Source organism: Vulpes lagopus, chromosome 3 (assembly GCF_018345385.1).
Source record: "Vulpes lagopus strain Blue_001 chromosome 3, ASM1834538v1, whole genome shotgun sequence".
Classification (NCBI taxonomy): domain Eukaryota; kingdom Metazoa; phylum Chordata; class Mammalia; order Carnivora; family Canidae; genus Vulpes; species Vulpes lagopus.
In genome coordinates, this window is record NC_054826.1 from 75,027,116 (window position 1) to 75,171,294 (window position 144,179).

The 144,179-nt window shown below is 36.7% G+C and overlaps 1 protein-coding gene and 1 long non-coding RNA gene across 2 annotated transcripts; both read left to right on the plus strand.

The window, feature by feature from the left end:
• Positions 1-5,834: 5,834 nt before the first annotated feature.
• On the plus strand, positions 5,835-53,386 carry TMEM26 (transmembrane protein 26). The gene is made up of 6 exons (XM_041750738.1): positions 5,835-6,119; positions 22,085-22,163; positions 28,768-28,881; positions 30,566-30,786; positions 46,155-46,231; positions 49,278-53,386. Exons 1-6 carry the CDS (start codon positions 5,929-5,931, stop codon positions 49,700-49,702), a joined length of 1,107 nt encoding a protein of 368 aa, XP_041606672.1. The 5' UTR covers positions 5,835-5,928; the 3' UTR covers positions 49,703-53,386.
• A 17,958-nt stretch (positions 53,387-71,344) lies between these two features.
• LOC121488276 lies at positions 71,345-98,627 on the plus strand. The gene is made up of 3 exons (XR_005987007.1): positions 71,345-71,456; positions 86,071-86,270; positions 97,945-98,627. It is a non-coding gene; the product is annotated as an uncharacterized LOC121488276 (long non-coding RNA).
• The last annotated feature ends 45,552 nt before the right edge of the window (positions 98,628-144,179 follow it).

Here is a 144,179-nt window from a genome sequence, read left to right on the forward strand (position 1 = left end):
GATAGAAGAGAGAGAAGTAGAGAAGATAAATCAAGGAGGCTCTACCAAGGGTGGAATGAAGTGCACCAAGCACCACCTCTCAGAGGAACCTTTCTTACCCTGACACCACAACCTGCTTCCCCTCATTGAATGCCACAGGGAGGCTGACCAGACAAGGGTATCCTGCCCTAGCCCTTATGACCATAGCCCACTCTCCCAGTCTGTAGACAGCAACTCAGAACACCTATACCAGATACGTTTTCCTGGCCAGCCTAGTTCATTATTTACAAATACAAATGGACAACAAAGGATCATTCCATTATTTGAGGATCAGCAGATTATAAAACTCTGAAAGTGAAAAAAGGAATAGAATAAATGGAGCAACCAATAAAGTGAAAGCAGATACAATTCACTAAAGAAAAAAATAAAATTTATAAGTAATATTTTTTTTTTATAAGTAATATTTTTAAAGGAATTTTAAAAGCTATTGCTTCCATCAAACAAGAACAAGCTGCTTTGGAAAAAAATGATATATTGATTAATTAATCAATTAATAAGAAAGGCTTATTACAAAATAATTTGGCCTAAAGAATCATTGATAGAGTTGAACAATAAAATCAAATCACTGAAGATTAAGTTAGACATCAAGAAGATAAGGTTAGGAAACTCTACTAGAACACTGAGCAAAAAGACAACCATGGGAAATATAACGCATTCCAGAAGGAGAAAACAGAAATAATAGAGAAGGAATTATCAAATAAACAAAAGATTTGATTTCCCTATAAAAAACTACTGTGTGGGGTAGTGTATATGGGAAAAGTCTAATATCTACTCCAAGGTCTGAAAAAATTCTAAAAAAATTCCAGGGAGTAAAAAAATACTTACCTACAAAGAGAAGACAATGACATCTACATGAGACTTCCTATCAGTAATATTGGATTCCAGAAGATAATGGAAGTCTTCAAAGTTCAGGGGAAGCATACATTGCATATGAAAAATACAGTGAATAATAATTACATGTTTTAAATATTTTTTGATGGTTTTCAATTTTTAGGATCAACACAGTATACTTAATTATATGTAGAGAGAGTGTTGTTGTTCTAGACAATATCATCATTAACGAAATTTGGATAGTAGAGGTAGAGTAAGAAAGAAAAAAATACTGTGGGAGTATTGGACTCTCCAATTTTCACATTGAGGAGTCAACAATTTTGTTAAGTTGGCAAATTAATGCGTGTGTGTGTGTGCGTGTGTGTGTATAAGAATGATTTCTGGGGGATCCCTGGGTGGCGCAGCGGTTTGGCGCCTGCCTTTGGCCCAGGGCGCGATCCTGGAGACCCGGGATCGAATCCCACATCGGGCTCCCAGTGCATGGAGCCTGCTTCTTCCTCTGCCTGTGTCTCTGCCTCTCTCTCTCTCTCTCTCTCTCTGTGACTATCATAAATAAATAAAAATTTAAAAATTAAAAAAAAAAAAAAAAAAAGAATGATTTCTGGGAGCACCCAGGTGGCTCAGTCAGTTGAGCTTCTGATTCTTGGTTTTGGCTCAGATCATGATCTCTGGGTCGTGACATAAAGCCCTATACCAGGCTCTGCACTCATCAGGGAGTCTGCTTGAGATTCTCTCCCTCTCCCTCTGACCCTCCTCTACCTGTACTCTCTCTATCAAGTAAGTAAGTAAGTAAATTAATTAATTAATTAAAAGAATGATATCTGAATAGGATCAAAATGGAGCCAAAGGAGGAATGAAAATTCCTTAGAAGCTGTGGCTTTTGAGACTCACTGCGCTCTGGGGACCTCGGGATATAGATGTGATTTTGGATTGCATTGCTGTTGGGAGGTCATAGATGAGTCCATGATTGCATGTACAATGTTTAAGTAGTATCACACAGGGACACCTCTAGCACTGTAGGCATGTGTACATATCAGGCAAGGGCCGAACGGTCCTAGATGCATCCCTCAGTGTGTCTGCTGTGACCCTTCCTCCCCTGCCCAAACTGCCCTACCTAGAATGTCATGTTGAAGGATGATGAAAGCAGCATCAACATTGGACTTTGCTTGGGGACAGCCAATGACTGGATTATAGTCATTCAATAGCCTACTGTCTGCTTCATGGTGTGACCTGATACCTAGAGTTGAAAAAGTTCAGTGAATTCCTTTTCTGGGGAATTTGAACTCAGAATGTGGAGAGATGTGCCTGGAAGTAGACAGTGTTAGAGAGCTGCTGTGAAAAGGTCTACAAACTGCAACCAGAAGATCCCAGAGCCATCCAAGGACACAATTCCAGTTGCCCAAGGCTCTACTGTACTTCCTGTGCTTGATTTCCAAGGGGTCCCATCTCCTTGTAAGACCATTATGTATTCTTCCAATAATTACTCCTTTTCCTTGAGTTAGTTTGAGACAGACTCATTCATGCAACCAAAATCATTCTAATTGAAAGAAAAGATTGACAACTGTTTTACTTTGCATTCAGAAGGGAAGAGAGGGCTGCTGACTACTGTCCCCTATGACAATAGGGTGAACTCCACTTTGTGCAACCCCACCCTATACAAGAACTGGGTGCATGAGAGACTAAGATTGCTTTTTCAATAAGAATAGCATTTTTTTTAATTGCTTATTTTTTTTTCTTTTTAAAAGATTGCTGCTCTATTGGATCGAAGGTCTTAAGATAGTTCTTGAAACCTCCAATCCTCTTTTTTTTTTTTTTTTTTAAGATTTATTTGTTTGTTTTAGAGAGAGAGAGTATGTGAGAGGGAGTGAGGGACAGAGGGAGAGAGAGGATCACAAGCACACTCAGCGCTAAGTACAGAGGCTGAGGCAGGGCTGAATCTCATGACCCTGAGATCTTGACCCTGAGATTCTTTTTTTTTTTTTTAAATTTATTCATGAGAGATACAGAGAGAGACAGAGACAGAGACAGAGACACAGGCAAAGGCAGAAGCAGGCTCCCTGCAAAGAGCCCGATAAGGGACTTGATCCTGGACCCCAGGATCATGCCCTGAGCCAAAGGCAGATGCTCAACCACTGAGCCACCCAGGCATCTCATGACCCTGAGATTCTGACATTAGCCGAAACTAAGAGCCGGAGGCTCAAACCAACTGAACCACCCAGATACCCCAACCTCCAGTCTTCTAAAATGAGCTTAGGAGAAAAATTTTAAAAAACAACCTTTAAGTTCTATTTAAAGAACTTTTAAATAGTTCTTTATTTATTACTATTTATTTTGTTTTTCAGACCTGGAAGTAATAGAACCTATACTGAACCTAAGCCTTCAAAACGGGGAACAATAAAGACATTTGGAAGCTGTTAGACTGACCTCCTTCCTTTCTTGTCAAACCCTTCTCCTCAAGCCCCTCCTTGGAGGCCTAAGAAAAAGGAAAGCAAGCCCTGATGGCAGGCAACTGGTCTGCCCAACAGCAGGTCTTGTCATCTTCCTGTAGAACACCAAGATTTCACAGAACATAAACATCAAGCAAAGCCATTCTGTGAATCTGATGGATCAAGAAAAAGATAGATAGGATCGGTAATTATGTCTGAACCCGGAAAAAAATGTGAACATTGTCCTAACTGCCCTAACAGTTCCCTATCTAAATAAGGACTTTATTAAGACAACCCATCATAGAATTAAACCCAGTTCCTGAGCGCATCCAATTAGAGTAAAGCACCACCTTCTGAGCCCTCTGTAATTAGCTAACACAAGGCCACATCCTTTCCAGTAAGCCCTTTCTAATCCTTCTAATGCCTTCTTCCTGAACTGCCCACAGTTCTCCCTGGAGTGTGCTCTCTGCCTAAAAGACTAGTAAACCCAACTTGTTCAGCAACAATCTGTCCCCATGGTGTTCAGCCAGAGGGTTTGACAAGCCTTATGGGTGTCACATATGTCTTCTCCACTCCTAGTATTACTTGTCTTGGATCATTGAAGACTGGCTCCCCAGAACTAACTTTCTTGGTCCAGGCAGTCATGGCCAGTTTTTACCAAGTACTTAATACCTTCCAGGTACTTTATGTGGATTAACTCATTTGAACTTCACAATGACTCTATGAATTAACAGGCTTAGCATCCCATATACAGATGAGGAAACAGAGGTACAAAGTTTATAGCAATGCTAAAGTGGCTGAGCCAGGACTCCAAGGAGGTCAGTTGGCCCGGCTCTAGGGCTCCAATGTCCATACCACCCTGCCTCCCACTGCCCTGGTACACTGTGCTCTTGCATGTCACTGAATAGTGTGAGGTCACAATGAAAAGCACTATAATAAGCAGTCCCAGGAAATCACTGCTGGGTTTCCTGTAAGGTGTAGAAGAATGCTCACACACAGGGGGAAAAAAATTGTCCTAATGACAGTATCAGAAATAACTGAGCTTCTAAACAATTGGATTTTTTTTTTCACCTAATGAGCACATTAATCATATAATTCAAAGTTTTCAACCTACTTTTAAGAAAGGTATGAGATGATCGTAAGTTGAATACACCTAACCAATATATTCCTTTTGTGTTTTCCTCAGTTTTACTAATGTGGTCAAGAGAACACTCCTGCTTGGTAGTAATATGGCTGGTATGTCTTTAACTCCCCCAGAAAGGGATGGTGGTGGAGGTACAGAACCTTGGAAGGCAATAATTAATATCTAATGAGATTTCAATAACTTAGTTTCATTATATTTTATTTGTTTTTGTAATCACCTTCCATCTCCGGCCTACTATCCTGGTTTTCCATGTAGAAGCGATGTAAAGCTTCATTTAAAAATTATTTCAGTAAAGAATTGAGTTCGTTTAAAGAAAAAATGTCAAATAAATAGAGGTCTGGGCAGGAGGAAAGCAAACAAGGAAACGAAAATCATGAAGGTGTTTTGGGAAACCCCAACTTCAGTTTCCTCTTTTCCTCGGATGCTAGGAAGGCGGGAGTTTAATTCATTGGTCACTGGCCTGAAATACGCGGTTCACATCTGCACCAATTGCTCCCCTCAAGTCCCACCCCTGGCTTAATCTTCTCCGTCCTCCCTCAGTTTCCCCATCCGCCTCCCGGCCTTGCTACCCTCCACCTTGCAGAAGGAATTAGTGGCGGGCGCGGCCCGAGCTGCCCGCTGGCCCCGCAGGTGCGGGGACGCTCTGCACCCCAAGCCCCAACCCCGGCCTGATTTCCTCTGGGTCCCCGAGGGCTGAATTCTTCACACTGCGCGGAAACAGCGTTTCTAAAACTGCTTGGACAGCGGATTCCCCGGCGCTCCTCCAGCTTGGGGTCCTATGACAGCTCGTCCTCGTAAGAAGTGTGAGGGGATTAAAGGCCCTCGGTGGCAAAGCCAGGGGGCAGATGCGCCCCCTTGGGTCCCCTAGCACCGCGCCCTCCCGGCCGCCCCACCCCTCGGAGTCCAGGAGTTTGGGAGGACACCGCTGCGGGGGTGGGATGGGTGGGGGCGGGGATGGAGCCCGGCTCCCGGGATTGAGCGCGGGGTGGGCAGCGCTGGGGGGGCGGGGGGGTGGGCAGCGCTGGGGGGGCGGGGGGGTGCGCAGCGCTGGGGGGGCGGGGGGGCGGGCCCCGGAGCCCCGCCGCGCAGCCCCAGCCGCCCGGGAAAGCGCCGCAGTCTACGCGGGCTGGGTTCGGAGACTCCCCTCTCGGAGAGTTGTCAGGAAGTTCGGGGGAGGGGCGAGTGGCTGTCTGCGGCTCCCCCGGCGCGGGGGGCTGAGGAGGCTCGGCCGCAGCGGGGCGCGAGCTGCCACGTTCCCGCCCACGGGCGGGCTCCGGGGCTCCCCAGCGGACCCGCGGGGCGCAGAGCGCGGGGGCAGGCAGGGCGCGGGGGGCAGGGCGCGGGGGCGGGCAGGGCGCGGGGGGCTGCAGGGCGCGGGGGGCAGGGCGCGGGGGGCTGCAGGGCGCGGGGGCAGAGCGCGGGGGGCAGGGCGCGGGGGCGGGCAGGGCGCGGGGGGCTGCAGGGCGCGGGGGCAGGGCGCGGGCCGGCATGGACAGACTGGTCCTGCTCAACGCCCTGGCCACCCGGCTGCTGTTCGTGCTGCACTCGCTGGTCGGGGTCTGGCGAGTGACCGAGGTGAAGAAGGACCCGCGGTACTGGCTGCTCGCGCTGCTCAACCTCTTGCTAGTTCTGGAGACTGGGCTCACCCTCAAGTTCAAGCGCGGCAGAGGCTACAAATGGTGAGCGCACCCCGGGAAAGGGAGGGCGCGCGGAGCCCTGGGCACTGCTCCCGGCCGCCCTGCCAGCGACCCGAGAGCCCACCGCAGCCCTCCGCTTCGGACCCTCTTTGTCCCTGCCCGGAGCTTCCAAGGAGCGCGAGGTGCCTGCGCATCTCTGGGGCCCGCCCGGGGACCTCGGGGTCCCAGGGCAACACGGAGAAGGCTCAGTCGCCGCCCGGTGTCACCCAGTCCCAGGTTTGGCAACTTGGAAGATGTGAAAAAGGAAGGGAAGCGCTTTGCTTGCCTGCCCTGCAGAAGGTGCTCCGGGCACGGGGGTGGGGGGTCAGTGGGGTGTCCGCGTGCCCGCCGCCTGAACTTGGGGTGTGTGGGTGTGCACTCGGCATTCTGTGCAGGCAGGTGTAGGGATGCGTTTCGCTGGGCACAAGAGACTTTTGTAAGAGCTGGTGTGTATAGAACAGTCTCCCAGGGTGAGAAGCCCCTGGAAGCACTTCGGTAGCGCTTTGCTCCCTGCAGCCTGGCGCCCTGACCCGGCACCAGCTTCAGGTGCCCCAGGTTGGTTCCTTCCGAGCTTGGTTAACGGTGAGTTCACCTGGTCAAAGAAGGGTTGCCTCGCTGGTGGAGGACCAGCACAGAGGGCTTCAGATCTAACCTCAACCTGCTCTGTGTGATGTTTTATCTCCTCCCCAAGACTTGAGTGGAAATAGAAAAGTTGAGAAAAAGATTCTCTTGCCATTTACAAAGAGTTTCCATCTCCATGCCTCCACTCCTGGTAGATTTTCATCCCGGACTTCTCCAAGTTAGGCCTCTTCTTATATTAATTTTTAAAAACTATGGTCACACAAAAATGCAGTAAAAGGTATACTATACATTGATTAAAAAAAAAGTAAAGCAATATTTGTATATATGTCAATACTTTTAAAAATACCTAATACTAGAAGAAACTATTATTAGTAAAATCAAGAATTACATACACAATGGCATTATAGTTAGTCTTCATAAGGGAGGAAAACCCTTCTCTACTGTTTCATATATTAAACTTGAAAAGGCTATGTATTTTGTGAGAGTCTAAGGGTGAGAATGTGTTACTGTGTCTCTTAAAATGATATAAATCTTGCTTAACATTTTCCACTGTTGAAAAAATTATTTTAATTATAAGTGAAAAAAATGATTCATGTAGAATCCTCATGTGATACAATAAGGAGGGGAATGTTACAGCCCCTCCTCCACCCTGTGGTCAGCTCTTTAAACACGAGAGATTTGAGGTACTTTCCAATATGCCTTTTAAAAACCTTGAAGAGGGACTCCTGGGTGGCTCTGCGGTTGAGCGGTTCTGCCTTCAGCTCAGGGAGTGAGCTGGGGCCCTGGGATCCAGTCCCGCATCAGGCTCCCTGCGAGGAGCCTGTTTCTCCCTCTGCCTGTGTCTCTGCCTTTCTCTCTGTGTCTCTCATGAATAAATAAAATATTAAAAAAAAAATAACTCAAAGATAAAAAATGGATTAGCTTCCCCAGTAAGCCTCAGGGTTAAAGAAACATAAGGGGAGAAAAGTGTTCACCCAGCAGGTCAGATGAGATTTATTTAGTTTTTACTGAGTATCTTTAAGATGCTAAGGTAGAAAATATCTTCAGTAATACGACCGTGAGGTCTGAGGCTGAAAAGTGTTGTGTGGAAGGTAATCCTGTCACTGACCATCATAGCTTCTGGGACAACTGTCAACCTAGGAAGGAGAACCAACTCAATGGGCGGTGAAATATCCTCCCTCATGCTCCAAGAGTAGACCAGAGGCCTGAGCTCATGTTTAGTCAAAATTCCCGTCTAGTTATGTAGAAATGCTGTAGCCAGTTGGAACTTTACCTTCATGTCTATACCATCGTTGGCAGCTGATTCTGACTGGTATGTAACCTACAACTAAGAAAGGAAAAAAGATTGGAGCAAAAATGAGTGATCAATATGTCAAGTTAAATAGGGACCTGGGGACATATTCATGTGTAGAGTGTGGTCTCAACATTAGAAGGAAAATGGAATGATCTGGGTCTTCCTATTTACTTATCCTGAGGCATTGAACAAGTTACTTAGCCTCTCTGACCGTGGTTTCTTCATCTGTAAATAATTATAGGTTGCTATAAATTAAATGAAATAATATATTTGATAGTTGATGAATAAAAAAGAAATTTTTTTCTTAGATCCTAGGATTTTTCTTTTTTTTTCTTCTTATTAAAAAATATGATGTGTCAACTGGACACATTTTCTGTACAAGTCCAACAACTTTACTTGAGGGACTGGCCAATAAACCACTGGCTCACAATCGAAAAGTCGAAAAAAATTCTCACCTTTACTTCAGAACAGGCCATGTTATGTACTGTACAATATAGCATTTATTGAGAAAATTGTGCCAGCTCAATATCTAGACTAATATTTGAACATAAGCAAAGTAAATAGTAGATTTGAGGGACACCTGGGTGGCTCAGTGGTTGAGCATCTATCTACCTTAGGCTCAGGTCATGATCCTAGGATCCTGGGATCAAGTCCCTCGCGAGGTTCCCCGCAGGGAGCCTGCTTCTCTCTCTATGTATCTGTCTCTTTCTCTGTCTCTCTCATGAATAAATAATCTTTCTTAAAAATAAAATAATAGATTTGGGGCTTATAAATTTTCAGGAACAAATGAGTCTTTGTAAATGATCTAAATAGAAATGTAATTAATAATGCTTTGTTCTACTGATGTTACTAAACGCTTTGTTCCACTAAGCCTGCAGATGTGGTTACTTTTGTGGTGGACAAAGTTCACACACTATTCTGTCATAAGTTTGAGGGAAAAAAATCAGAAGATGGGATGCTGAAAAAATGTATATAGCAAATTATTCCCGTGGTAACAATTAAAAAGGTTTTGATTTGGAACATATTTCATTTCTGGGTTAATGTTTTCTGCGTAAGGCAAGGCATGATTTTTTGTTATTCTTGAGTGTTAAAAAGATAGTTTCCATCAGGATATCATGACTGATGAAATTAAAAAAAAAAAGCTAAGTAAGTCTTATGACAGTATCTAGAACTCTCTATAGGAAAATGTCAATATATAGATCTATATGCAGAACTATGTATTATATACCTTTTGATCCATTGATCTTACATTTTGGAATCTACCCTATGGAAACCAAAGTGGTCATATGTAAAGACATATGCCAAGAATATTAATTTCTGTCTTATAAGTAAAAAATAAACCTAAAAACAACCTGATTATCCATCAACAGACTGGTTGAAAAGTTATAAAATATACCCATACTGTATATATTTTGTTGATATTAAAAATAACGAGCTAGAGTTTAGCTATTGACCTAGAGAGATGTCCGTGATATGTTGTCAGGAGAAAAAAAAAAGTTGCAGAGTTATGCATATTATAGGTTAATTTTTTAAAGGACTTGTCAAAGAATTATCTTTTGTATCAGTTGAATACATTATCCATTTACAAGTTAAGAAGAAGAAGAAGAAGGTGAAACCTTCCCATACTTAAAACCAATCAACCAATCAAATAATGCTTGAATGGTAGATCAAGCTTTGTACACACAGGAGGTGAGAATTTCTTCTCTGGAACATCAGATCCATGAACCTCCTTTAGACTACGCTGGTCTACTTTGGACATTGTTAGTTTTACTAACATTTGCACCTAGCCCCACATAAATCAAACCTACAGAAATCATGAAATGATACATTGAGCTATAGAGGAAAATGTGAGCAAAATTTCCTGAAACATAGCAAACATATTACACTTGTCAAAAAAATGTTTCTTTAGCTATCCTTTGGAAAGGAAACATGGAACTAGTGCAGCTGAGCTCAGCTGTCCAGGGACAGCAACATTACCTCAACACTAATAACTTGCAGTTGGAGAAGTTTAATTTGTTGGAATCCTATAGGATAGAGAGGGTAAGCCAACAACACATCCCTTGTTAAGCCTAGTAAATGTGTGATGGTACAATTTGTTCCTCTTCACCTGGTGTTTATTAATTTCATGTGCATGATCACTTACTTTCCTATGAGATGGAGATTAGCATCACTTGCTTTATTCTTTCTTGATTTTATTTTCTGAATTATCATTTAGGTAAAGTCAAACACAAAATAATGTTTCTGTTGCCTATTTGCTAATACTGATAAAATATTCCTTGGCGGTTAGACAAATAACCAAAATTGTGACATGTTTGAAGCCTGTTCCCTTGAAAGCAGGCGGTATCTGAAAATAAATAGAAATCTAAGTTGAATTTATTGGCAAAAGTACAGAATTTTAAACACCGAGCTTTCTTCATCTGAATTTTAAGAATATAAAGTAATATAATGAAGTTAATAAAATTCCTCACCTACTTGCCTGTCTTCCTCAGTATACCTCGTTCCTTTTTCCTTTATTGCATTTAATCAAATGTCGATTTGTTAAATTGCCCAATAAGTACATGTGGTACTAGGCTAGATACTACATGAACAGGCAGAAAAAACAGAAAACATATTTGAAATTTTTAAATAAAGGGTAGTATTTTGATTAAGTGTTAAATGTGTGGGAATAAGAATAATTGTGACTATTCAGCATTTGTTGATGTCCAGGCTCTCTCAGATGTCTTACACAGATTATTCCATGTGATCTTGACAGTAGCTGCAATGATTTTGTTTCTCTGTTTCCCCCTCAATTTTACATGAGGAAATTGAGACACAGAGCCATGAAATCATTTTATTTAGGATCACTCAGCTGGTAATTGAAGGAGTCCAGCAGTTTAGAGGAGAAAGTATGTGAGGAAGTGTGGGGGGGTAGGATGGGAAGGAGGAAGGGACATCATGGCATTTGAGCTGGAGCAGGAAAAATGGGTAAGAGCCAGGAGTGCAAAGGCTTGTCCTGAGGGAGGTGGGTGTAGGAAAACTTGAGCAGGTTTCTCTGGAGGAAGCACACAGCCTTATCAGTCTTCATTCAACAAAAATATGTGGAACAGCTAATATGTATTAGACACTGTTTGAAGGTCAAGAATGTGGAGGTGAATAAAACAGGTAAAATCCTGCCCTGAAGGAACTCACATTTTAATCAGGGACTCAGAAAATAAAGAAGTAAGTAAGAAACAAGTGGACTAATAAGTGACAAATGACTGATTTGAACTCTGGATGCCTAAGTGGTAGAAGTTACAAAGGGATGAAGGACCAAGGGTAAGATTCTACTGGGTGGTCAGAGAGGCCTTGTTGGGGAGGGGACATCTGAACTGAGTCTGTTTTTTAGAGAGGAGAAGGAGCCAGTATGGGAAGAGCCAGGGCAATGAAAAAAAAGAGAGGGAAGAGTCAAGTGTGCCCTGGGACATTTCTGACATACTCCCCAGAAGACAGATAAAACTGGCTTTCTTTTCTATTCTTCTTTGTCTCTCCCATGTCCTTTGCCTCCAAGTGAAAACTGCCTTCTACATTTTATATTGTTACCATATCTCATTTGAAACACCATGTGTTAGACAATGTCTGGATGGCTCCCAACTAAAAACAGGAAAGACAAATTAGGAATCAGAAGAGATTCTATCCTAAACTGATTTTAAATTCAAACCAATTTTGTAAAAAACAAACACACAAATAAAAACTTCAATGAAATCTGTTTAAAATTTTTTAAAGATTATTTATTTATTTATTTATTTATTTATTTATTTATTCATGAGAGACACAGAGACAGAGAGAGAGAGAGAGAAAGGCAGAGACACAGGCAGAGGGAGAAGCAGGCCCCACATAGGGAGCCTGATGTGGGACTCGATCCCAGGTCTCCAGCATCACACCCTGGGCCAAAGGCAGACGCTCAACCGCTGAGCCATCCAGGGGTCCCTGAAATCTGGTTTAAATGCTCAATTATATTTAGAAAGTTCAACAGCAGAAGTAGAAACCTAGACTTCCCAGAAACTGTGTAACTGACTGACCCTGAACAAGTCTTGGGTAGTATAGGAGAATTCCTTTGTCTGATGTCATTCTGTAGTGTTTGATAACATGTGTCTTCCTTCATCAAAATTGTTTACAAAAATGCCAGTGAGAAAGTTGGGAAATAAAAGCAACAATAAAAAAGATCTTTGCTGATCTTTTTGGATATTAGAGAGGATGAGATGGAGGGATTTAGAAGGAGACCCTGTGATTTCCATATGGCCAACTCGGGCAATGGAAATTCTCCCGGCAGATAGACTATTTCTCTCATTGTTCACACCTGCTGTCCAAATTTCCTGAAATCTCTGTTTAGCTTTTAAGTTATTCTAGTAACACTTTCCACCATGCATCAGATTTATCAGCCATGTCTGCAGTATGTATCCAAGAGTTGTATAATATTCATTGTCTTCACATGTTGTTTGTGTCTACGTGTTTTATAGCCTGAGCCTTGAGCTCAATGCACGAGGATGACTTAAGTTTGCATCTTTTTTGGAAGCGCACATAGAATGTTACCAGTAAATGACTTGGTTTTTAGGGATCTGAGTCATGGTTTAGGAAGAAGAGTCTTACCTTGACTTGAATTATTACTATGCATCACTCCAGGAAATAGTTGTACTTTCTTCTTTTATTTCACAATGGACTTGGGATCAAAGCAATAATTATGTCTGCATTTAGAATGAGAATGAGACCCCCAGGAAACTGAACCGTTAAGTGATGTCCATGCTGTTTCCATGAGTATATTCAATCAAGACACTTAGAACTAAAAATTAAGGTTCTAATATTTTGTAACTTCTTGTACTTCACAGGGAGGAAAACAAAGTGCAAATTGGTGTGGGCAGCTCCCATGAGCCAGTATAAATATATCCTTACTTCTAAATTTCATGCATTTCTCCATCTCATGCGGTGCCATTATTTGCATACAGCACCAGGACAAATCTGAATAGTTTAACTTCTTTTCCAACAATGGAAAATTCACTTTTCCATCAAGATTTGTTCTCCCCATGTGCATGTTCCTCATTACTCCAGAAATACTTCTGAAGTCCTGGTATCAGGAGAGTTAGATCTAGGGTATATAAATTATTTTGTTAAAGAAAACCACTGTTTTGTTTTTAAATAAAATAAGGGTTTTTATATGCAGATATCAAAGTTGAAATTTCTTCGAAAGTCACATCGAAGTAATATTGAGGACATACAGAGTATTAATATAAAATGCCAGGATGGGGACTGATTTGGTGTCTTTTATTAGAATATGAACCTATGGTAGTTATTTAGGGGAGGGGTGTTATATTTTATCATCAGTTTGTCTGACGGATCTCTAAGAGACAGCGGGTGTATGACTGACTTAATGTTGTATGCTTGTTAGAGTAAAAATTAGTATTCCTTAGGGGGAAAAATCTTCTCTACCATTAGTGCTGCTGCCAGCCCTGATTGGGTCCTTCAGTATTCCTTTACTTTCTTTTTTTTTTAAATTTTATTTACTTATGGGAGGGAGGGAGGGAGGGAGGGAGGGAGAGAGAGAGAGAGAGAGAGAGAAAGGAGAGATAGGCAGAGGGAGAAAACGGGATGCCTGATGTGGACTCGATCCCAGGACTTCAGGATCAGGCCCTGAGTCAAAGGCAGACACTCAACCACTGAGTCACCCAAGCGTCCCTCCTTTGCTTTCTTATTTCCCCGTTTGAGCCTTCTGTCTCACACACCTGTTTTAACCAACCTCAAATAGCCTCTTTATACATTGGCTGTGCCATTTTCTGACAATATGTTAATAGTAGTGATGAGCATGATGATGAAGGTGATGGTGATCGTGACAATGGATGTGGAAACAGTTATCAATTACTGAGTACTGACAAAGCTCCAAGCCTGCTTTATATCCATTACCTCAGCAATCCTCATGATGACCCTATGAGGTAGTTTTCCTCTTTATCACCATTTTATGATGAAGACACTGTTGCCCAGCAAGGCTCTATCACTTGCTTAAGGTTGCAACTAGTTATACTAAATCACATAAACAATTCCTAGCATCCGGTGAGCGCTCACATTTATTGAGCCAGGAATGTACATTGCCCGCATTATCTTATTCACTCCTCACTAGAGCCCTGAAGGTACTATTCTTGCTTCTACCTGCACAGGAGGAAGCAAAATCTCAGAGGCTGTCCCTGTCCCAGCACTGAACTCTGTCAGCTGATTTCTTGTGCTCTGCATTCAATAATGAGGCTGGGTTTTGTCTGTGCAAATTACAACTACATAGACTTCTTGGATCACGGATTCCCTATAGTGGGGAAAGGGTCATAGTTTTTTGTCATTTTCAAAATTGGGGTGACCTGAAAATGAACACTGGAATGATTTTGCTTAGAACAGAATGTAGAAGAGTCCAGACTACACGTGGACATGGCTCAGAGACACTCTTGCACAAGCAGACATGCTTGTAAAGCCAAAACAGGATGTAAAACAGAAGAGGGGGAAAATTCTCAAGTGCCTTTATTTTTGGTCCTAAAGGGAAGAAACTCTCCCTTCCACAGAACAGAAATAAATACCACTGTCTTTTATAGAATGAAATGAGGTACAGCATTACATAAATAACATCCATCATGCATTTTATCCTCTCAGAGACCATTAAAATTCCTGTAGTCATTAGCACTTAAGTTCACTTAATCATTAAACAATCATTTATTGTACTAAGTGCTATAACGATGTTCTTGAAGGAATATAAAATATGTGTAGTTATATGAGACAGGAAAAAACAACACCCTGAGAACCAAATAATTTTCCACAAATTAAGTCCAAGACTGCAGAATGTCTGCAGAATAAAGATACAATCATTATGGTAGGCTCGTTAGACAAGGAAAATGTCTCAGGTAAGTGATTTACATACTGGCCCTTGTAGTAGCTGGGGGTTTTACAAGAGTGGAGAGAAGAGAGAAGGGGTTTTCAGGTTGTGGTAATAGGATGAAGACAACACTCGGGGTTTTAGTTAGAAATAATTCATTTAAGAAAATGTCATGATTTTCTTTGCCTCAGAAATTTTATGAGAAAAACAGTACATAGATCCTAAAATTGTTGCATATTTTGTTCCTATAACTTGTTTAGTCATACTGAGGCATACTGTTGAGTTTTGATTGTGAGCAACTCCAAATTTAATAGAGCTTGTTCTTGATTTAGATATTCTTTTGGAAAATTCTAAGTTCAGTGAAATATCTAGTACTAATGTTGCTGCCAGTTTCCATCATAATTTGGGAATATGACTTTGTTAGAAAAATAATTGGCAATGATAAACAATGAAAATTACAATGAAGAGCTCTACTATTCATCTTCAGAAGTATTCGCTTGGCAGAATCTAACTGTGGGCATTTGTTAAGGGCTTTCGAAGTATAAAGACTGGGCATTCCCAGTCCATTTGAATTTCCTCCCAGTGTCTTGTGTTCTTCATCTGCTCTCCCATTAGATCATAGACAAGACAAGTCAATCATCTGATTTGGGGACCTATTAAAACATGCCCACCCCTTATGCAATTTTCCTTTCAGAGAGAGTTCTCATAAGCTTATGTCCAGCAGTTGTGGCCTCGTCCCTTCTCTGATGGGCAGGCACAGGCAAAGGCTCTGGGAGGGAGGTGCCTGGGAGGGTGTACTGGTTAAGAAGACAAATGGCTGGTATCTGGGGTTGGATTCACAGTTTACTCAGGCATCCAGGGGTTCTGTGTTCTGCAAAAGCATTTTTGAGGCTGTCATACTGGCCACTCCTGTCACTGTGGATAGACACAAAGCCCTGGCTGGGCAGCCCAGATGGAAATTGTAGATGTTAAGGCCCACTTAGAGAAAGCAGTCCATGTGAAAGGAGGACAGACAATCCTTAAACTGTTAGACACCATTTGGGGGCTCATGAAAGGGTATCTTGACCTAGTTTCTTGATTTCCATGAAAATAGGCCTATTATTATAAAGTGCTCTGGAAATTTTATTGAGGACCCTCAAGGCAGTTTAACGTGAGACTGTGAAACTTGGGTCTAGTGTCCTTACAACTCCAATCTTCCTTTCTCTCGTAAGAAATACTGAGGAATGAAGTGCAAATAAAATCATGATCCACACCAGAGTAATCTTGGAACATTAGTTTTGATTCACTGAAATATTACCTATTTTCAGATCTATGCATATGATTAGAAGACTTGAATCCTCACTGTTTGCAGAAAGAAAAGCCAAACAGGGTAGTGGGTCATATTATGATTAATTTTTCTATTTGCTTATTTATACTGTAAGATGTTTCTAAAAGGAATGAAGCTTACTTTCTCAATAAAAAAATGATAGGTGTCATTTTTAGAAAAAATAAAATGGCATTCTAACTCTAGAGTAATGGTGAGCCCAAGTAAATAAGATCCCTTGTGGAACTAAACTGCTAAATGTCATGACATAATCATTTTGTGAAAAACATTGTAATTTATTGAAATGACAACTTGGTATGATAAATAATATTTTATTTTTGGATGAAAAAACTGAAAAAATGAGGATAGCTCCTTAAGAGCCCAGAACAGTGTCTAGCATATAGGAAGACCTATTCGCATATTTAATTAGTAAACAAATGAGTACATAAACAAATAGAAAAAAATAAATCCTTTAAGATGGTGTCCCTGCCATGTACGTTAGAGAGAACTAGTGGGTTGGATAAGGGTTTAAAAAGCAAAAAACAAACAAACAAACAAACAAAAAAAACCACCACAACAACAACCAAAAATAACAAACTTCTGTGGAGGGAAAGAATATCTTTAGGAAGGTTTCGATTTGAAAAAAAATTCAAGTAGTAATTTTGGGCACCTTCGGTTATCTGATAGGATAGTGGTAATTGGTATCATAGTACATCTGAGTCTGTAGGGGCAAATAGCTGATTAGTAACAGGGTTTTACACATTTTAGTAAAACTTCCCACTTGGGCATGTCTTATGAATTTATCATAAGTTTATCAGTTTTTGTTAGCTTACTAGTAAATAGTATATCTTATTTTTATAAACAAGTATCCAGAAACCTGATTTGGGTTATTTCTGGGATGGCTAGAACCTTCTATTGTATTAGTATTTGGCATTGACTTACTTCTGATGCCATTAAGACATAAAGACTAGAGTAAAATTATTTGGTAACTCCTAAGAAAAGGCATGCGATTTGATTAATTACACAGAAAAAGGTGGGATAAGGCCTACTCTTTAATTTTTAGACTTCAGATTCTCCTTGGTTCCAAAAATGAAATGCACTGACAGTGCATGATCAAAAATATGGCAAATTTTCAAACTAATGAGTAATGGCTAGAATGTCACCTTGAAATATTAAATCTTTCATAGTAGCAAAATAATATTAAATTCATATAAGAACAGCATCATTAGTTTCCTTCAGTAAAGCTTCTGATAAGAGTCAGAATTATGGTGATATTACAAGAAGAGGTTTCTAGTCAAACCAGCAATAGAGTGTCAAGAAAATAGAAACTTTAAATCAATCAGGGCCTTATGAAATCAATAAATATTTGTGGGGAACCCACCTTATGCCAGGTACTGTGGGTGGAGCTGAGGGTATAATGATGAACACACAATTTTTGTGTTTATACTACTTACAGTTGCTGGGAGACACATAAATTATAAATTTTGAAGATCTATAGGATAAAAATAAAGAGTGCTAAAGGACAAGCATAATAAGATCTATTTAGACCAGAGAACAAGGAAAGTTCTCCCATGGGGTCTCATATATCTGATGTGAACTATGAGAAGGAGATAAGCAGGTGAAAAGTGGGGTTAGAGAGATATTTTGAGGGAGAGATATATAGGTGTGAAGTCCTGAGTTAGGGAGGCATATGGGTTTTCTCCAGAACTGGATGGAAAACAATGTTATAGGAGCACAGTGAGAAGAATAACAAACAACAAAGCCCAAGAGGTAGGCAGGGCCCTGACCATGCCACATTTTATAGGTCATCATGGGCGATTATATGACAGTATGACAGGAATTGACTTAACATCAGTTGTGGAGTTAGGGATAATGATGTCCTCAGCAGTGCAAACAATTTCCTTTGATTCAAGATGTCCTAAATAGGTTTAGCTTGGGGAATTACAGTTTAAAAATATAGGATTGATTGTTAGTTATTGGAAGACACAGCCTTCTAACCTGGTATTCTCTGGATCCTCTGTAAGTGTGGCTACTGAATACACAGCTGTAAGTTTACTTGCAGGGTAAGGCAGCAGCGTACATGCGTTGAGCTATATACAATCAGGCCTGTGACACACACTGTCTCCTCTCATTCTCACAACCATCCTATGATGTGGATACTTTATTTTCAACTTATAGATGAAGACATTGGGTCACAGGGAAGGTAGCAAATTTCCACCACCTTGGAAGAGAAAAGATTCAAATTTGGGTCTTCTAAGTTTGGAAATTTCTACTGCAGTGTAGTAATTCCTCATGGGCCACAAGTCCAGGAGCATACTTGCTCCTGGATCTCCCGAAATGGGAATAAAAATGGTCCTTGTAGATGCCAGTACCTTCCATTCTCTCCATTTTCTTAGTCCTCCCTTTATTCACAAATTCAGGCACTCAAGCATTTTCTTAATAACAATTTAGTAAAGACATAGTAAGACGCCTGATATCACTGAGAAGAAGAAGATAAGTGAGAAGAAAGAGGGAAAGGATATAAATACATATAAGACAGCATCTGCCTTCAAGGAGCCCATATTAAGAAAGCTAAGGCTTACATGCTCATAACCATGAAATACTGGAGGACGTATTGGGTCACGAGAGAAATATAAGCTAAGATTAATTCCTGCTATGCCTCTGAAATACAGGTAAGATGTTGATGGGTAGAGAGGTAAAAGGAGAGCATTCCAAAGCAGGCAGTCATAATTTGGAGGGACATTTGCTCTAAAGTCATTTCAGAAACTCTCTTCTCAGATTAATCAAGCTGACAGAGCATGGAGCACTTTGTTCTTAACAGGGACACACAGTCAAACAAAACATATGCTATATATGGCTGAAATGTATTCCTCATATCCAAAATAAAATATATTTAGGTATGTTTTAATACTTCCCTAGATAAGAGAGACATCTATTTTCTCCATAAGGTTTGTTGTTTTAACTTCTGCTGTACAACCACAGCTTGCTACAGGGAAGTTAGAGAGGAAGGAGAGGAGGAAACTCCTGATGCTGATTTGCTATTGATCACTTTGGGGTGCTATCCATTGCACAGTAACTCTCCCTGGAAGCCTCCTGAAATTCCAGAAAATCCTCTCGGGTGTAAGATTCAGGGTGTAGGACATTTGGGGAGAAAGTCTACAGACTGAGTTGAATATGATAAATTCCTAGGCTCTCAGTATGATTGCTTCTTTCTACCCCCTCCTCGCTTATGTCAGAAAAGTCTATGAAGACAGATTGAAGTGAGAGGAACTTTATAGAAAACATTTTGTTTGTTTTGAGGATGTGCCACAGGAAGAGAAACGGAAGCGGAAAGACTAGAATATGGAGTCTTTGTCAGATTACCGAATTTAGATTTTCTGTAGCAGGCAACAGAGGGAATCTCGGATCTTGAAGTGTGTTGTTTTTGGTTTTGTTTTGACATAACCAGATTCTTAATTAAAGGAAAAGCCTTGAGATCGGATAATATTTTTCCAATTATAGAAATAAGTCTTATGCATAGAAGATGTTAAGGGTTGTTTGCTTCATGTTTAACCTCTTTCAAGAGTTATTATATGTTCAGTCCGTGGCTTCCCTAGGTATTATTGTAATTGTATTTTTAGGGGAGTCAATCCCAAAATGAATTCCAAGAGTCAACAAAATTGCAGTCTAGACAAGATTGGACATAGTGGAACAAACATTTACATATTCCCAATGTCCTTGCAACTGGAATTCATTTCCTTTCTCAATCTCACAAAGGAAATACTCTCTCCTGGTGTTTCCCTTGATATGTAAGGTCAAAGAATTAATTTTCCCTTTTCTTTGTAAGAGCATGTTCAACATGGGGGCTTTCACTAGTCGCTCAGCCATCTTCTAAGCCAGATTTCAATAATATCATGACCCATAACCTTTTGTTTCAAAATTGGTTCTTTGCAGGAAATCAAAGGTGGAGGAGTGTCTATATTAAATATTGATTAAAAAAAAAAAAGACTTCTCTTTCTTTTGTTCTTTCTTCCTTCTTCTCCCCAGAAGCTGAAAGGCAATATTAGTGAAAGGGTTTACAGCCTTGAAAAGTCCATTCTAGATATTCTCCTTCATTTAACTTTGCTCACTTTTCTCCCCTGCATTATAATAACAGGGTTTTAATACCATTTCATCTCAAATAATTCTATTTGTTGAGCAATTAACATTTCTATTTTTCAGGTGATTTTAAACCATCACATGCTATACTGAAAGTAATTTATTATTTATTTGTTTGTTTGTTCATTTATTTATTTATTATTTATGTATTCATGCGAGACACACAGAAAGAGGTAGAGACAGGCAGAGAGGAGCAGGCTCTATGCAGGAGCCCGATGCGGGGCTCAATCCTGGAACTCCAGGATCACTACCTGAGCCAGACGTTCAACTGCTTGAGCCACCCAGGTGTCCCAATACTAAAAGCATTTTAATAAAATTATATTAACTTACAATTTTTTTCTTTGCAATGCCCCTATAAAGCAATAGTTCAATCTAAAATAAAGCATAATTTGAAGAAATAAATTTGGGAAGTATATCATTTTTATCTTATTTCAAACTTCTAAGACATATTTTCATAGTATAATGTCCTATAAAATTACTAATAGTAGTCATCTATTATGGAATACCCATGTCTGCCAGACACTGCTTTATAGAAAGTATAATAAAAATCCCTATGAGATAAATGTGGCCACTATGGACTGAATTGTGTTTCCCAGAAATGTGTATGTTGAAACCCTAACCACCAGTGTGACTCTATTTTGAGACAGAGCTTTTAGGAAGTTATTAAGGGTAAAGGAGGTCATAGGGTGGGATCTGAATCTGATGTGCATGCCCTGAGAAAAGGCCATGTGAGGACACACAAGAAGGTTGGCTGTATATAAACCAGTAAGATCTGAATGGTAGTGGAACCTTGATCTTAGACTTAAAACCTCCAGAACTGTGAGAAAATAAATTTCTTTTGTTCAAGCTACTCAGTCTTGATCATTGGCATGGCAGTCCGAGCTGACTAATACAGTGACTGTCCCCACTTTGTGGACTAGGAAGCAGACGAGTCACTGGAAAAACTGATATTTGAATCTGAATATGAAAAGCCCACTCTTTGGACTGCCCTCTGCTTTTGAGCCAGGAAATAATGAAGATAGATAGCCTTTAAAAAAAAAAAAAATACTAAGCACTTTATCTGTTGTTGTGTGTGATTTTATTTTTACTAGGTTTTGTAGATATACACAAAGTCAAGTTGATTTTGCTCATTCCTATTCATTATCATCTGATTTTTGTGTTCTAGCAGGATGTTACTATTTGAGCTTTCAGAATTCTAGGTTAATATTTTAAAATGTAGCCAATCTTCCTGAAATTGCAGTGTTGAGAAACCCAAGATTTACTCTTGCTGTATTTGCTTGTTGTAAAACATATTAAATACAAAATATCCAGTATTGTGCCTGAAACTAGTTGGCAGTATCCCATTAAATCATATTAAAATTAACTTCTATTAATTGGATTAGAAATTCAGTGAGAATGACAGCTGCTAGTGCCTTTTGCAGTTACTTTGTTTCTCTATAATCCATATGGCAGAAATCACATAATGCTTTCTTCCCCATTGAAATAATCACTTGAGATAAAAAGGTTTGACTCAATGTGATCAGGGTACATGCATTTGTTTTTCTTTCTTTAGAAAAAGAAATTTTTGTAAAAACTGAACTTTTGGGACGCCTGGGTGGCTCAGCGGTTGAGCATCTGCCTTTGGCTCAGGGCGTGATCCTGGAGTCCTGGGATCAAGTCCCACGTCAGGCTCTCTGCATGGAGCCTGCTTCTCCCTCTGCCTGTGTCTCTGCCTCTCTCTGTGTCTCTAATGAATAAATAAATAAAATCTTAAAAAAAAAAAAAAAACTGAACTTTTTCCCTCTCTTTTACAGGTTTTCACCAGCCATATTTTTATATCTGGTTAGCATCGTTCCATCATTATGGCTTCTTGAAATGCACCATGAGACTCAGGTATGTCCCTTTGGAAAGTAGGAAACTGGAAGATTCATCAGGAAACTCCTTTCATACTATAATCCAATTTATTTCAGAAATGCATTTCTCAAAGGAATTGGAGTTATCAAGAATTGAATAAGTAAGAGGCCATTAGCAAAAGAAAGTGAATTCACGATCTATCAAAACCCATAAAAATGTTACATTTGTTTAAGAGTTAGGATTACATAATTAATCAATGATTTATGTTAGAGATCTTGTTCGTAAGTACCGCACCCCTAATAGAAATTACCCGGTGTGTGTGTGTGTGTGTGTGTGTGTGTGTGTGTGTGTGTGTGTGTGTAAAAATTTGGTTTAAAACTTTGCAGATTCAGTGAGTTTCTATATTGTACTAAGAATGGGAAGGGATCGATAATCTAGTATCCTATAAAATGACATCTTTAAAAGTAGCAAAAAACAAAAAGAAACCCCATCATCTAGACTGCTATGTAATTGCAATAAAACCTGGAGGGGCTATTTGAAATAGTCTATCTTAAAAATACAGGGCTTCCAGATTACATAGGATTCCTTTTTGAGGGTTCCCTAAGCTGTTTTAGTGAAATAAGAATTCTACTCGGAGCCAGATGTGAAGGACAAGGGAGAGGAGTATGAGACCCACCATTGGGAAAGGTGGGATGTATGTATTAGGACCAAGTTGACTAAAAAAATAAACAGTGGCTTCTAATAAGAGTCCCTAACCTATAAAGAGAGAAAGAGCTACTTTTTTTTTTTTTTTAAGTGAGTTGCTTCTTACCTGGACAACCCTAGGTGGCAGGTTCTAGACTGGATTCACAATCCATTGCTTTTAGTGCTCCTGTACAACACTGTGGAGGGCAGACTCCAGCAGATTCCAGCCTGGACTTCGCATCTTCTGGGCTCAGGTTATGGGACTATGTTACAGATAAACTGTAGTTATGATATAATATTATTTTAGTACTCTTCACTGATACAGTGCTTTAGTCAAGATAAGAATTTGCCCTTATGGATTTCTTTGCTACAGTTGGTCATTTTATAGTAAAGTTAAGACTCTGATGTATGTTTCAGATATTCAAGCCTTATCTGGAAAATGCTTGCTCCAAATTTTAGGCGCACACAGGGGAATTTAGCTCTGTGGACTATTTTTGAAGAATTCCACAAGCATATACCAGTAAAATAGGCATGAAGAAAACATTTATTTGCCTTAAATCCCCTATTTAAAAAATATTAAAGTCACAGGCTATCTCTATGACTGTAGCAAAATATTTTTGTAACACTAGATTGGCTGGTTCAAGTTATCATGGTTTTTAAAAACCGTACCATAAGGAGTTAGGAGACTGTTTCAATTTCCTTACTACTTACTACTTTCAGGGGTATGGAAATAAGCTCTGGTGATTTGAATCATTTCTTTCCTTCACATCCAATTCTATAACATGACTATCATCCACAATAACAATTCATTTCCCCAAACGCTTTTATAATATAAATGCGTTGCACAGTTAATTGATATACAGGTCAAATCCCATTACAACAAATAGCATGCAACCAAAAGCTCTCTTTTTAATAAAAAAAGATTTTTGAGCCCCAGGCAGTACTTCTCTAATTTTCATACTACAAAAGAAATTGGACCTTAAGTAGTAATGGATTTGACTCATTTTGACACTAAGAATTAAAATGAATGCCCCAAGATTGAATTGGCAGAGTGGGCAGAGATGGAAGTAGAAAAAAGTAAGAGAAAGAGAGACAAACAATATTGAAATTGCATTTAAAGAAATGAGAAACGGCAGAGTAAAGGGAGGAACAGCAATTCTCTTAGTCCATTCATTTAAAAATTTTTGGTTGTGGTAATAACTATTTTTCTTTATGCTGTCCTTTCTTTCAAAGTACTTTCAAATATATTTCCTCTTTTACGAACTCAGCAACTTCATATGTTGGGTATGGTTTATGTATTTCTATTTTATAGAAAAGGACCCCGAGACTCAGAAAGGTTAAGTAATTTTCTCAAGGCCACACAGCTAATCCATAACAGTTCTGGGGCTTAGCACCTAGGGCTTAACCCCTGCTCTTTAAACCACACTGCCTTTCTAAGTTATGTGTTCTATGTTTTAGAGGGGTTCCCATCAAAATCACCTGATTTTTTTTCATGACAGGAGAGTAGTTTAATTTCCTTTCACATTTTCCATTTATTGTACATCCTAAATGTTCTAACCTATGTCTTGCCATTAGGAAAACATCCTGACTTGTTTCATGAAGACATTCCTCCTAGGTAATCCGTTCTTTAACTTCATTTCTGCATCGGGCTAGGGCTACATGACTGGAAACAAGATGGTTATGAATATAGTTATGACCATAACTCTTTATCTATTTATGAAGTGGCAAAATTAAAACAATGAAAACTTTCTGGTCTTGATGGTATTACAGCCTGGTCTGGCCCAAAGGAAGATTTTTGAAGCTAATAGGAATTTTTAAGACACAGCCCATGAAAAAGTGGCTTGTTGGTACCCAGATCATCTACGTGAACTCCTCTGTACAATGCTAAGTGGAGATAATATTACCATAAGAACAATACAAGTCAGGTTAGGCTGTAAGAATCAAACCAGTTCTCTGCAGTTCTAATGCAGCTGCCACTTATAGGAAATTCTCGTCAATTTGTAACAAGTAGAATTACAAGAATGGTATGGGACTCAGGTTGTAATACCATAGTATGACTACAAAGCTATTTGCCATGCAGAGCAGTTGACTTTTTTTTAATAAGATGACTATGGATTTTTGGTGCTAAGGATGTAAAAGAACCATATCAAAGTCACTAATTTTAATATATAGTCTGCTTTAATGCCTATGAATAAAGTGGTCAGAATTGTTTCCTGTTGCCCATATGATTCTCACAAAGCTACTCTGTGATGAGGATTCGTTGCTTGGTTCAAAGATTTAATTTTTTTATCTTCATTATCTTTTCTCTGAGCCTTTGCTGTACAGAAAAAAAAAAGTGTGCTAACAGCTGGATTTTTGCTCTTAGAGATATGGCACATGGCCATTTTTCCTAATTATTCTTGTCATTTCACCCATAACACTAGTTGTTTTGATGGGGAGTAGAAAAAAATATCTTGATGGAATTTCTTTTTACTTTTTTTTAAAATTTTTATTTATTTATGATAGTCACAGAGAGAGAGAGAGAGGCAGAGACATAGGCAGAGGGAGAAGCAGGCTCCATGCACCGGGAGCCTGATGTGGGATTCAATCCCTGGTCTCCAGGATCACGCCCTAGGCCAAAGGCAGGCGCCAAACCACTGCGCCACCCAGGGATCCCTCTTTTTACTTTTTCAAGTAGCTTATAGAAAGATTGATGCAGTATCCAGAATAATTAAGAAAAATATACTTCTTACAATGTTAATATTAAAAAAATAGTTTCTCTCTACATCCAAATATGTGACCTGGATATGTGGTGGTGGTAGTGGTGGCGATGATAGTGGTGTATGTATATGCATGTGTATGTTTCAAAAATATGTAGGCCTGCAGATGTTTAAAAAAAATCTTTAACTTTTTGGAAACAGTTTATGAAATTATCATTAGCTACACTTACATTTTCAAGTGCCACTCTTTTTCTCTCTTATATACTTTTTCTTTACCTCAGATTCCCACGCACAGTTAAAAATCATACACAGTTCATTTGTAGAAATCATGGATAAAAATCTGGATAAAAAACATGCATGGTTCATTTGTAGAAATTTACATGCAAAACAAAGGAACAAGAAGGGAAAAACATTTAGTTTAGGTCTTTGTCAAAGTTTCCATAAAACTAAGTTAACCTCCAAACTGACACTAAAATGTATATTTTGATAGAGAAACATGTTAATTTGGGGGGTTGTTTCAGTTCTTAACAGGGAAGATTGAAGTTAATTGCATTACCTACTAAACAAATGGTATTTTGGATAAAGAGCCTTCTAGACAAGAAATAAATTCTTAGAATGAATGTTTTGACCAGGATCATACGTGCTTTAATGCTATCATTGACTGTTGATTTGTTCCACAACTGTTCCAGGGTTCAAGAAAGGAACCCCAACTATCACTGCATGAGTTGTATAGCTCTCAAATACCAACAGCATTTTTCATAGAACTAGAACAAACAATGCTAAGGTTTGTGTGGAAACAAAGACTCTGAATAGCCTAAGCAATCTTGAGAAAGAAAAGCAAAGCTGGAAACATTACAATTTCAGACTTCATATTATGTTACAGAGCTGTAGTAATCAAAACTGGATACATAGATCAATAGAACAGAATAGAAAACCCAGAAATAAACCCATAATTATATCATCAATTAAATCTTCAACAAAGCAAGAAGGAATATCCAATGGGAAACAAACAGTCTTTTCAACAAATGGTGTTGGGAAAACTGGACAGCAACATGCATAAGAAGGAAACTGGACTACTTTCTTACACCATACACACCAAAAAAATTCAAAATGGATGAAAGACCTAAATAAGAGACTTGAAACCATAAAAATCCAGAAGAGAACACAGGTACTAACTTTTTTAACGTCAGCTATAGCAAATTTTTTCTAGATATTTCTCCTGAGGCAGGAGAAACAAAAACAAAAATAAACTATTGGGGGAAAAAACTAAACTATTGGGACTACCCCAAAATAAAAAATTCTGCACAGTAAAGGAAACAACAAAATAAAGGGCAATCTGGAACAGAAGATATTTGTAAATGACATATCCAATAAAGTGTTAGTATCCAAAATATATAAAGAACTAATAAAACTCAATACCCCCAAAAACAAATAGTTCAATTAAAAAACAGGCAGAAAAATGACAGGAAAATTTCATTAGCATTTTAAGAAGGATTCCTAAATGATATGTATTTTAGCAACAGATCTGAATGTCTTATTTCTTACAGTCTTTTTTTAATCATTGGAGGCAAAGCCTCAGAGTGTAGTCCAGATGCTGTCATTAAGTACTAACTTTGAAGGGCAAGAGGAATTTAATGATTGCACATTTAGGTAACTTCTTTAAAATGCATTGGATAGGGGCACCTGAGTGGCTCAGTTGGTTAAGTGACTGATTCTTCATTTTGACTCAGGTCATGATCTCATGGTCTTGAGATCAAGTCCCGCTCTCACATGGACTCTCATAAGTAAGGAAGTAAGTAAATAAATAATGCATTGGATAGCATAAAGAAAGTGAATGACACACCCATATTTCTCAATTCTCAGCTAAATGAATACAGTAGTCCCTTCTTCTCCATGAGGGATAAGTTCTAAGATTCCCCTGTGGATGCCTAAAAATGTAGGTGGCACCAAACTCAGTATATACTGTTTTTCCTATACATATGTATTATAATAAAGTTTAATTTATAAATTAGGTACAGAAAAAGATCAACAATAACTAATAATAAAATAGAACAATTATAATTATGTACCACAATAAAAGTTATGTGAATGTGAAAAAAATGGGTAGAAGACATGAAAAGACATTTATTTAAAGAGGACATCCAGATGGCCAAAAGACCCATGAAAAGATGTTCATCATCACTTAGTATCAGGGAAATACAAATCAAAACTACAATGAGATATCACCTAAAAAAAAAAAAAAAGATGACCTCACACCTGTCAGAATGGCTAAAATCAACAACACAAGAAACAAGTGTTGGTGAGGATGTGGAGAAAAAGGAACCCCTGTGTACTATTGATGGGAATGCAAACTGATACAGCCAATGTAAAGAATAGTATGGAGGTTCCTCAAAAAGTTAAAAATCGAACTACCTTATGATTCTGCAGTTGCACTTCTGGGTATCTACTCATGGAATAAAAAAAAAAAAAACACTAATTTAAAGGAATACATGCACCCCTGTGTTTATTGCAGCATTATATGCAGTAGCCAAGATATGACAGCAGCCCAGCCCAAGTGTCCATTGACAAATACATAGATAAAGAAGATGTGGTATATATATATATATATAATGGAATATTATTCAGCCATAAAAAAGAATGAAGTCTTGCTATTTTCAAGGACATGGATGGAGCTAGAGACTATAATGCTAAATGAAATAAGTCATTCAGAGAAAGACACATACTATATGATTTCATTTATATGTGGAATTTAAGAAAGAAAACAAATGATCAAAGGGAAAAAAGAGAGAAACCAAGAAACAAGTGTCTTATTTATAGAGAACAAACTGATGGTCACCAGAATGGTGGTGGGTGAGGGGAATGGGTGAAATCAGTGATGAGGATTAAGGAGTGACTCGACCAGGTGATGTATAGAATTGTTGAATCACTATATGGTACACTCGAAGCTAATATAGCACTGTATGTGTACTAACTGGAATTAAAATAAAAACTTTAAAATTCTACAGCTCTGCACAATGAACTTAGAGTGTCTACATCCTCACAGATTTGTGGGAAAATAAAACATGTATAGTTGACTTTCTTCTCATATTAATTGAAAAGTGGTTTCTATTTAATACTACAATCTGAATTTTGGAAATATTTGTGCATACTGTGTAAACTCCACATACCTACTCATAGTCTCTTAAATAATTGAAGCCATTTTAAATTCTACATATTGTGCTTTTTTTTTTTAACATATTGCCTTTTTACAAAATTCTTAGTATTGCAGTAGCCACTCTGAAGGAATGTCACAAAATACCAGCAGCAAAGAAAACGTCAATCAAACTCTGATATCAGGTGAACAAGCCGAGGGAACAGAGGATCTCATTAAGACGGTGAGAGCTTTTTCTGCTGTATTTTAAAGGATCTAGCAACTCACCTTTTCATTTGGTGAGGATAACATACTCTACAATGTTCAGCTCATTCTTTCCTAAGGACATTTGCCAATTATTTGTTTGGCTTAGGAATTTGCAAAATAAGTGTATTTTTATTTATTAAACACATTTAACATGCATTATAGTCATATACATCTTATATATAAATAAATAGATATATTTAACTTGCAGCATTAAGTAGCCTTTAACACTTAGGTCAGATAATATATGCACAAAAAGAGATACATATGATTTGTGGAGGAATTATATACTTAAAAGATTGGGATCTGGCCTATATATTTTTAGGTGTTTATATTAATACAATAGGGAAAATTTCCAGCCAAATAGAATCACTTCTTTGTTCTTCACATGCCTGATATTTGTCAAACTAACCATGGCCTATTACAAAATGGTATATGGGAGATACTCAAGGCCCAGGCCCCGACAATGAGCTACATTTTCAACAATAAGACAGATCATTGAATCTAAGAGGTTTAATTGAATTAGCCTGGGATTCTAATTCAATCTCCAATCACAGCTGACTGATATCACTTTGAACAAATCAGTTAATATCTCTGTATCTCAGTTTTTCATCTGACAATTGAAAATATTAATACTTACCCTGCTAGTATGCTTCCTGTAAGAATTAAGTAGGATGTATGTGAAGTCTCATAGAAGAAATATGAAACTGTGTAAATGAAAGATCATTGATCTTCATGCATGGCTTCAGTCAGGTTAACATCCTGCCTTGCCTTTTATCCTCCCTCTTCCTTCACACCTGACATCAGTAAGTAATCAAGAGGGGTAAATAGGTTTTACACAAACATAGTTATTTGTATAAATCAGTTGGAATCAACTATCCAAGCCACGAGAGACCTACACTCCTGTAGTCTTTAAAAGACTAGAGCCTCTAAGGGCAAATAATATATCTCAAAGCTTATTTAGAAGTTACATGAGCAAGAGATATTCAGAATAAGGATAGGGATATAAATTTTTCTAAGAGTCCGAGATTAAGGGCAGAATAAAATTTGGTTGCTAGTTAATGGATTTTTCAATAGTATGTTAAATATTCAGAATAAAAATAAGGACTATAGTTATTCTCTTTCTTTGTATTTAGGTAATGAATAAGCATTATTATACATTTTCTCATTTGATGTAGTAGTATTTCAAAGCAATAAAAAACAAGAGATTTGTACCATGTTAAAATACTCTCAGATTAATAAATTCAGACTTGAAATCCCTGAAAGAAAAATACAGGGATTTTTCTTTTGTGATTTTAATATGGTATTTAAAAAGTTTTGCTGTATGTAATACTTTGTTACAGATAAGAGTAAAATGAGAAATGATCTTTAAAACATCATCAAATTGGCTATATAAATATCAAATGCTACAATCCTACTATCAAGCATGAGGTTTAAATTACTTCTTGTTATAAGGCTGCCCCATTTTAAGGACCACATTAGCCTTTTCCCTCCAATGTTCAGTTGAAAGGAGTTTTATTTTCTATAGTGAGTGAAAAATCATTTTTCTGAAAATGACCTTCCATAAAAGTTAAGTCTTGATTGAAATCTATGGTAAAGAAGGCGTATCTCTCCACGGTGGTAGCTCACAATCCTTATCTCTGTATGATCTTTCTGTTACATAGGCCAAAGTGTTTGTAAGTAACTTATCTACAGTATGTGAGAAGGTTTGGACTTTGGGACTCCATCAGACGTTCTTGTTAATGCTCATAATTGGAAGATGGCTTCTACCCATTGGAGGCGGGATCACTCGAGACCAACTCTCTCAACTTCTCCTTATGTTTGTGGGGACAGCTGCTGATATATTGGAATTCACAAGTGAGACCCTGGAAGAACAAAGTGTAAGGTAAGCAGTCCTGCAAGATCAGGGTCCCCAAACTTGTCTATTTGTTCTATTATTTATATTCTGCACAAATAAGGATTTTCAGTCTATTATACTTCCAAAAATAGAAGCATAGTTTCCTAATGTTCAGACATATTAGTTACTATCCCAGTATCTATCTATTATCTATCTATCTATCTATCTATCTATCTATCTATCATCTATCTATCTATCTATCTATCTATCTATCATCTATCTATCATTTTCATCTGAACTTCATGCTAGAGAAAAGGGCAAATAATATTTCCTTTGGGTGAGGACAGAAAAGCTCTACACTTCTGCATGACCCCAGGTTAGGTGAGGCCATGGTTATAAGAAAACCTTCAGGAGGTGGAATGATCATCCATAGCTCCCTCTTTCATGTTCTCAAGTAGCCAATCATAAAATTTTCTTCTAGCACACGGCATAGCTATATTTCCAGGAAAGCACCTAGAAAAGACATAGAGAAATCTCTCTTCTACCCATTTGGAAATTTATATTCCCTGGTGTGAATGGAGAATGGAGCAGATTAGGTTTATTTTACTAAATTTTATTTTTAGTCAGTTTTGTTCAAAGTGCCTAAAGGCCTTCTGGTGTAGATGCCTATAAATTAAAACTTATTGAGTTGGTACTTTTATTTTTGCCACAAGCAAATAAACTCAGAATCCATGATCACATCTGTTTATGGAACCACTTTCTTACCTTTAGGGATTTAAGTCTCAGTGCCTGAATGTACTTTCAGCTTGGGTTGTTTTGCACTATGCTATAAAAATAAATTGCAATGAAGCTAGCTTTTAATGCTACAGTTTACTTTATGCTGTGTTTCTCAAATAACGAAACATAAAGCTGAGCAAAATACACTAACTTACTGAGTAAACGTAATATTCCAATTATAGCACAAAGAATATCTATAACCAGAGGTTACCTTTACATCATCATTTCCTGTTTCATTTATACTAATTTTTCTTATACTTTATTAAGTAGACAGAATTTTAAAAAGAATCCAATTTAAGTTGATCCATTGTCCAAAATATTGATATTAAATTTGTAACTTTAATACCTTATATTTGGTCAGTGCTGTACATTATATAACAAATTTTCAAATACTTTCTTGTAATACAAGAAAAACATGAAGAAATCACGATCAAGCACATAAAAACAATAAACTATAGGCACAACGACAGGGACATAAAAATATAAATATGACTAGCTATACCTATAGAAATAAACACATAGATGCTAAATATCTAGGGAGATGGGGGGGGGGAATTAGGGTAGGAAATAGAGTATTCAGGAGGGATATGTTTCATGGGGCTGCTAATAAAAATGTGAGAAATGCCAAACCCAGCTATCTTAATGGTCTCTATATTAGGTCCATCCACAAATGACACCAAGCTTCATTTTATAGATCAGTGTTTGCCAATAGATGTTAAATGTTCAATAAGTTAGGCATTAAAATTTTAATGTCCCAGAAAAAAATTGAAAATCATGAGGTATTCATTCATTCAGCAACTGTAGATTGATTATCTAGTATGTACCAGGCAGTGAGTTAGGTGGAGATTGGGGAGCAAATGGTAAGTGGTGAGAGAAAATCTGGACACATCATACTCTCCTAACCCAGGTGATTTCAATTCAGCAATTTCTTCTGCCACCCACAAATTAATTGAATGTTTAAAAAATCTTTCTGTTTCTCATTTTATACTTGTATTATGTCCTTCAAAGGAATCAAATAAAATATACTGTGGTTATCATTTGCTTGTTTGTTTATTTTCCTTTTTAAATTTTTTATTTAAATTCAATTTGCCAACATATAGTATTACACCCAAAGCTCATCACATCATGTACCCTCCTTAGTGCCCCCTCACCCAGTTACCCCATCCCCACACCAGTCTCTTGTGGTTTGTCTTCCTCTCTAATTTTTCCCCACTCCTTTCCTTTATGGTCCCCTTCACTATTTCTTATCATTTTAACATTTATTTTTCAGGCTTCATGGTCTCAGACTGGTCATTTTATTTTTAATATAACTGCATTGTATCAGTGTTTAGTCTCCACTCCTGCATGTCTCTATCACTACTCAGTTTCCAAAGTCAAGGCCCAGAAAGAACCTAGAATTTTTTTCTCCTTAAAACCCACCTTCACTTTTGATTTTGTCACTGGTCTCATCTATACTGCAAGAATTGACACTGCAAATGTCTGTCTCCTCAAAGGAGAGATTTAAACCCTCCCACTGTGGCAAAGCTTTCCCCTTTGGACTCAAAAAAGACAGTCATGAAAAATAAATGTAATGTACTCATGAAAGATGTTCACTTGTGATAGCAAAGGAGGCTACTTCATTATAACCCATTTAGCGTTACCTATTTTTACAATATTTTATTTTCTATTTTATTTTATTCCGTAATTTGGCCTGACCGATTTAGGAGAAAACCTTCAATAATGTGTACACTGCAATGATGTCTACCTCTCTCTCCTGCATCCTGGCTAAATACTGCAAATCTATTTTTTTTAAACTTAAATCAATTTCTTTCCATATGCCCACTTTAGGTTCATTTTGCTCATTCTTGTGGTTGTGACTAATTTACATGGACTTGTGAGATAATGCAAATTTTTCTTAAGAGCTTGACTTTACACACCCTAGAATTCACTATTCTAATTCTAGGGTTCAGTGACATTTAGTAACTGTATGTGCAGCCATCATGAGAATCTAGATTCCTTGTGGCTGTTTGGAGTCAATTCTCACTCTCCCATGACGAACCCTAAGCAACCCCGGATATGCTTTCTTTCTGTACAGTCTCCTTTTCCAGAAATTACATGTCAATGGTATCATGAAATATGTAGCATTTTGCTTTTCATTTAGCATGTTTCTAGGGTTCATTCACACTGTTGTATGTATTAGTGGTTAGGTCCCTTTTAATTGCTGAATAGTTTTCCATGCATATACCACATTTTATTTTTTCATTCAGTAGTTGATATATGTGTATTTCTTCTTGCTATTAAGAATGATGTTATAAACATGCACTATAATCCTTTGGACAGGTCTGTTTCCATTTCTCTTGGGTCTGTACCTAGGAGTAGAATGACCGGGTTTATGTTAAGTACATATTGAACTTTTTAAGAAACTGCCAAACTGTTTTTTAAAGTGGCTGTACCTTTCTACATTTCATTTCTTCACATCCTCACCATTTCTTTTGAGTACTTTGAATTTGACCATTCTGTTGGGTTTTTGGGGTATCATATTGCAGTTTTAATTTCTGTTTCCCTAACGACTAGATGAGCATCTTTCCATGTGCTAATTAGCTAATCCTTTGTGTTCCTTCAGGGAAGTCTATTCAAATTTTGTCCACTTTTTTTTTTTTTTTTGGTTGGATTGAATTTTTGTTGTTGAATTTTAAGAGTTCTTTATATTCTAGATATAAGTCCTTCATTAGATACATAAATGTAAATGTATTTTCCCCACTATACAACTTGCTTTTCATTTAAAGACTATTTTTTAAATTTTTTATTTAAATTCAGTTTAATTCACCTTTACTGCATTATTAGTTTCAGAGGTAGAATTTAGTGATTCGTCAGTTACATACAACACCCAGTGCTCACTACATCAAGTGCCCTTCTTAATGCCTATCACTCAATCACCTCATCTTCCCATCCACCTCACCCTCCGCAACTTCAGTTTTTTTCCTATAGTTAAGAGCATCTTATGGTTTTCCTCTCTGTATGTTTTAAAAAAAGAATATTTTTTTAAAAAATTGATAAAGTTCCATGTATTAGTTTTTTTTAATTTTAAGTAGTATATTTTGGGTGTCATATCTAAGAAATATTTTTCTCAACAAAATTAGAAATATTTCCCTTTATAATATTCTGACTTGACTCTTGTGTAGTGTGATATAAGGATCTAAATTTGTGTTTTGTTTTATTTTGTTTTGTTTTTGACATTGTCCCAGAACAGTTTTTGTTCTAACTAAGACCAATGGTCTCTGTAATTTGTTGAAAAGACTATCCTTTCCCTATTAAATTGCCTTGATATCTTTGTTGACCACATATGTAAGGGTCTTTATAGACTTTCTATTGTATTCCATTGCTATATATATATCTTTCCTTATGCCAGTACCAGACTATTGTGATTACGGGAATTTAATGGTAAGTCTGAAACTATATTATTATACGCCTTCTAATATTCTTTAAAAAATTTTTTTTGGCTATTCTAGGTCCTCTATATTTCCATTTAAGTTTTATGATCAGCTTGTCAAATTCTACAAAATAATCCTGCTGGAATCTTGATAAGGATTGTATTAAATCTAAGCATCAACTTGTGAAGAAATGACATCTTAATTTTAAATCTTTTAATGTGTGAATATGAATTATCTCCTCATTTATTCAGATATTCTTTAATTTCTCTCAGCAATGTTTTGTAATTTTCAATATATGGGTCTTGTGCTGTTTTTCCTAACCTTATTTTTAAGTATTTGATTCTATTTGATAGAATTATTTTCTTAATATCATTTTATGTTTTTTATTACTACTACATAGAAATACAATGGATTTTTGTATGATGATCTTATACTCAGCAATCATGCAAGTTTATTAGTTTTCTAGATTCCTTAGGATTTTCTACTTATAGGATAATTCCATTTGTAAGATAGTTCTCATTCTTTTTAATCTGTATGACTTTAATTTCTTGTTCTTACCTTATTACACTGGTTAGGATTTCTAGTACAATGTAAATAGAAGTATGAGAGTGGGCATTTTGATCTCAAAGGGTAGAATTCTGTCTTTCACTATTAAGGATGATGTTATGTATAGGTTTTGCAGATATACTTTGTAGATGCCCTTGATCAGTTGGAGGAAATTCTTATTTCTAGGTTATTAGGAGTTTCTTTCTTTCTTTCTTTCTTTCTTTCTTTCTTTCTTTCTCTTTCTTTCTTTCTTTCTTTCTCTTTCTTCTTTCTTTCTTTCTTTCTTTCTTTCTTTCTTTCTTTCTTTCTTTCTTTCTTTCTTTTTCTTTCGTCATTGTGTTTTGTTCAATGTTTTTTCTATTTTTATCAAGATTATTATGTGGTGGTTGTCTTTCATTCTATGAATATGGTATATTACATTAACTAGTTTTCAGATGCTAAACCAACCTTGAATTCCTGGGATAAATCTTTTTTGATTATAGTGTATAATGGTTTCAATGCATTACTGATATGGGTTTGCTAACATTTTGTTGTTAATTTTTACATCTACACTCATGAGTATATTAATTTATAGTAATATTTTCTAATGATCTCTTTTTCTGGCTTTAATATTAGGATAATGCTGGATTCAGTGAATACCTCAGGAAGCATCCCTTCTTTCTTTATTTTCCAAAAGACTTTGTAAAGGTGTGGTATTATTTTTTCTTTCAATGTTTTATAGAATTTACCTATCAAGCCATCTGGGCCCAGGCTTTTCTTTTGGAAAGATATTTTATTACTAATTCAACATAAGTATTTCTTTATAAGACTATTCAGTTATTCTATTTCTTCTGAATTAGCTTTGATCACATTTTTCTTTTTTTATTACTAGGAATTTTTCCATTTCAAATAAATTATCTAGTTTTTATATAAAGTTTTTAATATTAGTTTTTATATTTTTCCTTTAAACTTGTGTCAGTTTCTACGGGGTCACTTATTATCCCCCCTTTTATATTCGGAGTTTGTCATTTGTGTCTTCTTCATTTTGTTTTGTTTAGATTTATCAATATTGTGATCTTCTAAAATAACTGACTTTTAGCTTCATTGATTTTTTTCCATTGTTATTCTGTTCTCCATTTCATTGACTTGTGCTCTGATGTCTAATTTCTCCTTCCTTCTGCTTGCTTCAGATTTAATTTGCTCTTTTTTCCCCTACTTTCTCAAGAGGAAAGCTTAGATTATTGATTTGAGATCTTTCTGCTTTTTGACATGCCATTAAAGCTATAGATTTCTCTCTAATCATAGCTTTATCTGTGTCCCATATGCTTTACTTTGTTATCTTTTTGTTTAATAAAGTTCAGAATATTTTCCAATATCTCCTGCGATTTATCCTTTCACCTATGGATTATTTAGAAGTGACCTATTTAATTTCCATATGGAGATTGCTCATATTTCTTTCTGTTCTTTTCTATTTTAATTCTGTTGCAGTCTTTAAATTATTTTAATCCTTTTAAATATATTGAGACTTATCTTATTGCCTAGCATATGGCCTCCCTTGGAGAATGTGCTATATATGCTTGAAAAGAATGTGTATTTATCTGTTGTTTGGTTGAGCGTTCTGTAAATTTCAACTGTGTCATGTTGGTTATTAGGTTATTTAATTCTTCTGTGTTCTTACTGATTTTTTGTCTGGTTGTTCTACCAATTATTGAGAATTGGGCATTGAAATCTTCAACTCTAATTGTTGAATTGTCTATTTCCTTTTTCAATACTGTCAGTTTTTGCTTCAAGTATTTTGAGGCTTTGTTTTTAGATGTGTATACATTCATTTTTTTAAACATCTTCCTGATGTAACAACTATTTTTCATCATGAAATGTCACTCTTTTTCTCTAGTAATACGTCTTGTCTGAAAGTCTATTTTGTTTCTTATGAACTTAGGTACTCCTCTCTTATGATACTGTTGGCATGGGATATTTTTTTCCATCCTTGTACTTTCAAACTCTTTGTATTTTTGCATATAAACTGTGTCCTCATAGACTACATATAGTTGAATTTGCATCTTTTTCCCTAGTCAAACTTTGTCTTTTAATTGGAGCATATATTAGTTTCCTGGGGCTGCCATAATGAAATACCACAAACTGAAAGTCTTAAAACAACAGAAGTTTATTTTCTCACAGTCCTCAAGGTTGAAAGTCCAAATCAGTGTCAGCAGGGTTGGTTTCTACTGGAGGTTCTGAAGAAGAATCTGTTTGGTGCCTCTTTCCTGGACTCTGGTGGTTGCTGGCAATTTTTAGTGTGCCATGGCTTATAAGCACATCACTCCAATCCATGCCTCTGTCTTCACATGGCATTCTCCCCAGTGTTTCTGTTAGTGTTTCCATGTTTTCCACTTCTTACAGGGACACCAGTCTTTGGATTAGGACTCAAATTAATCTAATATGACTTCATATTAATTTGCTTATATCTGCAAAGACTATTCCAAATAAGATTACATTCTGAAGTCTAAGAAGACATCACTCAACCTATTACAGTATATTTATTCCATTCATATACAATGTAATTATTGATTTGGTTGGATTTCTTTTTATCTGCCATTTTGCTATTTGTGTTTTTCTAAGCCTTACTCTTTTTTATTCCCCATTTACTGCTTTAAAAATATTTTTAGGGGATCCCTGGGTGGCTCAGTGGTTTAGTGCCTGCCTTTGGCCCAGGGTGTGATTCTGGAGTCCCGGGTTGGAGTCCCACGTCAGGCTCCCTGCATGGAGCCTGCTTCTCCCTCTGCCTGTGTCTCTGTCTCTCTCTCTCTCATGAATAAATAAATAAAATCTTAAAAAAAAATAAAAATATTTTTAATAAATAATTTTAATTGATTTTTGTATTATTTTATTGATGGTTACTATAGGGATTACAATAAGTATTCTAAATCTACATATGCTACTCTAAGTTGATAGCTCCATTTCTTCCCCCTCTTTTTTGCTATTGTCATTATATTACATCTTTATATGTTATAAACTAAACAATACAGTTTTATAATTATTGTTTCATAGCCTTTAAGTTTTAAAGAAATTAAGAGAAAAAATATGGCTGCATATTTATGTGTTCTCTTATATTTGCCCACAATTGGAAGAGCCTCTTTATTCCTTCTTGTGAATTTGAGTTACTGTCTGATATCATTTCTTTTCAGCCTGAGAGATTTCTCTTATTTCTTCTAAGGCAAATCTGCTACCAGTGAATTCTCCTAGTATTTGTTTAGAAAAGTATTTATTTTGCCGTCATGTTTCAAAAAAAGTTCTGTTGGATAGAGAATTCATGGTTGTCAATTTTTACATCAGCATTTTACATATATCATTCCACTGTCTTCTGGCCTTCATTATTTCTGTTAAGATGTTACCATTTTTTGTTGTTACCCAATACAAGCTGAGTCATTGCTCTTTTCAAGATTTTCTCTTTCTCTTTGACTTTGAGTCATTTGACTGTGATGTGTGTAGGTGTAGTTCTTTTTGTCTAACCTTACTACAACTTTACCTAACTTGGATCTGTAAATTATGTTTTTCCTCAAAGTTAGGAATTTTCAGCCATTATTTAGTCAAACATATTTTCTGGTCCATTCTATTCCTCCTTCTGAGACTCCTATTACGAATAAGTATGTTTACGTGTGTTCCATAGGTTTCTGAGACTGTTTTTTTCTCCCATATGTTTTACTTTCTTTTAATCAAATGGGATAACTTTCATTGATTTATCTTCCACATCACTGATTCTTTCTTCTGCCACCGCATGGCTATATGTAGACTCAAATTGTAGTGTATACCTACTGAATTTTTCATTTTGGATCCCATATTTTCAACTATCAAGTTTCTATTTAATTATTTTACAGCTTATATATTTTTATTTAGATTATCTATTTGTTAGTAATTGTCATCATTGTCATGATATTTTTTCTAATTTATGGAACATAGTTTTATCTTATTCTTTGAATATATATTTTATAGCTGCTTTGATGTCTTTGCTAAGTCCAGCATCTGGACCCCATTATAGTCAGTTTCTATTGATTTTTTTTCCCTGAGTATATATCAGTCTTTACATTTTTTTGCATATTTCGTATTTTTGGTAGAAACCAGGCATTTTAGATTATATTTTAAGCTTCCCCTGTACTTTAGGCTTCTTGGTGGTGGTGTTTTTGTTATCTCAATAAATTGCTTGAACTTAATCTAAGGAATCTCTTTCCCTTAGGTTGTAGCCACTGATGTTTCTGCTGTGTGTGTTTTTTTTTTAACATTTTATTTTTGTTTTATTTGACAGAGAGAAAGAGAAAGAGCACAAGCAGGGAGAATGGCAGGAAGAGGGAGAAAGAGAAGCAGACTTCCTGCCAAGCAGGGAGCCTGATGCAGGGCTCAATTCCAGAGCCTCGGGATCATGACCTGAGCTGAAGGCAGACATTTAACTGACAGGGCTACTCAGGTGCCCCTCTGCTTTTTTTAAAAAAAATCTTTTTGTTAGTCGTTTTTTTTTTTTTTTTAAGATTTTATTTATTTATTTGTTTATTTATGTATTTATTTATTTATTTATTTGAGACACAGAGAGAAAGGCAGAGACACAGGCAGAGGGAGAAGCAGGCTCCGTGCAGGGAGCCGGATGTGGGACTCAATCCCAGGATTCCAGGATCACATCCTGGACCAAGGCAGGCACTCAACCACTGAGCCAACCAGGCATCCCTGTTGGTTAGTCTTTAGCATGACCTATTAGGATTATACCTATAACTACATAGCTTGTGATTAGCCAATGATTTGGATAGGATTTGTGATCAAACACTTGGAGCCCTTATGATCTTCATCCTCTGCCAATGGATCTGTGTGTGGGTTGGATAGTACATTAAATTAATAAAGTTTTCATATATACTCAGGTTCTAATTTCCCCTGGGTTTTCTGGTTTTCTTGGCTCTTCTTGGCACATGTCTGGCATACATGGTGACCTTATACAGCCCTTCTAAGTCTCTCTTATTTTCTAAATCTCTCCATTAAAATTCAAGTTAGTCTACCATTCACCACAACTGGGATTGCGACCTTAGGGTAACAAGGCTTGAGCTCTCCCATTCATTTCCAACCAAGTTGATTACTCTTACTGACCATACATCTAAGCATAAGATTTTACAATCCACTCTAAGTCAAGTCAGCACACTTGTGGCCATGAGGGGCCTCTGGTTTTCATTGTCACCAACCCTGGTAGAACTTCTACTCTGACTGGCCAAGACAGCCTTAACATTCCCTTCAGTTTAACTAAACATTAAGAGGTCTATTGCTGAGTATAGGCCTTTCACCTCTCTTTCCTTATGGCATTTACTTTAGAAAACTTGCAACTACAAATTGTTTCTCCCCCCATTTGAGATTAAGTCTTCTCCCAGCTTTCTTGTTTTACTACTCAGGAATCTTTCTAATGGATGTAAGAATCCTCCCTTTGAAATGCGATCATTGAGAAAGATAGCACCATCTCTCCATCTCTTTGAGATGTTAGAAGCCTAACTCACATCAGTGTCATTAGCAAACACAAATGGTCTAATAATTTTTTTTTTAAATATAACAAATGGTCTAATTGTGTTGACCAATCTTTCCTCTAATGTCCTCTAGAACTTTTGCAATAACTTGCTCCAGTGCTTAAAAACTCTCTTGCCTTTTGCTTCAGTAGGGGTGAACTCAGCATTTCTTTTCTTTTGCAATAGTCTTGAATAAAGTATTCCTTGCCTATTTAACTCTGTCTGATGAATTTTTCTTTGACATATTCAAGCTGGAGGGGTGTGAAAATATTCCATGGACAAGAATGTCTCAAACTCCTACTCTTCATAACTGAAGTTCTACCAGTTTCTCATAAATAAATGTTACTCAATTTGTTATTTGCCTTTGGTTGATTTTCAGAGATATGAAGTGGTTATTTTTGACAATTTGTCAAGTATGTATGTTTTCATTCTACTACAGCCATCCTGCAACATTTTTAATAATTCTGAATTTCAGTATTGTTGCTAGGAAGAGTTAACTGGCTATTTACACATTTAGAGATAATTTTTAATGTGCAGGTTTTTTTTTGAGCACAGATCATTTATTAAAGAGAAAAAAATCTGTTCTCATAACATTACTATGTTCTCATAACATTACTATTATTTCATTGTATTTGACCACCAAAGGAATTTTCCTATGTTTATACTGTGTTTTCTTTTCATTTAGCTTTTATTGCTTTTCTTCTAGGCTAGGTTAATATTTCATTTTCTCATTTTCTTTTTCTCTTCTTTGATTTTTTTTCCTTCTCTGAAGAGGTTCGTTGAATGCTTTTCTAAAAAGTAGGTGAATTAGGGGAGTCTGGGTGGTGCAATCAGTTATGCTTACAACTCGTGGTTTGGGCTCAGGTCATGATCTTGGGGTTATGAGATTGAGCCCCACATTAGGGTGCTACAGTCAGCATGGAGTCTGCTTGAGTTTCTTTCTTCCTCTCCTTCTCCCCACCCCCCACACTCACACACTGTCTCTCTAAAATAAATAAATAAATCTTTAAAAAAATAAAAATAAAAAGTAGGTGAATTCTATCCACTGATTATCTCTTATCTACAGGAACATTTACATGTCCAAAAAGAAATAGTTAAGCGAATTAGCTATGACTTTATTTTTACCTTTCACCCAATAAATTTGGTACACTGTTACACCAAATTAGAGTCTTTTATTCTCCTGATTTTCCAAGTAGAGAAGTGATACTCACCTGTATAATTATATTTGTCAAGATCTTTTGTCTCTTTATGAATGGAATTCATTGTCTGCTTACATGCTTCCCAGTTGACATTTATGAAGACACTACACATGAGAAAATGTAGTGAGAGAATTAGGGGAGAAAGTTACACAATGGAGATAATGTTGAATAAATTCACTCCAGAATTCCTTCACATTTTGAGTGATTGCCCTTTAAGCTCAATGATTTATTTACTTTCTTTTTATCCTTCCTGAATAACTTTTACTATCTGACTGAGTACAAATTTGTTTGCTTCAAAAACTTTCTGGCCATTTATTCCAGTTTTTTTTTTTATAAATTTACTAATATATTTCTCAATACTCACATTTTCCTATATTTTGTTTGTGCTCAAATATTTGCGTATGCAAAAAATAGATGTTCATTATTGTAATGTTAAAATTTGGCTTTCTTAGCACTAGGGTTTATTATTTATCCTTATTTTGTATAATGATAGAATTAAAACACAGAGTTTAAGAAATATGTGCACAAAATAAAAATACTACTGCTATCATTACTGGTGCTGCTGCAGCTTGCTACTACTACTAGATAATGTTTATTTATCTCTTGCTGTGCTTCAAGTACTGTTCTAAGTGTTTTAGTTGTAATAAATTGTTATTTTTACAATATAAAATGAGGTAGACTATCATCACCATTTTATAAGTTGAACTGTGGCAGGCAAGAGGAGTTGGGAAAATCTCAAGGTTACATGGTAATAAAAAAATAACACCTAACTTGCATAATTAGTCTGTTTCAAGTGCTGTTCTAAGAGCTTTATATGTTTAACTTATTTTTACAATATACTAATACAATTATCATATAAAATCCAGTAACTATTATTATTGGTATCCTCATATTGAAGATAGGTAAACTAAAGCGTATAGATGTGAAATTATTTGTTCATGTTCATGTAGTAAGTAAATATCAATCTGGGATTGGAGGCCCAAATCCTGTCTCTCTAGTGAATGTTGGAGCTGGTATTTGAACTCCAGCAACCTAACACCATACCTCATGCTTTCTGCAGCCTGGCAGACAAATTGCGCATGAGTTTTTGGTTGAAATATTGAAGTTTGGGATTAGAAGAAACTTCAGAAGTAGCCATCTATTGAATAATCTATTTTACATCTGTTGCAAAATCCTCTCCAGAATTTTCGCAACAAGTTTTTGTCCAGACTTTCTTTGAAAATTTTCACTAATAGAGACTATACTAACCCTGGGGCAGCTTATTCCATTTTTGAGTTGATATTATTAGAGAGTACTTTTCTCTATTGTGATAAAATTTGCATTCTTATAGGCACCACTAAAATCCTTTGAATCTGAATTGGCCCTCTGAAGTCACAAGAAATAAGTTTAATGCCTTTTCCACGTGATAGTCTTTTAAATATGTGGAAAAAAAGTTTTTAGGGACTCTTCTCTTAGTTTCTTAAGCTATCCCACATTCACCATGGCTCTGAGATCTCTCACCATCCTGGCCTCTCTTTGTACCAAAACCTTTATAAATTTTCCTCCTTTAACATGAAGCACAATACATAATATGTCAGATATATTCTGAACATTGTTAAATACAGCAAGGCTAAAACTTTCCATTTCCTTTATGGAAGTAGTATAGTACAGTGGTTAAAAGGTTGAATGCTGAAACAAGCTATCTAGTTTTGATTTCTGCTTCCAACATTTATAACCACATTACTTCGGATGAGAGTTCTACAACTCTGCTTCAGTTTCTTCACTGGTCAAATAGGGATAAGTGTAGCTATTTTGTAAAATTGGTATGAGGATTGTGATCATAGTTAACCCTTAGAAAACTTCCTGAAAGAGTATGAGCTCAGAAACTGTAGGTAAAATTATTTACTAATTCAGGCACTCATTGATGATCTATTATATACAGACATTGACATTGCAAAGTTGGAAAAGTAATAGAATGCATTCCCTAGATATTCCACTTTAAATTCTAGACTTTATACTTCTTATGAAGTGACCTATGATTGCCTTTGATTTTGGAAAGTCATAAATCCATGTCATACTGATTAGATAGTGATAAGGGAAAATCCCTGAGCCTTTTTTTTATGGCAGCTTCTGTGAAATGCTACATCTTCTCTCCTATTGTAGGCCATCTGGTTACATCTTGTCAAGATCTTTTGGGATCTTGATTATGTCTTCTGGGGTAATGGTTTCCCATCCAACCTCCATGCCATCTGTACATATGAGAAGCCTTCCAACAATTTGGCAACCAAGTCATTGGTGAAATGTGAAGTAGAATAGAATCAAAGGCAGAACCTGCAGCAACCCTTAGAGAGCTCCCTTTGGGGAGTCATTTACACAGTTAGGAATCTACCTAACTGTGCTTACACCAAGAACATTTCTTAATCTTGCTAATAAGAACACTGTGGGAGGATTTTTCACAAGCCTTATTTAAACCCAAATATCTAATATTAATTTATATATCATTACTTGCTTGATAGTCCTAACTCTATTGAAGAGAGAGAGAGAAGAAAATCTCAGTATGCTGAGTGTAATTGTTCCAAGTAAACTGTGCTAATTCCTAGTAATTATTGTCTTCTACAAGAGCTATTAGAAATATTCTAAATAATCACTTATATAACTTAACTAGGGATGAATAGTAAATGTGCCTTTTGTACTTTAAGTTACAATTCTGCTTCATTTTGAAAATTAAGACATTTTTTGTCACTACACTTGTCTCTACCATTAACTACCAAGATAATGATGGCTTAGAAACCTTGCTTACAATTTCCCTCATAGTTTTTGAGATATAATTTTTCAGAGCCTCATACTTGAAGCATTTAAAGATATCTCTTAAAACAATCTCATTTATTTTGGTTTCAACTACTCTTCCCTGATTCCTTTCTATCCCACTTCAATCTGAAAATCCCTCTTGATGGAGAAGTTGCCAGTAAAATATGCTATTATGCCATTAATCTCAAATTGATAACTTCCTTTGTGGTTTTTTTAAAATTTTTATTTATTTATTTATGATAGTCACACAGAGAGAGAGGCAGAGACACAGGCAGAGGGAGAAGCAGGCTCCATGCACCGGGAGCCCGACGTGGGATTCAATCCCAGGTCTCCAGGATCGCGCCCTGGGCCAAAGGCAGGCGCCAAACCGCTGCACCACCCAGGGATCCTCTTCCTTTGTGTTTTTGCTTTAAAATATTAACTATGATATTTCTTTAATATCCTTTCTATTTTTATAACATCTATTTTATCTGACTTCAGTCTTCAAGACCATTCTCCTAGGTAGATGACATTTGCATACTCGTATATTTGCCAAGTACAGGCCCTTCTTTCATACATCCAGTAATTCCTTCCACAAATATTTGTTGAGTGTCTATTATTTGTTCTAGGCACTGGGGATACAATAGTGAATGAAGCTGTCATATTTCTTGATTTATATCCTAGTAAGTAGTGTAAATTTTTGATTGTTGGATTTAGCTCCCCACTCTTTTTCCCAACTGAAGGTAATTTTCTTTTACATGCTAAACTTTTCATTGTTGAGCATCATCTAGTCCTTTTGTGACATAGTTTTTAAGTTAGGGTTTCCTGATCTTAGAAAAAAAGTTTTCACTTTTTCTCCTTGAAAATTCTTGAAATCAACCCCCTGAATTTTTCCTAGCATTTATCTCCAATAATGTTTCCATGATTTTGTAAAACTAAAGACAACAAAATGGGATAAAGAGGCTTTGCCATAATTTACAGATGTTGGCACATGTGGAAGTTGGATTTTAAGTCTTGGATTTTTATTTTTTTACTTCTTTATTATTCCATTATAATCATGAATGGATTTTTTCATGGGTTTCTTCTATCACCAACGTATATAATCTTAAGAGATTTATTATGGTGTACTCAAATATGAGAAAAAAGAGAAAATATTTCTTTAAAAATTATCATATTTTTATTACTAATTTAAAATTCTATCTGCATTCTAGGAATAGTCCTGCCCTTGTCTATGCCATACTTGTTATATGGACCTGGAGCATGCTGCAATTTCCACTTGACCTAGCAGGTAAATGTCTTGATGTTTGTTCAAAAAAACAGAAAATTATAACTCTTGATTATAAACTATAATCAAGCTAAGGAAGCATTTGAGAGGATTATCATTTTTATCATTTTGATATTCCAATGTTAGTTCCAGTTCAGTTTAGAAGAAAAGTCGACTGAAACTTAGGAAAGCCACTAGTGGATTCATTCTGGGACGTGGTGAGTCTGAGATAGTTGAATGTACTGGAGCACAGCTTTACATTCACTTCAAATCATGTATGAGTTGTAAAATCTCCTGCAAATTAGTTAAGACCTTTGTGCCTCAATTTTTCACCAGTGAAATGGGTCTAATAATCATAGTGGCTAGAGTTAAGGGTTCTTGTGATGACCAAATGAGATAGAATGTGCAAAATTAGCACAGTGCTGGGACACAAATGTGACCACCTGATATTTTCAGGGCTCATTTTCAGTCTTTTGTCAGATCTGTGTATTAGAACATCTCAGGGAGTAAGAATAGTTTTGAAGCCACATTGGAAAATTACAATTTTCCTCAAGGTAGTGGCCCTTCCAATTCCATTGATCTTATTTTAATAAATACATAAACTCTGAAGACTTTGTAAGAAGAAACTGTTGTCCAAGCATATCATACTAGTGATGATCTAGAGCTGCACTGTCCAATACAGAAATCACTAGTCACATGTGGCTATTTAAATTTAAATTAATTAAAATTAAAGAAAATGAAAACTTCAGTTCCTCAGTCACACTGACCACAATTCAAGTATTTAACTGCCACGAATGGCTGCTGTAAGAGGCCGTGCATTAGGCAGAATGTTTTTACCTCACAGAAGGTTAAATTGGACAGCATGGATCTGGAGTCATCCTTTAACTTCTAGGAAAGATCCCTAGAATTCTTATTTGAGAATTCTCCAGGATGCCACTTTACTCTGAAGAAATTCTAGGATCTAATAATTACATATTCCTTACACCTGACTTCTTTCTATGTCACCCCACCCGATGGCATCAGAATTAGAATTAATCTATAATAGGGATATTTAATCTTTTCTGCATCTTTTTTTTTTTTTTTTGGTTTGCTTTAATAGGTCCAGAGCTTTCAGAGGCAATTTTAGAATTTAGCAGATACTTTCTGAAACAAAACTGTCACCAGAATAGATGGAAATAGATGGAAATAGTGGCTGTGGCTTTTTAGAAATACCCTAAATCTAATTACTAGTTAATAATTACAAACAAATGTATGCCAATAACACACACACACACACACACACACACACACACACACACCCCGCACACACACATACAGATCTTGTTGTAATGTGCCCAATCTATACCTATTGATCAGGTAGTGTCTCCTAACAGAATATTGGTTACCATCACTTTAGATATTGAAGAACACTCTCAGGCGGTCCCCTTGGAACCATTTCCTGACCCTAACTTCTTAGGAGAGGCCACTACTGAGGTGCCTGGGTGGCTCAGTTGGTTAAGTGGCTGACTCCTGGTTTCGGATCAAATTATGATCTCAGTGTTGTGGGATCGAGCCCCATGTCAGGCTCTGTGTTTAGCAAGGAGTATGCTTGAAATTTCTCACCAACTCCCTCCTCTACCCGCTGATCTCTCTTTCTCATATAAATAAATAAATCTGAGAGAGAGAGAGAGAGAGAGAGACAGAGAGAAAGAGAAGCCACTATTGATCATATATGTTGGTTTTACTCTTGTCATTCACTCTGCTGATCTTCACCCTCCCATATCTTGTGGTTTATAGCCTTGCTAAGAAAATTTTTATTTGGGAAAGAAATTTTGTAAACTTTCAGGGGTGATAATGTTATGCAGCTGTTTGAAAAACAAAGACCAAATGTTACTTCTGACTAAATCGCTATTGTATTTTCCAACAAACAGTACATTATGTTCACCCATATCAAAGCAGCTTCATAATATTTGCAGGCTCCAGTAGACGAAGGCATCCTTTGTTTGAAAATTCCAAATGGAAGGCTTCATTATTATAAAACATTATTTTGTGCCCTTGACCTTGAATTAAATTAGCACTTTAGAAATTAAAACAAAAAGTTTGTTGATTGGGCCTCCTTTTGTTCAACTGGAAAATTGGTAATTATATCCAGTGTTTCTTATAAACTGTGAAATAAAACCATAAGGCGTTAGACAAAATAAAGTAACAATGGCAGTTATTTGGGCTTTTGTCCCCCTACCATTAGAAAAATATTTAACGTGAATTAAGTTTGAATTTGTATTGTAAACACTTGAATTTCCACAACATAATTTGCACGTATGGCTGAGTGAGTCAACCAGGAAACAGGTAGGTCCCAAAGGGAGGATACAGAAGGATCTGGGCCATAAATTTATACTGTTCCATCTCCCAAACTCAGCAGTCACATAAGTCATTCAGTATCCCAAGAGAAAGAGAGAAGTGAGAAATCAGAGAGGAGCCAGGGTTTATGACTCTAATGGAAACAAAAAGATACAGTGAATAGGGGCCCCTCTCCTCACAGACATCACTGTTACCTCAGCTCTCAAAGGAAGACACTGGGGCCCAAGGAGGTGAAATAACTTGCTGGCATCTTGCTAGAAAAAATGAGGCAGCCAGGCTACCTGAGTCAAGGCCTTGAGTGCCGTGCTGTGCTGTCTCTGTACCCTGCAGACCCCAAGGACAGACACAGTGGTTTCTCTGTTTCTTTATTCTCTCTAGCTGAGTTGATCATGCTTTCCCCAGGGAGGGGACTAGAAGGTGACTTAAAATTTGTGACATGGAAGGAAACCCCAGGGCTGTTTTTTTTTTTTTTTTTGGTGTCTTTTACTGAACTTATAATAGAATCTTGATTTTAAATATACAATGGCCAAGGATGTGAAGTGGTTAAGGGGTGGCTAAGGGTGGTGTTAAATGTGAAGGGTGGGTTCACCTGTCTCCTGCCCCCCAAATTAAATTATAGAATCACCCCCTGTTGTTAAGCAGTACCACAGCACCCACTGTTGATGACCTTTCCCCTTTTCATTCTGTCTTTCACATCTCAGAGGTTGGCTAATCGGTCTGTCTGTGTTCTCAGTGCAGCATGTCGTCTGCCCCTTGTCCGTGGCCATGAAGGGGTTCCTCAGCCTCTTCTTTTGCCAATACAGTGCCGACCTGTGGAACATTGGAATCAGCATCTTCATACAAGACGGCCCTTTCCTTGTCGTGCGTCTCGTATTGATGACCTACTTCAGAGTGATAAACCAGATGCTGGTGTTCTTTGCGGCAAAGAATTTCCTGGTGCTGGTGTTACAGCTCTACCGACTGGTGGTGCTGGGGATGGATGTCCGGGCTGCCTTGCGAAGCCCGCCGGGAAGCCTGAAGGCGAAGCACCACTGCCCGTGTGAACCAGTCGTGAGTGGGCTCTCACCTGGAGACACGGAGAGTGACTCTAAGGGGAGCATGGATGTCCCTTTGCAGGCCTTGCCCGTCACCCGCGAGGACTCTCCCCTCACACCGTAGCTCCTCACTGACAGCAGCAGGGAGCTAGAACATTTGACTCTCCGCTTCCTATAGACAGAACCTCCTCTCCCCCCTCCTTTTTTTTTTTTTTTTTTAATCTCTAGCATATCATAGTTTTCAAAAGAACACAGCATAAAAAGTGATCTTAAACCAAAGCTGAGGAATTTTCTTCCTTCAACTGAATGGAAAAAACTTTGATTAGTGGCCATCGCCACAACTCCTGTGCGATAGTATCAGATGTTACAGTTGTTCAACGACTAAGTGATTTGTTTGTCTTGAACCGTTTGAAAAGCTATGGACAGGGTCACAGCGACATGCCCTCAAAAGATTTAGTGCAGACAAACTGTCACGGCTGTTACCTGAAAATAGAGAAGCTTTGAACCTTGGCTCCATTGTCAGACTATCTCATCTGATCTTTTCTGCAATGTCCCTGACATCAAAAAATGTACATTCAGTGAATGCAGAACAAATGAAGGGAAAAGTGCTTTTAGAATTACCTCACTGTGAGCTGGAAGCAGTGAAAACCTCTGCCCGGCGTCCACAGCACTGCGAGGCCTCCACACGGCTGCACAGGCCTTCCCGGGAAAATCCTTTTCCTGGGCTGATGCGGTGTCTGTCCTGGCGCATGTGCTCCTACAGAAACGCTATTGCTCTTGGCTCCGGCGCTGCAAACTGCACAGCGAGCCATTTCGGTTGTGAGGCAGGAAATACTGGTAATGCTAGAAAGTCACAGTTTCCACTCTGAAGCACGATTTGCGGCGTTCGTCAGTATTTCTCTGAACTCTACCATCTTCTGTATCGCCAAGTCGCGTGGTGTGACTCGATGCCCTGAAGCAGGAGGTAAAGGTGTTTCCGGCCCTCTCGGGGTTGCCCTAGTTTCTGGAGTCCGCCCCCACTTGGTGGGACTCCTCTGAACTGCCACTACCCGAGCCGGCCTGGCCTTCCGTGTCCAGGAAGGTGTCAGGGTCGGAGGCTGGCATCTGCCCGACAGCCCTTGAGCGGTGACAGGGCCCAGGGTCCACCACGGTGGGGTGCAAAGCAGGCAGGCCGTTGGCTTTCCTTCCCTGCATTGACTTCACTTCCCCGCTGTGGAAATAGCCAGACTTTCCCCTTGCACACCTCTGTACTTTCCAGATGGAGGTCATTCGGACCATTTTAAAATGATTTTTGCTTTGAAAGGTACAATGTGAAAATCTCCCTGACTCTATAGAAGTGATTACAGTTGAGGCAAGCAGTTCCAGAACTGTTCTTTTAGGATTCAAAGCCTAATTCCAGCTTGTTCTTATGCTGACGGATCCAAAGGGACGTGAAAGATTAAGACTGAGGATGACCTGGAATTGAGCGTGACCCTTCGACATGCAATCCGGACAATTTTATCTGTAAATCTGTGTGACATGATATCTGTTCAAACTATCTGATAAAAAGTTTTTTAGGCAAATTCTATTTTCATACAGAGAAATTAATTTTTTCCACTCCATGGCTTTTTCAGTGCCTGATGGCATGTTTCTATTTCTTCCTTTTCTTCCTCGTGTTTCTAATTTTAACCATATGATGATTGTAAAATTGCACATGAGACAAGTGGAATACATTTATAATTTTCATAATAATTTTACGAACGCTAAGATCAGGAAATTATATTTATATAAAGTAAAGAACTTGACAACTTTTAAGGGCATGTTATTTAAGATGCTTAGCAATTGGAAGCAAAATAATAAGTGCTACTATTTATAAAAACGCCTCAGCAGAATCTGTTTTTCTGTTGACTATTTTATGTTGAATGTTTTCCTCCACAACATGTATGTGCTGCTTATTATTGCAGATTTGCTCATGGCATACTTTTCATGTTTTAATTTTTTTCTTCCAGCAAAACAAACACTGAGCATCTAAAAATAGATAAACTATAAAGTAGTACGGCTGTTGCAAGGATATTTTTAAATGCTTTCAAATCTGAGACTTGGCTTGGCTTCGTGAATGAGTTCCTAGTGTTTAAGTGAAGTATTTTGTAATTAGCACTCCTCCAAAGGCCTGGGAAATAGGAAGTCCAGAGTCTGGCTTTATTTAGCATGCCGGAAAGGCAAAGAGCACGGGGGACCATCTCAGCCAATGAATAGTGGCAGAAATAGACACACACACTACAACGTTTTCCAGGAAAATCTGCACAGGGCAGCATTTATTAACTTCCTGCCGGTATCTCTACTCTCTCAAACTATTTTTATAGCACACACGCAAAAAAATCTATAGTCATTTAGCTTATTTAAAATCAAAACCTAAATCCAGGTTATATTCCTTGGACCCCTGATGATGAAAAGTGTTAAATTTGTACTCAGTTAATTGTCTGTTTTTATTATAGATTGCTAAGCATTGTAGTGTTTGAAAAAAGCCCAGCATTTTCTATAAAGTGGCGAGAGCAGAAGTTACAGGCACATACTGACATCCTGGGACTTGCTTCTGTGGTATGTGTGATCAGATAACTGTTCAGATCATCTGTACCATGTGCTGCCAGACATACCTCCCTACCGTCCCTTACAGACACACAACATGCCAATCCCCAGCCACGAGAGACAGTGGCTCGTTGGCAGTGCTGTTGTTATTGTTGGTAGTTGTTACCTAACTGCTTGACGAAAGTTCCATCACATGTCCTTCCTAAAAAATATATCCTTCTACTGGTGAGGAAACACAGTGTACACGTTTTAATGATGCTGCATGGAAACATACAACAACCTCTTGGGTTTTCTTTTTACCCTTACTAGAGGAGTCCCAAAGGACATGCCTTCACGTTGCAAGATACATAAACTGTCTTTATCTTTTATTATTCTGTGAACTTTTATTTAAGACTGAACTGATAACATAAGAAAATAAAAATGTGTATGGGCCACTAACATTGTATGTAATCTTCCAAAACGAAGACTCTTACACAAAGTTACCAGTTGGACTTGCAGTGCTTCCATTAACATGTGGCAGCACTTCCGGTCTTATAAGATCAGAAAGACACAGCCAAGAAGCATTGGAATTCACAATTGAAATATTAATTGTGATTCTGTGATTTAATAGAAAGCTTCTAAAGCCCTGGAAAGGCATGCATTGTAGGGGCACATGGTTTAGGTTTCCTCCAAGTTTCAGAGTCTAACACCTACTTCTATTCCCTTTGACACTGAATTTCAATTATTCTTAATGTATTCTCCTGTTAAAAGACGGAATTGCAGAAGGCCCAGCGTCTATCCATCCATCCATCCATCCATCCACTTTTGCTCTACTTTGGCACTGGGCAAGTGAAATGCTGAAACATGTTACAGAGCCTTAAAGATGTACATTTAAAAAAAAATCTTGAATTATAGGAAGAGACTATTATGTTTTTTGTTTTCATTTTGTTTTTTACTAATTTCTTTTTACTTAGTGACCATTTTGATCCACTCTCTCAAATATCTGATTTGGGGGTAAGGCAAGGCAGCTGGAGGACATTTATGGCATGAGCTTTAAATAACATTCCATATGATGAGAGGAACTTTAAATAATGCTTGAATAATCAACTGCTGCAGCCTAATATTTTATATGTGTCCATCCTTCAAGTCATTCTTCCTAGAATATTTTGTAAGAATTTTTTCTGTATCAATTATATTTATACTATTTGATATGAATGGCCTTTGTATTTTATTATATACATTAAAGAGTTTGTGTACAACGTTATCTTGATGTCTGTTTTTTGTCTGCATGTCTTTGTTCTCTACTGTCATTTGTTTCATTTCGTTTTTAGGCTTTGATTTTAAAAAACAGATCTATTTAGAATGTGACTAAAGTGGCATTTCAAACTAGTGAAGAAAGACTGACCAATTTTATAAATGATGTTGGGGAATTTTGTGAACCATCTGGAAAAAATAAAGTTAGATTTTTATCTCACGCAATATATAGAAATAAATTCCAGATGGATTAAAAGAACTAAATATAAAAGTGAAAACTATAAAATATTAGAAGAAAATACAGGATATGTCTTTAGCATTTGGGGAATGGGAAAGACCTTCCAAAGCAAGACATGAAACCTGGAAGCTCTGAGAGAAGAGATGTACAGATTTTCCTATGTAAAGGTTTAAAGTTTCTGAATGGCTGAAGGTATCAGAGATACATCACTATGATTCTCTTTTCTGGGGAAATGTGTCAGTGCAGTTATACAAGAGAAATGAGAGGTATAGAAGTTAGAAGAGTCAAATTTATCATTTAATTATAGAAGATTGAGTCTTGAACATCCAAGGAAAGCATATTATTATTAAAAATGATAATCTAAAATAATGCCAAAATCAATGCTTTCTATTGATAAACATAAGATATGTATTAAAAGGAGATATTTCCATTGTGAAATTAACTAGAACCATAAAATACACAGGAATAAACTTAGTAAATATACAAGATCCATGTAAAGAAAACTTCAAAATGATTTTTGAGGACCATCAGTGAATAATTTGACAAACTGAAGGTTATGTTTCTATTGGGAAGTGGTTAGATGCTTGGTATTTTAAAAAGTATTAATTTCTTCTAAATTTATCCTATAAATTTAACACAATGACGGCAATAAGATTTTAATTTTTAATGACTGCCCATGTTAATTCTAAAGATTTTATGACAAAATAAGCATGAAAGAATACCTGCCAAATATTAAAACTAACAAAAAATTAGAAAGACATTTAGTTATATTTTAAATCACAGAGCTACAACAACCAAGAGAATTCAATTCTGTCAGGTAGAAAAATGGAACAGAATAAGGTGAAAAAAAGAGAGTGAAGTACTGAAGATTTTGTCATGAGTGGGAGGTGATAAAGTATTATAAGTGGTTTAAGGTTTTTAAAATATCAAATTGAATACCTACCTCAATCCTTATGTCCAAAACATTTCAAGATGGATCAAAGAATTAAACATCAAAAGTTAAAAAAAATAATTGCAATGATGAGCATGTTTTCAAAGCAAGGTACGAAACTAGAAACCATAGGCAATTAATACATTTCAACTTGTAAAATTAAATATTTTTAGCATTATAAAAATACCATAAGTGGATTCAAAAATTGAACGATGAACTGGGTAAATACTCTGCGACAAAATTAAGAAAACATTAGTTTTCTTAATGAATAAATAGTTCTTACAAATAAAAAAATCCTTCGGAAAAATAAGCAAAAGATATATGATTCAATGCAAAAGGAATAGTCAAGGAAATGCAAATCAAACCACAATGACATACCATTTTTCAAATGCAGACAAAACCACAAGATACCATTTTTCAATTATCAGGTTGGCAAAGATTCAAAAATGTTTTAGGATGCTGCATTAGAGGGGCTCAAGGGAAGCAGGAATTCTTACTCATTGCTAGTGAGGATTTAAATTGGTCTAACTCTTTTGGAAGATGATCTGGCAGTATCAGTCAGTATTAAAAATATATTTGTCATCTGACCCAGTAACTCAACTTTCAAGGAAGTATCCCACAGATAATGTGCACAAAAATATGTGTATGAGACCATTCAAAGCAATATTTTCTATAGAAACACCATACTCTCCATTCATAGGATCATTATTAGATTATGAAATAACCATACTACACAATACTTCATAGCTCTTTCAGGGGATAAAGTAGATGCATAAGTTCTGATAAGGAACATCACTTCAATATTTTATTAGGTAAAACTAAGGGAGCAAACCATGAGGTTAGTTTGTCACTTTTTTATAAATGGTATCCATACCCTTACAAGTGCTGGTAAACCTAAAAAATGATCCCCAAGTTTCTGATAATTATAGATGTTCCCACCTTTTCTGTTTTTTTTTAGCTTTTATATTTTTGATAGTTTGATAGTCTTAAGTATTCATTACTTTAATGATCTTGAAAATAATTATTAATAAAAAAAATCTTAAACTTACAGAGCTTTCTGCCATGTATAGACACTCTGATATCATTTTGCAAATAAAGCAAAAGCACATCAATCATTTTCAGTCGAGAAAATTTGGACTTTGTCATTATAACTAAGAGCAGTCTTTAGACACTTTAGATGAATCAAATGTTTAAACCATGTCAAATTCTGCTTGCCTTATGAAGTGTCAAACGTTGGGAAATTAAATAATGAATAGATCTATAAGACCACAGAAAAATCAAACTGACCAAATGATTCACTGGGTCTTGATAAGTACCACGGAGACTACTTTGCAATGGCTAGTCTGACATTTTCACACCCTCTTACATTTATGAAGGCACCAAAACAAACCACAGAGGAATTTCACATTGAATTACGGAGTCAAAAACTGATTTTCCCAAGAGAGATAGAGAACTGAAGGAGCCCTGAAAGAAAACTCAGAAAGAATCTGTGCATCTGTTTCCAAGTCCACATTTGTAGTCCATTTAACTTGTGTATGTAAGCCTTCTAGATTTTTGTCAAATATTTACTAAACTTACAATTGATTGTGTAAGTGATCAAATGGATCATATGCAAATCTGATCACATTATTGAAAAAAACAAAAATTCCTAAACCAACCATATGTCAGATATCATATAGTCTTTGTATCCAAACTAAGAATTTTGGGCAAGGAAACTCGAATCTACAAGACTAAATATGTTTTCTCTGTGGATGCTGTTGTTCAGCGCCTGCCAAGTACATAGCCGAAGAATTCAGATGGTTGTGGTTCTGGGATCTTGGGGATTGTTTCCATCTTCTGGCAAAGGATATTTTTCCCCATTATTCAAAGTTTCCCATATGACCTGAGTGACAGCTAATGGCTGGATCAAACACTATAATTATTTCATCAGCTTTCCTGGTTTCAACTTCTTTACCTTGTGGGGTTTTTTGGTATCTAACTTCCACCTCTTTCCTGAACTCCATGCCTGGATTTTCACCTCCTCCAACTGCTCTGCAGGCATCTCAAACTCAGTCAATACAGAATACGTATCCAACCACACCCTCTTCCCAATAGCCTCCCCTCTCTGTGTTCCATACAGTGGCTAGCAGCATAGCCAGACACTCAGGCATCCTTGCTAAACCTGGAGATATCCTTGACCCTTTGATCTTCTTATCCTTCCTACCCAAGTAATCCCCACATTCTTTCTGTTATGCTGTCCATAATTTCTTTAAATCTTTAACCTGCCTCTCTTTTTCAACTGCTGCTGTCCTCATTAGTGCCTCACCATTTCTTGCATCAGTGACTGTTGTCATTTCCCAACTGACCCTCCAACCTCCTGGTTAATCCCCCATAAATACACACACACACCCCTTCCACTGTAACATAGTTCTCATGTTCCCCTATGATATGGTATACTTGCCATTGTCCTTTACATAGCAATGTAAAGTTTGCATATTTTGCCCTTTCTTTTTTCAGCAATGCCTTTCATTGCTACCACTCTATTACTCACTCTTTGTCTACTCACCCCTAACCTGTCTCGGGTGGCTCATTTTGCCATTTAGATTTGATGGCTAAGGGAAAGAAGAATGTTCCCATGGCCAAAATTGTTTTGTACCCTATAGGAACTCTAGGAGAGTGAGCAGTTATCATCTGAAAGTAGAGAACGTTCCAGTGTCAAGTCTCTGATCTCTTTCCTTCAAAGACACAATATTATTTCTTTTTTTTTTTTTTTTTTTTTTTTTTTTTTTCACAATATTATTTCTATGTAGAGCTGGGAGATTCATCACTTATCATGGTCCCAGACTAGAGACCACAGGAGAAGCAGCATGTCAGTGATTTTCAGAAAATTTCCTCTCTTCTTCTCACGTCTTCTCAGCTTCCAGAACTGAGTGACTCTTCTCCCTTACTGTGTATTCACAGCACTTTGTACTTGTCTCTGTCTCAGTGTTTATCATAATATATCTAATGATTTGTTTATGTGTCTGTCTCTCCCATGCCTGTGAGCTGTTTGAGGGCATAGGCCATGTCTTATACTCTATCATACAACCACACAGCTCCAGACATACTGATTTTTTTTTCTGTTCCCAGTAAACACCAAGTTTTTTTTGTTTTTTTTTTGTTTTGTTTTGTTTTGTTTTTTGTCTTGAGGACTTTGTTCTTGCTGGCGCTTCCAGGAATCCTCACACTGGCTCTTATTTATTTATTTATTTATTTATTTATTTATTTATTTATTTATTTATTTTTATTTGGATTCCAGCTTAAATGCAAGGTCCTCAGAGAGCCCATCACTTTTAGCCTTCCTCAATAATCTCCATCACATTGATCTTTATTTTTTTCCTACCATTTTTCACTAGGTGAAATTATTTTTACTTTATAAGTTTATTTAATGTCTATCCTACCTATAATGAGAATATAAAAGTCAAATGTGTCTGTCTTGTTCACTTTTGTGTCCCCAGTCGCTAGCAACAGTAGCTTATCGGAAGCTACTGTTGAGTATTTTATTTTTCTGTCCTTATTTGTACCTTTAATTTTTTTAAAACAACTAAAATTATACTATATATATATATATATATATATATCTGACTTTGTTCATTGATTATCATTTCTTGAGCTTTTCCTAAAGTGAACTATTCTTTGCAAACATAATGCTTACCTACTTCTCTTTGTGAATGCAGAAAAAAACCTTACTACTGGAGTGCCTGGGTGGCTCAGTAGGTTAAGTGTCTGCCTTTGGCTCAGATCATGATCGTAGCATACTGAGATTAGCCTCACATCAGTCTCCCTGCTCAACTTGGAGACTCCCTCTCCCTCTCCCTCTGCCATGCACCCCCACCCGCACTAGTGCTTGCTCTCTCTCTCAAACAAATGAATAAAATCTGAAAGAAAGAAAAGAAAGAAAGAAAGAAAGAGAAAGAAAGAGAAAGAAGAAAGAAAGAAAGAAAGAAAGAAAGAAAGAAAGAAAGAAAGAAAGAAAGAAAGAAGAAAGAAAGAAGAAAGAAAGAAAGAAGAAAGAAAGAAAGAAAAGCCTAATTACCAAACACCATAGACTTTCCCAGCCATCTTCCTCCTGACACTCTGCCTTTAGTGCTGTGGAATACCTCTTCTTTCTGGCTTCCTCCACTCCTATGGTGATATGAGACCTTCATCTCCAATTCTCAAATTCCCTCATTGTTGGTTCCTTCTCCATCTATGTGTCCATGGACTCTTGCATTCTCTAAATGTGTAAGTTCTATCTTGTCCACCTGGGCTCATCTTCCCCTTTGCAATTTCACTCCCATCAATGATCCCTTAAGTCTATTTTGCCAGTTTCCCCCCAAACTTCTCTTGCACATTTCCATGTAGAAGCTCTTCTGGCACTTCCATATTAACATGTCCACAATTGGATTCAAAACATTCTCTCTTCTAAATCAGTGCCTTTTCTTGAACCTTCTATTTCTGTTAATAGAATCAGCCAGCCATTTTGGCTAAAACTAAGTTTTCATCTTTGATTGACTTTCCTCATTTACACATTTGCTGAATCCTCTTTTCTTGTTTTGCATAATGAATATAATTTTATTACTTTTCTCTGATTATATAAGTCATATGTGTTCCATATAATGATGTCAAACATTCAGAAAACTAAAAGGAAGAGGATAAAAATCACAAGGAACCCCAGCCCCTTAACTACAATATTCATTATTAATAATTTGGAAGCCATTTTTGTGAGTATTTTATTTCAGATAAAAATGATAGATAAACAATATCTAGATAAATATGCTTACATTAATAAGTAATAGACTAATTAAATCTTTAAAGGTGAAAACTATTGAAAGAGTTGCAAAAATCATCACTTTATTTAACTTTGTATGAGGAATAACCTCAGCCCTACGTCTTGTCAGTCTCACCTCTATGAAGGCAAATGCAATCTCATGTGCAAAAGTGAAAAATGTCTATGTTTTAGGCCTTTTGTGAATTGGAAGCCTGGAACAAATGGTGCCCCTGTGGTAAACTCTGGAATTGGGACCTTATTTTATTCATCTTTTTATGCCCCATGGAGACTCTCATGGTACATGTGGAGCAATTTTTTGCTCTGTGAATGATCAATGGCATCAACAAATATCTTTTAATACCTACTATACACAAGCCATTGTTAGCTATGTGAGAGATACACACATGAATAAGACATTCCCCTTGCTTTTGAGGAAATTTATATCCATAATATTTCCCCCAAAATGCCACTATAACCTCCATAAACTTCATTCCCTCCCACCTATCTTTATGCCTGTGAAGGGTTCCTTTTGGTTCTCTATGGGTTTTCTGTAGAACCTGAAGTCCCGGGCCTTGCTCCCAACACGTACTTTGAAATAGGAGAGGGGATGCAAAAAGAAAGGAGATCTGAGAGAACTGATTTAAAAGGAATGAACGTTGTTTGTTTTTTGAAAACATGTTTTGTAGGTTGATGGCTCTTGATCACTGTAGGATGGCCACCGTGGGATCCTTCATACATTGCAAGAGCTCATCTTGGTCATATAATGATTTGGGCTATAATCTGCTGCCTTTTTTTTTTTTTTCAAAGGATGTAGCTATTCTGCAGAGGCTTCTGTCTGAACTCAGCCATATTTCTAGGCTCAAAGTGGTGGGACACCATTCATGTGAAAGCACCATAGGAGTCTTAAAAGCACCACCATGTGGACCTTAGGGACAGTCTAAAGCATATTCCTAGCAGACGTCCAAGGTAGAAGATGCTCATTTGTTACATAGAAGAGAGCAGTGATATTTATTTTTACACATGCGCTGGCCTGAAAGGAAGAACCCTCGGGGCCATCATATCCTACCCATCTCAATTACAGCAAAAGTCTTAAAAGGAAGACATGCTTGCTTTACACTTGAAGATCATAATGTCTCCTTAACTCTTTGCAAACACTTTGCAAAAAGTCTAAAGTTTTACTGAAGCAGTATATGGCATGAAAGCCTTCGAGAAAATGCTAGCTAGGAGAACATGTCAGTCATGTTTAAGAGCAGATGTCCACCACTTCTCTCTTTGGGGGAAGCAGCCCATGAAGCCGCATGCTGCTGAATCAGATGTGACAAAACGTTCAGTCAGCCCAGTTTATTTTGGCTTGAGAGTCAGCAGCCATGAGTGGGCAATGGCTGGTATTTCTAGATCTGCTGTTGCTTCTACTTTCGAGACTGTTGAGTCAGACCTGGCTGAACTCACAGACATCTCTGGTTCTGCCGCACATATGTGCGTCTTCACGGCCTGAGTGTTAGTGATCTATAGCATCCTGGCAATTTGTGTTTTAAAATTGCACACCTACCTGCACAGATGTAAAATCAGCACCAAGCAAAATAAGCTTACCCTTGAATCTTTGTATTCTGTGTTCTTCCATAGAAGACTAAACACTCGCGCTGATCCATTTATTATATGGTACATGTCATCTCTGGGGGTGACAGCCACATTCATCAAAGCTCCAATCCCTCGAAAGGGAAAATGTTCAGGAAATATTTGTACGGCTATCAGAGAATTCATCCTTGCCTTATGGCTTTTCTAAAACTTAATAAAAATCCTGTTTTCAATCAGAATCTTCCAAAGAATACAAACCTCATTTCTCCAACTTCTTGGAGATGCCAAAGCAAACATCAACTATTATAATTTCTATATTTTAACTTCAAGTGCCTCACTTAGTGTCATACTGTTGACTTCCTTGCAACTGTTGTCCACACAGGGTTTTACTCAAGATAGATTCTGCTCTATATTTGTACTTTGAGTCATATACCTTTGGGGTGTCTGAGTTTGAAGCCATGTTTGATCTCCTTACTTCTTTGAAAGTGAATAACAGAGGGAAGAAGAACAGGGTCATCCTAGATACACTCTAGTGAATGGGAAATTTGAGACCAAAATGACTGGTCTCAAAAAAGCAAAATACAAACACAAATACACAACAAAACAAAAAATTAAATATGCTTACTTTTCAAATAACACTTAATATCTATAGTACCCTACAATAATCTCACCTGCCCAACATTTTCGAGTTTACACAATGATTTCACATCAACTGTTTTAATATTCACAGGTGCTCTAGAAACAAATTTTTTTTTTGTCTTAAAGAAATGAAGAAATGAGCCCTTCCAGTGGCCAGAATACTTGCAAACATCAGGATTTGGGGTCTGCACAGGGGCTCAGGTCCAAAGGTTCTGATTCCCAGGCCAGAATTCTTTGTGAAATGATTCTATTCCAACAGTGAGCAGCACTGCCCATAAAACAACTTTAAAAATCTAAATGAATTTGCTTTTCCCATTGGTTTGCAATTCTCCAAACTTAGCTTTGACCAGTGAAATTGTCCTGATGTCGTTGGAAATGGGTCCAAAGCCACATCCATTAGATGACAACTTCTGTCAGCATAATCAGAATGGGATTAAATTACTACTCTATTTCTTTGGGCCCTAAACTTGTTTGCTCCCAGCAGCTTCCTTCCGCAGGAGTATTCAAGTAATGTGACTTCTTCCCAAAGAGAGATTGGTATTGTGCATATTTGTTCAAAGACAACTGTTGCTGTTGCTTTCTGTGGTACTGGGATTAATTATATTAGAGTGTTTTCATTTGATTGTCTCCTTTTCTATATTTAATGGAGCTGGGAAAAATAAAACTCAGCTTTCCTTTCTCCATGTTTTCTAAAAACAATTAAGATAATAAGAGAAAGACACAGTGACAGGGAAGATGTGGGGTTCTTTTAGACCCTTTGAGTTTCCCTGACAGACTTCTTGCTCCCCTTCTATCCTTCCTTTTCCCTTCTAGGTTTTTCTCTTTCATAAGCGCACTTTAGGTCATGAGGACAGGACTCAGCAGCAGGTAAGAGTGGAACTGAAACAGTACATCTTCCTTTCTCTTCTTTCTATGACTTCTTCATTTACATAAATTAAAACCCATTCTAGACTAGCTTCTTTCCTTTGACATGGAAGTAAGTTCTTCAGGTATTCATTAAATGCCCAGTCATCTCATCCCGTTTTTGCTCCCTTAACTTTTTGTCCCTCGACTTCTCATGGACATCTCTTGTCAGAGTGGCAGGATTTTTTTTTTTTTATGTGAAACCTGAATTGATAACCTTGGAAAGTCTGAATTGCATCCAAAAGGAATTCATTACTGAGTGGGGGTGACTTTGACTTTCATGAAAATGAATGCTCGGAAATCATCAGCTTTACGAAATAATTCATTATACTTTTTTTTTTGTGGTGGTGGGGTGGATAAAGTACCTTCATAAAAGCACCTCTTGTATGAGTATCCTGCGTGACCTATCTCTTATGAAAGAAAATGTTAGGACAGCCAGCTATTTGGAAACATTGTACATGCAAGCTTTTATGCTGACTTTCAGTGAGAACAAGATGAATCATGAATACTTAAAATTCTTTCCCCATGGTTCTGCTTGAATCCTGGTTTAATTGTTTCAGAGTATGCACCTGGGAGACGCTGTATACAATAAGGGTTTGGGAATTGGAGCTTCTAAAACTTGTCCGGCTTAGTGGCCAGTGGGAATGTAGTTCCCTGGAAATTTCATCTCAGAAGTCTCCTGTCTCATTATTTGGGCAGATACTTTCATCACTCTCTTTTCTGAAGGCAAAAGCATACTGACCACTAGCCTCCGTATGTTGAAGATTAACAAAAGTTTTAATATTTTTCCTTAGTTTAGAAAAATGCATAAAACGATTGAGGACAAGATGCATGCATCTAACGTACAGATAAAAATAATTTTAATATTTTGCCATATTTGCTTTAGATTTTTTCTGTTAAATACATAAGTAAAGTGGCGATTAAGTAAGAACCTTTTTTGTACTCCTACTCAATTCTTTCTCTCTCTCTAGAGGAACACACTTTCATAAATTTGGGATATAACTGCCCAGTCCATGTTTTTATATCTTTACTACTTATTTTTAAACATTATATAATATTTGAAGGAAATAATTCTAATTGTCCACCGAATCATTGTCACATTGCTTTCTACCGTTCTATCAGAATCCTAGTTCTTTCCAGGAAGCAGTGGGTCAGGAAGGTCTATACACAGACACACACACACACACACACACACACACACACAAACACATACCAGTCTCTGGTGCAGCTAAGGAGGGGAGGGATAAGTAGGGAAGAATGTGACTTAGTTTTGGTTATGAAGCTTTATGCAGAAATTTAGAAAGTGAGATTTCTGGAAAAATCATTGTTTTCTTGGTAAAAGAGGTTATATTCAGATTCAGATCTGAGGCATGGATGCAATGCATGAAATGGAAACTACTTGGGGATGGAAGAAAAAGAGATTGAATGATGAGTCTTTACCATATTTATTAAGCTTCTGACAAAAGGGGAAATTAAAATTTAAAAATATAGAAAAATAGCATCAAGTGAGTAAAAAAAGATTTTGATTTCCACCAACCAGCTCTATGAGAATTCCTTCTGTAACATTACTTTTGGTCATGAAACTCTACACCAGGATTTTTCAACCAGAGCACTATTGACATTCGAAGCTAGATCACTCTTTGTTGCAGGGCTTATCCTGTGCATTGTTCAATGTTTAGTAGCCTCTCTGGCCTCAACTCACTAGATGCAATTAGCACACTCCACCCCAATTGCAACAATCAAAAATGACTCTAGACATTACCAATGTCCCTGGGGGTGAGGGGCCTACAAAATCACCCTTGGTTCAGAACTACTGGTTGAGAACTACTGCTTTACAGCAGCTAATTTGTGTGGTATTTGTGAACAAAGAATCCCATGGAGGCAATGGCAGACCACACAATTTTTTTAATGGCCATTTTCAGCCCAATAAAGAAGACTACTATAGTACTGGTTTCAGTAAACCTATATTTTCAGCCCATAAGTTGGGAAAATTAATGTTGGATATTTATAAAACCTTTGTAAAATAAATAACAAGGAATAATAATATAATTACATTTATACCATGCGGAGAATTTTTCTAAATACGTTAGATATGCCTGCTTGTTTAATCTTCACAACCTACTTGTGATATAGGTATGAGAGATGAGAAAACTGAGGTGCAAGAAGGTTATGGTTTGTTCTAGATACATGCGATTACCACCATGTTATAGATGAATAAATTGAAACAGAGATTAAGAAAGCTAACAAAGGGATCCCTGGGTGGCGCAGCGGTTTGGCGCCTGCCTTTGGCCCAGGGCGCGATCCTGGAGACCCGGGATCGAATCCCACATCAGGCTCCCGGTGCATGGAGCCTGCTTCTCCCTCCGCCTGTGTCTCTGCCTCTCTCTCTCTCTCTCTGTGACTATCATAAATAAAAAAAAAAAAAAAAAAAAAAAAAAAAGAAAGCTAACAAAGATCTCATATTATTAAACTCTGAGGTGATATTCAGTGTGGATTAATATGGTTACACCCATGAACATGATAAAAATTAAAGCTATTTGCTGTCAAAGCAGCATAGCATTAGGGATATGGATTCCTTAAGAGGAATTTAGTTACCTCTTTTGCAAATACAGGAAAATAAGACTTTGTAATTTGTCATTAGAAGATTATATTTAGACATAAATATAAGTTTCAACAATTCAGTTTTCTTCCTCTTTCTTTTTCCTCTCTACCCCTCTCCCCTTTTTCCAGTAAGGATTTAAATAAGGCATCTAACAGATATATAAAGCTAACTAACTATAATATGGCATATTATAGTTATATAATATATAATAAAACCTTATGGGAATTTAAGGTGGATTCAAAAATTATAACAAAACACATCCTAGAAGGACCTACACATTACCATGAGAACACTACACAGCAGAAATCAGCTCTTTCTCGAAGAAAAACTGGGTAGTTACATAATTCTGACAGTCCGTTAGAGAAAAAAACAAACCCATTACTCAGAGGAAGTGTACTGTTCTTGGTGCTAAGATCAGACAGGAATTTCTCCCATCTTTGCCTGACAAAGTTACATGGTCCATAGTGTTTTTAATAGCATCCTCAACAGCATTCAAACAATAAATTCAGGGATGAGTTTCCTGTCTGGATAAGGCTAGTTCAGGAAAGTATGTCGTCAGTTATTCATTGTCCTTTTTATGCTGACTATAATTTGATTCTCTCATGAAGAAATCAAGAATCATCAAAGTATCAAAATATCCAAGAATTTTATACACAATCCTGACTTACTGTATTTTTTCCAGATTCTTTGGAATCTTCATTAATTTCCATTTGACACCCCCATTATAAATATTTAGACAAATTCACTTATTTTTAAATGTACTTTCCTTTTTAAGTTTTGAAAATTCCTGATGCCTATTCTCCCAAAACTACTATATTGAGCCATCTTAGGGTCACTATGGTTTATGCTACTAACTTAATAGCGATTTATGTAACTTTATTTTCCAAGCCTGCTCAGTTGCTTATATGCTGTAAGGCTCAGGGCACTTTATAAATTAATAATTTTTAAAAAGCCTACAATAATAGTTGCAAAACCAGCAAAACCCGCAGTGGGCAGATTTCACTTTCTGTTTCAAATTGCCAGCATAGGTCTATTAACAACCAGAACAATGGTGAGGGTTATAATGGTTTTTCTTGCATTACACCTTTAAAAGAAGATTCAGCAGGGTAGGTCAACAGGAAAATAGCTGAAACTTCTAGTTCCTGTTGTAATTCAGAAATTACTAATATTTGTTATTAGTAATATTAATATTATTATTATCATTACAAATAGTGAAAGCAGGAATGCATAAATAAAGTCTGCCCCAGGGGCAGCCTGAAGCTATATTCCAGCAAGTTACTGTGCTTCAGTATTATGAGAATTTTTATCCATCATCAATAAAAAATGAGCATAGCAGTTATTATGGCAGTTCCACAGTCAAGACTGTTTCTGCTATTACATCTCTTAGTAAAAAGGTGATACACTCTCCATTATATGATGTCAACTCATCCACCTTTCCGACATTAAAGTATAATGTATAATCTTTACATGGATTCTTCCCTAGTGAAGTCACATTTCCATGAACTTGGGGCAAGGACACAATGGGGCTAAATTAACTGTGGGCAGAAAGTAAAGTAAATTACATTTTTTATAAACCAATAGCAGCACTGAGCTACCTCCATTCCATTTTTGGAAAGGGATGAAGTTGAAATAAATTTGACAAAATAAATATTTTACAGATAGGCCTATGCTCACCAGTGGTGGAATTATGCTAGATCAATGCCCTTGATGCTCCACTGGGCACAATCTCTGGAACGACATACTTCTCTAACCCTAAACTCTCCAGTACCATGGATATGAGTAAGCAGCCTGAGCAGACTGCCTGGCTGCTGCAGTCATCTTTCCATCAGCATGGTGGTTGGGGGTGGCTTCTCAGTACATCAAAGTCCCCCTCTTTACATGCTGATTTTTTCTTCCCCTAAGCCCTTTTAATTTTATCCTTTTTTTTTTTAACGTAACTATTCTTGCTTATAGTCATCAACAGAATGTAGAAGTTTCATGGATAATTGACTAAAGCAGATGTGTGAGAAAATTCGAGAAGCCCAAGATAGGGAACAGAAGACCCCAGTCAAGCCCAGCCTCTGCACCTCCTTAGATGTCTTACTTTGGGAAAATGCCTTTCCTACTTTTTAATAGATAGTTTTTTTTAAGATTTTATTTATTTATGAGAGACAGAGAGACAGAGAGAGAGAGAGAGAGAGGCAGAGACACAGGCAGAGGGAGAAGCAGGCTCCATGCAGGCAGCCCAACGTGGGACTCGATCCGGGGACTCCAGGATCATGCCCTGGGCCAAAGTTGGTGGTAAATCGCTGAGCCACCCGGGCTGCCCATTAGTAGATAGTTTTAAGGGCATCTGATCAGTTCAAAATGATTCCCACTTCTCTGAGAAGCCATGCCTGTCTTATCTACATACTCCTTACCATAATTAATTGGATCTTATCCATCAGACTCTCTCCCCCAGCAAAGTTGATAAAAGGTAAACTGTGAAAAGCTTCTTTCTGCCATGTGAACAAAACAAGAAAAGCTAATCTGCAGGAAGAAAATAATGTGGTAGAAAGGAAAAGAAGCGCAAATAAGAAAATGAAGACTGAATCTTAATGCTTCTTCACCTAACCTAGAGAAGGAAGGAAAGTCATCTTGGCAGCATTCCTATCACACAGCCTTCATTTCGATCCTACCTGAGATTTAGCCGCACACCTATACTCCAGTTCTATGAGACATACTATGTGTTGTGCTGGAGTTCTTTCTGTTGTTTTTCTAGATTTTGTGGTCTTTGTTCCTGTGACTACAAGAGTCCTAAGACACTTTTGAAGTCTTGTTTTTTCTTTTCCTATCACAAAATGAAAAATTCATGACCCACCATCGTCATGGGTTTGTGAAAGGGGAAAGTGAGTTCATGACAATATTCTTTGTTGTTAGTCATTTACAAGCTCATTCTTTTGGCCAACAAATGTTTACTGACATGCACTATGTGCCTCACTCTACCCTAGACATAAGGATAGAGCACTGAAGGAAAATATAAAATAAAATAAAATAAAATAAAATAAAGCATTGTCAAATGGAATTTATATTCTGGAGGAGGGAAATATAAGGGGAAAATTTAAAAAAACAAGTAAATATATTGTATGACAGGTAATAAAATGAAATGTTTAAAAATGCAGTGTAAAGATGGCAGGGAATGATGGAAGTAAAGGGTTATTTTAGGTAGATTGGTTAGAGAAAGCTTCAATAATGCAATAGCATCTGAAACATGAAGCAAATTAGGGAGTGAGATAGGGAGCCATCTGGAGAACAGCATTCCAGAAGAGGGAAAGAAATGCAAAAGTCTAGAGGAAATGTGGATGTATTGTACGTGAGGAACAGAAAGAAGGCCAGAGTACACGGTGGAAGATAGGATCCAAGAGTGGCTGCTACACTATGGTAAAAACTTTCAACTTTATTCCGGGTGAGGTGGAAAGCTATTAGAGGCTTTGAGGAGAGACTTGACATGATTTGACTTCCATTTTGAAAGGATTCTTGGGATGCTGCACTAAGAACAGGCAGTTTAGGGAAAGGCAAAGCAAGGAAACTTCCCTGGAACCACTGCAGTGGTCCAGGGGAGTGATTTGGGTGGCTTGGATAAGAACAGTGGCTATAGAGGAATAAGGAAGCACCAGATTTTCATTGATTTGAAGGCAGAAGCTGCAAGGCTTGCTGATGGTTTAGAAATGGGTTTGAGGGAAGATGAGGGTAAAGAAAAAGTAAAGATTTTGTCCAAATAGAGCAATGGAGCTGTCACTGATGAGCTGAAGGAAAGTTACAGGATCAGAAGCTATTGAGATGGGGAAAAAGGAGAGTTTCATTTTGGATATGGTAAAACTTAAACAACAATTAGATATCCAAGTTAAAAAAAAAATGAAGTAAGAAGGACTTGGATATGAGAGTTTAGACAGACTTCCAGATTGGAGATCTGGTTTATATTCCTCTCTTCCCCATCCCCCAGCCCCATTTCACCTCGGGAGGCCTACTAGGGGCTACTAAAAAGATTGATATTTTCAGTTAATGGACTAAGAATTACAATTAGAGATGGCACGGTACTTCAAGATTAACACATTTGGAAAGGAAGCGAGAGAATTTTTTTAAAGCCCCAATTGACTTCCTTGTTTGTTTTTTTTTTTGTAATTAATTTGGGTCAACATATCTTTTATCTTTGGACAAAATACTATCAGCAGCAAAACATTTTATATCTATAAATATGTTTATTGGAAACACTTGGAACTTCTGAGTCAGAAAATAAATATAGAGATCATTTTGATAATAATTAACAAATTATTCTTTGATGCATGAATTGTTGGATGAGCATATCAGTCATTGAACATTTATGCTGAGAACAGCTTAACAGGGCTAAGACTAATAAAGCCCAGTTCCTGCCGTGAAGGGGCTTAGAGTAGGGAGTCTGAAATCTGGCATATTCCTAAGGTCAACTCAGAGCAAATGGTAAATTTGCTAAGTCTATTGTTGGTCCTTTTCCACAACCATATTCAGAATTTAATTTATCCTTATAGCACATCCGCTTTCTAAAACAATCTGCAAGTCAGAGAATTTGTGTAGCAGGGCATACCCTGAAAATATATGCAAGCAAAAAGAATGTATATTTGAGATGTGAAATACAGCTGAGAACTATAAAAGCAATGCAGTTTGGTGTAAAGACCACAAAAATAGAGCCAATTAATCCTGCTTAGCATGTAACTTATTCACTGTATCATATATGATAAATTCATTTAAATGGAACATTTCAATACTTCATTGATGCAAGAGAGCAATTATCTCACACCAGAGTCTCAGAAACTCCTATCTTCAATCCTTCAAACCTTCTTCATTGCATAAAGCAGGTTTGTTTTTTAATCCTTATTTTAGTGGGATTTACCTACCCAGCTCCAAAATATTTTAATGTATAACTGTCACACATGGCACTCTGGAGCTAGTAAACACTAATTGGACATCAACTGTGCTACACACTGGTAAGACAAAAAATGACATGCAGTCATTCTCTTCAAGCATGGAGGAGAACCATCTACACATAATACATCACAGAAACTGCAAAGGTGAATCTTTGCATGAGATATTATGAAAGCCCAGAAAAAGACACTTATCAATCCAAGAGTGTTGTGAAGTCTTGTATAGGGAGTCTTAAAGGACAAATGGGAGTTCACCAGGCTAACAGAAAAGAAGGTAATGGGAAGGAAGGAAGATCATTCCTATTAGACGGAGCAATAAGAAATAGCAATGAGCCCATTCCATAAGATTAAGTGTTAGAATATAAATTTTGAGACAGCAGACCATGAGAGTTGCAGTTGGAGGGATAGGCTAGAGCCCAATCATGGGGGCTTAAATTATGTACTTAATTCTGCTCTTGATAGGGAGCCATTTTTCCCTAAGCCAACTCAAATTCCTCTTTTCTTGGAAGATGGGGGTGGGAAGAGTATGTCAAACAACTAAAAACTAGATAGATGACTATACAACTATAGAGGCTTCTTCTTTTATGTTTTCCTGATGCCTGGAGAAAGATGATGCAAAATCTAAGAAAATAAATATTACGAAAATTCATTAATTAGGATATTCCTTGTATTTAAAGTCACAAGAAATAATGATACATGCTATATGCATCTTTGAAATAATTATTAGAGATTACAATCAGAAAGCATAAATATTAAGTCAATGACCTCTAGGGTCTCTTGTAACAGTTGCAAAATTCCAGTATTATGACCTTGCCTTTTTTTTTTTTCTCATGTCTGAGGAATTGCCAGAGAGGAAGTATCTCTAAAGGAGGAATTAAGAACTCAAATCTCAGCTTGTGTTGCAACATCTCTTTGTTCTTAGAGCTCCTTTCATAATAAACAGTGGGTTTCTCAGAAATGATTTTAAACTTCAGGAAAGTACATTATAGAACTGAGGAGATCAGCCAGACAAAAGCTTTTAAGAAAGATGCAAATGACATAAAAATATTAATTTAAGTAATACAACAAACTAAACTTATCAGTTTATAAGGATAGATATTTATGCAAATATATCAATTATACCTCATTAGTGCTTTGTATGATGTGTCTGATTCTGTGACTAAATATAAACCCACTAATACATATATTTTTGATCTGGGACATTTCCATTTAAAAAATCATTTCCCAAATCCTGTAATTACAGAGATTGCTGACTAGTGCTATTTGAAAACTCTTTGTAGTCCAGGTTACTTATCATCATGTTGGATAAAAATAGGCAAATGACATCTGTTCCCTTTTAAGAAAGAGAGTTCCTGGCTTCATCGAACCTAATTAACTGGTTAGAGTAGCCATCCATAAAAACAGGAGCTAGCACTTCAGGGCCCATTAGCATCGCCCCATGAAGCTGTCCTCCTTAGCTGGCTGATTTTTCTGTTTCCAAGCCTAAGAATCCTGACCCTGAATATGCGGTAGGTCCCATTCAAGTTTCCTTTTACCTTTAATTCTGTAAGTGGTTAGAGTAGGTTGCTAATGAGGTTAAATAATGGGCTGAAGTCTTGGGCAGATTTTTCATTATTGTTGTTGTTCTGAGTTCATGCCTTGACCAGTTAAGTTCCATCAAAATTAAGATGATGGTCAGTTGTAGTTTATAAGTCCTCTTCTAAAAAGCACATTATAACTTAGAAACAAAAATTCAAACACTGATTTTAAACATTTGTCCCATAGAAAATTGATTCTCAAAAAAGTATTCCTTGAAAACCAAAGGAGGGGAGGCTCCTGGATTAACCCTTGCATGTTGCATGTTGACTTTACATTTCAAGGTCAACATTTGAAAGGGTGCATGGATGGCACTCAAGAAGAATCTAACCATTACATTAAAGGTCCTGGTATATGTTGGCAAATTGAATTTAAATAAAATATTAAAAAGATTAAAAATAAAGTTCTGAGAATTCTAGCAGTAAAAAACCCTGCTTCTCCTTATTTGACCAGAATAATCAACCTTATCTGATCAAGGAAGGTTTGTTTTATTTTTATGAAATATATTGCTGTTCTATGGAATTCCACAATTTTAGAAATAAGAGATATTAAATCAGAATTTTGAAGTTCACAGTGTTCAAAATTTATTCATTTATATATCTACAACAAATTCCATTTGACAGATAGCTTGAGAATCAGGGATATCATTCCAAGACTGGCTTATTCCACTTGCAGAACAGTAAGTGGCAATAAGGTTTCCTTATTTCCATTCTAAATCATCTCATTGTTACCAAGAACTCTTAGTAACCACCTCAAAAATATTTTGAGTCAGTTTGATCTCATTGTTACCAAGAATTCTTGAGTAACTTACTCAAAGATATTTTCCACCACTTTATCTGGAGGCACAACATACCTTCTACCAGATTTGGAATAGATGCATATTTATAATTGTTGGCCGAATAACAAATTTCCAAACACAAGCAAGGTGGAGCAAAGCTTACATTTTTACCATGTGAAGAATTCCAAAATCATAGTAATAAAGAGGCAAAATATAATAGTAGGCATTACAAATGTGATAATGAGACCTGCTGAGATAAATCCTCATAGAGATGAGAAAAGGAATAGAGAAGCAAACTAGTAAGCAAAACAGAATCCATGAGTCCAGATTCAGGTTCTATGTAGCACTTACTGACAGAAAGTTAAAATTTGAGTTCTAGATATTAGTACCAGAATGAGAATCATTACCTGGAAACAGGGACCAGGGTGGAGGGATCCTGCTAATCAAAAAATAAATCCGGGTATTGGGGATAGGCAACTAATGCTGTCTTATACCTGGAACTATAGCATATGAGGGAAGACAACACACTCAAATGAAAGAATAATTCCTATCTACCAAGAGCAAGAATCTATAAAACATAAACATACATAAATGATATAAGCCCCAGAGAAGATGAAACAGACTAAACCACAGACTGGAAATGAAAACTATAACCATTCAAATTAAAGACTAAAACAATACTCATGGGATGAAACAATTCTAAAGAAGAAGTACACTGTAGAAAAAGAGAGAATTAATGAATTTGCGAGTAATTCTGAGAATTCACAAAAAATATATCACAAAGGGCAAACCAAACTTCTAAAGAATAAGGAAAAGCAGGTAAGAGATATGCATGGCTGATTTGAGAGGCTCCAGAATACAAGAATAGAAGGAGTGGGGGAAAACAATACGTGAACCAATATAACTGAATTTTCCAAAAGGTAAGAAAGAAAAACATGTTTCTAGCAAACTACTGAGTTCTGAGAAGTGTGCAAGATAAACATAAAGCTAGAACGGAGATATGCAAGAATCCTAATCCTAAATAATAATCCTAAAACCTGGAGGCAAAACATTATCTGCAGAAAGTGGCACTTAAGTAGTCAGATTTCTCTTTAGCAGCAAGAAACCTCAGAAGGCAGTAGAATTATATATTTAAGGTACTGAGGACAATAACTGTGATCTAGAATTTTATACCCAGTAAAACTATAAGAGTTAAAGAAAATGAAAACATTTTCAAGCATATAAAAATGAAGACTGTTAGTACTACAGATACTCTGCTTAAAAAAAATAAAGACTGTCATCAAGCAGAGATGCAAACCCAGAAATTAATAAAATGTCACTAAATTTAGTTATTTATCGACTGCAAAAACTACTGACAGCTTTATATGTTTTGGGAAATGTAAAATATAACTCTACTGAAAATAATGAGAAGTAAAATAAATAATGAATAGTTGCAGTATGATAGTTTCTGTGTTGCACATGAGAGAAAGGAAGAAATGTCACATAGTTGTAGTGTATGTTAGAAAATAAAAGTCATTATATGACTTTAAAAAAATTTTTAATGAGTTTTTAAAAATTTCAGAAAATCTAGTAAAATAATAATGCAATTAAAGTTTCTAAGACAGGGACACCTGGGTGGCTTAGTGATTGAGTGTCTACCTTTGGCTCAGGGTGTAATCCCAAGGTACTGGGATAGAGTCTCACATGGAGCCTGCTTCTCCCTCTGTGTATGTCTCTGCCTCTCTCTCTCTGTCTCTCATGATAAATAAATAAAATCTTTAAAAAAACAACAACAACTAAAGTTTCTATGACTGTACAGGAAAATAAAAGACTATTAAAATTTTTGTTAATTCAAAAGAAAACAGGAAAAAAGGAACAAAAGAAAAGGATTTACACAGAAAACAATAAAAGGATAGTAATAAGACTAAGAACAATAAATACAGTAAATGTCATAGATTTAGCATTTAACAAAGCCAATAATTACCAAAAAGACTGTGATTTACTAAATTAAGTTTAGAAAACAAAGTCCATCTAAGACAAAAACTACCTTGAGAAATTAAGATTAAAAAGATAGTTATCTGGGATGCCTGGGTGGCTCAGCAGTTGAGTGTCTGCCTTTGGCTCAGGGCATGATCTGGGAGTCCCGAGATCAAGTCCCACATGAGGCTCCATGTGAGAAGCCTACTTCTCCCTCTGCCTATGTCTGTCCCTCTCTCTCTCTCATGAATAAATAAATAAAATAAAAATATTTTTAATAGAAGATAGTTATCTCATAAATTATAAATCATATACATATATAATATGTCATTCTAATTTTTTTCACATGGCCTTATGTTTTCGGCACTTATTAATTTTGACATATATAGTTCTGGCTCATTCATTTAAACTTCTATGCTTACTACTTGAAGACTATTGTCTGATATTAATAATAACTGCAATAACTAACAATTTACCTATTCTCTTTTTGAAAGCATTTTAGATTATTTCCGATTTTATTGCTCTTTGAAACAATGGTACACTTTTTATGTTCCATCTGCCATTTTGTGTATTTTTGCAAAGCCTTTTTCTAGATAATATGTCTAAAGGAAGAATAGTGGCATCACTAGCTGTATGCTTCTTCAATGTATTGAATATAACCCAATTGCTAAACAAAGTGCTTGTAGTTGTAGCAACTTACACTCCCACTCAAGATGGAAATTCTAAACTTTTCAAGGTTCTTTCTGCCTTTGCCAATATTAATATAATCGGACTTCTTAAATTTTATCAGCTGTATGCATATAAAAATATTCTTCATTTTTGTTTTGGTATCGTGAGGTTTAATATCTATACTGTGTTTATAAGTTGTCTCTTAGTGCATTGCCTGTTCAGATTATTTCCCCATTTTTCTATGGAATTATTTTAAAGTTGAACTGTTCTTGATTTATTGGATAGCTATTGACTGTGACATATATATTAAATCATTTAATTTTTCTAGTATTTTATTTAGGAACTTTACATCTTTATTCCTAACTTTACTTTCTTTTTCTGTCCTTGTCTGGTTTTGATTTCAAGATTATTACTTGTCTTATAAAATGAGTTGGTGACTGATTTTCCCTCCTTTTCTATTTTGCCAAATATTTTGTATTTGGTAGTTTTTTAAAGGTTAGAAAAGTTCACCTTGGGAATAGTCAGTTTTCTGGAAGTTTTTTTTTTGTGTGTGTGTTTTGTTGGAAGCAAGGACAATAGTCATGAAGACAATAATTTTGATTATAAGTTAAATTTATTTAAAAGCTACTGGTTTATTACACTTTTATGTTTTTTAAAAAGATTATATAACATTTTTCTAGAAGTACATTTAATCAAAGTTTTCAAAATGTTTTTGTTATACTATTATGGTTTTAAATATTGACATAATTTCTGTGGTTCTGTCCCTTTACTTCATAATTTTTAATTTTTAAAAATTTTCCTTGATTACTCTTGTTGGAAGTGTGACTATTTTGTTAGCTCATTAAAGAACTATATTTAGTTTTGTTAATCTTCTCTTATGTTTCTTTGACTAATTTACATTAATTTTTTTTATCTTATTTGTGAAATTTTCTTCTCCCTAATTAAAAGTCTGTTCTTTAGGACTTTCCTATCTTCATGAGTTGAAAGTGACACTCAAATATTCTTGTGCTTTTTTTGTTGTTGTTATTTGTTGGTTTTAACAAAGGCATTTAAGACTGTAAGTTTATTCTAATTACTATCTTAGATAATAAAAAATTTTTGTTACTTAATACTCTTTTCAACTCTAAATATTTTAAATTTCTATTAGAAATTTAGAAGTGTCCTCATGAATTTTTAGCTTTTATAATTTTAATCATTAATTTATTATTGAATTATTAATCTAAGAGTGTAGAATGTAAAAAAAAAATAAAAAATAAAAAAATAAAAAATAAGAGTGTAGAATGTATGAGCTCAATTTTAATAAATGTTTCTTGTGTGCTTGAAATGAGGTATCTTTTTCTATATCTTTGATGTAAGGCTCTCGCTTTGTCTCTCTTTCTCTCCCTCTCTCCCTCCCTCTTTTCCTCCTTTCCTCACCATCCACTTTGTAAGTATTTAATGCAAAATATCTAGCTGGGTGGCTCAGTCAGTTAGGGGTTCAACTTTTGATTTTGTCTCAAGCCAAGATCTCAGAGATCAAGCCCTGTGACAGGCTTCCTGCTCAGCAGAAAGTCTGCTTGAGATTTTTCTTATTCCTTCTCCCTCTGTCCCTCCCTCTCATTCTCTCTCTAAAATAAATACATCTTTTTAAAAAAAATGTCTATATCCTTACTACTTTGGTTTTGGCTGCTTGGTCTATGGAGTTTCTTATAGACTTGAGTTAAAATATACCATACAATTGTTAAGTTGTGAAATTTAACTTTAGATTCTGTCAGTTTTTGCTTCATACAGGTAAATACTCATTTTTAATTGCATATAAACTCATGATTCTTATGTATTTTTTGTGAATTATTCTTTTATTATTTTCTGCCCCATTCAGTTCTTCTTGCCTTACGTTCTGTTTTATCAGATATTAATAAAACCCTGCCAATTTTCTCTTTGTTAATGCTTATATGACATCATTATAAATATGGATTTATATATACAAATATAAATTTGACACAAACAGAAAACTAGCATACATTGTTTATGGAGCTGTACATATGTACAAATAGTCAAAGAAAGTCATAGAAAATGCCACTTTCGATAATGACAAACTAGCAATTTGGATAAATACACTCATAAGGAAAAACTATATGTACGTATATATGTATTTTAGAAGAGGCAGGTGAGAATTTGTGGGTCAAAGAAAAAATCAAAAGGAAAAGTAGAATGTATTACTGTATTTTGAATTAATGACAATAAAAAGACTACATATCAAAACTTGTTTGCTGCAACTAAAGTCATGTCAGAGGGACATTTTTAGCATTAAATGTGTATATCAAAAAAGAAGGAAAGCTGGATATCAGTGAGCTAAATGCCCACTTCAGGATGTTGGAAAAAGTAAATTAAATTCATACAAAGCATAAGAAAGGAAATAATAATGATAAAAGCAGAAATGTCAATGAAACTAAAAAAAAAAAAAAAGCACTTTTCAACTCTTTATTTGAGCCCAAAACCTCAGCAATTAAAACAACAACAACAACTGGGGTGCCTAGCTGGCTCAGTTGGTTAAGTGTCTGACTCTTGATTTCAACTCAGGTCATGATCTCAGGGTCATGAGATTGGGCCTAGCATCAGACTTCACTCAGCAGGGAGTCTGCTTCTACCCCTCCCCTCTCGTTCTGTCCTTCCCCACACTCTCCACCCCCCCCCCAAATAAATTTAAAAATCTAAAAACAACAACAACAAAAACAACAAAGATGTCAAAAGAGAAAAAATACAGGCCAATTTTACGTAAGATAATTGCAAATGAAATCTAGCAACACATAAAGTAGTACATCGCAAAGAAGCTGGCTTATTCCAGGAATGCAAGGTTGTTTAACATGAGAACATTGGAGTTGAAGTCATCATAAATACAGAGAACATATGATCATCTTAATGCAGAAAATTTATTTGATAATATTTATTATCTGTGGTAAGCTGAAAACTTCCCCCCAAAGATGTATATGCCTCAATCCCGAGAACCTATGAATACAGTACCTTACATGGTTACATCCTGATTCTCGGGATTGAGGCATATACATGGCTCTTTTACATGGTAAAAGAGACTTTGATTAATCGAAGAATCCTGATATGTGCGTATTATCCTAGATTATTCTGAATGGGCCAATGTAATCACAAGAGTCTTTATAAAGAAGGAGGCAAGAAATCAGTGTCAAAGAAGGAGATATTTACAATAAAAAACAGAGTTTGGAATGATGAAGGACGTGAACCAAGAAATGAAGAAAACCTATGGAAACCAGAAGAGACAGGGAAACATAATCTCCCGTAAAGCCTTGAAAAAGATTGCAGCTTTGCTGACCCATTTGGGGCTTCTAATCTCCAGATCTTCAAGAAATCAATCTGTACTGTATTAAGCCACTAATTCTGAGGCATTTTGTTTACAGAAGCAATAGGAACTAATAGTAAAACTTTGCAATTAGGAAAAAAAAGGAATTAACTTAATCTTAAAAGGGTATCTACAAAAAAAATATAGTACAAACATCATCCTTAAAAGTGGTATGTTGAAAGCTTTTTCTCTGAAACCAGACAGGAGACAAGGATGCCTAATATCACTTTTTTATTTAACATTGGGAAGCCCTACCCAATGTTGTAAGGGGAAAAAATGATAAAGGTTGTATATATATAAACCACTGTGATTTGCACATTTCATAATTATGTGTATTAAAATCTAAAGGAATCTATAATAAATGACAGAATTTTTAAGAAGTGAATTTAGCAAATTAAAAGAAAGCAGATCTCCTTATAAATTTGGCTAACTCCAAAGTCATTGCAGTAAAAATAAAAGATGAGCCTGGAACATCTTGTTATGTCAAAAAATAAAGAAGTGTTCCAAAAATGAAAAGGACAAGTCAAAATGATACAGAGCCAACTTGATGAGGCTGGCCATACTAGGGGCAGATTTAGACTCAAAATGAATAATGGCAGTAATTACCACTGAATAAAATAATAATCCATGTGTCCATGCTGAACCTAGGTAAACAACTACATAAAGGAGGATTGAAAGCTCCTTTTTATAGTATAATGATTATCATTAATTTACGTAAGAATCATGAGTGAGCACTGGATGAATGCTTAAAGAGGACAGGAAATTTACTTAATTTCAAAGTCTCTCTCTTTAGTTTACATAACTGAAAGTGGAAATCAATGGTAAAGAGAAATAAATGTTAGCTATGAACTGGAACAAATTAGGGACACCACCTTAATCAAGTGATTCAGGTAAACATCACGAAAATGGGAAAATCTTAAAACATGTGCCTTCGAATGTAATGCACTGGGAAGGAGATTAGACAGATGACAAATAGACTACACATAAATACATATGTCTGTATGTGTGTGTCTGAAAAGTACTACCAATTTGTAAATCTGGGTGAGGAGTAAATGGAAGTTATCTGTACTAACTTAATGAAATATGTAAAATATCTGTGCACAGAAAATTTAGAAATATTGAAGAGAAGTATATCAGAATCATGAATTAGAATATCCAATGTCATACAAATTTATATAATCCTCCACATATCAACTTGTTCCAAATGAAATTCTAGCAGGTGTGTGTGTGTGTGTGTGTGTGTGTGTGTGTGTGTGTGTGTAAATTGATAGGGATAGTCTAAAATGTACATAGAAATTCAAGTACCAAAAATAACCAAAACACTCATAAAAAGTCAGGCCCCCTCATCTTTTTCTCTTGTCCAAGGAGAAAAAAGGTGAGGAAATTACTCTATTAGGTACTAAGGCTACAAGATTTTAAGATATAAGGCTACCATAGCCAATTAAACAATGTAGTATGAACACAAAGATGGGCAAATGGTTCAGAATAAAGAAAGCAAATTTCATCTATGATTATGATAAACACACTAATGAGTACTGGATAAATTATGATCTTTTTGATAAGTGTTACTGAGTCAATTGGATAGCCATATGGGGGGAAATGTAATTATATCCTTACCACAATTATACACAAAAATCAGTTCTAAGTAGTTTGAAGATCTCTAGGTAAAAGGAACAGCAATAAAGATTCTAGAAAAAACGAGAGAATATCTTCAAGACTTTGGGGAGGGAAAATATTTCTTAAGGAATGTGAAGAAGCCATACCCATAAAGGAGAATATAGATTGTACACATTAAAATTAAAAACTTTTATTGTCAAATAGAAAATTATCTGAGTGAGGGATCCCTGGGTGGCGTAGCGGTTTGGCGCCTGCCTTTGGCCCAGGGCGCGACCTGGAGACCCGGGATGGAATCCCACGTCGGGCTTCCGGTGCATGGAGCCTGCTTCTCCCTCTGCCTGTGTCTCTGCCTCTCTCTCTCTCAATCTCTCTGTGACTATCATAAATAAAGAAAAAAAATTAAAAAAAAAGAAAAAAAATAAAATTATCTGAGTGAAAAGGCAAGTTAGGGAATATATTTCTAACATACGCAATCTACCAGAGAGTTCATGTACATAATAAAGAATTTTTATGAATCAATAAGAGAAAAAGCAGACAACCTAATCAAATATCAGGCAAGACACTTGAATAGACAATCATCTGAATGGGCCAATGAATATATAAAGAAAGTATGGAATCTCATTAGTCATCAGGGAAATACAAATAAAATCACAACAATTTATCTTCATCAAGATGGCTAAATGAAAATACTGATAATGCCAAGTACTGACAAGGATGCAGAACAATGGCAACTTTTGTACACTGCTGCTAGGAGCGTGATTATTAGAATTAGTTGGGAAACTGACATTATCTATTAATTATCTATTAATTCCCATATATATATCAAACAGAATTTTATGGAGAAGAGTGCCTGCAACAGTTTTAATATTTGGAGACTAGGCACAATGCAAATGGAATCAGCAATGGAGTAATTGAATCAATTCTAGTATATTGATATACTGATATAGTATATTGATACAAAAATTTTAAAGCTACAAAAATGATCAATTAAAGGCACATGCAACAAGATGAACATCACAACATCATTTTGAGCAAAGGAAACCAAACACAAAGTGTCATACAGTTTGATAATAATCAAGTTCAAAACCAGTCAGAACTGATCTACGATGGTAAAAAACAGAACATTGGTTAGTTTTTGAGGAGAAGAGTAAGGGATAGTGGTTGTTAGGAGGTGCAAATTTGAGTGGGGATGGGCAACTTGGGAGCTAATGTTTACCTTCTAAGCTGAGTAGTGTTCACATGAGCCTCCTCACTTTGTAAAAATTGAGTTGTACATTTGACATTTATACACTTCTATACAATATATTTAAAATTCAGCTAACAATTAAATTTGTTTAATGTATGGGAATAACAAATATCGAAATCCTAATAGTGGTTACTTCTGAGAAAGAATGGAATGGATTTGGGAGGGGCTGATGGAGGCAGGGGAGAATTCAACTCTATGCCTTATTTATTTTAAAAGAATATAATGCAAGCATAGTAAAAATATTAAGGTATAGTTAAATGAGGGTTTGTTACATAGGTGTTTGTTATAGTACCATTACTCTGTATACATTTCTATAGATTTAAAATCTTTCCCTTACAAACAAAAACCAACCAGTGAGCTTGTCCTAAATAATATGTTCACCAATGCAAGAGACAATTCCAGGACCATGCCATCATGATCTCCATATTGCTCTCAAAGACTAAAATTGGAGCATCTCAAGATGTTGTCCACTACATGTCATAGAGTGACAGAACAGGTTGAAGAGTAAAAGGTAATGAGCTATTCTGTTCTCTGAAGGGAAGTGTGAAATTTTGGTGACTTTTAATAGAATAGGCACCTTCATGAGCTCTTTATAGGATCCTCAAACTCTTCTCCATGGAGAAAATGTACACATTTACATATAGTGGATACAGAAGGCAAAATAAATTTTCTGACTCTTTTGTTTTTTTTTTTTTTTTATTTTTTATTTTTTATTTTTTTAGTTTTTTTTTTTTCTGACTCTTTTGAATGTCTTATATGATGTCATGTTTGCAGTTTTGTTACCTCTGTGTTATCTTTTATTTTATTGATTGTTTTATTTCATTATTATTTTATTTTATTACATGGATCTATTGAAAGTAAGTGTAAGTGATAGACATTCTGATTTTTGCAGTTCCCCCTATATTCCTTTCATCTGTGCGCACACACACACACACACACACCTTTCACATAACCATGGATGATTTGTAAACTGCTTCTCACCTCGTTTTCCATTTCAGTCTCATTAAAATTTCCAAGGTCTACTCTAGAGTTCAAGCTTTCTCAAAGATCAATGCAGACTTCACTTACCATTAGGTTTTGTTGATCCATCCTTCAAGAAGCTAATTTAAATTTCTCCTCACCAGGTAATATGGTAAGTCACTACTCTATGTCAATATTTGCTTTAAGTTCTTTTCCACTTGATGGAGTTCACGAGATGTGTAAAGCATTTACTTGGCTCTTCAAGAGTGGGTTATATATATATATATATGTAAAAACAGAAAGGAAATGAGTGTAAACTTTTCCAAAAGGCCTTTCTGAAGTGAATGATCATTTTATTATTTTCTCAGATAAAATTAACTCAGTCACTTGAAAGAAATACAACACTCATATTTAATGCAAAGTATTGAGATGAGAGAATGAAATATATCTGTATTTATAATTCATCATAACATTTTACATTCAATTTTCACTTTGCCAAAATGCATCCATCACTCTATTTTAGAAACATAGAGGAATTCTTAATACTTCATGAATAAAAGTCTGAGGGGGGAAAAATTCCCTCTGGTAGCAGTATTATTTCAATACAAGTTGTAGCTTCAATTCTTTAATGCAGACAAAAATCCCAAAGAAAAAGCTTAAATGTTGGAATGTCCTCTTGCTATTTATAAGAAAAGTAACTCCCTATACTCAGAAACACAGCTCTAATAGTCACCTCCCACCTCTGAGCCCATCCACTTTTAGGTCCCAGCTATAGGATGACAGGAGTTGACCAGGAAAAGGATAACATTTCTGAGAGTTCATTTTACTCTTGAGTCACTTTTGCATGAAATGATAGCTTGCCTTTTGGGGATTGGCCTCAATGCGTCTCTCTGTAAATTACTTACCATATATCAGTCTTGATTCAATAGACTATAAAATATAGGGGCTTTTTATTGGCAAGAACTTAGGGTATTTTTACAATGCAAAATAATTCTCCCCTGCAGGCAAACTTAAAAGAATTAAGAGTTATGAGACTACAAGGAAAAAGTGACCATGTTTTCTCTTGCAAACCCCTCCCTATCTTCTATTCCAGATCTCCCATGTACGACCTTTTAATGCTTCAATCCAAGGAAAGAAGACTGAAGCTGTAAAAATAATTTTAACTCAAAGTTTTTTTATTCAATTCACAAATTAATTTAACAGCAGCTCAAGGTTTCTTTTTTCCTTAAAGTACTTTTTTTTCCTAATTGCCTAATTTTCTAATAGGAACTAGAATCTTCCATTTGAGTCCTCTCAGAGCCTGATTTCATCTATGTCCTATATCGGAGACTAGAAAGCTGGACTGCATATTAAACTTACCCTGCTCTTAAGCTTCTTGAATTTGGTTCCTATTGGATATTACATTCCTTTACTAGCTAAGAAACTATGGGATGACAGTACACAATGCTCTGGTACCATCAAATAAAATCAGTCTCCATCCTTAACTATTGTAAAACATTTTTAATTTTTTTTTTTTATGATAGTCACAGAGAGATAGAGAGAGAGGCAGAGACACAGGTAGAGGGAGAAGCAGGCTCCATGCACCGGGAGCCCGACGTGGGATTCGATCCCCGGTCTCCAGGATCGCGCCCTGGGCCAAAGGCAGGCGCCAAACCGCTGCGCCACCCAGGGATCCCCTATTGTAAAACATTTATCTCTGAAATGATATTGTATATCTGAAGCATAATCCTGTTTTTTAAAATGTTATTGCTGTGTTTTATCTTTTTTTAAAGATCTTTTATTTTATTTACTCATGAGAGATACAGAACGAGAGAGAGAGGCAGAGACACAGGCAGAGGGATAAGCAGGCTCCACGCAGGGAGCCCGACGTGGGACTCGATCCCGGGTCTCCAGGATCACGCAGTGGGTTGCAGGCAGCGCTAAAGCGCTGCACCACCGAGGCTGCCTACTGTGTTTTATCTTGATGTTATTTTAAGGGTCAAAGCGAGAAAAACAAGCTCACCCTTTATGGAAGCTGTGGCATAAACCCAGATACACACACACACACGCAAATCCAAACAAGAGTTTCAACAAAGAGCCATTTAATGCATATCAGTTGTTAATAAGGTATAAATATGAATTTGGTTTGAAAATTTAGAAAAACAGTGTGATTCTTTTTTTTTTTTTTAATTTTATTTATTTATGATAGGCACACAGTGAGAGAGAGAGAAGCAGAGACATAGGCAGAGGGAGAAGCAGGCTCCATGTACCGGGAGCCCGACGTGGGATTCGATCCCGGGTCTCCAGGATCGCGCCCCTGGCCAAAGGCAGGCGCCAAACCGCTGCGCCACCCAGGGATCCCCAAACAGTGTGATTCTTAAAGGAAATCTTCCTATTGGAAAAAGATCATCATGAAACAATCACACTGCTGACCAAAGCATTTGGCCTCCTCTCCTTCCCTTTTTGTTTTCTCTCTTACGATGAAGGGGGGGTGGGGGAGGGGAGTGAGCAGAAACTGGAAAAAGAAATAAATAAGGCTGGAGGGGACCTAAAATTGAGAGCAAAATGAAACAAGTTAGAATCCTTAAAACCATATAATAAAACAAAGTTAAAGCAAATATGATAGCTACTCAATATCTTCACTCTATCAAGCTAAATTTCAGGCAATAAATCACCTGGAGCTGTGAATACAAAGTGTAGCTATAAAGAAGACAAAGTTAAAATTTTTCATTTCTAAATGAAAAATAAGCTGAATTTAGTAAAAAGAACCAATCCTGGAAAGATCCTCAGCAAATCTAATCCCCTCATTAAAAAAATAATAATAATCCCCTTATTAGAAAAGAGAACTGAAAATCAGAAATTCAATGATATGCTTGCTGATGATGGGGCTGGGACTAGAACCCATACCTCCTGGAATTTCCACTGGTACCCTCAATACCTAAAAACTTATGTGCCTTTAAATTTGTCCTTAATTTGGTTTCATTCTACAGATATGCATTCAGCATTTTTTCTGTGCCAGGAATTAAGTTCAGTGAGTCTTTGTATCCATAGAGCTTATCATCTTGCAGGAAAACTGACACCAAACCATTCTTTACAAAATGAAATACATCTGGAATGAATGCGACAAAAAAGTGAAGGGTAAAGAAATATTTTGGAAGTATCAGCTATTTACCTGCTGCTCTAATGAGATTTTTCTCATTGCGGTCACCAAGACACATTTCTTTCCTCATTTTATCTGAACTCTCTTCAACTTTTGATGCTGCTAGTAGTTTCTTCCTCTTGAAGCTCCCTCCTCCCTTGATGCAATACTTAAAAAAAAAAAATGTGGCATTTTATCTACCTTCCAAACAAAGTAACACATGGGTTTTGGGATCTGGGCCAAGTTAGAGAGTTACTGCAGGACAAGCTTGTGGCTGCAAACCTTGGATAAGACTAGAGCTCAAGCATAGCTTTGGGGGCTGAGTCTTCAATTGAGTCAAATGGATGGTAGTAAAAGTTCCTGAGAACACACCAAAGGAATCATCAAGAATGAAGCCATGGGAAGAATAAATAACCTCGAGAATGTGAGTATGGGGCATGTGGACCCAGTAAAAATTTTCCCAAAGATCTTTATTTTCCAGAAATGTCTAAATATGCATACAATTTTTCTTATAGTACAAAAAAAGTGAATATAAAAAAACCAATAGGGATCTCTGGATGGCTCAGCGGTTTAGTGCCTGCCTTTGGCCCACGGTGTGATCCTGGAGTCCCGGGATGGAGTCCCATGTTGGGCTCCCTGCATGGAGCCTGCTTCTCCCTCTGCCTGTGTCTCTGCCTCTCTCTCTGTGTGTCTCCCATGAACAAAATAAATAAAATCTTTAAAAAAAAACACACTAAATTAAGGAATCTGATTTGCATTACATAGGCTGCTTTAGACAGGAAGAGGATAATTTAATATTAAGAATGTTAAACTGATATGTTTTCATGTCCCCCCCTAATGATATTGCCCTGCAGCTCTTATGCCATTACGGCTCCAAGAAAGAATAAGATGTGACACCTTGAAAGTCCCCGCCAGTCAAGAAGCAGAAGTGCTTCAGGTTATAGGAGGAGAGAAAGAAATGGAAAAGAAAGGATAACAAGTCGGAGGGGAATGTGTTGTCCTCTTCAGAACTGAAGCAACCTACCAAGCAAGAAGAGTAGAAACACCCAGACAGGTTAAGTGTGTGTGTGTGTGTGTGTGTGTGTGTGGCTAATGGAGGAGAGTAATAAGATCAAAAAAAAATGTTGAAATTCTCAGAGATGATGGAAGAACTTTCAAGGAGATGTTTCATTTTTTCCAGCACCTCCGACAAGGTTCAGGAATGGCAAAATGGCATAGGAGGAAGGATGCCAGGAATGAGACTCAGAGTGTCCTTCTGGTTTCATTTATGCACATGTGGCACATGAGAAATTCAGAAATCGGAGTTCTTTTCCCCATCCAGAAGGCTGAGTTACAAGGTTACAGGCCTGCCAGGAGCTTCTGTAATAAGAGGCAAAGTGTCCCTTGAGTGGAAACTGGGGTGAAGACATGTCTGAGAATTAGAGGACCTATAGGCCAGCAAGAGTGAGAGACAGTAAATAGAATTGTCACATGACCTAGCAACTCCATTCTCGTGAATAGACCAAAAATAATAAAAGCAAGTTTCAAAAGCGAGTATCACTTTTTGGATGAACAAAAGTGATATAACCCTAACATGGAATATTATTCAACCATAAAAAAAGGAATAAAGTACTAGTACCTGCAACTATAAAGATAAATTTTGGAAACATGCTAACTGAAATAAGCCAAACACCAAAGATCACTTATTCTATGATTCTATTATCTGAAATATCCAGAATATACAAATTCTGTCTATTTTCCATTCATAGAGACAGAAAATACAGTGGTGGTTATAAGAGGCTGTGAGGGAGAAGGAATAGCTACTGAGTACATGGGTTCCATTTGGGGTGACAAAAAACTTCCAAAACTAGAGAGTGGAGATGGCTGCATAATGTTATAAATGTATTTAATGCCACTTGATTGTACACTTCCGTTAAAATGGTAAATTTCATGATATATGCATTTTACGACAAGGTAGTAGTAGTGTAGTAGTAGTAGTGTAGTAGTAGTAGTAGTAGTAGTAGTAGCAGCAGCAGTAATAGAGGTAGAAGTAGGCCTTGCCAACAGGGAGTGATGGTTAATGTAGCCATGGAACACTCAATACGCTTCATTCATACCAAAGGAACAGACTATGAATTTTAGCAAGTGAGCTCTTCATTATTGGGCATCAGAGATAAATACCCACGAGTGGTTGATGGAGATCCAGAAAAGAGTATGAGCATGCTAGACCCTAACTACTTCACTGTCAGGATAGAAAAGTAACCCTTGAAACCAGAAACTGCCTTGGGGACTGAGAGAAACGAAACAGATTAGATTGGAATTGAATTTTGAGTTGCCGTAATCATTTCTGAAATGAGACTATTCAAAAACTGAAAGAAATTATTTTAAACTAGAAGGGCTTGAGATACTGTAACTGGCAAGCTTAGAAGTGTTTTTTTTTTTCCTTCCATCAACAGGAATAGGTATCTCAGACTGAGATAAACACTAAAAGACCACTTCTTTGGTGCACAGTATAATATGTATATTTTAGGTTTTAATAAGATGGAAATCAGAAGCAACCAATGCAGATGTGTTCATAACCCATCCCTTTGTTGAGTGAATTCATGATGTTTATCTTAACAGTGATGAGGATAGTGTCAGAAATGTAAGAAGTGCTGTATCAGTGGCCCTGTTTGTGGTGATAGAAGATTCTGGTCTTGAGCAAAAGTGTGTATGAAGTCAACATTCCGTGAAGTTTAGGTATTATAGCTCTACACATATATAATGCTTAAAAGCATCACTGCTGTGAAATTCCTACGGGATAAAGATGTATTATACATGGTCTGGAACTCTTTATACATTTAATCTCCACTTTCCTGTTGAAACAACTGTTTTTATAAGGAAGTTTTTGATAATGTGAGACTTCCAATGGCACAATTATGTCATAGCACAGAAGTATTTCTCAGAGTTCTCAAAAGTTTGATTCTATTTTTTAAGAATTGAGATATTTTATTTATATGTGTACAGATTTTGTTTTTCTTTAAAATTTTACAGAGATTGAGTTGACATATGGCGACAATTAGAACTGAATCTTCAACTTGAAAGAGCCTTTAGCCTCTCTGTTGTCTCAACAACACCATTGTCACTTGTTCATTTTTAGATATCTTGACCTGTGGGCACTGGTGTTCACTCCGCACTATAGCTAAATATGTGTTATTATATCCAATGACGAAGATTATGCTGGTGAATCACATTGTTTGGCTTAAGTGGCAAAATCTCAGAAATATTCCATCTCTGGAAGACAAGCCACCAACTCCTTACCTCAAAAAGACTGAAGTCATAGCAAGTGTACCATCACCCATCCTTAAAACAGAATTGTTTACTAACCAAGAAAGCATTATGTAAATTAGACTGTAAAGTGCCAAGCGGTATGCATATATAAGGCATTATTACAGAGCTGTCATTAACAAGTGTTCTAGAGCTTTGCCAAAGAATCTTAACTATTTGATGATGATGACTTTGGTACAGCAGATAAAGCCCAGGAGACCCTAGATTAGCTACAAGCCATACTGGGAAAACTGAAAAAAGCCTAAAGACATTCATTTAAAAAATATAATTTGAAATATCTACATTTATAGTAGAGAATATGCAGCCTTCCTAGCACATAAGTAAGTAAAAGCATTAATTTTGAAATATAGGTTTTTAATTTTAGTGCATGGATCTGTTTTGCAATGGTTATAGGTACTTTTGGGAAAATGATGTCTTCAGTCCTTCTGGCATCTCTGTTGATTTTGTGGTTTAAATGAACTCTCACTTTCACACAAGGTAAAAATGAAACAGAAGGATTAAGCAACTGGTTGAAGGTTACACAGTGACTCAATTCAGAGAAAAGATGAACTGTGTCTCTTGATTCCCACAGCAATTTTATATTGTGACCTAATTCTTCCCAGGTACCAAGACCCAGCTAAATACGCTTTTCATTTTTCATTTTATAGGAATTGATTAAATAATGGCTCAAGATTGTCACTGTACTTTTATTATTTTAATTGCAAGGCTATCAATAGTTATGTAGAGTTTCATAAAAGATTGTTCTTGATGTGATGTAAGAATTGATTTTCTTTCAGCTCAGCTGATCACTCAGAATTTTGAATGTGGAAATCTTTTAGAACTGTACTTTGTTTTCTTAATAGGATTATGGTTAATCTCTTGATGAATAGTAATGCAGAATCCTTTGTTTTTTGCTTTATGTTGAATAGTTCACTTAGTTACATGCTCTTACAACATGTTTTCTCCAACTCTGTCAATAAGCACAAATATCCCTCACTGGTCTGCTCTCTGACTGAAAAATATTAGTACAAATAAAATGAAAAGATAAACACCATTTGCTATTTGGTGTAAGATAAACTCACCCTAGGAGATAAAATGAGACAATTTACAAGATTAACTTGAAAAAATCTACTTTCTTGGACATTTTTGGCCAGGGATAGGCTATGAAATCACTTATCATCTCTGAGTCCTGTAGATTTTACAAATTTCTGGTAAGAAACAAAAATGGGACAGTGAGAAACAGTAATTGAGACAATGATAAAAACTGAAATTTGGAACTGTGGCTTGTCTTTGTTTCAGCCGAGATGCAGCTGAGGTTTTCTGCTAAGTGTAGTGGAAAATAAGGGGAAAGGAATTATTGCCAAAAAAGTAAATACAATGATAGTTGAATATATATATTAAATTATTTTCCAAGGAGATTTTGTGTGAGAGCCTGTCTGATAGTGCACTTCAATACATTTACATCTTGGAATTTTAAAGGGTCTGTCTATCAGTGTGCTTTCTGAATGGGTTTTCAATTGCACAAATGGTCTCTATCACATGAAAAGCAATCCTGTTTTTTGAAAGGCAATGTACTTATTGTGCTACCCACATGGGACTATCAGTGCCTATTGGCTACCAACAATTACCTTTGAAATGAAAAATATTGTTTGTATCAAAGAACTGTTTGAGTCTAAAGAAAAAGCTTTGCAGCCTGCCAATCATTCTCATATCCTGAGGATTATATTGTTGGGAGTTTTATACAATTTACATGCAGAACCTGAAAATGACTCCAGTGAGTTATATAACCCCATGGGGTGTTTTCACTCTGGTTAGGTTGCATTTCCTGACACTGCTGACATCAGATTCTTTTTATAAAAGTAGGAACCAATGTCCTTCTATTTTTAGATATCTGTAGTCTGTCCATCAGTGATTACTTGGAATGCTTTTTTCCTACAGAAATTTCAGAAAATCACCTTTATCAGTTCAGCAGGGGATTAAGGAAAATAGTTATTATAAATGTCTCCCCAGATTACTGGTTTGGAAAAGCAGTAAATAGAATAGTGAGTGTCATCTAGATTACCGGAATAAGTTACCAGTGCTACTAAATTTCCAGTAACTAAAGCAAGTTCAGGGATCTTTGTAAATCAGTATTTTAGAATTATTTTTTAACCACTGTTTTTGAAAAAGCTTTATCATTCTTTTTTTTTAACATCATGGAGCAGAGCCAGGCTGTCATTCCAAAATTCATTCCTTGCTCAAAAAAATGCATCTATAATTTCTTTATAGTGTGTGGATGCCATGGCAGGAAACTGCTCTGGAGACAGAAGACATGCCAATGTCATTAAACAATCCATATGTCTGCCTAATGCATGAGAGTGAGTTATTGTAAAGCTTGATATAAACAGATATGTTATATGATAAATATATAATAGGATACTTAGTGAAGGTTTAAGTGTTACCAGACACTCACGGGGTCTCCTCGGCATATTTCCAAAGGAACTCTAGTCTTAGCTTTGTCTGAAATTAATTTTGATTATTAACAGAAAGAATTTTTATTTTAATCAAAAACATACATCCTTTATATTTCAAAAATGAAAAAACAAAATGAGGTAAAGGGAAAAGAGTTAGGGAGACAGAGAATGTTATTGCTTTCATTTATAAAGGAAAACATATTGGAGTTAACAAACGTTCACTAGCAAGAGTCACACCATTAGCAACACTCTGCATGTGGGTGTACATGTGCATGTGTATATGAGTATGTGCATGTGTGTGAGTGTGTGCGTGTGTGTGGACATATTTATGTATATTTTATATATATACATGACCATAGTACATATATACTTATAGTAATCATACATAATGTATATGGTATAGTAGATATGTAGTAGAGATATATAGATAGTAGATACCTGTTTGACATGTTATGTTATAATTTCATCATATTCCCAAATTATCAAGAGACCATATTGCAACCATAAAAATTCCAAAAACTCTTTAGTCTTTGGGAATCTGCTTTTAATTTCATATAAATCCCTAACCACAAACATTGGTAAAGTCAAATCAATGAATATTTATTCGCTGGCTTATTGAGTGTTTAGATTTTTGCTATGTACTATGACTAGAAGAAGAGAGTAAAATGAGAAACTTCAATTCATTCATTTAATTTTTTGGTGCAACAGAAAAATACTCCTATTCTTTGTAGCTTGTAGTAGAACATCAGCACTAGTGAGAGAGAAGCATAATTTGAGAGCCATTGTAGTAAGCAATGAATTTTGTGGATTCTTATGTTGGAAGGAGATAAAGTTATAAAAGCAGGTCTTTTTTGATAGCAAGTGGGTATGGATGCTGCAGACCATGGGCAGTAGTTAGAGAAAAAAACAATATGGTGGGAGGTCAAATGTGGGTCAAAGTCCAAAGCAGAATCAGTCAGGAGAGTAAGAGTCAGCAACAAGTAGGTTAACAGTATGAATGCAACAGATTCAGCATGAATGCAACAGAGACAGAATCTGTCTCAATTCTGTCTCCCCTTTTGACTTTTGTTTATTTATCTACCTGTGACCTTCCTGATTGCTGAAAGAAACTAATGTGTTTATGAAAGCAATGAGATTAAGACAATGTCTGGGATGAATGAAAAGACTGGGAGCATTTAAGTTCTGTATTCAAGGTGATGAATAGGAGGAAAATTTGGCATCTGACCAGGATATTGGTAGCAAGGTAGATGGCAAGAGTGGAAGGATCAGAGTTGGACTAGAAAAGCTAGGGAGATTGGCCTGGCACTTAGAAACCCATGTAAGTAAGGAGGTGAACTCGATGTGATCAGAGAGAAGACTGGACTACAGAATGGTATCTCTCACTCTGACCCTTTCTTGGCAAGAAAGAAGTCTGAAATTGAAGCAATGTGATGGTAAATCCAGAACATTTGATATGCTTCCTGCTATATCAAGGACAGACCCTAAGCCTGCTAGCATTACAGGCAAGACAAATAGATGTATCTGGATGAAGTGGGTAAGAAAAGGGGTATAAGGGTTTTCCTAGAAAGGTGGTAATAGGAAGAGATTGATGGCAAGGATACAGGAATAAAGTGATGAGAGTATAAACCAAGAGGTGAGCAGTGAGAATGGAGTGAGAAGGAAAAGGAAATCTAAATGAGAACAAGATATCAGCACTGAAATAGAATTCAATTAATCTAGAGAAGGGCAAGAATCAAGCTCATCTCCAATTGATCTTTTGCTTACCTTTAACACTCTTGACTTTTATTCTCACAAGGTTGTCCTAGAACTAATTATTTTGTTCCTTTCTCTTCTATCACACTGTTCCCTTGTCCTATTGTTGCTTAGAACCTTCTGTGACAATCACAGAGCCACTGGCATTTCAACATCTGAATATCCAAGCTGAAGTGCTTGTACATCACAGCTGCTAGGGTTATATTATGAAATGATAGTTTTCAAATCCTAAACATGAATCAATATTTTGCAATTCTTTACATGAGATGACATTAAAATACATATCTTTTACACAGAACTGCCTTTTCTCCATTCTCCATCAATCTTGCTTCTTCATGGTGGTCCATAGCCTCAAAAATTTAGTTTCTTTTCATGCTTTGCTATATATGCAGCATGTTTTGAATGAAATCAGAAAATTGTGAGGCTAATTAAAGGAAAAACAGCTTTTTCATGTTTCAAGTCACCACAGAAATTTAAATTGAATATATTCTCTCATTCTCCCCAACCACCACTCCTTTTTTCAGGATTTATTAATTTCTCATGCTGTTCCAGTCTTCTGTGAGTTATAGAAGTTTTACTAAAACATGCCTAGTATCTTCTCCCATGCAGTGTCCCATATATTTAGGAAGAAAGAATATTAAACAACTTAATGTAAGTGCCATCAAAAGACAAGTAGCTCTATGATCAAGAGTTGGAGAGCATTTCTGACTTTCCCCAAACAAGTGTTGTTTAAGCTAACAGTAGTAGACAATGATTTAACCAAGTTGGCATATTGGGAGAGAGTGAAGCCCAGAAGATCGTGCCAGGAGAACAATGCAGAAGTGTGAAAGTAAATTTATTAAAAGAATGGAAGAAAGTTCAAATAGATTGTGATCATCAGGCTAACTGGCCAGAAGTGAGACTGTAGAGGTTAAGTGAGGGCCAGCATTACACCAGGACTGTGAGGATGGTTTGATCTCCAAAAGTATATTAATATATTATAAAATTTTTAACAGTAAGAGAGAAAGCTCAGTGTGTTCCTATCAATAGATGCAGAAAAAGGTATGAGATAAAAGCTAACACTCATTCAGGAAAATTTCTTAGAAAACTTGGGTTTCCCTCAATAAACCTCAAGGAACATCTCATACAGATCTAAAACATTAGTACTTCTTTAAAGTCAGAAACAAATGTGCTTTCTATCCCTGCTATTCTTTTACATTATAATGGCAACCGAAGCCGAACAATTTAAAATAAAAGACAAGAAAAAAATAAGAATTGGAAAAATAGAACATGGGTGCTCTGCCTCTAAAATTTCCTTTCCAGCTACTAAACAAATGATTGTATTGTGAAGGGTTAATCCAACTTTTCTATAAATTGAGATGCTAATTAAAGAAAATATTTCAACCTACCCCACACCCCAGTTGATAATGCAACTTAAATGTAGCAATATCTTTGTGTCCATGAATTACTAACCAAAGTAAATGATCTGTGTTTGTCTTTCTTCAGTATCTTTTACTATCCAGTCTGCCCTCAATTTTCTTGCCAGTTGCATTTCAGTAGTTAGTTATTGTTTGCATGCAAACTATAAATGATTACAGAAACATGCCTTGTTAGGGTCATTTTTTTTCTTACAATGTGCCCAGTATATTGTTAAAAATTATGATGAACATGAGATTTTATACCAGTAGAGACTTTTAGGAGTAGCACAAGAAATTTTATAACAATTATCCTCCCTTAGATGAAAACAACAACAACAAATCCCATCCTAAACAATGGTTTTAATAAGAACAATTATCTTGAATATGTAAATATCCCAAAGGATATTTCTCTAGGCATCACTGGCTCTTTGGCTTCTAATTAGTTTTCTTCACCTTATTAACTCTATTTGCTGGCATTTGTCACAGTGAGGCCAAACCTCACAGGAAACACTGTACATCTTAATGTCACATGTACTTTCCCTTTTATATAAATAATGTTAGCTTTATAAAATTATATTATGAAAGCAAATGTCATATTATATGAATTCCATGGGGTTATGTATTTCAACTCCTTGATATACTATTATAAAATCTATAATCTTAGTAAGATTTACTTAACTTCCTTAAGGCTTAATTTACTTGCACAACATGCATGATAACATCTACTTCATGTGAATCTTATAAAGACTAAATGAGATATGTACAGACAAGCTCACAGTGGCTGCAACTTGGCACTGAGTAAAATGGGAGTCCTATTCCTTTATTCTTTCTGTCTATAATATCAAATAATAAAGATATAATTTTCATGAGGTTAAGGACCATGCCTTTTGTTCATTACTGTGTCCTCAGAATAGAACACATTGCCTTTTATATAGAGGAGGCTTAATAGAAATTTATTGAATAAATGAAGGAATGAACAAACTTTGAGGGATCTTGAATATAATCTAATACAACAACCATATATTTTTATTGAGATAAAAAGCTCAATTTAAAAAATAAAATTACTACTTTATTTTAAAGTGCAGAATTCAGTAGCTTTTAGTACATTCACATTCTTGTACAACCAATATCACTATCTTATCCTGATCACCTTCATAACTTGCCCTAAAACAGACCCTGTACCCACTGAACAGTTCTACTCTCTCTTCTGCCAACCCCTGGTGATCATGACTCTGCTTTCTGCCTCCATCAACCACTTTCTATTTAGATGAAGGGAAGATAAGGTCTAGAGACATCATATGACTTCCCAAGTTGCAGTGTCAGTAAACCTCAGAGCTGGGCATCAATTTAAGTTTAATTCCCTCTCTAGAGCATCATTGTGCATTGCTTTACATACAAATCATTTGAGCAGTTTCTTCATTAAGAAATTTCACTCACTCTCTTTTTCAGGGATATAAAGACAATAATATTCATCCAGACTTTTTCTGGTTAGGTGGATGATTGAAAGAAGGCTTTCCATTTTCCAAATGAGTTCCAAGAGTAACTAACACACTGTCCCAGGCACTGTTCTTAAGTATATTACAAACATTAGCTCTTTTCTGCCTCACTACACCTATAAGATAGGGACTATTGTCCTACTTTTCAGGTGAGGAAATTATAGTAAAAAGAATTTAAGTGACTCACCCATGATCACACAACTACTAAACTGATAATCCAAGGATGTTAATAGGATTTAATTTTTAAGATGAGAGGGATTGGAAGTAATGTAGTTTCAGGGAATGTGGAAATCAACAGTTAATTAATCAGTGTTCTACACGATAGGATTTCTTCTCTGAGCTTCTAATGATTCAATTGCCTCTCGTGGATTAAGTCTTTAATTGATTAATTATGAATTTCTGAGAGGAGAAGATAGGGTGAATTATTTCTCAAACATATTTGAGCAAAGGAGTACTTATTTATTTATTTATTTATTGAGGTATAATTTACATGTAACATTGTATTAGTTCCAGGTGTACAACATAATGCTTCAATATTTTATATACTACAAAATGATCACTATAATAAGTCTAGTTACCATTCATCACCATACAAAATTACAATTGTTTTTCTTGTGATGAGAATTTTAGGATTTACTCTTTTGACAGCTTTCAATTATGCACCACAATATCACTTCCTATAGTTAATGAGCTGTATTATTACATCCCCAGGGCTTATTTATTTTGTAATTGGAAGTTTCACCCATTTTGTGTGTCCCCAAACCCCCCATCACTCAACCCTGCCCTGGATCTTGGTTTTCTTGAACCTTTATGATCATTTGAACAGCCTGATTTATTCTTGGTAGGTTCCAGTTGTTGAGGGTGTGCCAAGACTTGACAGTGTTCCAAAGGGAGAGATCTCAGTCAGATGTTGGATGTTGTCTCCGCGCTTATGTCCCCTGAAAGCACTACCGTAGTCTCAGATGAGTGGCAAACCTGAAGTCTGTCCCTCAGGCTGAAACTCTAGGACAAATAAATAGGCCCATTTCACAGAAAGACTGAGAAAATGTTGCCTTCTCCTGTCTGTGCAGTGCCCTGGGCGTGGCAGTATGCCAAGAACTGTTATTCTGATCATTACTGTCCTGTGAGACTCAGGAATGTGAGTCCTCATGGCCACCAGAGCCAAGTGCTCAAGGGGAGCCCCCTGTGTGGTCTGTGTGTGCCCACCAGCCTTAGCCAAGTAACCAGAGTATAGAAATTGTGTACGCTCATTTGCTTTAGTGAGGCAGCTGAGAACACAAGGGCAAGGTATGCCTGCTGGCCTTGGCAGGGCAGCTGGAGAGTGTGTATGCCTGCCTATGTTAGCTGGGTGGGGAGAGTACAAAAATGATGCACCTCAGTGCCTCCCTCTGAGAGAGAGTCCCAGCAGACTCTTTCCCCTCAGGCAGACTCTTTAAAATTAGCAATCAGATCTCCTTCACAAATAGTGTAGGCACTTTCCAAAATGCTGCTCTTGTGTTGGGCCCCAAAGAGTCTGCATGTAAGCCTTTTAAGAATGGCATCTCAATTCCTTACAGCCCTTTAGGTCTCCTAGACATAAGCTCCACTATTTTCCAAAGCCAGATGTTTTGGGGGCTTGACTCTCTGGTACAGGTCCCAAGGACTGGGATGCTTGCTATAAAGCATGAAACCCTCACTCCCCAGGAAGAAGTTCCAGATTTTTGAGATTCCTTTCAATTGTGGGTTACTGCACTGGGGGTGGGGTTTTGGGCAAGATCTTATCTCTTCCTCTCCTACCCATATTGATGTGGTCTATTTATCCTTTGTTGTAGATGAGCTGTTTAGCTAGTTTTCAGAGAGAATTGTCCTATCTGTAGCTATAGATTCAGTATGTCTGTAGGAGGAAGTGAGCTCAGGATCTTCCTACATAGCCATCTTGGATTGCCCCCTCCAAAGAACTTTTTAAAATGAACTTATTAAGTTATAATTTATGTGTAGTAATTAAACTCATTTTAAATGAACAGTTCAATGGGTTTTGACAGAGAGTCACCACCATAATCACTCTCTTCCCAGAGAAGTTCCCCACCTCTGGCCTTGGACAACTACGGTTCTTTTTTTCACTCTGTTTTTACAATACATCAAACTTTCCCTTCTACAATTTTATTTGTGGAATCATAGTATGTACTCTTTTGTCTGTCTTCCTTTACTTGGCATGATTTTAAGATTCTTTGGTGCTGCATGTTATATCAGTAGTCTGTTCCTTATACCGGTAGTCTGTTCCTTTTATTTCTTTGTATGGAAACAGCATAATGTATTTGTCTATTCATCTATTAATGAATATTTTTGTTTTGCTTTGTTTCATTTAGATAGAACATCTTCCACTTTGAAAATCATTGACAAAGTGACGTCTGGGTGGCTCAGTGGTTAAGCATCTGCTTTCAGCTCAGGGCATGGTCCTGGAGTCCCGGGATTGAGTCCCACATGGGGCTCCCTGCATGAAGCCTGTGTGTCCCTCTGCCTGTGTTTCTCTCTCTCTCTCTGTCTCTCTCTCTCATGAATAAGTAAATAAAATTTAAAAAAAAGAAAAAAGAAAATCATTGACATGAATCCTAGTTAATGTGAAATTCTTAGATACTTATGGACTCCTCTGGAGAAGTACAAACCAGAGATGTCATGCAGACAACAATTTGCTTGGTCATGTAGCAGCTGTGACATCAAAGGTAAAAAAACAAAACAAAACTGGGGAGTACCTTCTTTGTGTCTGACATTTTGTTGGACACTTAACATATCTTACCTAGTTTAATGTTGGAATGTTTGGAAGTCACTCTGAGGACCACAGTCAGATTGTTTTGGGGAAAGTGTATGTGTGTTCATAGGTGTGTGTGTGTGTGTGTGTGTGTGTATGCACACATATGCTGTATTAAATACACCAGAGAAGTAAAAGAAATCTTAGACTCTGGACAAATTGAGCAGGTTTTTGTGACAGAATATTAATCGAGCTTAAGTCCCTAGATTGATGGCAAGTGCTTTGTTGAATGTAATTAATAAATATGAAGGATTAGATGTTGAGTCTGATATCTGTTGACCTTGTAATTCTACAGAACTTACAGGCAATAAAATGTCCCTGTATGTTGTACTGAATCTGTGTCTTGTTTTCACAATTATCTTTGTAACCAGTCTTACTCAGTTACCATTCCAGAGAGCTCCTCTTCCCTATTACAGCACTAATAAATTAGGGGTTCCATAAGTGCCTTTGTTCAGATTCATTTTCTTCTTTCAGTTAATGAACAGCCATCTGCAGCTGCTCCTCGATCTTAATCCATCTGCATGGAGATGCCATTGTTATATACAGCATTCTATAAATATTGCTATGTTGACAAGCTGACTGCAGATGGGGGGGGATATTTTTATTATTATTATCCCTGATTAAGAGAGAGGCCAGATTGACAACACAAGGGCTTGGAGGTCCCTTCTCTTCTGTAAATTGTCTGTTCACATAATTATATTTCTAGTAACAATATTACGGTATGCATTACAATCATCATTGTAGCTGTTATTTGTTATTCGCTGAGTACCACTTCTGCATTCTGCTATGTATAAGGCACAGCGTGTAGGAAGCCAGAGTTCAGACTTGAAAGGATTAAATATTCTTCCTGTAAAAAGGAATCTTACCAGCCTAACGGAACTGAGCTGTTAAAGTAGATATGGTGTCTTGTGCCACTTTTACATGCCATGGACTATATAGTAAAGAAGTTGAGTGCACCATCTATATGTCAAACTTTCTCTTACACAATGAGATTGGTCCGAGGTTCCTACAATAAAGCAATGAACTAGAAGATAAATATCTTCTTTTAAATTCAGAATATGAATGCATTTTTTTAATGAGACAGCTTGAGAGATGACAAATTCACAATTAGTGGGAAGAACTTTATTACCAATGACTTAGGCTATTTCTACCCAGCAAAGTGGGAGAGAAAGCAATGATCCAGTAACTTTGGAAAAAGCAAACTGCTTTTCATGTGCTTAATCCATGTTGGGTGCTGGGAAACATAGCTGTGAGTGAGACAGACAGGTTACCTATCTGTGGGGATGTGTGCTCTAGCAGACCAACAATAGACCTTGAGCAGGTAATCAGAACTGTGCTAATGCTAACGTGCAAGATGCTGTTGAGCATGAAATGGGAGGACCCACAGGGATAAAGGCATTCAAGCAGTTGACCTGTAGAAGGCTGAATGGTGGGTCCCAAAAGATATGTCCTGCTAATCCCCAGAACCCATGAATGATGACTCACTTAGAAAAAGGATCTTTCCATATGAATCTTGAGATAAGAAGCTCATTATGGATTATCAGGTGAACACTAAATCCAATAATAAATGTCCATACAAGAAAAAGGCAGAAGGAGACTTGAGGCAGATACAGAAGAGAAGAGGAGAAGACACAGAAAAGAGGGAGAGACAACTTGTGACCATGGAGGCAGAGACTGGAGCATCGTGGCACAAGTCAGAGTGCTGACACCCACTAGAAGCTGAAATCAGCAAAGAACAGGTTCTGTCAGAAACTGAACTGTGCCTCTGTGAGATTCCTATTCTGCAAGTGACAGTGCAGCTCATCTGGCCTTAATTACAGTCTGGTAAGACTCTAAGGAGAGGATCCAATTGTACCATGCCTGGCTAGTCTTGACCCATTGGAATTATGAGATAATAAATGCCTGTTATTTTATGCTAACTTTGTGGTAATTTGTTACACAGCAATAAAACCCTAATATACCCATTGAAAGAGTATTGGGGTTGGGTAGACTGCTTTAGCCAAAAGGAGATGGGAGTATAAGAACCTATCACATAAGGAAGTGTGGCACCTGGTACAAGAACATCCTGACATAACTAGGATATGTTGACTGAGGAGGAGAGCATCCGCAACAAGATTAAAGAGGGGGAACAGGCAAATCATCCCAGACTCTGGAACTCAGGTGCAGGATTTTAGACTCTGTTGGTGGAATGGTAAGTATTGGAGGTTTCTAAAGCAGTCGAGCAATGAGATAAAACTTGAGATTTTGTAAGACCATTCTATTAATTGCTATTGCTATTGACACTTAACAGATTACCACAAATAGTGGCTCAAAACAGGACAAATTTATTTTCTTACAGCTCTGTGGGTTAGATGTCTGGCATGGTTCACAGTGAGCTAAAGTCAAGGTCACAGCAGTGCCAAGTTCCTTTCTGAAGATTCTAGTGAGGAATCTGTTTCCTTGCCTTTAGAACTTCAGAGGCCACCTGCATTCCTTGGCTAATGACCCCTTTCCCCATCTTTAAACCCGCTCATGTTACATGTCTCTGACCTTTCTTCCATAGCTACATTTCTCTTTGACTACAGCCAGGAAAGGTTACCTTGTTCTCAGGACTTGTGATTAGATTGAATCCACCCAGATAATACCTCCCATCTCAAAGCCCTTAATTTAATTATATCTGCAAAGTCCCATACCTGTGTAAATTAATATAGTCCCGTTTCCAGGGATTAGAATATGGACTTTTCAGGGGTCACTATTCTTTCTACGACAACCACATCGACTGCCTGTGGAGAACAGAACAGAGAAAGACAGCTTAGGCTATCCCAGTAGCCTAGGAGAGACCTCATCTATGTGAAGTGGTGGAGTAGGGATGAAGAGACTGTCAAATCTGTAAGATATTTGAGTTGTATTTGTACTTGTGGATGAAGGAGTAGAAAGAAAGAGGCAACAAGAATGACTCAGGATTTTGGCTTCAGAATCTTTGTGGATGATGGAGCTGCCCTGTACTTCACATTTTCTGTACCTTGCAGCATCCTGTTACTCTTCTAGATTTAATCTCCTCCTTTCGCCAATCTGTTTTCTGCCCCAGGAAGTGATCTCCATGTCCTACATCAATAGGTGTCTTTGGCTTCTCCTTCCAAATGGCTTCAGTGAATAGGGCCAAGGAAAGAGATCAAAGGGTGAGAAGAGAGCAAGGATTGAATATCCCACTGAGTCTCTTTCTGCAGGATTTTCTTGGGTTGGCTTTGCCCCACTGTCTCTGAGACACCCCTTTCTGTGTAGGTTTTCTGTGATCTCTCTCCCTCCCTCCATCTCTCTCTCTCTCTCTCTCTCTCTCTCTCTCTCTCCCTCCTTCTGAGTTCTTGTAACCACTTTCTTCCCTTGTTCTATGGATCTGGGGGTTCTAATAGCTTCCTGCTGTTACTAGAACTACAGTAATGTATCAACCTTTGTTACTTTTTCTAAATACTGTCCACAATTTTTCAAATAGATCCTTTATTAAAACTTCTGTTTCCTGTCAGAAGAGTTCAGTTTTAGACATATTGATGACTGTAAGACATCCCAGTGGAAATTTACACATATGAGTCTGGAGCTCAGAAGCAAAGTATGAACTAGAAATATGAATGCAGACATTACTAGCATAGAGGTAATAACTGGAACTTTGGCAACTGATCAGATCATTTAAGAAGTACAGAGTTAAAAGAAAAAAAAATCTTAGGAGAGAGCACAGAGGAGTTCTAATACTTAAAGGCTGGTGGAGAAACAAAGGAGACTGAGTAGAATTAGTCAGTGAGATAAAAGAGAAACCATAATAAAACAGTGTCATAAGAAAGGACAAAAAGGATTTGTATTAGTCTACTTGGCTGCCCTTACAAAAACCATGGACTATGTGGCTTAACCAACAGAATAGAACAGTTTCACAGTTCTGGAGACTGGGAAGTCCAAGATCAAGGTGCCAGCATGGTCAGTTTCTCATACTGAGAGCTCTCTTCCTGGCTTGCAGATGGCTGCCTCTACCCGGCATCCTCCCATGATGCAGAGAGATGAAGTGAGACTTCTCTTGCATCTCTTCTTATAAAGGTACTAAGCACATCATGGGGGCCCAACCTCATGACCCCATCCAAAGCTAATTACCTCACAAAGGCCCCATTTCCAAATACCACCAGTGCAGCGCATTGGAGTTAGAGCTTCAACATAGGAATTTGGGATGGGGAACACAGTTCAGTTCGTGGCAGGGTTTAAAATGGAGAAGTGGTCAACTATGTCAAATGCTGCTGAGAAGTTACTTCAGAAAATACTGGAAAGTGCCCACTGGATTGTACAATGCAGATTACGCATTTGATCAGTATGTATTAATAGCTTAACTTTACACAGTAATTTACTAGGTGGTAATGGCATCTAAAGTATAACTCAATCCTTTGAGCTCATGAAGTTTCCCATAGAGCTGCAGAGTCAAGTCATAAATATATATCAATTTAAATACAGCAGTAAAATAAAGAATTAGTGCAGAGCTCTATGAAGGTCTGAAAGAAAGAAAATAATTTCAACTCTCATTTATTGGGGTATATTTAGATGTCAGACACTGTGCTAAGAACAACACATATATTATCTCATTCTAATCTTTGCAAAAATGCTATAAGGTACGTATCATTATTATTCCCGTGATTATATTATATTTTAACAGGAAAGGAAAGGGAGAATTTGAGACAATAAGTAATTTTCTATGACCTATGGCTAGTAAACGAAAAGTCTGAGTAAAATTGAAACCTATTTGATGCCAAAACCCAGACTCTTAACATGCATTTCAGGGAGTAAACTCTTTAAAAACATGTTTTTCGTCTTGTTAAGAATTAATACACGGCGCCTGGGTGGCTCAGTTGGTTGAGCGTCTGCCTTCGGCTCAGGTCATGATCCTAGGGTCCTGGGATGGAGTCCCGCATCAGGCTCCCCACAGGGAGGCTGCTTCTCCCTCTGCCTGTGTCTCTGCCTCTCTCTATCTCTGTGTCTCTCATGAAAAAAATAAATAAGATTGTAAAAAAATTAATACATAGCCTATGGATTCTATATAACATTTGGGGACCTTCAAAAATAACTTTTATATCAAAATAACTATAGATTTAAAAGAAGTTGCAAAAATACTGAAAGATCTCAGGCATGCTTCACCCAATCTCCTCAAATAGGTACATTTTGCATAACTATAGTACAGACAATATCAAAACCAGGTGTTGACACTGATACAAATGTGTATAAATTCTATATCATCTTATCACAACTGTACATTCACGTAATCTTTGTAACCATCTATTGTAACCAGCTATTCCAATCACCCCCAAAAGTTCCCTCTTGCTATCCCTTTACAGTCAAATCTACCACTCCTTCATACCGCTAGATGATGATCTACCCATCATCCCTAGCCCCTAGCAGCCACTAATCTGCTATCGATCTCTATAATTTTATCATTTTGAAAGTGTTGTATAAACAGAATCATATGGTATAGACATTTTGGGACTGGCTTTTTTCATGAGTCAAAGTGCCCTGAGATCCATCGCAGTTCTTGTAAGTATCAATAATCCATTCCTTCTTACTACCAAGTAGTATTTCATATTGTGGATATGCCACAATTTGCTTAATCATCCACCTATTGAAGGACATTTTGTTTCCTGTTAAAGTGTAGACCTAAGTTTTCATTTCTCTAACATAAATGCCCATAAGAGCAATGGGTGGCTTGTGTGATAAGCATGTATTTAGTTTTCTCAAGAAAATGTCCAAGTATTCCCCCAGAGTATTATACGATCTTACATTCCCAACAACAATGTATAAGAAATCCAATTTTTCAGCCTCTTCATCAGCATTTGGTATTCTCATAATTCTTTATTTTAAGCTATTATAATAAAGTATACAAGGATATCCACTATAGATCCATTTGCATTTCTCTAATAGCTAGTGATGCTAAACATCTTTTAATGTACTTAGTTGCTATGCCATCTGTATATCTTGCTTGGTAGAATGACCTTTCATATCTTTGCCCATTTTCTAATTGAACTGTTTGAGTTATTTTGTTTTTATTGTTGTGTTTGAGAGTTCCTTACATTTTCTAAACATGGGTCCTTTACCAGACATGTGATTTACAAATATTTTTTTTCCCAGTCTGCATCTTGTCTTTGCATTGTCCTAATAAGGTCCTTTCAGAGCAAATATTTTTAATTAACTGCATATTATATGTAGCTATATATGTATGTATCATATGTGTATAAATATGTGATTTTTAATCTATAAAACTTTAGAGACATCAACTTGGAAGTTTTTCTCAATGACATTGTCATTTGGATCAGAAATTCTGCTAGTGTTTACAAGTCGTGTCTTGGCAATAGCACCTGAAACAGCAAATGTCATAGCTTATTCTATCTCAGGCACTTTAAAATAATATGCATCCAAAATTCAGGGAAGCATGTGAGCAAGTTTCTACTAATACATGTAAACTGTACGTTAAAATGGCCTATACTTTACAAGATTTTCAAAACACTTTCATTCAGGATAGTAACTGTTTCATAAGCAGCAAGAGAGGGATTTTCAGAGACTGAGATTAATGAAATTGGAAGGTGGCATTCAGGGAGACAGCAGTTATATAAATGCAATTTAATACAATTTCTTTAGTTTGTAGGAAATAGCTTATTATATTACATAGTTGATCAATTTAAATACATAGATTGGAAAGCAAAATCTAAATGTTCAAGGACTCTATCCCATAATGAGCATCAGAGAAATATCCTTAGAAAAGGTAAGCTCTGTGGGGTAGCTAGGTTTATTGTAGTAGTAAAGTGAAAATAAAGACAATTGTCTGGCTTTTTAAGTTGTCTAGATGTTATTTATTTTTGTTGATCGATTTAAAGTACTTCAGGAGTGTTAAAATAAATTTCCTTTTAAGCATTAGATTCAGTGTTATTAATTCTAGCTTTCAACCAATAGGTGAACTGTACATTCTAACTATATATGGTATTGCTTTAATTACTGTCTGGCTAGAGAAGTAAATAATTTAGGTCTATGAAGGTCTAATCTCTTAATCTCTATTAGTTGATGGAAAAGTTTTCAATTGCCTTTTTTTTCCTAATAATCACAAAGACTAGCTCCAGAAATAACAAAATACTCTAGGTTCTTAAGTCAGTTTGCCTCTACAATATAACTTCAGTATTTTATTTGAACTATCTTTTTAATATGCATCTAGAAGAAATGTCTAAATTTTTAACTTAATAATATGTCCTAAAGTATCCAGGGATCTATTGCCATTTTTTTTTTTTGCAAGATGCTTGTCTGAACTGTGAAAGAGAGGCAATTTTAAAATTAATGGATTCACGGCATATACAATATTCCACAAAGCTGTTCTGCCTTTTCTCCCTTTCCCTGAGCTGCCAGCTTTGGACAAAGAAACTTTTATGGCAGTGACTGACTTGCAGAATCATCCAAGACCACCCTTTCCATGAGGAAGAGGTCAGCAATTAGATAAGGTGATGGTAGATTGACCTTAACACCAGGGGCTGTCCAGCTGGAGCTTAGTGTTCATTCTGTCCTTTCAATTAAGTTCCTAACAGATTCTTGAGGAAATAAGGGGGAAAGGGCAAACTGGCTTGAAAATCAGAACATACAACAGAGGGCAAAAAGCACAGGAACAAAAATGTATTCCAGATAAGTCTTTTTAAAACCAGCAACCCAAGATGTCATGGAAAGGGCAGACTTATCAATGACAAAACAATATCCTCTCAGCCCAATAATATAATTATTTACTTTGGTTAGTGGCACTGAACTCCAGGAGTATATTTTATAAATTAAATACTTATAATAAAACTATAGCCCAATTTATCCCAAGAATGTCTGTAGAATCTCTCTCTCTCTCTCTCTCTTTCATGGTGGGGAGAATGAGGCTGATGGCAGTGTGCCATGGTTATGTGATATCCTGGCAAGAAAATGCCTCATTTTATATCACAAACATATGGTCTGGTAATGGTTTTATATTATATTCCTTTAGTGTTTTATTCCCATTTTTAGGAGACTTCTTCTAGACAAGAGCAATATGTTTTCTTGTCGACCTATCACATCAACTGTTAACACATGTCTCTACTTTTAGAGTTCACAATGGTTAAAAAGTTAAAACTTAACCTTATGTCACATAAGACCTAAATTTTGATTACGAAGTAAAGTTGATCCCTGTGCTCATCTGTGTTGAAGTTACTGTTTCTCTGTTTACCTTTCAATTAAGAATTCTCTCCCTTTTTTCAATGGTTAAGGTTCGTCAAATTACAACTGACTAAATAAAAATGTGTACAAAATGTGGCAACCAGGATGGTAAAATGACTCTAATCTTAAGGTTTTAAACTAGCGTTTCACAAATCTGGCCCACAGATGTGTTTTATTTGGCTTACAAAATGTTTAAACATTTTTTAAAAAATTATTTGCCAACATTTAAAAAATGGGAGATTTTTTTTTTCATTTATTTATGATAGTCACACACAGAGAAAGAGAGAGGCAGAGACACAGGCAGAGGGAGAAGCAGGCTCCATGCACCGGGAGCCCGACGTGGGATTCGATCCCGGGTCTCCAGGATCGCGCCCCGGGCCAAAAGCAGGCGCCAAACCGCTGCGCCACCCAGGGATCCCCAAAATGGGAGATTTCAAATAGAAATCTTGATCCTTGGGTTCTTTTAAAATTTCCCAATAACCCTGGCCCGGACTGTCACACAACAACTGGTGGATGCTACGTTGCATTTTCCTCTTCCCTTGAATTTTCCCTCTCTGGTTCATCTCAGTCCCATCCAATATGCTCTCTCAACTTGTTTATTCGATCTCCCACCCCTGTTGACATCTATGTTTGAGACTCCTCAACTATGCTACAGGAGAGTTTGGAAAAAAATGGTGGCATATGGCCTTGGGAAATAAATAATCATGAGAGACAGGTAGCTATCCTCAAATATATAAAGGATTATTCCTGGGGGAAAGTGATTAGAGTCAAAAGGACCATTGAATCAGTAAGCATAAAAAAAAATCTATAGTAAAGCAAATGTTGCCTAAATGTAGCAATAACATCTTGAATGATGACAAGCCAGCCAGAAAAGAAAATGTGTTACTCAGGGGCAAAGACTCCATTAGTGAAAGTGTACAAGCAGGTGTGGGCATGGTGGGATGTTCAATGGAAGCACTGGTTGCTGAGTTGACCGATGATCTCCAAGGCCCCCTACAGCTCCATGAGTCTGTGAAATTGGCTTTTAAAAATTGTACTTTGGAGCTATAAACTGAGGACTATGCTAACTGGAAAACAAGTATGAATTTTTAAATATTATATGAACATACAGGTCTTTGACATATTTTTGGGTTCTCTGGGATAAAGTTTACTGAATGCCACCTTATTCTTCCAAATCATGAGCAGTGCACTGATTATATTTGTTTCAGAGTGTTAGTTTCTAGTTATAGGGTATTTGATTTCCTTTTTAATAACACATGGCAATCAGATGTATGGTTTTTCTTCTGGGGAAAAACATTGATTATTTTAAGAACAGTAACATCAGCACAACTGTCAGGAAAAAAAAAAGCACAATGGTTTTGAAAATCGCTCTGAAGTTTATATTTGTTGAAGCAATTAAAGAAAATATATATTGCCACTAAAGTATTTACAAACCACTGGAAAATTACATTAATTAATTTGCAAAGAAAGTTACTGGGAAAGCGTAAGACTGATGTGTGCATTAATAGATTTCATACTTTCTCTCTTAAGGTTTTGCCTTTTTATAGAGGTTAGGGATTGGCAAACCAACAGCCTACAATCCAAAGTGGGTGCACACTCTGTCTTTGTAAATAAAACTTTATTAGAACAAGCCACATTTTCACATTGTCTAAATTGTTTTTATGCTACAATGACAGTTGGGTAGTTTCAACATGAACTGTCTGACTCCCAAAACCTAAAATATTTTACTGTTTGGCCCCTAACAAAAAAAGTCTGCTGACCCTCTTACAGGCACTAGTTAACTTGTACTATTTATATCACTATTTCTTGTAGTATAACAAAATGCCAAATTAAACCTTAAGGTTGCTATAAGAAAAAATACACATTCTCTTGCTTTGATGATAAAAAAAAAGAGCTTTTCTTTCTCCTTCTGACTTCTATGTCTCTATTTTCACCTTGTACTCACTGAGACACAAAATTCAACATCTTTTTCAGTTTCTCACAAGGAATTCACTCATGCAGAAGTATCAGTGAACAATGTAGCCTTCATTAAAGTGGGTGGAAGGGTAGTGGAATAGAGGTGCTCCATTTCCCATAGTAAACAACTTTAAAATCCCTTTTTAAACTTTCTTCAGAGTTCTTTCTGCCTTAAATTTGTTGAAAACTTAGTGAATGAAAGTTTCTTGACAATTTTGATTGTCCCCAAGATAAGTGAGAGGAAACAAAATAGGAAGCTTATTTTTTTAGAAGAATTGTCTTCATTTTAGTTTTCTACTTCCTCTGGTAAAGAGTAGATTTTTGTAATCTCTGGTCAAAATGTGGAGATCACTGCTTTGGAAAACTAATCTAGTTCATCGTGTGATATTTTCTAGTTCACTTAATAAAATATTTTACCTATATTCTAGAAAAGAAACAGTATTACTTGTGCTGCTGAGATTTAGAACTTGTCCTAGAAATTACAGCCTTTTCTCTGTTGTAAAGGATGATGATGGAAGGAGCATATATTTTGCTAACTATAATCTGGATATACAGTATAGTGAGTGGCTATTGTTCACAATTTAAATATACCAAGGACTTCTGTTGCTGGCATTGTGACAAAGTAGATATCATGAAAAAAAAAAAAAACCTATTCCAACACTTGTAAATAATGGATCAGACACAAACATCTCTTCAAATATAAAGCTGAGCTCAGAAGCGAAGGAAACCCACAAAGGCCAAAAGCTGAGAAGACCCAAGAGTTTTCCTCTCTTATCTTTCTTCTATGCAGCACACAGCTTCCTGAATCTCTCCCAGGGAATGTCAACTCTCTATTATGCAGAATACTTCAGTTCTGACTCAGTCCTTACCATCGTGATTCCATATGAATTTTCCTCAGGAAGAAAACTTAGCTCTCTAATAAGATCTCACCTTCTTCAGAAGATATTTTTGTGGTTTGTGCCAGATTGACATCTTGCCATCTATCCAACACCAACCCAAGCTGTGGTTTCAAAGTGTTTCTCCAGACAAATGCAGTGTTCACCCCAAGAAGAAATCTGTTACATGGGATTTTCTCATTCAGTTACCCAAGCTGGAAAAAAAGATCATGTGGATGGGTGCAGGATAGCTTCCTGTGAGGCATAGCAGATATTACATGGTCCCTCTCTTCAATGAAAAGAAGAAAGACTCTCCGAGAGGCAGCAAGAGAGGAGCAGAGCTGGTCAACAGACATCCAATGACTCAGAAGCCTTCCTTTGCATCACTATCCCTTCCAGATACTCACTGAAAAGTGCCACTGATGACTTTGTAGACTGAAGTCTGCCAATGAACAGTGCAAAGCAGGAATTAGTTTGAATTAGTTTGAATTAGTAGAATTAAGGATCACGAAAAGGAAGTTTTGAGAACATATCAATAGCATAGAATGCTCTCAGAGTCAAGAGGGGCTCTTCTGGAGTCCAAGTGAAGCATGAAATACCTTAAGATACCATTGAAGAATTTGGGAAAATCAAAGGTTATGATAAAATATTAAAGTTTTGGATACTGAGCTTACTTCATTCTGACTCATCTTTTAGATCTGAGCTCAAAGATCACTTCTTTCTGGAAGGGTTTCCCAATAGTACCCCAAATCTCTGTCAGATCTTTCTGGTATTCAGTCTTGTCACCCCTGAATTTGTTTCCTAGTGTCACTGTGACCATTATAATGTCATTATTAATTAATTGTGTGATTCATCTCCTTTCTAAACACAAGTTACACGAAGGCATACACTGCTTTGGTTTCAGTACCTAGCACTTGCTAAGAGTAGAGTTGGTTTTACTAAATAAAGTATCTGTAAAATGACTGCAATAATATGGTTATAGTCATTATAATATTATATCTGTTTATGATGCACCGTTGAGCAGTTTTTTCAAACTTTTAAAAAGTGCCATCCAGTAAAAAATACATGCAGAAAATTAAACAAACAAATGAAAATGTTGTTGTAAACAACACTGACGATCATCATGTAAAGTTCACTCTAAAATTTTCTAATCTCCTCTGTTTTAGTGAGCAGTTTTTTCAAACTTTTAAAAAGTGCCATCCAGTAAAAAATACATACAGAAAATTAAACAAACAAATGAAAATGTTGTTGCAAACAACACTGACGATCATCATGTAAAGTTCACTCTAAAATTTTCTAATCTCCTCTGTTTTAGTTTTTGAAAGTGCTAGTCATGACCTCCGAAATTGATTTTATAACCTACTTATGATTTATAACCTATAGTTTGAAAAATCCTGCCCTAGGGCACTTCATAATCATAAGATGTATTGAATATTAAATGTGTTTAAACCTTGCCTTCGTTCATCTGTCTGTATATGTTTCATAGGATTTAGGTAAAATAAATATTTTTATGGGAGGGGAAGGAAGCAGAGGGAGAGGGAGAGAGAGAATCTTAAGTAGGCTCTATGTCTAGCACAGGGCCTAATGCAGGGCTCAAACTCATAATCCTGACGTCATCACCTGAGCCAAAATCAAGAGTTGGACTTTTAGCCTACTGAGCCACCCAGGCATCTCTAGATAAAATATTCTTTGCAGATGCAGCAACATACTTGTCAAGGGCTCCAAAATTCATTAAATTAACCTTCAGTTGGCAATACCCCACTGCAGGTACTTACAGGCAGAGGGCAATATGGGAAGATGGCCAAACATGCCAAAGTCCACTGTGTTCTTAGGTAATAACTTACTTGCAGAAAGTATAATTTACCTAACACTCTGATCATACATTTATAATTAGATTTGTATTTCTTGCCCAGTTTTACTACATCAGACTAACATATGCTGTGCTACAGATGGAAGTCCCAGGTTATTCAGCATCAGGGACCCTGGGGTCTTGTGATTCCAAATTAAACTTGGGTGTGCGCATAAACCATGCAAATTAGGCTATGGCCACATGCTCAGTACTGCTGAAAAGAAATCAGACAACGTCTAGAAACAAAATGCACTGAAGGCTGCCTCCTCTTGCTGGAAAAGTTCTAATTGGCCTTGGTGATTGGAGAGGTTTGAAAGTAAACACTCAACTCAAATTGTCATGACCAGATGCACATGTTTCTTTGACCATCAAAACTGGCTGGGTGGTTAGGCATGTTTTAGAATGCTCATCCATGTCTACTGAATGGATATAAACTTAGTGGACAGACCAGAATTTTTATGGGCTCAGTATTTGGAAAATATTTTCACATGTGGACAACTGGAGTTGTATTCTTCTATGGGTGATACACATTGTTGTAGGAAGACTGTGTTCTTCTCCCTCTTGTCGGGGTGACACAACAGTTGTCTAAGACATCTCTGCCCAGGAGTTATCCCAAGCCTAAGCTCATTTGAAGAGTTCATGTTTTCATAGCTTGGAACCGGTTGCAGAGAGATCAGCAGGGCCCTAGCACCAATGACAGGATGTCTCTTCTCAATGGTAGTCTGGTTTCACTTTCCTTTTCCTGAGGACATCATGCCTTAAATTTGTGAGAGTAAACTTTGCACTGAAAAGTAAGTTTTATAAGTAAACTTTATATAGTAAACTGCAGAAATCATAAATACAGCTCAATAAATTTTACAAAGTGATTGCACCCATATAATTAACACTCGTATCAAGAAACAAAACATTTCTTTATACTAGAAGCACAATTTATTCCAATCATTATCTGTTCCCCAGGGGTAATCATTTTCCCTCTGTCTGATAGGACAGATGACTATTTTTTATTTTTGAATTTTATATAAATGGACTCCTGTAGAATGTATTTCTTTAAATTTGGATTCTAACATTCCACTCTTTGTTTATGAGATTAATCTTTATGGCTGATTATAGTTGTTTGTTCATACTCATAGTTATGTAGTACTTCAGTGGATGAATATATAACAATTTTTATATCCATTCTACTATTATTGGACATTTTGGTTGTTTCCAGTTTGTGGCAATTCTAAATAATGTTACTATGAACATCTTTGCACATGTCATTTGGTAAATCTGTGTACACATTTCTGCTGTTATATCTAAGAGTAGAATTGGGAAAACATAAGACAAAAGGACATCCAGCTTTAAATGAAATCTCAACAATTCTCCAAAGTGCTTGTACATTTCCACCAGCAAGGTGTGCAAAGCCCAGTTCTCACATTGTCCATATGTATTTTATTTTTTTATTTCTATTTTACTTTATTTATTTAGAGAAGGAAAGAGTAGGAGGCAGGGGAGAAGGAGAGAGAGAATCTAATACAGACTCCCTGCCCAGCACAGAGCTTGACTTGAGGCTCTCAATCCTGAGATCATGACCTGAGCCATCATTAAGAGTAAGATGCTTAACCGACTGAGGCACCCAAGCACTCCTGTCCATCTTTTTAATTTTAGTCATTCTGATTGGCATTTTTAATGGGAAGAGCATGGACTTTGGAATTAGACATGACTTTAATTCTTGCTGTGTCACATTCTAAGAGTTTATGTGGTCTCAAGCAAGTCACATGTCCTCTCTGAACCTTATGTTTCTCATCTGCAACATGGCAATACAAATACTTATCACATAGAAGATTTGCAAATTATAAATGAAAAATTTGCAAATAATATTACTTCTTAAGCATTTACTATATACCACTATGCTACGTACTTATACGTGAGCTTGAGACATAGTATTTAGGAATATCACCAATAATAATAGCTGTATTTCCTACCATCAGACTTGTAAACATCTGGCCTTACATAGAGACTCTGAGTTGGTCTTGCCATTGTGCCCAGATGATTGGACCACTGTATCTCCCAAGACAAAGGAGACAGAATCTAGTGCTTTATAGTTGCCCAAAAAGTGTGTCAAGATGTCACTGAAACAACTGTGATTTGATTATTTCTTTTATTTCATCTCGAAGTCTTCAGATCAGACCACAATGTCATGATGGAATTGGCTTAGAGAAGACCAAGGAACTAGCAGGTGAAGACATAAACTCTTTTTTTCACCAAATTAAGAACAAGAAATGACTAGGGGCATATTTGTGCTTTCCAAATGCCTCTACTATAGAGGCTATAGCATTCATTCATTCATTCAAGTGTATTCATTTGTCAAAACTTTGCCACATCTTCTTCTGCAAAGAGGTGTCATGTTGCCTTAAGAATTGAAAAGTAAATTTGTTTATTGTCTGTCTTCCTGCCCAATTATGGAAGCTGAAAAAAGCCTTCAGTTTTAGAAGAATGAGCCCATGATTTTCAGAAGACGTGAAGAAATCTTTAGGTTGGCAGATCTCTTTCAACAATTGGTATCAATCCAACAGTTCTTCAATTGCCAGGGCTCTGTCTATACAATAGGAAATTAAACATTTAAGCAGAAAATAAAACATCACAGGGAACTGGTTTTTTTGCAAATTGAAATTGTACCGCATGTTCTCCCTCTGTCACTGCTGTATTATTTGGGTGGGGAGGGAGATGGTGATTTCTCACCGACTGTTAGGGACCCACTCCCATTTGGGTTCACAAACACAAGACTTTGGTTCTTACTGAATGGTGTTCCATGTTCTCACTTGTCTTTAGGTTTAATAATTGTAGGGTTCCCCCCATACAAGGCTGTTTAGAAACCATGGAAGAATGATTCCTAAGTTAATAAACCTAAAACACATTTGCCCAACACAGTTCCTTTAATTTTTAAAGGCTTGTATAATTTAAGGGAATTTAAATCCATGTGTTTTTTATTCACTTGCACTGACATCATCAAAATATCCCTTTAAACAGCTGGTTGAGCCTTTTTTAATAAAGTTTTCATATGACTTGTTTCTTTTTGAAAACAAGGGTTTTTTTTTTCTTCCAAAGGCAAATGAACTTAAACGCCAAAAGATTTGGATTTCAGTCAAAACTCCAAAACTGTATATTTTGAGGTTGAAAATTTTGCAAATGGGCTCCTGACTCTCCACTGAAATTAGCTGCAAGAAAGGAAAAAAAAAACATTCGAGTGAAGTTCATGGTCAAATCTGGTGTCAGAAGACTAAAGAAACGTCTATATTTGCTGCTCTATTTTGTGCCAAATCTGAAATGAATCAATGTACAATGTGTATTGGATTATTACAGAAATGCGATCCACTGCCAAGTAGTTAACTTTTCCACCATCTCTGGTTATCATGAGTAAACCACAATGCTGTACTCTCTAGAGGTTAGAAACCCAGCACACCGTGGCTGTCTGAGATTTGTGAGAAGTGATTGTTTTAACAGAGTCATTTTGGAGAAAAATCTTTCACTAAACATTGTAGATGCTCATGATACATATGCATGTACACGCATGTGTTTAGGAAGTATATATATACATATATATGCATCTAGGAATATATATATTCATTTATAGTAAATATGTACCTATATATATTCTTCTCTTTATATAGGAATTTTTCTTGTTAATAAGAATACTCTCCTCTAAAGATGCTTAATGACTTAGCAAGCAAAATTATAATCTGAGCATAAAATATGTAAAGGAGTTCAGTCTTTGTAAATATATCCACATGTTGTAGTCAAAACAAAACTCTTAATGCTTTTTGGTATTAACAATTGGACTGTTTCTCTCTTTGTCAAAATGTATATAGCTAAGCAGTAATCAGAGAGATGTATGACTGGGAGTAGTTGAATTTTACAGGAATCTGTGAAGCAAATGGGCATTCTGATCTCCTCCAGCCCTGCAGCACAACTGCAAAAACCAATTCTCCATTTGAGAAACAAATCTGTCTGCCACCATGAAACTCCTCAAAGGATAATTCCCCTGTAATAGGAAAATTAAAAGTGAGAAAGAAAGAAGAAAGGGACGGGTTCTCTGATTCTATTTTACAATTGAGATTTTTTTTTTTAAAGAGAAGCGTTACATATATACACTCACATGAAGATGCATGAATATTAATAGAGCCAGGCTTCTGATAAAAATAAAAAACCAGAGTCTTTATTATTGGATTACTGCTAACAGATTTGATTGTACCATTCTTTTTTAAAGGATAGCTCTACAGCTTCCTATAGGGTGGAATTTATTTGCTGTCAAAAACTCTGGATTCTTCAAATCCAGTTTTCAAAATCCAGTCTGTATGATATTCAAAGAATATTCATGAGTTTACAGAATTGTCTTCCTTAAGAAACTTTAATTAGCAAAAATTCATATTTACAAATGAGATGATGATTCCTATCTACTTTCTCTAGTCCAAATATTGTCATGAGATATCTCATTAAAATTTTACAACCTTGACAAGGAGAAGACCATTGTTCCCCACTGATAAATATAGAACTTTTGACATATAGAGCTATAGCAGAATGAATGAATTTCATTTTGAATATATAGTCATAGAATTTTTAGTAGATTCACCACAGGGTCCATTTAAATATGAACTTCCATTGTGCTTTGAATAACTGGATGAAGGTTGGAGACAAAGTATAGAAATAAAACAGGAGAAAAATCTAAAGGAGATACACCCTTTGAAGATCAAACTAAAATTAAAGAGTTGTCAGTGACAAGTAGGATTTGATTTAAAGACATTTGATTTGTATCTTTCAAATAGCTCTTTGTGTAACATGAAGTACATCACTATTTGCATTATTAAGCAATAGAAGTTTTCAGAAGTGTTTTATATATTGACTTTTCAGCCTAATCCAGAGAATGCTGTTTCATATTGGCAGCAAAATTGCTAGATTCTATGACTTAGCTATGTGACCTTGGCAAGTCACAAACTTTCTGTATTGCTATTTCCTCATTTATCAAATGGCAGTGATGATATATAGACATAATGTACAAAAATGAATGTAGTGACATATCTGAAAGTCTTTTGACTTCATTATAAGCTACAAAGATGTCATTGTGTTCAATTAGTTATACACCAAAGTCTCTCATCTCCTCCTGTCTCTCTTTTCTCTTCTCCTTCTTGCTCTTCCCTTACCCCCCTCCCAAATATATTCTCTCCTAGAATCATAGATTGTCAGAACTGAAAAAAAAAAAAAGCCATAGATATCAGGCAGTTCTATCAAGAGAGGAAGTTCGAAAAAAATTAAATAATTTATCCCAAGTCACAAAACTACAAAGCCAATTAATGGCATAAGTAGGTTTAGGTCCCAAGTCATTGGAACTCCCATTCCTCACCTCCCAGGGAGGGCACTCTAGCAGAGTAAATTAAGAAGCATAAGATTGGGTAACAGACAGATGGGTTCACTGACCAATTCTCTTTATCTGTAAAATGGGATTAAAAACAATATAACACCTGGCATTACTGTGAGATATTTAAACACTTTGCAGAATGTCTGGAATTTATTAGCATTGAACAAACATTAGCATTTCCGCAGCACATATCATTGTTTCTCTTGAGATAGTGTGGATTCACCTCCATTTTCCTGAGATGGATCTAAGAGTCAGGAACTGCCTTCTCAATGGCCCAGATGATTCTACTACAGAAGTTTAACAGCTAACTTGAGTTCTTGCTACACAATATTTTGGGATGGTAGTAGCAGGAAAACTTTATAACATGAGAAAACTGAGGCAGAGAGAAGTAACTTATTCAAGAGCACCTGACTACTAAGTGGCTCTGGAGCCCACATTTCGGATCATTGTGATCCACTGAAGCTAAAGCAGTGGAGTTCATTCAGCATCAATCATCAAATCCAGGTGATCAGGGACGGGAAGTCGGACGGGAAGTCAGAAGACGTGCCTCCTTCTCCATCCGCTATGAGCTTCTATAGAGAGCTTCCTTCTGGAGAATTCTGTGCACGTAACTGTCAGTCTGCAAAGGAGATGGACTCCACCATTATGCCACCGCAGAATCATGGTTAGCCTGGAGACCTAAGCCAAATCCCCCAAGAGTGTAAACAAATGGGATGCTGCATCCAAGTCCCCATGGGTGCTTGTCCAAGCCCAACGTATTTGGGACACTCACTCTGCTGGGGTTAATCCTGACAATTATATACCAGAGATGTCACAGCTAAATGTTAAAATGGCTGATTGTTGGGGAAAATGTGCCCACTGACGTCATCATTCTTAGAAGTCGTGTCATCTCTCATTTCTAAGAGCATTAGATTCATGAGCACGTTGGTGTTAAAAAGCTAATTTAAAAACAGAGTCGGGTGTTTAATTATTGTTTGATTTGAGGTTATAGCCTTTCATTTTTCAAACATCTTAAGAGCAGAGAATGAAAATTGTTACCTAAGAAACTATTGAAATTCCCTTAACTCTTCTGGGTATGTATTATGTATTCCACGAGTTCTCTGCCAGGGATATAAGTCAGAAACTCTCCTGCTGGTTTTGATTACAGCTGCAAAGTCACAGATTTGAACAGCTCTAGACAATCATTCTTCTGAACCTGCACATAAATATAAAACATTTTCTTTATCCTTATCACATAAACCTTCAATGAGGTTTGCTTCAAAGTAAATTCCAGTTTTCTTCCATTTTTTTCTCATTTATCATTTTAATAATTAGCAAACTACATTTTTTTTTTGCAAAAAGCTACTCCATTTGCATATTCAAAGGTCATTGTATAGGTTCAAGCTATTTAATATCAAAGCAATGATAATTTAACAATCTCTTCTTCTGGAGTCAGATAAAACACAAAATTACCTCTGGCTTTTTAATTTTGCACATTTACAGACACATGAGAAAAATATGAGATTAAGATAATGGCAGGAGCAATATAATGAGCCATCAGTTAAGCTATGGTAAACTTTCTTCATATCTAGCTTCAGGTCTTTGCATTGTCACTTTATTATTTAAAATGGAGCCATTGCATTTCAGTAAGTGATATCAAGAACATAATTTGCTAAGACACCTCTTTATTTGAGACGCTGTCAGGACTGGCAATGAGAAATGACACAATTCCTCAGTTGTAAGCGACAGGCGCCACTATATTAGTCCAGCACTTGTGTATTTCTCTGCTGTTTTTGAAAAATTGCATTTCCTTTGTGTAAGCAGAACAAAAAGAAATAGAAATCGGTTCCATGTGAATTCTGTGGTCCTCTATATTAAACTGTAATTGTTTCCTGGTAAAAAACCAAGCCTGCAGGATTTCCTGAAAAATAATTTACAAGGATGGGTACTGGGTCCAGCTTGCTTTTTTTCCCTGTGCTTCTGTGATTGATGACACTGCAAGGAGCTGATAGATTTGCTGCTGCTGCATCTCCAGAAAGTTCTTTTGCTTTAAACAAACTGCAATCTTCCTCCCCCCCACCCCACCCCCCCAAAAAAGAAATCTTTACATGCCATTCACTTCCCTAGCTTTTTGGTTCCTAGTTGCTTTTCAGCTCTGGCACTGCTCTGAGGGATCCAGCTAATGGACCCCATTGCATCAATACAACCATGAAGACAGCTTGAATGAATTATTTAAGGTAATGGCTAGGCAGAAATTTGTAATTCAATCTAGTTAGTTCAATATGAGCTATGATCTTTAGAGGGCTAATATGGAAAGAAATGCTGGCTTAGGGATCCTACACACCTGAGTTCGGATCCTTCCTCTCCTACTGTATATCTTGAACATGTCACTTAAACTATGTGAGCTATAATTTCCTCTTATGCAAAACTGGGGAATGATGAGCCTGTTTTCAGAAGAAGAAGCAACAAGCTTCTTGTGAAAGCCCAGTGAGTTAAAGGTCGGAAAACAGTCTGTAAATCATAGATGGCTTTACAAATAATAAAGCCCTAAAAATGGTAAATCAGAGCCTCAGGCCCCATTCCTCGAGGATCCCCATATTATTTTAATAACAAGCACTAAGGAAGAAAAGCTAACTATCCTTAGGCCTTACAATATGCTGGGCATTATGCCAAGTCCATAATACACATTCTCATTTATACCTCACAAAAGTCTTATGAGGAATGTGTCATTCTTCTCTTTTATAGTAATAGCTATGTCAAATAATTATTGACTGTATGATATATACCATATACTCTGCTAAGTAATTTACACGCAAAATGTCTTGTAATCCTTAAAATAATCCTATGAAGTAGGTGCAACATCATCCCTCCTGAAGAAGTAGAAGTTAACTTGCCCAAAGTCAGCCACATAGCTGGTTGGTGGGACTCATTTAACCACCTCCCAGCAAAAACAGCAGCCTCATCCCTACTTACATGCCCTCTGTTTTTTGACCTTTTGATCTTTTCATGCCTTGCGTGCATTTTAATCTGACTTTATTTGTAAAAGCGTACAGTGGGATTGAGGATCGGGCATAGGATGCTGTCGTGCGACTTGCTCTGGGGACCTCAGACCTTCTTTCACATCTCGTGTCACTGTGGCCCTGTGTCCCTGCATACTCTGCAGGATCAGGCAAAGGTCCTCAGTCCTCTAGGTTTCCTCTCATATGTCCTTTGGAATGCTTCTTGGCAAGGGTTGGCAGCACAGAAGAAATAAAGATTCCAATACACTATGTCATGTGAAATGAGGTTACAATAATGATGTAAGCTCTCTAATAAACTCCACTTGTGATAGCCTAGTTATATACATTCAGCATATATATGGTCATTTGTTATTGAAAATAATATGCTTTAGAAAGCACTACCAATTAAGTTCCATAAAGGCCCCCTCTATTCATTCCTAATATTCGAGTCCCTGGCACCAGTAATGGAGCTTTGGATGTGCTGCATCACAAGAAGGAGAATCATAATCCTTCAAACCTGCTTGTGCTGGGGCAGATGGATTGGAGAGATGATGTTTGACAAATTCTCTGTCATTTTGGAAGAGGGAGAAGCAGAGCAGAACACGAATGAGTATATGACAGCCTCAGAGGCCTGCCAAAAGCCAGACCAGGTAAACATTCACACCTAGAAATTAAATCAACACAACTATCTTGTAGCCAACATCTTTTGCTGTTGTGACATCCCAGGAATTTTTTTCACCCCCACATGTTAGATAGCTTCTTCATGGACACTGAACTATGCCACTTGTCATGTGTACAGTATGGAGAACAAAGAAGGAAACAGGATGAGATTTCCATTCCTTTGAGGAAATTACTTGTATTAGCTCTTTAATCCTTGTCCTGAGAATTAAAAATGATATAATATGTGTGAAACATACAAAGCAAGACTGTGTCTGGCCACACGGTAAGCAATCAAGATGTGCTGGTTGTTGTTGGTGTTGTCATTGTTTCCATCATACTTTCCCTCTTTTCTTTCTAGACATTCTTCACCAACTCAAGCCATGTCCTACCCAGTTATCTACCATTTTGGACACAGAGAGAGAAGAGGTAACAGAGGAAGAAATGAAGAAGCACTTAGAAATTGGAAAGCAGAAATAGTTGCTCTAAGATCTGCTGAACCTCCCTGATTCTCTCATCTTAAGTATTTACAAAGGAGTTTATGAGCTCAAGCAGACTCTACCTCAGCGTGCTCATCTATAAAATGGGGGGATGGGCAATATGAGTGTATTAGCTTCCTCCAGGGAAGTCATGCTGTTTGACAACCTGTTGGATAATTTTATAGTTTCAATATATAGCCAAGGAGCAAAGAATCTAAATTTCTGCTGAATCCCTGGATGACAACAGGAGGCATAGTGTGCACGAATGGATCTCATTCACTCCACGTCCTTCTTTGCCAGAAATAGAAGAAAAATTTGCCTTAAGTATAGCTGTTTTTATTGGGTATTGTCTGCTGAGAATAAGGAAGTTTGTAAGAGGACAATGAGGACAATGCAACATGTGATACGTTCATCTTAACTTCCCAATGTGAGGAGACACAAAGCATATGTAGGCATTTCCCACTCTATATACGTGTATAAATGTGTGTATACATATAAACACATTATATATACATTGTATGTCTATATTATATACACACACATACAAATATGCACACATACTTAGATACACACTATTGTGCTTAAAATATTTTTGTTCATGGCATACTCTTACCATTGATTTGCATAAGACTTTCTTTTCTTTGTTTAAGTAATATATTAAACTACAAAAAAAAAAAAAAAACCCTTCCCCCTCATGGAAACTAGAACATTGGCAATTACTTGCATGTACTTCATTGCTATTACCTCATCCTTTCTCTGTTCCTCCCTGAAAATAACCATTTCCTAGCTTATGTGTCCATCATAAGCTTGCTTTCCATTTATATCATCATGTCTAAAAAATTATATTCTCATTTTAGTCATTTTTAACTATAAAAGTGCTATATGTAATATCCTGAGACTTATGGTTTTTATCTAAAATCATTGTTAAAATCAATCCATTTGGCTGAATGTAGCTATACCTCAATTTTTTGGACACCGACATTGTATTCCATTGCATAAATATACCACACTTTATTTATCCATTCTGCCAATGGGCACTTGAATTATTTCCACATTTTACAATCAGTTTGGCCTGAAATGTATATTAATCAGTAATAATTCAATGAGTACCCAGTGCTTTTCTTTAAACACTTTACCATTCAGACATAGTCACAAAACCAATCAAAGGGGAAGGAATAAGGGTTGAGTGCATTTTAGTAAGGCCTGCTTTTGGGGGTGAGGGATTCTCTTTAGTAAGGACTGATGCTTGACTGTTAACTCCAATGAACACATTTTTATAAAGATTTCATGTATCATCTCCTGAGCCAGCCATTTCCAACCAACAATAGCTTTGCTACTTTAAGAAAGTGCTACTTAAGCTGTGCTTCAGTTTCTTTTTCTATGAAAATAACCAGGCCAATTTTTAAAATCTGCAAGATTCCTCTCAACCCCTGAGATTCTAGGGCCTGGAGGAGGCAGAGGGAACCTATCCACATTAGGACAACCTCACATTTGTGGAATTATGAATCACATGATATTTTGTATACAGTATTTAACATTCACAATGACCTGATGAAGTAGTTACTATTATTTTCATTTTCGAGATAAGGAAGCTGAGGCAGAGATTAAAAAAAAGAAAGAAGACCACACACACCTAAGGTTTTAAAAAGCTAGCTAGTCAGTCATGGAATGAAGATGGAAATCCATGCAGCCCAAAACAAAACCCCACCTGGTTGCCTAAGCACTCTGGATCTCAGCCAGCTGAGCCATTTTCTGAATTCCGTAGAGTTCTAAGAGCAATCACTATTAAATTCAAGCACACAACTTTCATCTCAAGCTACAAGACCTTCCTCCCACAAACCAAAGAATGAAATTGACACCTTTCATGGAATAGAGGTTTTTTCATCAGTACCTTATAAAAAATATGCATTCTTGTTTGTTTGTTATGACTATTCACTCATAAGTGAACAGAGTAGAATTGAAGTTGCTAAGACTGAAGATGTCACAATGAATTTTGGTGGAAAACTTTTCTATCACCAGCATTCCAGACTGTGATGTGACAGCATATTCTTATAATGTTTTGTATAGTTCTTTTAATAAAATTTTTTATTCATCTATTTGATAGAGATCAGTGTGGGGCAAGGGGAGAGGGAGAGAGAGAACCTCAAGCAGACTTCCCACCAAATGGGGAGCCCAATACAGAGCTTGATCCCATGCCCCTGAGACCATGAGCCAAAATCAAGATTGAACACTTCATCAACTGAGCCATCCAAGCACCCCTATAATTACTTCTTAGACATTTCCCCATAGTGTGACTGTAGCACCATGGAGAATTCAATTCAGAATGTAGAAATTAGTGCAATATTTGAATATTTTTGCCAACATGCAAAGTTGTGGTATTTTCAGTTTATTAAATATTACCAGTGTATGAAAGCTTCAGTTCATTAGGAGGCTGAAAGAATACAGTGTTGCCAACTTATAATCATCAGCCAGTGAACATTCATCTTGTGCTGTGTGCAGAATACTGAATGAGGCAGTTGGGGCACGATAAAAGAAGTAGAAGACTGCATTAAATGATTTTATAATTTAATTGAGAAAATTGTCTAAACTTAAGAGCAGCTTATTAAATATCAAATACAAATTTAAATGGTATGAATTAAACTGGTGTATATTTAGAGAACACAGAATAGAAGAGGATTTACAGATTAGTCAGAGACCAACTTTAAGGAAATCATGTGTGCCCTAAAAACCATAACTTCTGTTGAATACTACTGTGAGCAAGCCTCTGTGCCTTCACACTGACTAAACACTATCTCATTTGATCTTTACAACCCCTTTTTGACAAAGTATTAGTTTTATTCCCGTTTAAAAACTAAAGATGAGGACATCAATGACTAGAAAGCCAAGAGAATACACCAAACGTCATCCAGCTAACACGGGGCTGGCTCAGGATTTAAGCCTAGTGGGTCTGACAGCAAAGCTGATGTGCTAACCAAACTGCATGTGGTGGATGTAGACTGTGTTTAAACAAACTGCATGAAGGTGGATGTTGGCTCTGGAGAGATGGACAAAGGGAGATGAGCACATTCCTAGAGAACAGAGCACAGGTAGTGCAGGTGAGACATCATGTGGAAGACTGGAGGTAGATCAGTCTTTTTTCTTAACCTTTGAACTAATTTTAAACTTACAAACAAGTTGCAAAAACAGTCAGAAGAGTTTTCTTATATGCTTCAACTTCCCTTCCCCGGTTGTTAACATCTTACATGGCAATGTTCAAGAACAAGAAATTAACACTGGCACAGTATTACTAACAAGACTTTAGATCTTACTTAAAATTCTTACTTCCCCTTTAGTGTTCTTTTTGTGCTCCAGGACCTTATCCAGGATCCCATATTACACTGAGCTGCCTTTCCTCCTTAGGCTCCTCTGGTACATCACAGACTTTCCGGTCTTTCTTGGTGTTTCATGGTTTTGACACTTTTGAAAACTACCAATCTGTTATTCTGTAAGCTGTCTCCCCATGTGCATTTGTTCAGGATTTTCCTGTAACTGGAATGGGATTATACATTTTTGGCTAGAATATCACAACAACGATGTTTCTATCTTCAGTGTATCGTATCTTGGGGTTCACGATATCAATGTGTCTTATTACTACTGTATGGTAGTTTTGCCCATTGTAATATTACTACCTTTTCCATTGTAGTTGATAGGTATTTGGGGAGTGAGGGTGGGGAGATTCCTTGAGACTATGCAAATCTTATTTTTCCTCAAATAATTGCCCTTTAATTTTAGTATCCATTGGTGAATCTTGTCTGACTTTACTGGTGTAGTGTTTACCTAATGATGATACTCAATCTCTGTCTTTTCTTCTACATTTGTTGATTGAAATACTATTGTGAGGAAGACATGTCTCTTCTTTACTTATTTATTTATGTAAATAAGCATGGATTATGGATATTGATTTATTCCATGGGTTAAATCCAATATTATCATTATTAATTTTGTGGCTTGAATTATTTCTCCTTTGACACTGGGGCTCCCTAGGTTGGATCCTGTATTGTTTTGACAAGGTTCATTTTATTTAAACATTACATTGCTTTCTGGCACGACATGCTATTCCAGATCCATCTGGTATATTTCCTGCCCTGGCCCTGAAATCAAATACTTCCTTCTATTGAAGGGTGGCTCAGTCAGTTAAGTGTCTGCCTTTGGCTCATGTCATGATCTCTGGATCCTGGGCTCAACAGAGAGTCTGCTTCTCCCTCTCCCTCTGTTTCCTCACCCCTGCTCATGCTCATGATCATACTCTGTCTTTCTCTCAAATAAATAAATAAAGTATTAAAAAAAAGGAATAGCTAAGATAGATTACCTATGCACTGAATGAGAGAGGCCCAGTTGTAGAACAAAAGTGTAAGAGGAAGAAAGAAAAGGAAGAAGCAGAAATATTAGAGAAAAATAATTGGCTAGAGAAGGTGATAGACACAACAGAGGGTTGAGGGAAGTGTAAAATTATTCTGTTTGGTATTTCAGAGAGCTGAATACATAGAGGTGTCACTGGTAATATCAGGAATGATTGATTCTGTGTCAAGAAAGCACAGATTTTAGTTTTGACATATTTAGCTTAAGAATTATTGAGACATGTTAATGGAAATATCTCTAGTAAGAATGGGAGGTATTATACTAAAGATAAATACTGTATTTTTGAATTCCTAATACCTACCTCTGTATGTCCTTTCAGTGGGCTTTTAGAATAATAATAGCTAACATTTTTAAAAGCTTACATTATGTCATGCTTATGCCAGGCATTTTTTATACACATCAAGCATTTATATTTATATGGCCTTATTTAATCCTCACAATACTCATACTCATATCAGTTCCATATTTTTATGGAGAATCTGAGATTTAAGTAGACTGAATAGCTTGACCAAAGAGACAGAGCTAGTAATTTATGAAATCAAGTTTTGACTCCAGCTTATGACTCCAATTCCCTACTCTTAATAAACTGTTTTCGAGAGAAAAGTAGATAAACATGTAGAGTGATCAAACAAAAAGCATACCTTATAGAAATAGATTTGAGACTTATTTGTGCAAATTAATTCACTAGAAGAGTAAGACTAAAGGAATAAAAACTCCCTAAACAGAATCTCAATAAAATACATTTGAAATAAGGAAGACAAATTCAAAGGAATAAAACAGAGAAGGAAATAGAAAATATTATTGGCATATCAGTGACAAAATGCTATAGTAGGAGTTTTCTACCAGTAATAGTAGGTAAGCTTATTACAGGCCAACCCTCCTGCGAAGGACAATTATAAAATGCAGCAAATATCTCAAACCATTTGTTTTAAGGTATCAGAAAGCCTTCCAAATTAGCAAAGACCTCCAGAGACAAGATCCCAGAGTAAAGTGGAGCTCCTATATAAAATTCATGCCCTTTGCTCATGCAGCATTTGTCAGTTTTCAAGATGCTGTACAAAGCTTCTGGAAGTCTTAATGGGACTTGGAATAAGAAATTGGAATTCAGAATCTATCAAGAAGAGGCCTTAACAAATAACTTACTCTTTCAGCTGGGACCCTTAATGACTACACTTTAGAAATTTACCATAACAGGTATTCTATTCCCATAGAATAAAGCCCACCTCCAATTGACTCAATCCAAGATTCAATTAAGGCAATCTGCCCAACATTAACTACCTTCCGGTAGAAAAATTATGTCCTTTTTAGAGGAAATAACACTTTATAAATTTTCATACACTGTGTCCAGGATTCAGTAAAAAAATTAGCCAGTATCCAAGAGACAAGTGTAAGTGCCTCAAATCCAAGATAAAAGGCAGAAAATAGAAACAGATCTATCCAAGATCCAGACATTAGATTTAGATATTAAAATATATGTGATTACTGTTGGTGGGAATGTGAACTGGTACAGCCACTCTGGAAAACTGTGTGGAGGTTTCTCAAAGAGTTAAAAATAGAACTACCCTATGACCCAGCAATTGCACTGCTGGGATTTACCCCAAAGGTACAGATGCAGTGAAAAGCCGAGACACGTGCACCCCAATGTTTATAGCAGCAATGTCCACAATAGCCAAACTGTGGAAGGAGCCTTGGTGTCCATAGACAGATGAAATGGATAAAGAAGATGTGGCCTATGTATACAGTGGAATATTACTCAGCCATTAGAAACGACAAATACCCACCATTTGCTTCAACATGGATGGAACTAGAGGGTATTATGCTGAGTGAACTAAGTCAATGGGAGAAAGACAAACATTATATGGTCTCATTCATTTGGGGAATATAAAAAATAGTGAAAGGGAATAAAGGGGAAAGGAGAGAAAATGAGTGGGAAATATCAGAGGGTGACAAAACATGAGAGACTCCTAACTCTGGGAAATGAACAAGGGGTAGTGGAAGGGGAGGTGGGCGGAGGGATGGGGTGACTGGGTGACGGTCACTGAGGGGGGCACTTGACGGATGAGCACTGGGTGTTATACTATATGTTGGCAAATCGAACTCCAATAAAAAATACAAATAAATAAATAAAATAAAATAAAATAAAATAAATGTGATGAACATAATTCAAAAAATAAAAGGCAAGAAAAAAGATTTCAGAAGAGAAATTAAAACTATAAAAAGGAATCAGATGGGAACTACAGAATTGAAAAATTTAATTGAAATTACATCTTAATAGACAGCTTTAAGAGCAGATTAGATAAAACTAAAGAAAAAAATACTAAACTAAAATCTATGTTAGAAGAAGATATTCAAGCTGAATCACAGGAGAGAAATAGTTAAAAGCCAAATTTTTAAAAGTGTAGTAGATATATAGGACACGGTAAAAAGTATAGTACACATATAATTGGGATCCCAGAAGAATAAAGAATAGAGCAAAAGTAACACTCAAAGAGATAAGGACTAAGAACCTTCCCAGTGGATGAAAATACATGAAGTCTGAGGTTGAGGAAGTGCCACAAGTACAATCGATAAAGAAATGACCACACTGAGGTACTTCTGGTGCTTTCCAAGAAAAAAAGGAAAAAGTGAAAGATAGCAGCTAACTTCTCAACAGAAACGTATGAAGCCAGAAGATAATGGAATGATATTTTCAAATTGCAAGGGGAAAAGAAAAAAAATGGAAAAATGCTAACTTTGTCTGATGGTTAATCCTTCAAACAGGAAGGATTTCTGTTTAAAAATGAGATGCTCTCAGACCAACATAGAGATTTCATCACCCACACTGAAGGAAATACTGGAAAGCCCTTCTTTAATCCAAGGTGAGATGATTCCTGTTGGACACACTGAAATGCTGGAAGAAAGGAAGAACGAGGGAAAAGATAAACATACAGGGAAAATCTAGATGATTATTAGCATACAGAAGAATACTGATAATGTCTTGTGGAGCTAATATACACATGCATATGTAGGTTTAAAATACATAACAAAAGCACAAAAAAAGAAAAAAGATATTAAAGTGTTCTAAAATCCTTAAATGACTTCAGTCATTTAAGTGATAGAAATAATTTAAATTGAAATTTGGGACACCTGGGTGGCTCAGTGGTTGAGCATCTGCCTTTAGTTCAGGTCATAATCCCAGGGTCCTGGGATTGAATTCCATATTGGGCTCCCCAAAGGAGCCTGCTTCTCCCTCTGCCTATGTCTCTGCCTCTTTCTGTGTGTCTCTCATGAGTAAATAAATAAAATCTTTAAAAAAAATAATTTAAATTGAAATTTAAACATCAAAGATATTTGCAGTGATGTAGGGTGGACACTGAAAGAATAATTAAAAAGTTATAATAAAACAATACTGCTACTTCAAAAAAAAAAAGCCAAGATAGGAAAGAAAAGAGAGGGACAAATAGATGACAAATTAGAGAACAGATTTAAATCAAAGCATAATAATAGCACAAAATGTAAGTATATAGAACACTGTAATTTTTTAATCACCAAATAGTATTTAAAAATAAAAACCACAGACTGCTTAAAAGGATGTACTTTAAATAAAAGGAAATAAATACAAGGAAAATAAAATAATGAGGAAAATACACAATGCAAAATGAATCAAAACAAAGTTGGTATAGTTATGTCACTACTGGAAAACAGGATGGAAGTATTGCTAGAGATAAAAGAGGGATTTGTTTCATAATTATAAAATAGTCTATTAATAGGAAATTGAATAAAAATAAAGTATATGCACCCAATAAAATATTCCCAAAATACAGAAATAAAGTTGACAGAAATAAAGTGAGAGGAAAAGTCAACAATTATAGGTGAAAGTTTTAACACAATTGTAACTAATATAATAAGTAGACTAAATAAAAAAAAACACTAACGTAATAGATACAAACCACATGATTAAAATGCTTGACCTCTCTAGAACTCTGTATTCAAAGACTACATGTTTTCAAAATAATATGTAACATTTACCAAAATTAACAGCACAGTGGGCCATAAAGCAAATCTTAACAAATTTCAAAATATTGATGTCACACAGAATACATTTCCCAACTACAGTGAAATAAAGCTAAAATTAATATCTGAAAGACAATAGAAAAATCCACAAATATGGTAAATAACCAATACACTTGCAAAAACACACAGATCAAACAATAAATAATGAAATAAAAACTATTTTGAACAAAATGGTACGAAATTATGGTATGTCAAAACTTGGGTGATGCAGCTATGGCTGCTTAGAGGAAAAACGATAGTCTTAAGAACAAATATTAAGAAAGAAAAGAGGCTGAAAGTCAGATCTATAATTATTCACCTCAGAACTGACAAAAAGAAGAACAAACTAAAGCCAAATAAGTTTTTAAAAAGAAATAATACAGGGAACACAAGAGAGAACAAATGCAAAATGTAATGTAAAAAGATAAAAGTAAATTTATAGAATTATTCCATAAATAAACTGCGTATCCATAGTAGAGAGAAGTCACAAATTACCAGTACAGAAACAACAGAGGGCTTTTACCTTCAAATCCTACATGCCTTAAAAAGTTAAGAAGATACTATAAACAACATTATCCAATTAATTTGAAAATTTAGATAAAATGTGCACATTCCTTGAAAAACACAAATCGCCAAATATGACCTAGAAGAGATAAGAAATCTGAATAGTCTTATATCTGTCAAAGAATTTTGTTCTGTAATTAGAAAACTTGCAAGCGAACACTACACTCAGTTTTCCCTGTTGAATTTTTCCAATCATTTACAGCAGAAACAACACAAATCTTACACAAACCCTTCCAAAAAAAAAAAAAAAAAAAAAAAAAAAAGAAAGAAAGAAAGAAAGAAAATGTAAACTTAGAAACTTATTTTATGAGGCTGTCATAACTTTGACACAAAACCTGACAAGGGCATGACAAGAAAAGAAAATCACTTTCCCTCAAGAATTTAGATGTGTGTCCTAAAATTATTAGCCACTAAATCAAAACTAAGTCTATGAATATAAGGTTGGTTCAACATGGACCACTTAATCAATATAATTCACAACATTCAGAGAATAAGAGAGAAAAATCACATGATTAGCTCAAAAAATGCAGTGACTGATAAATAGATCAATATTCATTTTTGACAATCTGAGAAGAGAAGGAAATTATCTTAATCTGTTAAGAGAATCTCTAAAATACTTGCTGCAAGTACTGCATTAAATAGTCAACTGCTGAAGGATTTCTACCTGGGATGAGTGGATAATGATACCCACTGTCACTATTTCTATTAATCCTTATACAGGAGGTGCACTCCCTGATCCCTTTCTCTGCATACACTCTATATCAATCATCCCTATAAATTATGCATTTTACTTACTTATCCTTCTACAATGTAAGCTTTATAGGCAGGGATTTGTAACTTATTTGCTCACTGTTCTATCATGTCTATAACAGTGTCTGGCATGTGACAAGCCCTTGATAAATATTAGTTGGATGAATTAAACAAATGAGTAAAGTTTAAAGATGATTTTACAGAAAAAACCCTTATAATACTTCAATCATTTTATTTTATTTTATTTTCATATTCTTGTTTGGTATTTTTCTCATTGGAGTCCACATTTCGATTTTCAGGGGCCCACAGAGGCCACATGTCACAGCCTGACTGGAATGTTCCATGACTCGCACAGTGAGAACGAAAGGCACATAATTCTGCTGTGAGAGTAGAGCATTTTAATGTTGGCTTCAATATTTTTTAGTACATTCATAAAATGTTTAATGAAAGTGTGATAAAAAAGAAGAGTGGTTTTATTAAAAGAAAAATAAAAAGTTCTGTGTTGTTCCAAGGGATCATCTTTTGGTTTGATACTCAAAATGAACTGAAGTGAGGGTACAAAAATATGCTTGAAAATAACGGATTCAGTGTGTTATTTATAATATATAATGGAACATGTTCCTGAGAAAGTAGGTTACTTCTTTATGCACATATAAATTTGAAATTAATACAATAAAAAGTTGAACATCTTTGGTTAAGGAGGACAGTAAGGTCAGATGTCAAATTCATAATAAAAACATTGCTGTAGCCAGACCAGAAAGTGACTCTCTGATCTTTTTAGGGTTTTTAAATAAGTTTTTCTGATGATTTTTTTCCTTCGTTCACCATTTTTATAGTCTCACTCTTAAAAGACTCATTTTCTTTCAAGAATAATCACTCCAGCAAAAAAGAAAATCTCTTCAACAATAGTTGGGTTTGTTAAATTTTCAGCTTTAAAGAGAAGATAAATAAGACAGTACTTTGGAGAAAAATGACTAATTTGGAGCCTTTAACTATTTCTAGAACATCTATGAGTAATTTTGGCATACCACCTTGCAAAATTTTGTTAGGTCTTGAATTAATATTCACCTAAGAATAGCTATAACCTAAAAAAATTATATAAGACCGGTCAGCTCCTGGCAGCCAATGTTCTTTCACCTCTCTCCACCTGGAAAAGGGAGTCTTTACTATAAATCAAGGAAAAGATACTATCCAGATTCCAACATTCTTTTAAGAATTTCCTTCATGGTGAAGTATCTTGAGAGTTGATATCAGAACATCTAAGGCTCTAAAAGAAAACTACCTCAGAGTGTAAAATGATGTAGGTAAACTTTTGATTCAACTCATACATAAGTAAATAAATTTCTCAGACATACTTTCCCTACTTGTCAGATTTCTCCCTGCCCGCCAACTCCATCCCAACTGCAATGTGACATCCTGTAGAAATAAAACAGATTCTGAAGTCAGTCAAATACACATTCAATTCCAAGCTCTACCACTTACTGTGTGAATTTGGGCTAACCATTAACATCTCTGGACCTCAATTTGCTCCTCAGTAAAATGGGGCTGATGATACTTCCGGAAGGGTATCTATGAGGACTAAATGAGATAATTTACAAGCAGGTAGTAGGGACTTTGGGAAACAATAAAAAGTTCTTCATTTGATCAATGCTTCTTCACTTCTATTTTATGTAGAACTGTGCTTTGTCCTTTTCACGCCCAATATATCTAAACCATTGTTCTTTAATCTCATCTTTCCACTCTGGTCTACCAGTTGTATAATCTTGAAAAAATGGTTCATACATTTAGAGCTCATTCTTTCATACCTTCTCTCTCTCTAGGAAATCCAATAATTAGAAATAATAACTACAAAATAAATAGTGCTTAATAGGTTCTAGCATTGTCCTAAGTAGTAGCTCATTTATTTTTCCCATCAGTCCTATGAGAAATGTGCTCCTATTTGCACTCAACAGATATAGAGAATAGGGAAGAGAAAGTTGAAGTGACTTGTCCAGGCTACACACAGTAGGTGTCAGCAGAGACAAGAGTCAAACCCAGAGCCTCTACTTGAAATCATTATGTAGGAATACCCATCACTTTATTTTAATTTGACTCCAGAATTTAATCCAAGATGATGTCTCAAAACACTTATTCTTTGAATTTAGGATTGAAAAAGACAATATAAAAAGAAAGGAAGCTAAATGGTTCTCAGCATGAAGTGTGTCCCCAGAAATTGGGAGTGCCACTATTATATGATGGGATAGACTGTGATAGGATAGGCTGTTCTCTTCCTGACTTCCCTTGAATAGAAAAAGGCGGAGTGGACCCAAACAGAAAAGCTGACATGAGAAATAAGATTGCTAGAAACAATGTCTTCTGAATAACTCCCAACATCTATTGTCTTATCATCAAAATGAATCAAAACTGTGTCTCTCGAAAGCCAAATAATAGATGACATTTATTGAATATCTACTTTGTGACATCCATCGTGCTAAGCTGGCCCTAGATAATTTCATCTAATCATTACAGGATCTCCACTCAGAAAAATACTATTATTTTGCCTACTGTAAATATGGAAACTCAAAAAAAAAAAGGAAACTCATGTTGCAAAAGACTAATGAATTTGAGCATATGGTTGATAAATAGTAGGGATGGAGAAAGAACTAGCTGTATGGCTCTCATGGACTGAGTGAAGGCAGAAAACTTACATCATGGGATGTCATAGTTGAATTTCTTAGTTTAAGATTCTCTGGTTCATTCTACTCTGTATGAATTTTAAAACACACACACAAAAAAAAAAAAAAAAGAAAGAAAGAAAGAAAAGAAAAAAAGAAAAAAAAACTGAGGCCAAGTCTCGTAAAGTGACTTGCCCAAGTTTCTCAGATCATTAATGGCAGTGTCAAACTTAGAACTCTATTCTCCTTTTTGCTTGCTCCTGTAATTTTCTGCCACACTACCCTGCCTCTTGCTTGGGGTAGAAGAGTGATTATAGAATCCATGAACATAAATTTCAAAAACCCCCTGTTTGTTTTCTGCAGTAATTAGAAAGAAGTGAAAGTGGGGGAGGAAGGTTAAAGAGGCTTTGGAGGTGGGCGAAAGAGAGTAAAATATGGAGAGAAAGGTCCTAAAAAGTGTCCTTAGCTGACCCCTAGTGAACACTAGAGTGCTTTGTTCAAAAGAACTCATAACTAAAAATAAGCTGGGAAAAGTGCCCCTATAGGAAAAACAACATTTCGTGCAAAAGTATGATTTCAATAAGTCAACCGAGTCCAAGTTTAGACTGTGATTCATTTTACAAATGAAGTTACACCCCCAGATCATGTATGCATCCAATTTCAGCCTTTGGCCATATTCTTCATCACTCTTGTGGGACATGTGTTTATTAAATTATAGCCCATGCCCTGTTCTGTGGTGTGGACTGTTTATCTTGTAGATCTGAAATAACATAATTATTTAAAGCAAGTTTGAATGGCATATTATTAAATTCCTTTTTTTTCTTTTCTACCAACAGAAAGTGTTCTCATTTTCTAAATTTAAAATATTTATCTCTTTAAATTTTGATACAATATCTTTGATACATACACAATAACATTAAAAGTTGTGTGTGTAATTATACTGTCAAATGGTTCCATCTTCCCTCTTAATCTTCCTCCAGCGTATTCAGTTTCGAAGAACTGGTGCTGCCAGACTATAATAAATCATCCCTGCAGGCCTCGAATATTGTGCCATACAAGAGAAATTTGGGAAGGATAACATTTTTTAAGTGAATACATATAGGCATTTTTTATTTGTACACATGACTACATATTATTGGCACTTAAAGTTAATTGCCTGACTTTTGAATTAAAGAATAGATAGTTAACAGCAGGTCTATTCCACACAAGGCTGTCAAGGTGGTGCTCAATATCTATTGGTGGTTTTGACTATTTTATGCTGGATTAAGTCAATGAAAAATTGTGTAGACATAATAGCACCAATTATCAAGTGCTCATTATATGCTAGGCATATTATCATTAAAACTCACAGTGTTTCTGCAAAGTAAATCGTACCAACACTTTTTATTAGATGAAAAAACTCTAGGGGCTCAGAGAGTTTAAACAGTTGAAAGAGGTCAAACAGTCAGTGGCAGAGATTGGGACCTAATTAACATGGGTTGGAAAACACTTTGGGAAAGGTTGACCTAACTGATTTGTACAAAGCCAACCCAGAAATTCTTCATCTTAAAGAGCATGGGCTATAAAGGCACAACCTCTTTCCTTCATTCCATGCTACCTTCTCCATTTTAATAATATTTTTAAGGAAAAAAAAAACTAACACTTACTGAGCACTTACATTCTACCAGAGTCCATGCTGGCCCTTTGCATATGGTCTTCCATTGAAATTTTTCTTTTTTTTTTATTTTAAATTAATTTATTTATTTATGATAGTCACACACAGAGAGAGAGAGAGGCAGAGACACAGGCAGAGGGAGAAGCAGGCTCCATGCACCAGGAGCCCGATGTGGGATTCGATCCCGGGCCTCCAGGATCACGCCCTGGGCCAAAGGCAGGCGCTAAACAGCTGCGCCACGCAGGGATCCCGCATTGAAATTTTTCTAAACACATGGGAGCTCTCTGACTCTGCCCAGCTGCCTCCTATTGTGGCTGGAAGTCAAGACCACTTGGCAGGTAGTCAGAAAATTGAATTCTAGTCATGAAAATAGGGTTGGTCACAAATCCTCTTCACACCGTTTCTTTATCTGTAAAATGGGATAATAATACAGTCCATACCTCACTTCTCAGTTGGAGGCAACATGTCAGATAATAAAATATTAGAGGAGAATACAATTATATCTATGTACAGAGTGGTCACCTATATGACAGAGTCACATTTTATGCTTTTAAAATATGACACATGTGTGGCCAGTAAAGGAGGGACAAAGGGGAAATGAGAGAGCAGAAAAAAGGAATTACAGAAAATAATCTGAACAGGGCCAGTCATTCCTCCTGTTATTCTACTTAATTGGAATAAACCTCCAGTAAAAGGGACTCAGTCCCTCCCAGTTCTTTTGTGCTTCTCCAAGTGTGAGCATCTCCCTGTGCTAGGTTTAGCTTCTAGGGATTAGATGCATAATTTTCTAATAAGATGGCCTATAAATGCAAGCCATCTGGCTCTCCAACAAACAGCCACTTGTTTTAATGCAGAACGAAAAACTGGCTGTGAGAGAAGACATATTCCTCGGAGCATTTTCAAGAATAATCTCGATTGTGCTTCTCAAACCATCTGTGGTGAAGCACTATTTTTTCCCAACACTTTTTAAACTAATACTTTTGTAAAATACAATAAAAATTAATTACTAGAAAATAACCACTTGCTTGGATGTCCAGCCATGCCATCTGGCTCATTCTCAATTTCAATACTTATCTTGTTGCTGACCAGAAACAAAAAATTCATTGATTTGCACTGGCTCAGGAACCATTCTGTGAGTAGCGCTGATCTTAAGGACAAGCACTAATGTCAATGCTAATTCTAAAACCCCAAACCTTCTTTAAAATAGGACTCCATTTCTACTCAAATGAGGATTTTTTATTGTTCTTAGATAATCCTTTTTTCTTCTCTTCTTGTTGCCCAGGAAGCCCAACACCCTTGGGCTCTTCTTGTTTTCCTACACAAGCCTCTCCTCTTCCTTCTCTATCCTTCATCTTCACTACAAAACTGTTATGTTTGGTAATTTCTGTCCCCAAATATCCCACATTTCTAATCTTTCCTTTCCTTCCTCAATCCCATAGAAATATACCCATTCTGTAGCCCATCCCCTTAGAGTCTTGTCTATAGTAACTGACAGGCTACCTATAAAGTCATGGCTCACTCCATTCAATGGAATTCCATGTATAAACATTTGTCTATTTGAGCCTGCTGTATTTAAGGTATTCTGCTGGAAAGGATGCCATAAAAGGTACAATATCTGCTCTTAAGCAGTTCATCACCATGTCACTTGGATCATAATCCAAATTGACTCTCAGGTCAATACTTTCACACCCTACTCTCATTGTCAGACCTCATTTCCCTCCACTCCGTAGCCTGGCTAGCTACTTCACTGTTACCTGAACACACCATAATTTTTAAGATTTCTGTACTCTTATTCGTGTCATTCAGTTATATTCCAGAATCTTCCTTTCTGCTACTCATCTTTCCAGGCCTAGCTCAAGGAGGGTTTCATCTTCATCATGAGTCTTCTGGACAAAGGAGCACTACAGGGCCAAAGGATCTGCCCTTCCCATAACATTCAATGTAGCACCATGTCATGTGATTTTGAGTTGTTAGAATAGTACTTAATTAGACTGTAGACCTCTCCTGAGCAGCATCTTCATTGTTTGGTATAATGACAGCTGATGTTCATCCAACATCTTTATTCATTGCTCACTAAGAACAAGGCTGCTTCCTCAACTCTCTTGGAAATACAAACACAAAGATCCTTGAGACCTAGGACTGAGCTCAGCTTTCCACTCCTATGTGTCTTGTGTAATATTTATCTTCCTTGTACTCCATGAAAAAATGTGTCAATGGCCAAACAAACCTCAAAATGTCTACATATTCTATTTCCCTCTTTGAGAGGCCTATGAAAATTAGTCTTAAAATTTTTATTAAGTCTTACAGGTGAACAATTTAACTTTATTTAAACCAGAAGTTTCCTAAAATAATTTGACCATGAAACTCTTTGTCTAAAAACATCTTTGTGAATAGCTAATGGATATTACGATTTTAATGTTACTCTTCAAAATTCAATTTGACATTGATGGGGTTATAATTTCAAGGTTAAAATGCTAAAAACTAAAGAGTTAGTTTTAATTTTGTTAAGTATCATAAAGGGAAGTGATTTTTCTTTAAATCCTGTTGTTTAGAGACACATACTGAAGTATTTGTGGGTGAAATGATATGAAATCTGAGATTTTCTATAAAATACTCCCAGACGGCAGCCCGGGGGCCTCAGCGGTTTAGCGCCGTCGTCAGCCCAGGTGTGATCCTGGAGACCCGGGATCAGGTCCAGCGTTGGGCTCCCAGCATGGACTCTGCTTCTCCCTCTGCCCGTGTCTCTGCCTCTTTCTCTCTCCCTGTATCTCTCATGAATAAATAAATAAAATCTTAAAAAAAAAATACTCCCAGAAAGGCAGAATATGAGACAGATAAAAGATTGGCAGAATTTTGATAATTGGTGAGCCTTCATGATTAATGCATGGAAGTCCAGCATATAGCCTACTATTCTATATATGTTTGAAAAGCTCTATTATAAACAGTTTTGTTTTTAAATTCTAGGTTGCTTAAAATACCTAAATTCAGCCAAACTTCATTAACTTGGAATTCACCAATTTAAATTTTGTGATCATCAGAATAGTATATTAATTTGATTAAACTTAAATAAATCCTCAGGGGCTCTGGAGGGACCTCAGCATCACTGCCAACACAGCAGGTCATCAGGTGGGTTCCCATCCTTTCTCCCAAATCTGAGCTACAGGCTGAAAAACTCCTACTTAAACTCTTTAGTGAAGTGCAGATCTGTATAAGACTTTATTTCCAGAAAGGGTCCCACTTTATATGTTTGAAAATATAAAAGTGTGAAATCCACTGCTGTAGGTCATGCTGCCTAACCCGGATGGAAGTGATCTACTAGACCTAATTTGGTGAAGCCCATCCTTGTTCCAAGTTAGCCTCATTTTAAAAATTGGTTCAGGATTCAGTTCAATCCCCAGACCCCCTTTCCGGTGCCTTCCCACAGAGGCCAGGGAAAGCTGCATTTTGGTGCTTTGCTGGGTTTGTGGTTTGTGGGTTGGCAGATTGCTTTCAGGCAGCCTTCTACATAGTCTGGTATGTATCACACCATGATTATTTCCGTTAGCTAGTGGCAGGTCTGCAGCCACCTGCATGTCTCCAGATGTGATTCCCCACCCCAAATAAGCACCTGGGGCAGCTCCACAAGACCCAGGCTTAGTTTCATGGAGACTCTGTTCGAACAAATGGATTAACTTGTCCATTTCTCCAAAGGATATTTAAGGGATTAACTCTTGTCTTGGTCCCTATTGGTGGTATCTTGAAGAGCAAAAAATCCCATTAAGAGAGGACTTTACAGGACTATCAAAGAAATCAGAAAATACCTCTAAGTGTTATCACATTACAAAGTGGAGGTCAGTAAAGAACTCCTTCTAGTGTACCCATCATCCAGTTTCTTATTATGGGATGGAGTATAAGGCTTCAGAGCACCAGCTGTGGAGTCTGATAGTCTCAGGAGCGTCACAGCCCCTAGACCTTGGCTTTACTACGTCAGTTGCTAGCCTTGGTCTCCTCATTTCTCAGAAGGTTGAAAATAATATAGCCTACACCACAGAGCTGTCCCAAATGCTTTTAAATGCACTGTTTCTTCAGTATCATTGTAAAATAGGAGAAGGTGAGATCAGCACTTTGTATAAAGCTTGTCCTGGTACAAAGTAGAAGCTTGACATATTTCTGCTTCTTCTGATGGTGGTGGTAGAGGAGGTTATAATAGTCCTGCTCCCCAATTACTCCCCCAGGGAAGCAGTCTGGACAAGCAGTTCTCCCTTTGTCATTCTGTTTAGTTTCCTGGAAGAGTCACTTAATGACCTTGGCCCTGGGCACACCTGAGAAATGAGGAAAGCAAGTTCCGATTGAGGTGGAGCCCACTCTGAGGGGCTTGCCAGTCTCACTGTGCCCTCTGCACTGTGACATTGTTCCTTCACTGTCAGGGAAGATCAGGAGAACCTATTGGTACCAGACAGGAGATCTGCATTTATTTAGCAATTAGCTTCCATAGTGATTCCATGCTTAGCATGAAAAATAAGATCAATCCAATATAATAGCTCATGCACAGTTAAGTTAACCTAATTAGTCTGGCACCACTTTCCGAAAGCCATGGCCACCGAGGCAGATTTCCAAATATTGTAGATGGAGTGCCATCCACTGCCAGAAAATGGACAGCAGTCTTCTCAGGAACAAGACCTGATCTACCAAACTGGTTATTGATTTCAGCTCTTGACTTTTCTGCTCTAAGTATTACTTCCTCCTCCCTCCCCGGCTTGATTTCTGATGCTTTGTAGGATAGGCAAGAGACACAGTTCCAACCAGAGTGTTGTGTGTCCTCTGTTGGCAAATGAATTTGCTAAAATGGGTTCTCTCTTCTGCTAGGAGGCTTCAGTTTGGTTTCAGCACATGTGAGCCATGAGGCAACCTCAGGAGGCCACCTTTAAATACTTCAGAACGAAGCTTCTTAACAAAGACTCCAAAAGTACAGGAGAGCAAATCAAAGAAAAATGTCAAACTCCAAATGCCCTCCCAGCCCAGAAAAAATGTCAAAGGAGCTGCTAGGAAGGGAAGAATGGGCCTCCAAATAATGTACAGCCGGGCAGAGAGGAGAAAGAAAAGAGGCTCATATCTGATTTATAAATATTTATAAAACAATCATTAGGCTTGGCTAGAACATGCAGTTCTTCTCTCAGTTCACTGCTGGGAAACAATAATAAAAAGCATGGAATTATTCAAATAGAGGCTAGAGGAGATTTAATTCTGTATTTTTAGAAATCTACCAGCGGCTCTCCACAAGGCCTAGTGAGGAAGGGGCAAGTGAAGGAGCACGAAGTAATCCTGTACTTGGACTGGGAGCGGGAAACCAGCTCAGCCTCTGATTGCAGAGCCACAAATGAGCCTCCTGTCCCATCCACTCAGACCGTGGCCAGCAGCACCTCATGTGAATTGGTCCTTGGCTGCTGTCCTGAAGCTCCTGTTCGGAGCTGGAACTGCCGCTTTCACTCCTATGGCCATCCCAGTTAGGAAGCCTGTAGAGACTGCACTGATTGGGGCCAAGGTGCTTTCTCTCAAAGAGGCCCAGCCTGGGTCTTCTTTTTTAGAATAGGACCATTTAGTAAAGTGCTTCTGAAAAGGATCTCTATTAGGAAAAATTCCTCTTACTCATATTTGTTCTGGGCCAGGCCTACACAGAAGTGGGGAAGAAACGTGTGGCAGCAGGGCCTCCCAACCACTGGGACATGGAATACTGCTGTACACCAAGTTTTAAGTCGACCAGGAGATATGAGGGGTTATAAATCTTCATCATACCCAAAATGTTCAACCTTTTTTTTTTTTTTTTTTAATTTATGATAGTCAGAGAGAGAGAGAGAGGCAGAGACACAGGCAGAGGGAGAAGCAGGCTCCATGCACCGGGAGCCCGATGTGGGATTCGATCCCGGGTCTCCAGGATCGCGCCCCGGGCCAAAGGCAGGCGCCAAACCGCTGCGCCACCCAGGGATCCCCTGTTCAACCTTTTTTAAAGCAACCATTCAGGGGGCACCTGGGTGGTGCAGTCAATTGAGCGTCTGACTCTTGGTTTTTGCTCAGGTCATAATCTCATGGGTTGTGAGAACCCCAGGTCAGACTCCGTGCTTGACGCTTGAGTCTGCCTAAGTTTCTCTTCTTCTTTCTCTGCCCCTCACTTGCATTCATGTTCTCTTTCTCCCGCAAATAAATAAATAAAATCTTTTAAATAACATAATAAATAAAGCAACCATTCAAAAAAGTTACAAAAATTAAGATTATCTTTAGACATGATTTGAATGCCTCGCTCTATAGACTTTCTGAATTCAGAATTTTCTTTTTAAGATTTTATTTATTTACTTGAGAGAGAGAGTACAAGTGGGAAGAGTGGGAGAAGGAGAAGCAGACTCCTTGTTGGTCCGGGATCAGACGCACGGCTCAAATCCAAGATCCTGAGATCATGACCTGCGTCGAAGGCAGATGTCTTACTGACTGAGCCACCCAAGTGCCCCTGAATACAGAATTGTTATGTTGATACTCAAGGCCCTTAATCATCTCTGCTGGACCATTTGTCACCACCTGTATATGCAAAGATTTCTGTCAATGATGACAAATGACAAATAAATTCAAGTTTCTTATTACATTTTTTGAAATTATTTCACTTGAAAGTTATATACAATTGTTTAAATTATGGGTTTTTTTTGTTTTTTGTTTTCTTATAGTAACTATATAATACCAAAACTCACTTTTTTTCAACAAACAAAACATCCCAAAATCGCTCCCCTCAATTTACTCTCATGTGCAGTACCAGTAATATCATTTTCTATGTGCACCTTGACATGAAAATAATATCTAACAGTTAATTACAACTCTGCATCCAGACCTGTTCTAAGTCCTTTATATGCATTTAACTCTTTGTAACATGCAGGCCAAACCCATTTTATGCATGAGGGAGTTTAAGCACAGAACTGCACAGGTAACATGTTGAGGAAGTAGGGAGCTGGGATTTTTTTTTTTTTAATTCTTAAAGTTTATTTATTCATGAGAGACACAGAGAGAGAGAGAGGCAGAGACAGAGACATAGGCAGAGGGAGGAGCAGGCTCCATGCAGCGAGTCAGATGTGGGACTCGATCCTGGAACTCCAGGATCATGCTCTGAGCCAAAGACAGGTGCCACCCAGGTGCCCCAAGCTGGGATTTAACTTAGAGTGTATGTTCTTCATACTGGGCTATCCTGTTTCTCAAAATGTAGGGAGGCATGCATTCTCAACCATAGCCATACCACCCACGATGGAGCAAAAAATCAGTTCTTGGGAGTCTAAAAAAAATCTTATTCTTTGTATAAAGCACAGATTACATTAGCACATAAACAGATAATAGTATATCATGGGAAGGGGCAATTAAGAAAAAATTGTCCTTAGGGGAGCAATAATAAAAAGGGATAGAAAAACACTAGTCTATGAGGTATGTTAGGAGAATAATCTGGAAGCCTTTTTGAAGCAGCAATTTCCCCTCAGACCTGCAAACACATGCAAACTCAAATGCTACCCTCAGTTATACTAAAGTTATTTCTTGATCAGCCTGTCTTGGTGAGTGAACTTATCCATATCAGAGAATTACTCATTTTGATCATGGTAATACTGTCCATAGATGGCCATATAAATGCATATATTGCTGTGATAAATAGTGTATGAATCTCTTCATATCAGTTAGTGAAAGCACCTGCTCAAACAGGTGCAGAGCAAAAACAGAACAAGTCAGAATTCGGGACCAGGGAAAAAGAGATAGGCCAGGTCAAGAGCATGAGGCCTATGGGGCCTGGGGGGTGGGGGGGACTCCAGAAAGCAATATGAGGGGAAGCCTCAATAGAGTATGGATTTAGGAGAGCATCAATACCCACAGGCCTGAGAAAACTGGGATGAAGAGGAGGAAAGACGAGCATCACCTCATTTACGATTTTTGCATCAGACAGAATTAAATCCACATCTTAGGTCTGCATCCTTTTGCAAGTGACTTTCCCCCCTCTGAGCCTCAAATCTCTTGTCACAGAGACAGTGGACCTTAGTGTGTGCGTACATGACAGGTGCCTGGAATGGAGTAGGCACTCCATATACACTAGCTTAAATGTTGGTTAGTTCCATTTTTGTATTTTTCCATGGTATTTTTGTAATAATCATATTATTATCTCACGGCCTTATCTAGAGCTAGCTGTGTGCTTTAGAACAACTACACCCATTCCTCTTTGGATCTGGTAAGAAGTCAAGGAAAGAGAAGTACAACTTTTTCTCACTCACCTCCCACAGTAGCCAGTTTCAATGGCAGCTTCTCAGTGGCTTACTAATTGCATTAGTGTACACATACATCAAGGCAGCCACTGGATTTCCAGACAGCAAATTCACCTCTTCACTTGTTGCAAATATTTCCAAAGGAAAATTGAACTAAAAGTGTAATTTTTCAGAAGCAGGCAAGTGATTGCCAAGAAGGAGTAAATAAAGGGCCTTTTTCACAGAAAAGAATCAGCAACAAGAGAGTTGATAATTAATTCATCCTTTCATCTCCAAATTCACTGGAGCTTCGATTTTGCCAAATTTAGAGGTTTCTCTGATTTTGACCTATGTCTTCAGTTCCAGTTTGGGAAATAGGATGGTGAGTGTTATCTCCTTAGAGAAACGTTGAAAAGCATAAATTTAGAAGCCGTACAGTCTTGTGTGGACTAGATTATTCTAGTTCTAGTTCTGTATGACAATCTTCAAATTTATTTTGAATTCCAGCATAGCTATATACATTCAAGGCCTGCCCTTAACAGACTAAGCTACATCCAGACCTGGAACCAGGAAGGTCTCATTTTCCCCTAGAAGGTAACATTCTTCCTTCATAATTGAAAGGGTTTGGAAAAATTCCTTCTCTCTCCCACATCTCCAAAAGGAAATATGCCATCCTTGTGACCACATGAGCACAAAAGTTCATTCAGCCTCTGAGCTCTCCCACTATGACCTGTTCTCATGCCTGCACTTGCACTCTTTTCATCTTCTTATATACCTTTCATTCCTTATTATAACCCTAATTACAATTTCCTTAAATTGAGTCAGATCTTTTTCACTATTCTGACACCTACCTATCCCTCATTGGGCCTGCCACTACCACATGAGAAGCCAAGAGGGAGAGGACAATTTAAGACCCTTTGGCCCCAGGGTGTCTGGATGGCTCAGTGGTTGAGCATCTGCCTTTGGCTCAGGTTGTGACCCCTGAGTCCTGGGATTGAGTCCCACATCGGGCTCCCCACGGGAGCCTTCTTCTCCCTCTGCCTGTGTCTCTGCTTCTCTCTCTGCATGTCTCATGAATAAATAAGTAAAATATTTTCTTAAAAGACCCTTTGGCTCCT

Excerpts from the sequence above, each read along its gene's own strand:
- TMEM26 (XM_041750738.1), top strand. The coding sequence starts at position 5,929 with ATGGACAGACTGGTCCTGCTCAACGCCCTGGCCACCCGGCTGCTGTTC. Across the intron at positions 6,120-22,084 it reads CGCGGCAGAGGCTACAAATG|GTTTTCACCAGCCATATTTT; the intron begins GTGAGCGCACCC and ends TCTCTTTTACAG. Across the intron at positions 22,164-28,767 it reads AAATGCACCATGAGACTCAG|TATTGCAGTAGCCACTCTGA; the intron begins GTATGTCCCTTT and ends CAAAATTCTTAG.